Below are 129097 nucleotides of genomic sequence, written 5' to 3' on the forward strand. Positions count from 1 at the left end.
ACCTTAAAATACGGATATAATACCTGTTCTATCCGTACATAGCCTTATGGTAGGTGCACGTACACGGCTTGGGCACTCCCGTCTCTTCTGGCACTGGCTCGGACTTGTCGGGCCAGCCGGTGTTTAAGGTCACCCATGCCATCATAGCCCATAAGGAACCCGCTCTAATTTCCTCTGGCTCGGTTCCTGCACGGTTAAACCGGTTTAACCGTGAAATCAGACCGGGTTTAAGAAGCGGGGTATTACAGCAAGTGTTATATCAAGAACACAACCCAAGATTTGGGTAAGTTTGATGATAGGGCTGAAGAAGGTATATTTTTAGGTTATTCTACTTCAAGTAAGGCCTATAGATGCTATAACAACAGACTTGGAAAAATTGTAGAGAGTGCTGATGTCACAGTTGATGAAAAAAGGGATATTCCTTCAGGCTCAGGAAATAAACTTCCAGAATATGAAGATCTTGATGATGAGAATGACCTGGTTGATAGTAGACCCAAAAGCAAAAATGAGATTGATGTTGAACAAGCTGAGGTAGATTCAGATGAGCAGAGGAGACACAACAGAGTTGATCAACAGGAAACAGATGAGTTAATCATTGGTGACCCCACTGTAGGTGTTCAGACTAGAAGAATGAAGACCAATACATATTCTCTTCTTTCGAAGATTGAACCAAAAATTGTTGATGAGGCAAGCAATGATGAGAGTTGGATGAAGGCCATGAATGAAGAACTTGATCAGATAGAGAGGAATCACACTTGGGATCTAGTCCCTAGGCCAGTTGACAAGAATGTGATTGGTACTAAATGGGTTTTTAGAAATAAACTCAATAAAGATGGTCAAGTGGTGAGGAACAAAGCAAGACTTGTATGCAAAGGGTATGCTCAAGTGGAAGGCATTGATTTTGAGGAAACTTTTGCTCCAGTGGCAAGACTTGAGGTTATCAGAATGTTCTTGGCTTTGTCAGTGTACAAGGGGTTCAAGGTCTATCAAATGGATGTCAAATCAGCTTTTCTAAATGGAAACTTGGAAGAGGAGGTTTACAGCCTGATGGGTTTCAGCTGAGTAAGGACCCCACTCTTGTGTGCAGATTGAAGAAGGCATTGTATGGTTTGAAACAAGCTCCAAGGCATGGTACTCCAGATTGGATTCTTACTTGTGCAAGTTGGGTTTCAAGAAAGGCTTAGTGGACAGTAATCTCTACATCAGAACTGAAGAAAGCAGTCAGCTTGTGGTGGTTGTGTATGTAGATGATATCATCTTTGGGGGTCACAAAGATGAGTTGTGCAAAGATTTTGCAATGAGGATGCAAGATGAGTTTGAAATGTCCATGTTGGGTGAACTATCATTCTTCTTGGGTTTGCAGATCAATCAAAAGAAAGAAGGTATCTTCATATCTCAGTCCAAATATGTGAGGGAGATGTTAAAGAGATTCACCATGGAGGATTGCAAGCCAGTTAGTACACCTATGATGACTGGGTGTAAGTTGAGCAAGGAAGATGACTCTCCATCAGTTGACCACACCTCGTATAGGTCAATGATTGGTAGCCTATTATATCTGACAGCTAGTAGGCCTGACATTTTACAAGCTGTGTGCATGGTAGCCAGATTCCAAGCAGGACCAAAAGAGACATGTGGCAGCAGTGAAGAGAATTTTTAGATATCTGAAAGGGACTAGTGAGTTTGGGTTATGGTATCCGAAAGTCAAGAACCTTAGTTTGTCAGCTTTTTCAGATGCAGATTGGGCCGGATGTGTAGATGACAGGAAGAGCACCAGTGGTGGTGCATTCTATTTGGGGAGCAGCTTGGTGGCATGGCATAGTAAGAAGCAAGAGTCAGTCTCTCTTTCAACTGCAGAGGCAGAATACATTGCAGCTACATCTTGTTGTACACAAGTGTTGTGGATGAAGCAGATGTTGAAGGATTTGAGTGTGGAGGTTGAGCAGGCAGTGCCACTATATTGTGACAATACTAGTGCTATCAATATCTCCAAGAACCCGGTGATGCATTCTAGAACGAAGCACATTGCTATCCGGTATCATTTCTTAAGAGACAAGGTGATGGAAGGTGAAGTAAGGATGGAGTTTGTTCCCACAGCAGAGAAGGTGGCTGATATCTTCACTAAACCGCTTCCCAAAGATCAGTTTGAGTTCCTCAGACAGAAGCTAGGAGTGGTGGTTCTTCCAAAGCACTAACAGCATTGGGAGAGGGGGAGCAAGTTGCTTGATGTTGCTACCCCCATATTGGACTCAGGGGGAGTCCATTGGTTCCACCCTTTGTACTTGTTGTCAAAGGGGGAGAGAGTAACTCATCGGAGCTTTAGAGTGTATTAGTGATGAGGTGGTTGCCAACAACTCCAAAGGGGGAGATTGTTGTTTTATGGTTGTCCTTGTTGGCAACTCGGCCACGTGGCGGTGATGACGTGGTCAGTTTGGGTGACGTGGATGAAAATGATGATATGGCAGTGTCCAGTGTCACCAATGAGATAACAGAGCAGCTTGGTATGCATGGAGTGGTTTAATACATCATTAATAGGTGGTGCGGGTTTCTGGGTCAAAACTGGCAAAATTGGCCTATTTACGATCGAGGGCATTTTTGGCAGTGAAAATGACATTTTTGAAAGATTGGTTCTTCATGAAAAAGATAGATTGTAATTTACCTAGTCCAGTGCATTTGATTTCGTCATATTCCGATACCGTATGAAGAAGTTACGGCATTTGTGGCAGTCGAGGGCAGTTTCGGTATTGAAGATGAATTTTTTAAAGGAAGTGTTCTACATGTAACAATACGAAAAAAATACAATCTTTCCACCGGTTCTAATTTCATTGCATTCCGATTCTGTATGAGAAAGATACATCATTGGAAAGGTGTAGGGGCATTTTGGTCTTTTTACATGGATGATTCAGATGATTAAGTCTTCTGAAAAGTCGTAGAGCATCCAGTTACGATTCCAACGCACTTCGTTTCATCTCGATCGGATATCGTATGAAAAAGTTATAAGCGTTTCCGTAAAGTCGGTTCGAAAATCCAAACCGAAAATCCATCAGTTGCTCTCGGTGTTGGGTGGATTTTTCGGATTTTATTTTTAAAATTCGAAGGGCTTTTGTGTAATTTAAATATTTTGAAGGTCTGAGTTGCAAGGGGTCTTTAAGCACTGAAACATATGGAGGCAGGGGCTTGATTGTAATAAAGAGGAGTAAAGGGAAGTGAAATGGATGGCCAAGATTCGACCACATAGGCTTGATGCCCATCCAAAGGCTGCTGAGATTTTGGTGTGATGATATGGACGAGATAGATGCTTGCGCGTGGGATTTGATTGGTTAGATGCATAATTCTTGATGCACTGGCACTACACTATATCAAGGTATGTTATTGTGTTTCGCGCGTGTATAGAAAGTATAAAAAGGATTCCGATCTTAATGATCTCATGAAATCTGATTAAAGCCATCATGGAAGATTCGGATCCAACGGTCAATATGCATTTTCACTTTTGTGAGTGGGAGACAAGCTCCCTTAAAATCCGGAAAAGCAACCAATCATAGATCGACAACACTTCTGACGATGTCAGCGCCTACGTCATGATGACGTCATCGAGATTCAAATCTAACGGTTTGGATCTGTTGTCCGTTGGTTTAATCGGACGGCTTGGATTATAAGATCTCTTATATGAGATCTACGGTCAGATCTCGCCCCTGTTGCGCGCGCCGCCGGTGTAGCCTACGCCACCCGTACGAAGATTCCATTTCGGGCTATCTCATTGCTCCAACTTCAAAAGGTCATAACTCCCTCATTTTAAGTCGGATTTGGGTGAACCAAGTTGCAGCTTCTTCGTTTTTTAAGCCCTACACAATGGAAGCAAGAAAAATGGGTTTTGAGTGAAAGAAAGCTACGGTTTTGGTAGGAGAAGCTTCCCCCTCTTTGTTGGTCCTTGAATGAACATACATTCTTGATGATAAATGTTCTTAGGCCATTAAAGAAGGTAAGAGAGGTGGTTGAAGTGTGTTAATGGTACATTAACTCAAAGCCAAGGAAGAAGAGAAGAAAGCAAGGATGTGTTTGCTCTGAAGAGCAAGAAGCCAAGGAGAGAGAAGGTGTGAGCACCAAACTTGTCAGTACAAGTTTCCAGTCATCCCAGGCAATCGGTTGTGAGATTCTCTAACCTTGGATTTTACATTACATGTATGTATGTATGTTATGGTTAGTTGTGGATGAATGTATACATGCTAGGTTAGTTGTGGATGAACTGTAAGCATGCTAGCTAGTTGTGGATGCATATGCTAGGCAGAGCTTGACTGTAGGGCATTGATATAAGCCCAATTTAATTGTATTATTTATTGTGTGCTTAGTGGGTGCTAAGCACCGGGAGTGGGTGCTCCCGTGTAGTGGGTGCTACACATTGTATCGGCACTACGAGTGCCATCTCAGCTTCGGCTTGAGAAAATTGGGTGTGGGTGCTCCCGACTGTGGGTGCAGTCAAAAGTAGTGTATTGAGTAGGTACGAAGCCTTTACAGGCACTACTCCGGGGATGTAGGCAAATTGCCGAACCTCGTAAAAACCCTATGTTGTGGGTGCTTGTTGTTTGCATTTTATATTGAAGTGCGTGGAATGTGGAATGGGTGTGCACACTTGGAAGTGCCTATGAGAGGCTGAGTGTGCATACGACTGTGTGCAAACAGGGACAGGTATATCAGGTTTTTTTTGGCCAGACATCAGACAGGTTTTTGGGGATCGGAATTGGACTCACTGATTCACCCCCCTCTCAGTGACTGCCGGGTTACAACAAAGTAAACAATTGTTTTCAAAATTAATTTGAAAAATACTTATCATTGTATCTTTTTCTTTTCTTTTTTTAGTAGCAAGACTTATCATTATATCATGGTGGGAGTGTGTGAATGACACCTTCTCCATATGTATTTAGAAATTAACACTTTTTTTAATGGCCATTGTTTTATTCTCATAAGTTTTTAAGTTAGTGGTATGAGTATATGACGAGGAATTTTGAAAAATAATTTCAAAGTAATAGATCATTATGTCATTATTAATGTACATATTTTGAGTACACATGTGAAATGACAATATTTACCCTCATTGGGAACAATTGTGTGTGGGAAAAAAATAAGATGACAAATTATTTGACACATTTTGTTGTGTCAACTAACTACACGAAATGGGATCATATTTTAGTGCACGGTATCGAACAGTTCTAAATACCAATATTAAAATATATCCGTTCATATTGTTTGATACTAAATCTATGATGGCCAATTTGATATCAATTCCTAAAACCTTGCTGAAAGGAGGGAAGAAGAAAAATAAAGGTGCAAAACAACCCCAAGAAAGGGAGGGGAGTTGTATCACCTCTAATATTTCCAAATGGAAAGTTCTTGAATAAAAAAAATAAATAAAAGTTCTAATTTTTTTTCTCTTTTAATAAACAAAAAGGTTGCTCTACGATAATAATCATAACTATTAGGCTGAAGCTCCCATATGATATACCTACTCGAGTGATGATGTGAATCCAATGCACAACACATTAGTTGCAGCCTCTGCTGGTAGAGTAGTCGCCAGGTTTGTGCCCCCTTTTCTTAGCAATCCCCCTTCTACTGTGTGCAGTTCTATAGGATGTAAATAACAAAAAAATAAATAAATAAATAAAAATAAAAAATAATGTACGTCCCTACATGTCTACATAGTCCATGAAATCTCATGTTTTATTTATTTATGTAAATTTTTTTTTTATTGGAAAGAATGAAAAACTATGGTTACGATTATAGAACGTATTAGAAACTTAGCTGTACTTTGGTGGGTAACAGGATGGTTTTCGTATTCTCATTCTGGGTGTCATATGAGACGCGTGTGAATGAGGTTTCAGGCTCATGAAGATAGAGAGAGGGGGAGGCGCCTATAGTAGGGATAAAAAAGAAGGCGAAAGCAATTAAGAATGAGTGAGACGTTTTCGTTCAATGGAAAGAAGTAGAAAGCAGGAAACCCCCAACCTACTCAAAGCAGGAAAAAGGCCGGATTCTCTCTGCATCCTCTGTTCGTTTACCCCCCCTCCCTTATCCTCTCCCCAACCACCACCACTACCACCACCAACGGCAATCTCTCCTTTTTTCTTCGCCAACTCATGAGTCACGGCTCTTCTTTGCTCTTTACTGCAATCACGGATTTCGTTTTTAGAAAATCCAACTCACCCAGAGTCCAGATCCTCATCTCCACGTCCCTCTTCCATCTCCATCTATTTCCTTCCACTTGTACTTACTTTCCTGATTTCCTGAACCCATTAATTCTGATTTTGGAGTCCGCTCGTTCCTCTTTCTCGTGTTCATCCAGACTAATTTCTTAAAATGGGATCCCTCTGTTTTCCACTTTTCCTACATGGATATATCCACATTAAGACTCACTTCATCCACGTGTCACATCATGCAATGTTCATCAGCTCTTTTTTTTCTAAAGTTGGTGGATATTACTCTCACATCCAGATTTCAGAGATTAGGATTGGTAAACAACAAAAAATTTCATGGATATCGACAGAGAAGAAGAACGCCAAATCAATCAATTGAATGAAGAAACCGGCGGTGGCGGTGGCGGTGGCGACGGCGGAAGAGGAGGAGGAGAAGGAAGACACAATATTGATAAGGACAAATCCAGCATGCGTTATCGGGTTCTCCTAGCCATCACCTACATATCTCTGTTCGTGGGTTCCGTATCTTCAAGCTTGCTTTCCAGATTCTACTTCATTCATGGAGGTTCAAGCAGGTGGGTCTCCACTTGGGTTCAATCCGCTGGCTTTCCTCTTCTCCTTCTCCCCATCTACCTCCCTCGCCTCTTCAACTCGCATCGACAACGACGCCGTCCTTTCTCTCACTTCACATCTAAGCTCCTCCTCATAACCATGGGGATGGGTCTGATTTCAGGCGTAAGCAACTTCCTCTTCTCATGGGGCATCTCCTATCTCCCTGTCTCAACCTCATCTCTTCTCCTCTCCTCTCAACTCGCCTTCAACCTAATCCTTTCGGTGCTCATCGTGAAGCAACGAGTCGTCTTCTCCAACCTCAACACCGTTATCCTAATAACTCTGAGTTCAATCCTTTTGGCAATCGGATCCAGCCATGATAAACCTAAAGGTGTAACCCAGAGACAATACTTCCTGGGTTTCTCCTCCATTCTCACAACAGGATTGCTCTTCGCTCTGTATCTGCCATTAATGGAGATGATTTACAACAAGATGGTTCAGAGTTACGAGATGGTGATGGAAATGCAGTTCATCAATTCAGCAGTTGCGACGGCGTTAGCTTCCGTTGGGATGGCGTTAGACGGAGGGTTTAGAGAGATGAGGAAGGAGAGTGAGAAGAATTTTGATTTGGGAACGGTGGCCTATGGGTTGACGGTGGGATTCAACGTGGTGACATGGCAGGTTTGTTTTATGGGATCGGCGGGACTTGTTTACCTGACGACGGCGTTGACGGGAGGGATTTGCATGACGGCGTTACTTTCTATGAATGTGTTGGGAGGTGTTTTGGCGTTTGGGGATGCGTTTGGTGGGGCTAAGGTAGTGTCTACTCTATTGTGTCTTTGGGGGTTTTGTTCTTATGTGTATGGGGAGTATAGAAAAATGGTGGAGGAGGACGAAGAGAAGAGGAATGATCAGGAGATGGCAATGGAGTTGGTTGGTGTGGATTGATGTTGATTTTGAATCTCAATTTTATCTTGTCATCATGATTTTGGCTGTTCAAACTATGTTGTCGTTGTGTTTTTTTCCCCCTTTAACTCAGTTGTTAACAAAGACAAATCGTTTGGAGGTTGAGTGGCCATTTCAGTGTACTATCATATACCTTTGTATCGGCTAAGTTCACGAGTTGGAAATAAGCTGACTTGAACCGTTGGCATCTGAGTAAACCATTGCCTCTTAGGGAAAATTTTTTGTTGCTGCCTAGGTTGCAGCCAAGTAGCTACAACCCCATGGTTGTAGCCAAGGGAATGAAATCCCAAAGGTAGATTTGAAAATACCTACCTTGGGTGAATTTTTCCACCCGCACATTTGAAATTCTATTCCCCTGGCTGGTACTAGGGGTTGTAGTCAAGTTTCGTTCACCTCTTAGGCCTCCCCGACTGATTTTACCATAAAGCCCAATGATAGACTATAACTCCCCCCTCCTCCGAACACAACTTACAACTTTTATCGTACTGTGCTCTCCAAAGAGCAACTCTTCTCAAAATCTCAAAAGGTGCTGAGTTGTAATCACTTTTCAAGAATTTATATTTAGGTGGGAGGAGAGTCCAATCTATGCAGTTTTAGGTTACAATTTCTTAATTCATCACTGTGGTGATAAGAAGAAAAAGATAAAAGAATAGGCTGCAATTTGGGATGGAAAACACCAAACCAATGGTTAGTAAGGTTAGTGCATAGGGAGTGTGAGTCCATACTAAGTGGAGTATAACATTTCACAATTTGTTATTTGTCGATACTTGAGTCGGTCAATGTGATACTTGAGTAAGTCGATGTGATAGTGGATCTCATATATATCTCAATGGCTAAATTTTAGTCCAAAATATTAAAATTTTTACTAAATCTTGATTCAGAATTTTAATAAATTATAAGATACCATCAATGGAGAATAATACAACAAGAAAAAAAGAATGCTATTTGTTGCATTCTTGATGCCTCCTCAGTTCTCACACAGAAGGATGTGAAATGACCAAACAACCCTTCCTTCTAGATACCCCAATGTGTTGTCCATTGGCTGGGGTGCTATCGCAGGCTGCACACAACTAGACAGCAATCCTCAGCCCTAATGTAGAATACAAATGTTACATTTTATATTTTTATGCTGGAAGTTGTACCAGTGGATGGTGATGGTCCACTATCACATATTAAAAATAGATTAAATGCCAATTTGGTTGTTGGAGTTAATAGGACTAGCACACCAAATATCATATCGGATAATAGTGGAAACCATGATCATTCTATCAGAACTAACATCATATCTAATACATTCACCATACTTTGAAACCGAGCATATCATTTTCTTTATTATATTAGTCTCTTCATATGTTGTTTGATTCCAAACTACTTGTCAATGGAAGTCTTAAATTCACCATACATAGAAACCGCACCATTACTGTGACTAAATTATGATTTTGTTAACTTTTTGTGCTATTTTTTCAAGTTCCTCATTTGTGAGATTACATATTGTATGTGAGTAGGTAATTTTTTGCAGTTAATTTATATATACTGATTAATACATTTTTTGGAAATCGACAAATATTTGCTTTTTAGATTTTTTTACATTATTATAATTTTGGTTGTATTTGTGTAATTTTTCATTTTTTTTTTCAGTTATACATGCTTGTTTACTTTTGTGGTTCATTTACTGCAATATTCCATAATAAAAACCATATTTTATGATTTCTTATATCCTTTTGATATTCCAAAGAATTTTTATACATTTATTGTAATTTTGATTTTTTTTTGTCCCATCTCGATTTCATAAATTGTTCACATATTTTGAATTTGAATTCACTCTGACCATTTCTCTAAATCTATTGTGGAATTCTTAAGTCTCACTCTTTTGCAAAACTTTTTTCTTATATCTAATCTAAATAAGAAGAAAGGGACTTCTAAAGTTTTTTTTCAAATCAAGGGTAAAAAATAGTTATCGAAAATAAATTGAAAAGGTACTTATCATTATATCATTATCTCAATGACATCATAGGTGTATTTAGAAATTAACACCTTCTTTTAGTTGCCCTTAATGTTATTTCCGAGAGTTTTATTTAAGTTTGTGGTATGAAAAGTGTTGTGAAAAATAATTTAAAAGTGATATATCTTCATGTCATCATCAAAATGTGTCATTGTTAAATACAAATTTCGAGTTCACATGTGAAATAAAAATATTAATCCTCATTAAATACAAATTGTGTATACATATATATATATATATATATATATATATTTGTATAATTATGTGTAATAAGAAGGCAAAAAATAAATATAAATAAATAAATAAAAGATAAAATATTATTTAACATCTCGAGTGGTATCGATAAGAAAATATATTTTATTCTAAATATCTTTACCAAATCTTTTATTATATAACTGCACGATTGATGCACAGTATTGCATTGTATCGGACGGTATCAACAGGTTCTGAAGTCGATGCCAATACAAAAACATATTGGTTAGTATTAGCTAATTCGTATATAGTTGGCCGATGCTGGATCTGTGGTGGTCGATTTGATGCCAATTCTTAAAATCTTTCTGAATTAGATTGGAAAAGAAAAGAAACCAGATTAAAAAAAAAAAAGACTTGGGTGAAGAGAGTACATGAAATTTTTCTGCAACCCAGATTGTAGGAACTTTCATATTGGGCTCACAGTTAAAGAAATAGGATTTTCGGAGGGTATTTTGAAAGATACAAAATATTATAGGTTTTTCTTAAAAAACAAAATGAATTATCTATTTCTTTGGCTAGGAGCCTAGTGTTTTGAAAGATACAAAAATATTGCACGTTTTTGTTAAAGAAATAAAATGAATTATTATATTTCTTTGGCTACGAGCCTGACTAGGTTTGAGTAGAGGATTGTGCATGAAAAACAACCCAAAGAAAAGAAAAACAATCAAGTTCTTGTTCAAAAACAGTTCTTATTCAAGAACCATTCTTGTACAGTCTAATCCACACAGATGAAATCCAACCAAGGACCTAATCCACATTCGAAGGAGGGGGAGTTGTCAAATGGTGCGTACATCAGTACATAGTACATGAGCATAACCCACCTGAAGGGAATCTTAAGCTAACTACATTCAGTTATAAAAGAAAATAACTATGTAACTGAATGTGCGCTGGACACGTCTCCACATGAGGTTCTGTTAGTGCGAGTGGACTTGCTGTTGAGGTATATCAATAACAATTACCCTCACATCCAGATTTCAGACATGGATATCAACAGAGAAAAAGAAAGGCAAATCCATCAATCCGATGAAGAAATCGGAAGAGGAGGAGAACGCAGTAGTGATAAGGACAAATCCAGCTTGCGTTATCGGATTCTCCTAGCCGTCACCTACACATCTCTGTTCGTGGGTTCTGTATCTTCAAGCTTGCTTTCCAGATTCTACTTCATTCATGGAGGTTCAAGCATATGGGTCTCCACTTGGGTCCAATCCGCTGGCTTCCCTCTTCTTCTCTTACCCATCTACCTCCCTCGCCTCTTCGACTTACATCGACGACAACCTCGACCTTTCTCTTACTTCACCCTCAAGCTTCTCCTCATAACCGTTGGGATGGGTCTGATTTCAGGCTTAAGCAACTTCCTCTTCTCATGGGGCATCTTCTATCTCCCTCTCTCAACCTCATCTCTTCTTCTCTCCTGTCAACTCGCCTTCAACCTCATCCTCTCTGTGCTCATCGTGAAGCAACGAATCGTGTTCTCCAACCTCAACACCGTTGTTCTCATTACCCTGAGTTCAATCCTGTTGGCAATCGGATCTAGCCATGATAGACCTAAAGGGGTAACCCAGAGACAATACTTCATGGGCTTATTCGCTATTCTCTCGACGGGATTGCTCTTCGCTCTCTATCTGCCATTAATGGAGATGATTTACAAGAAGATGGTTCAGGGTTACGAGATGGTGATTGAAATGCAGTTCATCAATGCAGCGGTTGCGACGGCGTTAGCTTCGGTTGGGATGGCGTTTGACGGAGGGTTTAGAGAGATGAGGAAGGTGAGTAAGAAGAGTTTTGATTTGGGAACGGCGGCGTATGGGTTGACGGTGGGATTTAACGTGGTGACATGGCAGGTTTGTTTTATGGGATCGGCGGGACTGGTTTACCTGACGACGTCGTTGACGGGGGGGATTTGCATGACGGCGTTACTGTCGATAAATGAGTTGGGAGGTGTTTTGGTGTTTGGGGATGAGTTTGGTGGAGGGAAGGTGGTGTCGACTCTAATGTGTGTTTGGGGGTTTTGTTCTTATGTGTATGGCGAGTACAGAAAAATGGTGGAGGGAGAGAAGAGGAATGAACAGGGTAATCTGGAGAATGATCAGGAGAAGGCGATGGAGGTGGTTAGTGTCAACTCATGTTACTTTGAATCTCGAAATTTATCTTGAATGATCATCAAAATTTTGGCTGTTCTAGCTCTTAAATATGGATTCTACTCTTATGTGGCGCGGCAGGGGTCGCGACGCATATGGGATGGCAACACACATTCGATGACCTGCATGGACCTCAACACTGACACATGGGTGTATGCTTTGCTACAGCTTCTGCCGCGTCATAGAGAGCCACTTCCACTAAATACTGCATAAATATGATAACATGACTCTACGTTAGTGTGTCGGCATCAACATATGTAGGGGTGTCAATCGGTCGGGCCGGGTTGGTCTCGGTCTCAATTTCGATTGGGTTTAACCTTGTTCGATGGTGTAAAATCCTTGCATCGTAAACATTCGTTTACTTAAACGTGTCTAGATTTGGGGGGCATGGTAAGGTTTGTAATCGGGTTGGTCGGTGTCGAGCTTTAATTGGGCTATCTTATACGGGCTATGGACCAATTTAATTCTAAATGGGCTCTAAATGAGCTCTAAATGTGCCTACCCTAAAATATTTTTTTTTAAATGAATTAAACTATTAGCTTTAAAACTACTAGAGGATAACATTCACAATTCCATAACCAAGGGAATCATGTTTTTAACAATTGAACAATTGATAACAATTGAATGTCCCATTTAGCAAGATCCAAGGGAATTATATATATATATATATATATATATCCAAGAGAATCATGTCTTTAAAATGTAATATAAGTTGCAAGAATTACACTCTTTTTAACAATTGAATGTCTCATTTAGAATATGGATATTTTAGTCCTATATATTCTTTACTCATATTTTGTAGCATTAGTGGTAAAATAGGTATTTAGGCATTTTTTAAGGGGGTCAGGCCGATCGGGCTAAATGAGTCTGTTTTAGCGGGCTTCTTAAGTGAGTCGGGTCGGTCGGGCGCTCGACGAGCTAGTGGCCTGCACCGTGAACGCCCGAGCCCGGCCCATTTAGTAAACGGTATAAATGGGCCGGTTTAAGTCGGGCCTTAAGCGAGTTGGGCTGGATCGGGCCTATACGGGCTCAGGATTGAACCCCTAAGCATATGTATCAACGAGATGAGATTTATTCCTTTCATGAGAAGTTGGGCATTGTTTTTTAGGCTTTTTTTGTTCCTTAAAAGAAAAAGAAAATGAAAGGGAAGTACGTAGAGGTGCATTGCTGTGAATGAAACTTGGTTGCAGCCAAGTACCTATAACCCCTAGTAGCAGTTAAGAAAATGGAATCTCAGGGGTAAAAGTGAAAATTTCACATCGGAGAGTAATTTCAAACCTACCATTGGATCCTATTTCCTTGGCTACTATCAGTGGTTGCAGCTACTAGTAGCAGAGATTTTTTTTTTTTTTTTTCCATGGGTGCATAGTCCTTGTACTAAAACAAAGGTCAGAGGGGGCAGGGTAGTCATCTTAGAGACCAGGTCCTCTCCCCTGGAGCTAATTACCCATCCATCTCACATTGTTCATGCGATGTGCAAACCAGAGCATAGGGAGACTATGTAGAATGGCATTTTTATTCACTTGAAAAGAAGGTTATAACTTCTTAGTTCACCTCTTTGATGATTAGAAAGCGCATAATTTTTTAATGGGAAAAGGTTGGGTATGCCGTCGATATCAAGTATGCTAGCACCCATTGTATCTATCTCTCTCTTCCCTTTTTTTGAAATGACCCTCAAATTCTTCCTGAATGATACTCCATCATGTGTTCCTATTGGTGCTATCCGCTAACATACTTGATATTGGCAGCATACCTATCTCTCTCCCTTTTTAAATTATTATTGTTGTTGTTGTTATTGTTATTATTATATTATTGATTTCTATGGACTTAAATCTTCTGTAGTGAGTGATGTGTGACAACAAAAATTCAACAGTTGAGAGGGCCCCACATGCACTTTGTTGAATCCTCACTATCACTTAATGCCTTCACACATAGAATTTTCGTGTGAATTTCTACACCTTTATCCACGATTTTACCCATTGTCAATTTGTTGATGCAAGTTTCTCTCATGCATAATGAGATTACGTGGCATAGAGGAGCCAAAAGGCTTCTTTCACTTGTGATTCGAAATAATAAATTAGATGAAAAAGGATTAGAACAAAAGAAAATGAAGGAACGTCTTATAAATTATAAATGGCGAATGACATCAACATTATATGGGTTGCGTATATGAACACTTGGTCTTATGGGTGAACATTCAACACTTATCTCATTTCTTGTTATCATATGGGTAAAGAGGATTATATTTGAAAGCAAAAAAAAAAAAAAAAAAAAATGTTAAATGTTCATTCATACAAACAGTGGATCCAATATCTAGAATGATGACGGTGATAAAATGACAATGAGAAGTGGTTTGTCATTGTGGGATGAGCTAAATGACCGAGATGTAAAAATAGGGATCAAATGGTTAGTAAAGTGGGGTGTAAATAGTGTGGGAGATTTCATAAAATATATAAGGAAAAATTACATGATTACCCATTTTTGAGTTTCACTTTACAAAATTATCCATTTTATGTTTTAGTTGACAAAAATACATAAAATCAAGTTTAGGTTTACAAAACTATTCAAAACAGTAACCTTCACTCAACCAAAGATATGTTTTACCATTTTTACCCCCAACAATTTCCTCCCCCTTCTCCGATCACCTTGCAACCCCATTCCTCCTCATTGTTCTTCAACCACCAACCCGGTGTCGCTATTGGCATCTCTCTCTGTTCATCAATTCCCTGTCACGCCTTCTTCATGTAGAATAATGCTTATACAGGTACTCTCTCTCTATGAAATTTTCTCACCGCCACTTACATTCACTTGAGATTTAGGGATGGCTCTGCAATTTCTCTATTAGAGTCACCTCCTATGCTTCCTCGAAACCTAGGCCAAGATTGTCTAATGTAATTGGAAGCCCGGGATCGTGAGGCTGAAATTTGATTTGTTTGAAGCACTCGGCTTCAGAGGGGATTGGCTAAACCTAAAATAAAAAACCCTTCCTCTTTTGTCTCTCTCATGTACAAAGAGAGTCACTCTGTCTCAACACCATCAGTGAGATTCAGATGACCAAAAAGTCAGATTTGAATAGAAAAAAAAAAGAGTATGAATCAACTTTGGTACCACGCACTATATGATCAACGTGATAACTGCGTGTGGTAACCGCACGGCTTATTCAGCTCTTGTGTAGCCGTGGGAGTTAAGAGATTCTACAACTATATAATTTCATAAACTATTAAGAAAAAAAAAATGAATTGAAGCTAATTGATCAGAGAAAGAAATATGGAAACTTAGAGAACCAAATAACAATTTGGCCTACTGAGAAAGATGAGTAGAGTAAGGGATTTAAAAGGGGTTTCGGGATAGGAGAGACATCGATGGCCGGGGATCTCCAAAAAGGCTTATTATTGGAGCGTTCATATTTAACGGTAAGTGGTTCGCGTGGATTATTTATATTGGGTAGCTTATTTTTTCTCTTTGGCATCCGTGGGATGGATGAGAGAGTACTTGCAGAAGCATTGTTTTAGATGAAGAAGGCGTGACAAGGTATTGGTTAACAAAGAGAGATGCCAATTGTTGGTGGTTGAAGAACAATGGGACGGGGCGAGAGGGGTAGCTACGGAGGAATGGGGTTGCAAGGTGATCGGAGAAGGGGGAGGAGATAGTTGGGGGTAAAAATGGTAAAACATATCCTTGGTTGAGTGAAGGTGAGTGATGGTTACTGTTTTGAGTAATTTTGTAAACCTAAACTTGATTTTATGTATTTTTGTTGAGTGAAATATAAAATAAATAATTTTGTAAAGTAAAACTCAAAAATAGGTAATCATGAAATTTTTCCAATAGATAATCATGTAATTTTTCCAATAAAATCGCCAGTTTCTTAAAATCCAGTCAATTATCATGCGACTCATGCTACTACGGTGGACCAGCACATATGACATATCCTCCACGTGGTTGAATTTTGCCCCACCCGTTTTATCGTTTGTCTTAACCTGTTGTGGAACTCTCAAGTCTCAATCCGTAGCGACATCCATAAGAAAATGTCCATCGTCGATTCACATACGATCGACGACTCTTAATCAACCAAATCGTTAAACGCGGATCGACCTTTCAGGCTGTAAATCAAACTCGAAATCGGCTTATGGCGCCAAGAATGGAATTCAAAATCTTTCGTCGATAAAAACCCTCATGAACCTCTCCCGAACTCACCGAAGCGGAAAGCAAAAGCTAAGCACAGGTTTGCATTCTATTTTGATCTTAGCAAAGACCAGCTTGAAGAAAGCTTCCGAAGATGTCTGGTCGTGGTAAGGGCGGTAAGGGTTTAGGAAAAGGAGGAGCGAAGCGTCATAGGAAGGTGTTGCGAGATAACATCCAGGGTATTACGAAGCCTGCGATTCGTCGTCTTGCGAGGAGGGGAGGTGTTAAGAGAATCAGTGGTCTTATCTATGAAGAGACTAGGGGTGTTCTCAAGATCTTCCTTGAGAATGTTATTCAAGATGCTGTGACGTATACGGAGCACGCAAGGAGGAAGACAGTGACGGCCATGGATGTCATTTATGCCCTGAAGAGGCAGGGGAGGACTCTCTATGGATTCGGCGGTTAAGGATTTCCTTTCTGCTTTCTATTGTATTTTTTGAAATCATTGATGATTGTAGATGTCGTTTGTACTTGTTCCTGAATCTCAATATAGTTCAGTTGTTTCTATGCCATTAAATCGCAGATCCAAAATTCGTCATCTTAATTTTGTTTCATCTCTTATTCGATTTGATGGGATATGCTTGAGAGTGAAACCGTGTAAAAACCATTATAATCTAAAATAGATATTAAAAGTGCAATATTATCTGCAAATGAGAAACCTGTGAAACCCTAACACACTAGTTACTTCCTCTTGGCGCCTCTTATGGTTTTTAAATTTACTCTACTGCTTGATTCAGCCTGTGCTTGATTTTCTGTAACTTTTATGATGCAAAAAAAAAAAAGGGGGGGGGGGAATGATTTAGGGTTTCTCTAGCCGTAATTAACGGTGAATCCAGAAGTTTCTTCTAACGAATGGAAGGTCAAGTTGGGGCGGCTCGGATAGGGAAAATGCATTATTTTACAGGTCTGTGTTGGATTGCGTAATGCTTTCATGGCATCATTGGCGTGTTCTGCATATGACCATGCGGCAAGGTGCGTGATTCACGGCACTGAATCAATCATGGCATGGCACATTTGTGTTTCTTTGATCTTTCAATTGAGCGGAATAGATATCGATCTCTGCCGATCCTGATTTCCATTCATCAAGGATCGATTTCAACCCCAGTCCGATTTTTCGATCTGTTCTTAATGCATCTCGGGAAGTTTCCTTATATCTCGCTTGCGAGATTGTTCAATCAGTTGTTCTACACTGAAGGGATTCCCAGTGGACGAGGAAACCAGAAACCGTCGTTAAATCCATTAGCTACAGCTGGCGTTCACAGACGCAACTTACATGCCCAATCATCACAGCACATCAACACCTGTCTCTTATCTCTCTTATCTCATTGTTATTCTTGGTTTCTTTATTTCGAAGTAGGGATATTGATGACGATCGGACGGTGGTCGAGTTATCTTCAAGTGAAAGTTTGACTGTAAGAAATAAAATATAGAAGTCGATAACGACGTGTACATTTTTTTTTGTTCACTTGTTAAATTTATTGGTTACAATCATTGCACATGGTTTTTGTCTCCATTCGCGACAGAAATTTTCTTCAAAGCTCGTAGATTGCTGATCGGCAGATCCGAAACGAGTGACGACTATTCTGTTCTCGCGAAATGTTAGGACTACCCACGCGTCCTGGACAACTATAGGGTCGCCACTAATCTAGATTGTTGCAGTAGAGAGCAGAGAACCAACCGCCAACCGTTAATCTGTTCCATACCTAAAGAGTTTAGGGAAGCACGATTCTGGGTTTTGATTTTGATTGACGTTCTCGATTTATCAGAATTTGATATACCGGCGGGGTTCCGTCGTTTTCCGTCATGGGTGTGCCAAGTGAAGACGTGGTGTTGATTCAGAAGGGGAAGAAGGATGGTGAGCCCTATGTGATCACCGTGAATTGCCCCGGAAGGACTGGATTGGGCTGTGACCTCTGCAGAATCATTCTCGAATTCGGCCTTCGCATTACCAAGGGTGGTAAGCAATTTGACAATTTCGAATTCTCTCATTATTATCTCTTCTTCCCTGTTTTGGATCGTTGTATATTATCTGTAGATTGCATTTCGTTCTCTTCGATTTGGTTTCTGTTTTCCTGTTTCTTAAATTTCTATCCTATTGTAGTTTAATTTGTGTTAATTTTTGCGAATTTTTATATGAAATTAATTCTCCCCTCCCCCCTCCTCGCCCTTGATTCTTTTGGTTATATTCTTTTTACTCTTTAAAGTTTCAGACCATCCCATTTCCTTTTGGTGGATTCTTTTGTGTTTTCATTGTTTTTTGTAAACATTGCGTGTGTGCAGATGTCTCAACTGATGGGATTTGGTGCTACATCGTCTTATGGGTGGTTCCTCATTCTGCCTCGCTTACAGTGAGATGGCCAAGTTTGAAGAATCGGCTTCTATCTGTATGCCCTTCATGCGCAGTTTCGTTTTACTTCAATCAACCATCAAGTTGCTCTAAAGCTTCTCCAGTTTACCTTTTGAAATACTGTTGTCTGGACCGGAAAGGTTTGCTACACGGTAATTATGAGAGCAACTGATTATACCCTTTGGTTCAGGTTGACTATATATGGTGCTAATACTGTCGTTGATCTGCTTGCAGATGTCACTCAGGTCCTCTGCGAGCTTGAGCTTACAATTCAGAGAGTGAAAGTGATGACAACCCCTGATGGCAGGGTTGTGGACCTCTTCTTTATAACAGATAGCATGTGAGGCTTTGGATACTGTTTTTATGACATTTACACAATGAAAAATAGAGAATATATAAAAAGAAAAAGCAGCTTGCTTCTTGTGTTTTTCTGGCTAACGTGGTTTTCTTGTGTTCAGGCACATGCTCTGGAGGTTTTGTCCAGGGGGACAGTTTCCACTTTTATCTTGAGTGAAAAAACATAAATGTGATTTTTCATGGGGAACTGCTGACTGTAGTCTCAATCAAATTATTTATTTGGACTTGTTTTCTTGAAAAGTATTTGGGTATTCATACTTAATTTTTGGAGAGAGAATAGTTTTTGTACAATGAAAGTAGAGACGGTTTGTTTTTAATGGACAAGTGGTGAACAAGGAAGCAAAATCAGGCAGTTGAGAAGTGTAAGGAGAGCCTTGGGATATAGAGAGCACTTAAAGCAGTTAAGATTATTTGGTCATAACACTCAGGATAATTAATTAGTATGTGTGTTTAAGGCTCACAACGGGTGGCTGAAGAGAAGGCGGATTTTGTAAATGTGAATACTTGAAAAGTCATGCTTTAATGTGATATATGCTTTGTAGATAATGAGATGAGAGGACAAGATTGTCTAGCATACTGTGTGCAAATGGAATAGGGTTTGATCGTTGGTGTAATAAATGAGTTGGTTACTGAAGTTTATTTCAGTTACTCACATCAGAGTCATCATGACTGTTAAGGATATCTGTTTTATTCTTTAATCCCTTCATATTTGTTTCCTTCCATTTGTCTTCTGGATGCCTACTCGGTCATATTTGACCATAGCCCATTTGGGAAGTCTCTTTAGTGATGGAAATGCAAAAGAGTGACCAAGTATGTTTGGAAACCTTTATATTAGAGTCAAATAGGTAAAAAGTTCAATGATGGGATAAACCAAATTGGCTTAATGTTTTATTGTCCTCAAAGTTCTCTACCATCTAAATGATCATTTCTTTCCTGGGTATTCGTTCCTGTGATTGACATCGAAACTTTTCTTATTTTTCTTATTAAATGTTTCTTGTTAATTTGAGCAGATTCTTGCTTATTTTATTCTTTTAATTTTTTAACATTTTAATTTCAGGGACCTTCTACATACAAAACAGAGGTGGGATGACACATGTAAGCAGCTACATTCTGTTTTGGGAGAATCATGTATCATTTGTGACCTTCAGTTGGCAAGGCCTGAATATCAAACTCAACTGGGAGTATCTTCTCTTCCACCAGAGGTTGCGGAGGAAATATTTAATTGTGAATTATCAGACAAAGAAACCCGTTCTCAAGCTCTTAGTCCAGATTTGACAAAACTGAAGAAGGCTAGTGTTATGATAGACAATTCGTTGAGCCCTGCTCATACATTGCTTCAAATACATTGTGTTGATCAAAAGGGCCTTCTCTATGACATTATGAGGCCTTTGAAGGACTGCAATATTCAGGTACTAATAGCGTAATCCATTCCATTCCTCCATTTATCTATTATGTTATAGGCTTGATGCCAAAGTTTTATGATATTTCAGAGTATTGCCACAATTTGGATCTTGTGGGATGTACACACCGCAGAGGCAGTTTGTAATGTGCCCAACCAACTGCTTATTCCTGAGTATGGTTTACATTGATTAGTTGAATTAGTTATCTGGGTGGTTGGTTGGAGCTGTTTCTTTTCCTTATTTTGTTGATGTGTACTGTTTCTACAATAATTATTGGAGAAGTTATCATCAGTTGGATTAACCATCTGGGTTTTTATTTTCACTCCTTTCTCCCAATCCATCTGGTTGGACATTTTCTTCTCCTTCCCCCCCCCCCCCTTTTGATCTTTAATTATAAAATAGGTCAACATTCACTCCAGGTTTTGGGATTTTTGAGTCCAAAACCAGCCTGGCCTGGATCCTGGTTATAATTGTTTCTGTCTTAGTTTTTCTTTCTTTCTTATTTTGGAAAAGGGTGGAGGGGTTGGTTTTGTATTATGTTACTTGCAACTCACAAACAAACCTGTGGTATTATATAGAATAATTTCTGAAATTCATAATATGATAGAACACAACATATGGATCAACTGTTTAATAACTACCCTATTGCTATAAACCGATGATTTTGGAGCACCTTACGAGATCATTGTTGGACAAAGCAACCATCATATGAACTGGTTCTCTTCTGTTATTAGTTAAGGCAGTTGAGAACGCTTAATGGGGAATGGAGTTCAAATTTGTGTTAGGTATTGCATTAGGTGATGTAACTTCACTTTCCTGAAGCGGTGGGAACCACCTTGTGAATTGGTTTCAAATGAACCAGTTTGCAAGTAACTTCATGGGCTGCATTTATGTAATTATTAACCTCATTCCAGTTCAAATCGAGTCAATTGTCACCCCTAGTCGTAGTTATCCCTGAGATAAATTAGCTAGGTTATGGTTAGGGATGCAGATTGGGCACCTTAAATCACTAACCTGCAAGGTCTAATCAGGTCTTTGGTTGTCCTTGATAGAATCTCAATTTTTCTCCGATCGAGTTCAGATGACCAGTAAGGATCAGGTCTATAGCAGCTCATCCTGTCTGATCTAGTTCAGATCGGGGGTCATCGATCCCAATCTTTTGAACCTTAGTGCTGATTTGTTCCCCCAACAATTTAGCTATTGTATTTAAGCCATACAGCTTCCCATCAACATAACCTTCAAGAGATGCTTTGCCTTTTCTGATATACCCTTTTTTTTTTGGGGGTTTGCTGTCTCTCATTTAGATTGCATATGGACGATTCTCGTCAAATAACAAAGATTTCCGGGAAGTGGACCTATTTATCCAGCAAACCGATGGAAAAAAGATCGTGGATGTGGACAAGCAGAATGCTTTGTGTTCCCGTCTGAAGGTGGAGATGCTTCACCCATTGCGGGTGATTATTGCCAACCGTGGGCCAGATACTGAACTCTTGGTTGCTAACCCAGTAGAATTATCTGGAAAGGGAAGACCTCGTGTTTTCTATGATGTTACCCTTGCTCTGAAAGTGCTGGGGATCTGCATTTTCTCGGTAAGATATTCTGCCCTTTCTTAGCCTTCCCATATTTCTGGGCTTCTTGTGTCCCCACTTGGGAATTGCAGTGAAGATTCTTTTCTTTGTTGGTTTATAGGCTGAGATTGGAAGGCATTCTACACCAGATCGCGAATGGGAAGTCTACAGATTCCTTCTGGATGAAAGCTGTGACTTTCAACTGTCAGACAGTCGAGCTAGAAATCATATTGTAGACAGAGTGAGAAGAACTTTGATGGGATGGTGAATTGCATTAACTTGGTAGTTTGGTTGGTAGGTCCACCGTCACATTCAACCTCTCCCTTTTGGCTATCACTCCTTGTAAGAATTTAAATCAGTGTTCAGTGGCTATTATATGGTATTTACATGCATGAGTTTTGCTTCCTCTCTTCTTTCTCTTTTTTCCTTCCTGCAGTTAACGTTACACTTATTTTTGGTTAATACTGGGTGTTTTAACTTGTGATAAAAGAATGTCATTGAATGACACCACTTGAGCTGGAACCTCTCCTTTAAAATATTAACCCTCATAGCTTCACATCAATTAGACTGAAAGATTTAGGTCTTAATTCTTGTAGCAATTCTCAACATCTTTTACTACATTTGTTCCTTACAGAATCATTCATCTCCTGGTTCCTGTTGGAGGCGGAATCCTCAAAATGGTTAGGTTGATGCTGCAATCTATGCTTCATAGATGACTAGTAACAAGTTGAGCCAAGATATTCTAATTGTACCAGATGGGATCAGTTGAGCCCAATTAGTAGGTCCTTCCCATGAGAGTTCAGAATGGTTTTTAACAAATATAAAGGCATTGCACTTATCCCAACCGGGGGGTGGGGGTTACTGGCACTTTTCCTTGGGCTTCTTGATTCACCCTTGAAACTTCTTGTTTGTAGAAACTGAAAAAAGACAACAAATTATGGTCTTTAGGATAAGTTATAAAAAAGTTTAGCACTTGTGAGATGTGCTTGACCTTGAGGACTAAACTCTTTTAAGTTCTCAAAGTGAACCGCATTTTTTTTTTTTTGGGGGGGTGGGGGTGGGGGTGGGGGTGGGGTGGGGTGGGGTGTTTAATAATATAAGCATACTAGAGTTTTTTTTATAGTACATGTTAACATGTTCAATTTTAAAACTTTAAACAACAAAAATTTAGACAAACCTATACATGGCCACTAAATATTTGCCATGGCACAGCTCTATTGGCTGCAAATTGGGAAGACATCTTATTTTTCCTCAAATTTTTGCCTTTCAAAATTTGTGCCTTTAAAAAACCATTTTTCAATTTTATTCATTACATGTAATAAAAGTAATTTGTGCTCAAATTTTTGTTGTCTTAATAAATTGCTGGCTTGTACTAACTAATCTACACTTCCCTAAATAATTTTCTTATGCATTAATCCTTCTCTTATTTGAATATATTTTTTTTATTCAAAATAACTCCTCTTTAATAATTGATATTGCAGTGACCCTCTCTGGGTTCTCTTGACAGAAGGAAATGCCAGATGGTTGAAGGAGTTCAACTGGTCCAATATATCTTCTACTAGTGCAACTGTAAGCCAATACGAGGACCAGATTTTGGAGCTGCAAGAGGTGGTAAGAGGATAGCAGCATCCTTAGTGGCCACAGCTTCTGTTGCTTGTTGGGCTTTGTTTCAGATGAACTGAGTATGGGACTTTCACACCGTAACAAGCTTTGGATGCCAGCGAAGCTCCTCACTTGGTAAATGTAATTCATAAAACCAGCGTTAAGTAGGTACATGTTCAACATTTCTTCTTATCTATAAAACAAGAATCTGAGATATAAGACCAGTAGATGGTCTGGAGCTTCTATAACTTGTCACATGTTAGAAACAAATGGGGGTCAGCTTAATTGTCATACAAATTTAAAACAGATATAGAACATGCTTACTTGACTTTAGATATTCAATTTTAATGCAATTTTGTTGGTGATATGCATTTATGGGATTGTTATCTATTTATTGCTGATTATTTTTTTCCGATTATTATTTCAAAAGGGTAATGTGGCCCTTGGATTAACCACATTTTGTCAGTCTCTCGTGGCCTTCATTTGTGGCCAAGTAGAAATTGAGATCAATAATCACCAATGATAGATGCAGATGCAAATCCATAACCGGTGAATAAATGGGTGTAAAATTGGACTTGTGAAGCGCGAATGGTATGGTCTGCTCTCTCCTCTCTCCTATCTTGACCATGCAGGTTTTGTGTGGATTTTATCATTCTTGACATTGTCATTGATGTGGTATGAGAGATTTTATCTACATTGGTATCATGGGAAACCATTTCCCAAATCCCAATTACAAATGTGACTTTATCAGCCATGGATAAAAAGCTTTGGAAAATTGGATCTTCAGCGCCTTTGAAACTTGGCTTTCAAGGTAGCCAAGGATTTATTTCTTGGTATCGGCAATGATATTAGTTGTTGGCAATATTAATACTGATATGTCTGTCATATCAGGCCAAGTGTGAAAATCGTTTGTAGCTATTGCATTGGTGTAGTGAGCATCGGGTTACTAGGAGCCCCTTGGGGTGTGTGCCTAGAGGTTCTCAGATATTCGATGCTCATTGCACCTCATCACTCACTGCAAAGGACGTGGACTCTCGGGTCACCGAAAAGAGTACCCAATGGTTCATATATACTTTTTTATTTTTCTTTATTAAGGGGTAGGAAATTTATACTTATTTTTTTTGAAAATAATCATAAATATGAATGTGTGGTTAACTAGGATGAGAAAGTTAGCACAATTTAATTAAATGCATTTATTATTGTCCGGTGATGTGGCAATCCATTTTTTTTCTCTAACTTACTTTCAAAGTCTTACCACCATTATTCATGTAAAAATTTATTTTGTGTTTCTCTCTCTCCTCCCATTTCATTGTCAACCCAACCCACTACATGTGGAATCCACTAGGGGTGTAGGTTTGTGCTTGACGGCCCGAATCCGGCCTGAGTTCAAACCCTGTTTAGCCTGGGTATGAGGGTCAACCTGGCTCAACTTGACTCAACCTTGACCACAATTGGGTTGGGTCAGGGTTGAGACCTAGGCCCAACCCGGCCCGATTTTTTAACCCTGATCTATTATAACAATGTTTCCTTTCCCCTAGGCCAATATCATATGTGACACAAGTTACATACTTTTACCTATTAATCTAAGACCGCCAAATGGTCAAATTATTTCCCCCATTTTCTTAACATGGGTTGTCTTTGTGTCTCTTGTCATATATTGATATGAATTTAAGATAAAGTAACAATCATGAAGAATTGAGCCAAAATTTGGTCTATCCAGTTTCTGGGAGATGTGGTGATATCAGATGATTAAAAAGGCTATCTTATAACCAAATTGACAACTTTATTTATTATAAATTTATGGATTAGGAGTGGACAAGGGTTGGCTAGAGTCTTAACATCTCCCCATTTCCCTTTTGGTTAGTATAGGCTTAACATTTGTATCTCTTTATACGAAAAAAAAAAAAATTATAGGACCAGTCAAGATCAACTTGGCCCAATGAGCCTATTTGGGAACCCAATAAAGTTGGATTAGGGTTTTAAGAAATCTGGCCCAATCCTACCCAATTTCACCCCTAGGATCCACCCTAAAAAATTTCCCACTTTTTTATCTTTCAAACAAACGTCCTCCTCTCTCTATCTTTCTCATCCAAGTTTCTCTCATTAACGAACCATAACCGGCTATTGATTGGTGTGTTCTCCATGTCGCCAGGTCATAAAATCCTCTACCCCTTTGATAATATTATTACTCTTATTAGTGTTAATTAATTCAGTTCCGGTTAATTAGTTGACTTTCAATTCGATTCAGTGTTTGAATGGTAAAATTTAAAATCAAATAGTTTATTAAACGGTTTTAATATTTCAAATCAAAATCAATTAAAAAATGTCAACAACTGCCTAGCACATTTGGTAGGAATTGTTTGTTGAAGCAACCTTCCTTCTGGGTTATGGTTAATAATATTTACTGGTTTTAATTTCGATTTTGTTCGCTGGTTTGTGTTAAGAGTTCTGCATCTAATAAAGAGCAAACCTATTGTTGAAGCCCAATAAGGGAAAAAGAACGCCACCTAGTTGCATGGTCCTTGCGCTTAGACACAAAGGAGGTGAAATGACAATGCCAACAATCCTTGTGAAATACCCACCATCCTTTGTTAATGCCCATGTGTGGCCCTTCAATGGCCTTTGCACCATGCGATCAGGTAACATTGTTTTTCCCTTAAAATAATTTATAAGGTGTAAATCCATTACAAAATACTAGAGAATATATGTAAAATGCTAGGATTAATCAATCTTTAATCGATTTAATATCTATAATTTGTCCGACAATGTAGTGGCTCTAATAAGTTCAAAACCAACAGTTTAAATGGTTTTGCTTCTTGAAACCATAAAATAAACAGTTTAACTTCTTAAACAGAAACTGAACCAATTAACAAATGGTTTCTTTATCTGATTTGAACTGTTCGTTTCGACTTTGGTTTGTTGTTCACACGAATCACACCCATGGTTTAAAGTTCAGGATATTGGATATGGTATCCGTCAAGAAAACAATCGATACGACAGTAATACATATCAGCCGAGCCGACATTATTAATATCGGTCAATATCATTTAAGATCGACCAAGAAATTGCTTGTATTTTAATTTCCGGATCATATCAACGTCAATCATAGTCGATATCGATACAGATCAGTACAGTTTGATCCAATACCAATACGTAAAAGGCTAAAACTAGGGGTGTCAATGGGCTGAGTTGGGTTAGGTTTTTGAAAACAAAGTCCAACTCTAAGGTCTCTTAACTCAACCCATGCCTTACCTCGCCTTAGGTCAGGTTGTGATATCTCAACCCAGGCCTAACCTTGTCAGATTTAATCAAACCCAACCCAGCCTTGATGGACCCTGATTGGGCCTGGCTTAACCCAATCCAGCCCAGCTTAGTACTATTGGTTGTTTGGGTCCATTTGATTTTGTTTCTCTTGTTTATGTGTCTAGAAACAACAGAAACGGTTTTTGTCGTTCCTGTGCTAAGAAATGATTTTTGAAAATGCAAAAAGGTGTTTGATTTTTCTGTTTCCTGAAATGATTTCAACAGTATAGTCGAGTTCAAGACATGAGTGAAGGTATGACATTATAGGAATGCAACTCACGAGTGAAGGCATGACGTTAGAGTTGCATGTATGCTTCATGGAGATGAGCTTCAGAAGGATGAAGACAATCCGAAACTATGAGCTTCGTACAACCATGTTAGAATTGCCGCATTTGGATAGCGAGAAGTTTCAACAGTGGATTGGGGGTCTGGGTAAGTCGAGTGAAGTATCGGGTTTTTCACAATTTTTGTCACTCCCACTTGTTTCTAGAAACAGAAAAACAAGTCTAACTTGCTTCTCCATTTTTGTTTCCAGAGACAGAAAATATGCATAAATTTCTATTTCTTTTTCCAAAAACAAATGAAACGAAACAGAAAAATCAAACGGTTTTTGAGGTGTTTTTCTATTTCTGAGCACAGAAAAATGGAAAAACCATTTCTAAAAACAAAATCAAACAGGCCCTTGGTTTTTATATCCTGATGGATTTCAGAGTCTAAAGAACAAAGTTTTCATATAGGCTCAACCCAGCTTAACTTGACATGAGGCCTGAAATTCTCAACCCTAGCCTGCCCTATGGGTTGAAATCTCAATCCAAGCCCTATTTGAGCTCAAGACAGGTTGAGATGAGTTCGGAATTTGTTGACAATCCTAAATAAAACCATGCTCACTTTAGACCCTTAAGGCCTTAGCGAGTTCCCAAATACTCTCAGTCATCCGATGCTCACTGCATCACTGCACTCATTGCAAGGATCGGGCTCGTCTGTAGCACAGGGTTGTGCTATACGATAGCACAACCCTATAACTTGACACGTGTAATTTTTTTAATCAAATGGCTGAATTGTTGAGAATGTAGAGAGTTCGATGGACTTGCGATACATCTGATTATTAAACCAAACGGGATCGCTTTCACCATTTATCATTGCCGGTGACCTTTCCCTCACGGTGTACAATCGATCTAGGAATCCGCCGATTCTCAATCTCCAAAGCTAGATTCGAAGGTATACTATCCAAAGACCTCCCTACCTGCACAAGCACCATAATCGCCTCCCCCTTTTTCTTATTGTCGGCTTCCCCTCCTTCATCACCACCACTATATTTTCCACCATTTCCACCACTGCTACCGCCTCTGTCAGAAAAGAACACGATCATGGGATTCTCCCTCTACTTCACCTATCATTTTAGCGAGGAGCCGGAGATTGAGGTTTTGGAAGCATCAATGCGGCCAAGAGAGGAAGGAGAAGCAGATGATGAATGGTGGTGATTGGACTTGGCGAAGCCAATAAGCGTGTCGACAGATTGAAAGTAGTAGCGATCGCCATTGACTCGTCCATTCTCTCAGACCAAGCCTCAGAGAGAGGATTTAAATCTTGTGCATCACTCATTCTCTGACTCGTTCATTCTCCCTTGGTTGTGAGGGAGAGATCATCGGCAGTGTCGCAGTGATATATGGTGAAAACGATTCCATTTGGTTTGATAATCAGATGTATCGCATGTTCATTGCATTCTCTACGTGCTCAACAATTTAAGCCATTTGATTAAAAAAATTACACGTGTCAAGTTTCACTGTTGTGCTATAGATCATGTAGCATAACCCTGTGCTACAGACAAGCCCGATTCCTCACTGCAGAAAATATTCACTTCTTAATTAGTCCTGAATCCCTGAGAAGGATGAAAATATCGTGCAGCAGTGGGTTATACTGTTTTAGTATAACGGTCCTAAAAAAATTCCTTCATATTTTCGGTTGACTCATACATGGGAAATTGGAATAAGGAAAAATTTAACTTATCCTTTAATTTGAAACGGTCGTGTTCTAGGGCTTTTTACGCAGTTGTTCCTTCCTAGTGCAATTACGGCGGGAAGGGTAGAGGTTCCCGGCCATTGTCTTAGCGGAACCAGTGATTAATTACAAGGTTTCAAGGTCAGTTCTTAGATTCATCTACAATTTTTTTTTCTTTTACTAATACAGAGATTGGATTGGTTTCGTTTTTCGAATTTTCAATCTATCGATTCATAGTCGTTGAACGGCTTTAGGGTTTTGGATTGAGTTGATCTGGCCTTGAATACACGGTGTTAGGGTTGTTGATCCTTATTGAGTGAAATGTAAATATCTCTGAAACTCATTTTCTATCTCTGGTTATGCATACTATTTTTTTTTTTCTTCCAAAGGGTTTTAGGGTTTTCAAGGACACGGTGATTTTGGAGTTTAGTTTTTGCTGAGAACAAATTATTTTGACATTTATCCTGGAACTTTACAAATTGCATCTCGTTGGTTGTGATAAAGCTGAATGCTATGTTCGGGATTGGACTGGGTTACTGATATTCGGTTTGTAGAATATTAGGATGTGATTGTTTAGTGATGGGTTCTTTTTCTTTCTTTCCGTTCCATGCGTAATTGAAATGAATGTTTTTATTATGGTGTTGTGAAGGTGATTATTTAGGATTTCGTGATAATAATGGAAAGCAAGATTAGGCATGGATTTTTATGGGCAATGTTTCCCATATCCTCCCCTCTCTCTCATTCACTGCTATTTTGTGTTCGTTTGAGATGTAAGTTTTATGTTGAATAACACTAACTGATGGTTTAGGGTTTTGCGAATTGTGATTGGTTCAAATTGAGATGGGCTAGGTGGCTTTGTTTATTCTGGTTTGAACAGGGAAGAGCGGCTGTTGGTTGTTTTGTATTGGTGATTCTGGACTCTGGAGTTGTACTTTTGAAATAGAGCTCTTATATTTACCAGAGATTTGATTGAGAGAAGTTTTCAATATGAGTCCAGAAAACAGCAGCAGTCCTCCAAGAGCAAGGCGATTCCGCAGTACTGAGCGCTCATCTTATCGGGATGCTCCATATCGAAGGGATCGCCATAGCTACAGGTACACCTTTGTTTTACTTTTCTCTTGGAAGCTTTCAATCTTACTATTGTTGTCTTGTGATTGCTTGCGCATTTGTAATTAGGATGCCACTCTTGCTTTAGATGCAATTTTAGATAGAAAATTTCATTGCTTGTAACTGTTGCTGCTTCCCGTTTTCAGTTTTTCCTACTTTCTAAATGCTTCCAGTAATTAGTTGAATTTTCTTTTATTCATGTTGCACATATATTGGACAAATGCACAATTGGTTTTTTTAAACCATCATGTATAGTTCTGTCGTTCCTGTTTAATGAGGATTATATTATTGAGATGCCCTTCTAGATGGATTTGGAGTTTCATTCTGAGGGATTCTAGTGGTTGAACTTGGGTTTAGTTAGTTTTTCCCCTGGTGAATGGTGGCAGAAAGGTCCGAACAGATTCAGGTTCTGCCAAAGATTTAACTTCCAAATGGTAGGTGCCATTTCATGTTGGAATAGAAAGATAAGAGCAAGCAAGTTGGGGGATGGATCACTATCTGACCTTTCTTGAAATGTGTTAATTGTTTGCCAATAGCCTCCGTCTTAGCCATGGCTCTAAGAGCTGCATATGGACTCCACATCTCTATCTTTTTCAACTCATGATTGCTGTGGTATAAAAAGGAATGAGGTGTTTATCTTTCTCTTCTATCAAGAGTTTGTGGTAATTCACTTTAGCATGAAATAATAATTTCTCTTCAAAGTGACCACAGTTCAATAATTTCATGAATGATGGTGTATCGCCTTATGGTTTTCTTTGTGCCCCTGGCGCAATTTTGTTCTTCGGTGAGTAAAAAATTTTAGTGGATTAGACATAGTCAGGTGTCTTCCTTGGATATGACTATTGATTGGTAGCTGCCATTACATGTTTGGTAAAGAAAGGAAGAGATGCGGAGCTGATGGATGAGTCTTTCATCCTTCTTTGGATCTCTATTGAAAATGTCCTTAATTGCACATTAGTTTGCATTTTTTGATTATATGTGCTACATTTGGAGTACAAATATCAATGCTGATTAATTTTTACCTCAACATTTATGTGTTTGATTTAATTATACTATTCCATTTTACTCTGCGGGATGTAGGGGAGCTTGTAACTTACTCACGAAGAAAGAAGAAACCAAACTGGCCTTAGTTGTAAGCAGCTTATAGGATATGGGCTGTTAAGTGTCCAACCCAACATAGGCATTTAAATTCCGTTGGTGGCCTGCTTGGTTGCCCATATCGTGGGCTACATTTAGTCGTCCTTTTTTTTAAGTCGTTTTGTTTAATTTAAAGAATTCCTTGGCCAATTAAGTTTTCTACTTCTTATTGGCTAGGGATTCTTCCTCATATTATATTCATGATACAATCTCTCTTTTATTATATTATTATATACACTCACTTATAAAATTGTTTTTAAATGGTAAAAATTGTACCAAACCCTTTAAATAGATGGCCTGATTTTTTAAACCAAAACCAAGCCATTTATTAAACGGTTCACCGGTTCTAGTTTTGGTAAAGATTTTGGTTTGGTTTTGATTCCTTTACCAGAATCCCAATGATCTTTGGACCTCTCTCCCTTTACTGAATCCCACAAGGCCACAACACAGATTACATATAAAAAGATGGAGAATTCATAGCCAGTAAGAAGTAGGAAACACAATACAAGTAGGAGACTTTATTAGCTAAGGGATTATTCTTTAAAGTAAACAAAACAACTTACAAAATAAATAAAAGAAAGTCTAAATATAACCCACGATATGGGCAACCACGCAAGCCACTAATGAGATTTAAATGCTCATGTCAGGCTGGACACTTCAAGGTTCATGTAAGCTGCTTATTATTAAGGGATTTAATGTAACATGCATGCGGACAAATATGGGCCTTGTGTGTTAGTTAAGGTAATGGATCTTGGTGTATACTTGCATAATAAAATAATAATGAACTTCCTTTTTTATCTGCAAGAGAAAAGATTTAATTTTTTAATGATTTCAAACTTTCAACATCTACACTTCTCTCTGTACTTTTTACAAAGCACTTAAATATGTTGGCCCCAAAATGTGCAGAAAACTAAACCATCAGCTGTCTCAACCCCCAAGGGGAAGAGGGGGGGGGGTGAAATTCCTATATACCTGTAGAGAACCAAAGCGAGCAACTTTTCTGTTATCCTCGGTGTTTACTGAGTTGGCACTAAATAAGCATTAGTGAATTTCACTAGGTTTATCAACCAGATAAGTACAGTAGTCCTTAATTTTTGGCTTGTAATGTGAGACATGGTATTCTTTCTCCAATCTTAATAAATAGGTCCTTGGTGAATGTGGATGACTTGTTAGTTAATCTTTTGCTTTGGCTAGTGTGATTTGTGAATCCTTTTAAACTTAAATTGTAATTTTGGTTATTTCCTTTTAGGAAAGACCAAATTCCTTCAGAAAAACTATTATTTTTGAATTAGGATAATTTTGAGGAAATTATGTTGTTGATTTTCCAGGCACGATTATCTGTGCAAGAACTGCAAACGACCTGGACATTATGCCAGAGACTGTCCAAATGTAGCTGTTTGTAACAACTGTGGACTTCCTGGGTAAGTTGAATTCCTTCAACTGGTTTCCTTTATGCTTTTATGTTTGATCATCTACCTTCATTGCCTACCTAGTAGTGAAGTAGATGCTTTTCATGATTCTTATTCATTTCTCTTTCCTGGAAATTGCTACATGAGCCCGTAATTGTTCCATATGCAAAGAATGAGTTTTTCACAATCTGCCATTTTTCAGTAATAACACATACATTAACATGGGGCACATTATCATATATATAGTGAAACCCTATTTTATGCTCTCTAAACAGAGTGAAATCCTTGGCTTATCCCATATATCGTACTATAGAAGTTTTTCAACTTGTGTTTGTCGTAGACTGAAAAATGCATGCCCTTGACTTATCCGATTTCCACTTTTGAAAATCCATTGGTTTCGCTTATATTGCATTGACTTGGAATATCGGTTACGACCCTTGTTGAATTGCTATAAGCCACTGGTGTATGATCCTGACTGCTGAAAGAACTTATATTTTGTGTTCAAATTGAATGACTAACTTTTGCGGCCTACCAATCAGTTTGCCATGCCCAACTCTGTTTTTTCGATGCACGTAGAATGCAGCTTTACTCTGTATAATATGCGGAAAAAAGGTAACCCATGATGTGTTTGATTTCTCTTTTGTCAGTCACATTGCCGCAGAGTGTACTGCAAAAACTATATGCTGGAACTGCAAGGAACCAGGGCATCTTGCAAGTGAATGCAACAATGAGCCTATTTGCCATGTTTGTGGGAAAGTGGGACACCTAGCCCGTGGATGCTCAGGTTCAGGCCTACCACCATATGACCTAAGGCTTTGCAACAACTGTTACAAGCCCGGCCACATCGCTGTTGACTGCACCAATGAGAAGGCATGCAACAACTGTCGCAAGACTGGTCATCTGGCCCGGGAGTGCCCAAATGAGCCTGTCTGCAATGTTTGCAATGTGTCTGGTCATTTAGCCCGTCAATGCCCCAAGTCAGGTCTTGCATCAGAGATAGTCAGTGACCCCTTCCGTGACATCATCTGTCGCAACTGTGGCCAGCCAGGACACATTAGCCGTGACTGTGTAGCGATAGTCATCTGCAACAACTGTGGTGGTAGGGGCCATCATGCATTTGAATGCCCTTCGGTACGGATGCTTGACCATGGATTCCGGAGGTACTGACATGGGATTGAAGCGCATCTGGTTAGTGGAATTGTTTACAGATGGTTTTTTTAATCTTATTATTCTCATTCTAAGTAGATAGATTTTGAAGGAGAGGGTTGTCTTAATTTTTCTTTTTTCATTCTCTTCTACCATCGTTTCTTAACTCGGTTTTTTTCTAATATTTTATAGTCCCATGGGTATTAAGTTCCACTCTGGAGTCTCGATGTTCTACTGTTAGTGGTAACAGGCTTTAAATTTGTTACTTTTTATTTTGAACCATTTTTTTACATTTATTAACATGAATTTTCGTGATGCACAACCTTAATTGTTAACGTACCAATAGTTCTTGAGATTTGGGTCTGGCGCGTTAATGGATATAAGCAGAGCAAGTCTGTCTTCTTGGGTGATCGATGGACGCCTGGTCTGTGTAAAGTACTACATAAACCTTTAGGCTTCATTTCATTGCAAGGGAAGTGAAATCTTAGGTTTATGTAGGTTCCATTTGGTGAGTAGGATTAGGTCCTTGTACGAGAACTTGATCTTGGACTCTCGGACAGCTAAAAGGTGGATGTATGTGATCTAATTATCTCTCATAATTTTTTACCAACTACCCATCCCTTCCTATCTTCTCTCCCCATTATCTCTTTCCACTCACAAAACCAGACACATTCCCTCTCTCTCTCTCCTCATGGTATATTATTTTTTTACTTTTTTTAATTTTTCATTTTAATTATAATTTTATATTTATTTTTTGTATCTTGCAATAGCTTTAGATATTGATCTCGGGCCTCTTGGCATATACTAATTGGATATTAATCAAAATTTAAAAATAATAAAATATTGGTAAACTATTAATAGAAGAAAGTTTTACTCATCCATAAAGGACGGTTCACCCACCATTCGAGGGTTCACAAGTCCCTACAGTGTTTTAGTATAAATCTAAAATACTTTATGCCAACATGATGGAGATTTAGAGATATGATGCATTGATGATATGTCAATTTGGTTGGAGATGATATCGAGTCTTTTAATACTTTTTAAAATGTGTTGATACATATTAATATTGGTCACAGTACAATTTCGATCTTAAAATTGTCGTCTTTGATACATTGATCGATATTAGATTGGATCATATTAATATCGTATCAGATCAATATTGGTGTTGTATCAGATCGTCATTGGATAATTGTAAGAGAGAGAGAGAGAGAGAGAGAGAGAGAGAGAGAGAGAGAGAGAGAGAGAGTTTTGTATTAATATTGTTTGAATCAGTTAATTAAAATAAAAAATAATTTAAATAATAATAGAAAAAAATCATATAAAATAGCATCTAAGTCTAAAGAGATCGGAAGAGAGAGACAAAAGGAGGCAACAAGAGTGGAGGTAGTTCTAGTAGTGATTTTTAGTGGAATACATGTGTCAATCAAGAAAACGTTCAAGAATCCAAGATCAGGTTTTCGTTCAAGGACTCGGACTCTCATTTGGTTGCTAGGGAATTGAAATTTTCGAATCTAAAAAAGAAACCTTACATAGAACCATTCATTACCTCTCATTGTTATAGAATTTCACTCAACTTTGTATCTAAATCCTTAGTTGTTCTCCGTTTGGATGGTGCTTTATGGACTTAGTCAGAGGATCAATGCCTTTTGAAGACATCTAATCACAAAATTATTAGTATATTTATTGCTTTCCTAAGTCTTTTGGTCCAGTTAAATTAAACCCATTCTACCACTTCCTCTTCCCATGGAGTTGGCTGCAACACTGTGCATCTCTTCGTCTTGTCCTTCTCTCTCTTTGTCCACCAATAGCTTTGGTAGTACCACAGGCATTCCCCTCTTCCTCTTTATGGCCTCTGGTGGTGCAAAGGTTGCGATGGGGGCGTTGCCAATGATGGTATTTGGAGGGAAGACCAGAGGAACCCCTTGAAAAGTTGGAGGAATATTGGATTGGTGAAGTGACGTGGTGGTAGGCACTAGAAAATATACCAGTTGGGGCGGTGGAGTTGGTGGCAGTGGTGGTGGTGTTGCTGATTATTGTGGTGGTTCTGTTACTGGTAGGAGTAAGAGTTCAGGCTGCCTTAGTTCCCCCTCCAATAGAGATAAAGAGAAAAGGGTGATGGTGGTGGTTCTGTTATCGGTGGTGGTAAGAGTTCAGGCTGCTTTTTTTTTTTTTTTGATGGATGATTCAGGCTACTTTAATTCCCCTCCATGAGAGAGAAAGAGAAAGGGATGTGGGAAATAAGCAAAATTGGGAATAGGAAAAGAGAAGGTACCTCAAATATAACATCTATGAAACACAAGGTACCTCGAGTATAATATTTGTAAAATATGAGATACTTCTAAACGTAACATATCAAAGGTGAGGTAGCATTGGCATAATTCAACAAGAAAGAAAAACCTAATCCACCATTCATTAAAAAAACATAATCCATCAAAAGTTACCTCTTCTGTGGTGTGTGCAGTTCTAGATGTCTCTTTGATGATTCAGCCATATGTGGACCATATAATTGATCTTGAATGAGAAACAATGGGTTCTTATATAGAGGATAAAAACTGTTATCACATTATATAGAAATTTTTTTTTCTTAGAACAAAGTTTTTTGTCTGAAAGCGACCCTTATGCCATAGACATAGGCGATGCACAATGATCGTCATGCCCTTTTATCCCTACGTTTGGGTGCAAGCAGTGTTCTCGCACAAAAAACACCTGCCCTTTTATCTTTGTAGGTGCGGTATAGTATGTCTCCTAGTGGTATGTCATGTGCTAGCTTGCACCGATATGCCCACTCAGTTAAAATGAGATATCAAATGATTGGTTAGTAAATGGTTTAATGTTGAACCTGGTCCAATTATGAAAAGGTCAGTAACAATGTTTGATTATAGCCCGATCGACACGGTTTTTTGACCATTTGTAGATCGATCATCTTGTTTAAACTCATTTAGATTGATCATAGTCCATTTATGGCCCAATTAGCCAATTAAACCATTTAAAACCTGATTATGGACCGACTGAAAAAAAATATATCCATGCCCTAACTTATGAGGCATGATTAACCTTTAAATTGGTGAAAATCGATGGTTCAATTTGGGCCCGACCAGTTGACACCCTTAGATTCTTTAAATCCTAATAGGGGTAATTCTGGTACTTTACAGACTTTGATGAGTTCGTAGCTTCGAATGATTCTGTTATACAAGTTCAAATCGAACCCTAACATTATAAACTACGAAAGAGTTTAGGGACAGGAAGGAGGAAAAAAAGCATAGTATAGGGGTATTTCGGTCTTTCAGTATTTTAAAATGACGAAATTAGCCAAGAGCCAACGGTGCCACACTGCCAGCTAGAGTCCGACAAGACAAAATTCCTAATATAATAATACCCATAATTAAATAATTAAACTTTAAAGTTTAAAGTCTCTAACAGAATAATAAACGACAACTAATAACACCGAAAACTCAGAATTATACATCTCAACCGAAAGACTCAAATCTCTCTCTCTCTCTCTTACTGGCTCTGTGCTTTCTTTCTCGTTCGCAATCACAGCAGAAGCAGTTCAAATGTAGAGAATGAGAGAAAAGGTTTTGTGATTTCCCATTACGTTTTAAGTTTTAGAGATAGAGAGAGAGAGAAAGTAAGAACGAGGGATGTCGACGAGCTTCAACAGTCCTTCTCGAAGCCCTGGAAGTGCGAGGTTTCAGTTTGGTGGGTCTTCTACGAGGCTGAGATCTTCGTCTTTGAAGAAGCCACCTGAGCCCCTTCGAAAAGCCGTTGCCGATTGTCTGTCTTCTTCCTCGTCTTCGACGTCTCTCCATGTCAACCTTTCCCCTGTTGCTTCTGAGGCTGCTAGAACGCTTCGGGTTCGTAATTAGGTTTCTTTGTTCTCGTTTAATCTGGTTTTGCTTGATTTGTTTCCGTTGATCTTGCTAGTCCAGTTCGTCTAGTGCAACTGTACGGATTTTGTTTTAATTAAAATTATCCGGAATTAATTGGAAGTCTCTGTTTCAAATTTCAATTGATTGGACTGGCTCTGGAATGTGTTGCTGAAGATGGTAACTTTTCGTTGGGTGCATTGATGGATTCCGTGTCGGTTCCTATTATGAAAACTTCGAAGTTTAATTCCAAGAATCGAGCTTTTAATGCTACTTTGTGATTCACACTTTTCAGGGGGTCTCGTTTTAGTAGGGGCACTGGGAGCGGGTCTCGTGATTTTTCTATTCCAATTACTGATTTTCTTTCATATTTTTATCTGTAGTAGCTGTTTTTATTTCCTTCCCACTTTTCCAGCAAAAAGGGTAACTTACCTTCTCTCTACTTACATTTAAAATGAGAACGCCTTTAGTAATCGTTGCCACTTGTAAGATGATCTTACAAATCGGTTATATTTTATGAGGCAATAAACTATCATATTGCAGCTGCTGCATTTCCAAATTTGGTGTGAGAAGTGGGTAGAATGGATCTAAAGATATATATTCAATATAACACTATGGTTTCGCTCTCTTCAGTACTGCATGCATAATGCTTGTATGATTTGGGAAAGTAACCCCTGTTTTCTCCTTAGTTACTGTTGGCACCTGGGTCTTGAGAAATTCAGGTGCTATGCGATCACAAAGCCAATAGCTCCATTTAGTCCTAACATGGCATCTTGCCCCATACTTGTGCAGATTAAACTGAAAATCTGTACTTCGACCCTTATCCTGTCACCTCAGAAATTGTAAACATCTGAAGAGTTTTTGTCTTGGAACTAGGTCTTCTTCATAATGGGTTCCCTCTGTGGACCTATATCTCCTATAGATCTTGTCCAATTATAAGCACCTATTACTGTTTCAACGTTGATACTCCCTAAGGCTTGTGCCATTGTTTAAATTTATGGTTAAGTAACTAATACCTATGGAGTACGTGATAATTGGGAAGAATCTGTACATGGGCACTCTGTTCAGTGCGATTGATTTTTTGGATGCTTTAATTCGGTAAAGTGGGGCATAAATTTTTGTCAAGAGTTCTGGATGGACTGCTGTTAGTCTTGTATATTCTGAATCTGCAGACTGCGTTTTTCAGATTTATCAATACAATTTCGCCTGTCGGTAAAAAAGGGGTGGGGGTGGGGCTTGTCACTGTGACTTGCCACTCACAACCTAGTTTGACCATGGTTGTTATTTTTTTCCTGTGGTTTATTTATCATCTCTGTGCATTTGATTCACCAGATCATCTTAGTTGCATGTTATCTTTTTGGTGGCAGGACTATCTGGCAGCCCCTTCTACGACTGACCTGGCTTATTCTGTGATTTTAGACCATGCACTTGCCGAGAGGGAGCGGAGGTACTAGTGATATTCTGTGGCAGTGCATTTTGTAAATCAACTTGTTATTATTCCAAAAAAGTATTTTATCTGTGTTTTTTTTTTTTTTTTTTTTTTTGTGGACATTCAGTCCTATTTTCACCTTCCATTTATGATATACTCCTGCTCCTCTTTCTTCTCTCCTTATTTTGTTTTTTTATTGATTATATGATATTGATTTTTATATAGTTGCTTTGAGGACTACAGAACATACGTTTGTTGTAAGTACTGTCTTCCTGATAAGTGAAATGGGATCTTGACATTAAAAGAAAAAAAAAATTATTCCAGCTTTGGTAGGTTGCTAAGTTCTCCATGTGGAAATATTATAACCCATATCCACACCCCTTTGTCAATGAGTTACTGCTGATCCAACATTGACTGAGTGGCCAGAAGATAGTGATTTTGCATATTCTTTAAGCTTCAAATTAGGAAAAGAAGTGAATATATAGAGCACATTGGTTCTGAGCATGGGTTCGAAAAATGGTATCGACCGATCCCGATTCCTCCTGTTCTGGAATGGCTGATTTACATTTCTCACTCCGTTTTTTAGGTTCAGGTGGAATCTGACTGATTCTGGCCGATTTGGAACAGAATCGGAAAGGAATCAGCTGGACTCGATCCTGATCCCGATTCCAAGTTTTATAACCCTGGTTCTGAGCTTAATTGCTGCCTATGTATCCACTCATCAGTCTTATTGTAGCCTACATAGTTGTCAAGGCATCGCCTTGGTCACCTTGTGTCCAGGCCTCCTCCAATGCCTTGGGCCTCCTAGACGCCGTGACATATATATAATTTTCCTAGAAATGCAATTTATGGTGTTTTAACATGTGCAAATGTCCATTTCATATTCTGCCTTTGAAGAGTAATGTTGAGCATTAGATAGTCTTCGTTTTTTCTAATGGGAATTTTGTATGCACCAGCCCGGCTGTTGTTGCAAGGTGTGTGGCACTTCTGAAGCGATATCTTCTTCGGTAAGTTCCGCTGGCAGTAAAAGTATTTGTTTCTCATTATTTGTGACATATTTAGATACAGGAAAGGACCCATTGTACTAATTGAATGTTGTAATTCACCTATCCCCAGAAAAAAAAATTGTAATTCTATGCATAAGCCATCTTAACTGTCTCAATGGTGCCCAAGCCCATTATTGTACTTTTCATCAGTGCTCCATTAGCTGTATAAAGTGTTAACCTGATGGTTCCTGTCCATCTTATTGTCAAGTCTCAACCTTTTCATGCTGATCAAAACTATGAGAACGGTTGCAAATGACTCCTTTGTTCTACTGTTGAGATATGGGCTCTGATCTATTGAATATTTCCTTCATTGACTAATGGTTGGGATTGATTAGTTTGTGTAAGGGATTTGACAGTATAGATTGATTGTTTGCTGTATATGGTTTATGGTGTACTCAGCTCTCTTACTCACGAGGACTACGAAGAAGTGAGTTTTGATTAGGACATTGTAAATGGCTAATGCATCAACCATGCACAACAATAAAAGAAGGGAAGCTCTAAAATACTGAAATTGGAAGATCAAATTGATGATCAGAAACCAAGATGATAGAAGTGTGAAAAAGAACGAACCGGTGAAACAAATCAGAAGGTCAAAGTAAATATTGGGTGGGATTGGCTGTGATGAACGGATATGTCATTTATTAAACTGGCAGGGTTGCAACTATAGATCTGTAAGACTTTAACCCCCTAGCGGTTCTTGGATTAGGTTGGCACTGGAAAAACTGGATATTAATGTGTTTCATGGGGTAGGACCTCTGGAGTTTGGTAGTTAGAAGACACACTCATGCTTCGGTGGAAAGGATGCATTGCCTCTGATTTTCCATATATGTGGTCGCAGGTCCTGTAGAATTTCAGAAAGAAAAGGGGAAAAAAAAATACTTATGCTAGGGTGGACAGAATGCATTTCTCCTGCTTTTCATATATGTGGCAGCAAAGATGTGGGGGTTGGGAACTGCCATTGGTGGTCCAACATATGGCATTTCTAGGTCATCTTGTTAACCTGATAGACTGGGGTAAGAGATTTTAGTGGGCCATGAATCATCTATACCTGTATGAGGATTATAGCCAATGATAAATTCTTTTCTTTTGGACATCCGAAAAAAAAGAAGCTGTAAATAGTTTAGGAATTACTCAACTAAATGTATATTGTATTAGGGTTTAATTAAAGTTAATTTAATCTACCGGTCAGTGTTTGACCTGCAATATCTCATCTCTGCGCTTATCAGAGCCTATACATTTAGTTTTGACCCATTTAGGTTTGTGCCGCATGTACAGAGTGATGAAGTTTTCTTTCCACCCTGACTTGAGTATTTCTTGGAAGAATTTTTTTTTTGAAATTTGTTGTTAAATCTCATGATACACTCCTTCCCCGCTGCCCCTGCAGGTATGTACCCAGTGAGCAGACGTTAGTGCAGATTGATCTTTTTTGTGTAAATTCAATCTCTGAGTGTGATTCTAGCACGAACCGAAGAGTATTGCCATGGTCAAAATCATTTAGCCAACATTCTGGGGCATCAGCCACTGGGAATGCTTTTCCTTCTTCTTTGCCAGCATCCAGTTTTGCATCCGGGGCACTGGTGAAGTCATTAAATTTTGTTCGTTCTCTTGTGGCTCGCCATCTTCCTAGAAGGTCGTTCCAACCAGCAGTTTTTGCTGGAGCCTCCACTGCATCAAAACAGTCACTTCCAACATTGTCTTCTTTGTTGAGCAGATCCTTTAATTCCCAGTTAAATCCTACGGTTTCCAGTAGCAGGGAGTCTCATGAGGCGAAAGAGGTTTCCAGTTTATATTCTTCAAACTTGTCAAATCTTGAAACTGTTGATGGTCAGGAAGATACTGACTACATTTCTGTGGATGCCTTTAAATGGCGCTGGCTTGGAGAACAACAATCATCACTAATCATGGCAGAGAGGTAAAGAGCTCTACGCTTTACATTTGATTTTGCTTGTAGTGGCCCTGAAATTTTGTTTGCTTAGCAATGGTCTTTCCTTCATAATCCAGTGATGGCGGTACAAGGCCCCAAAATGTAATTTCGCATGGTTTTCTTGAAGTTGGTGCTGCAGCTCTACTTATTGGAGACATGGAGGCTAAAATGAAGAGCAAACCATTGGCAGGAACTCAAGATGTGCCTTATATTGATCAAATGTTGCAGCCTTCAACAGTCACAACTGCCACTAATGTTGCTTCAGCTCATTCTCACTTGAGGGCTATCACTGCATCTAAACGCTCCAAAACAGGCCCTCACTCAATTTGGCATGTTCTTCCTACTCCATACTATTGGGTTGCCCCATGTTTCTTGTTTTTTAATGGGAAGATCTAATATCTGCCTGAACTTAATGTATGTGAAAATAAAATTCTAATTTTTAACTTTTAAATATCTCAATTATTCAGGATGTAAAATACGTTTTTAGATTTAAACTTACTGTTACTGTTTTAGCCTCACCAGTTTATGTGCTATCGTATTTCTTGTCCCTTGAAAGATTGACTGATGAGATACAGATACAGATACAGATACAGAGTAGGTTATTTTGGGATATAAATGAAACATAATTGAATGTGACTATTATTTTATGGTTCTAGTATGAATGCACTCATTGTCTACTTTTTATGCTTAAGTATAAATTTTAAAAACAATGGAGTAATGGACCGCATACACAGCAAATGACTACTAAATCTATTGCATCAATCAGGTAAGTTAAGATGAGCTTAAAATTGTTTAAAAATCCAATATGAAATGAAAATTTGTGTTAGCTAATGAGCTGGTGCACTTTTACTAGGATAAGCAATTGATAAAATATTTATAAATGAACTGCTATACTCATCATGTAAAACCATGGGCAATAATAATAATAATTGTAGAAACAACGACGGTTACAACAACCACCACTGGATTGGAAGGTCCCCCCTTGGATTAGCTACGTGTCTAGTTTTGGGTTCCATCTCCATATATGGTATACCATGTTAGGACTTCTATTCTTGTATTTTCAATGGTCAAAACGAAGTAACCCCAAAACTGTCAAAGTTGAAACATCAAACGATTTTCATACATTCATATCTTCATGAAGAAGAATTTGTTTGGCTGAATCTTTCCAAACTAATAGATGATGATGTGGACTGTACGCCCACAAAATTTGAATGTTGATGGAACTGAAAAGTGGCAGATGTTTGTGGTCGTGTTGAGAGGCCTCTCGAGATGGAACTTTCTGAATGAGTTTCTCCTTGTAATTTAATAACAACAACAACAATAATAATAACAACGACAACAACAACAACAACAACAACAACAATAATAATAATAATAATAATAATAATAATAACTAGTCAATAATGTGTTTGATGATAAATTTCTATATGATCCTATTGGATGCCTCATACTATAGATCTGCCACGTGGAAAATCAGGTGGTGACGGGAAGGCCCCGGGATCAACTGTTAACATGCCAAGGTTCAGCCCTAGTGAAGTTAACCACCTTTGAAATGAAGCTTTGGAAATACTCCGTGTCGAGAAGGGGGCCTATACAATATATGTCTCCTATTTCGGATGGTTGGCTGAGATGATCTCCATCTCTTCTTTTCCGACCTTACCATGGTAATTGTACAACTGCCAAAGCACCCTCAATCAATCGTCAATCTCCAGCCCAAAGCTGACCAGTACAAAACCAGGTGTCCATATACACACCCACAGCCTTCTTAGTACCCTGCCTACTCATCTGTGTAAAATTAAAAATGGTCAGAAACAAATTGATGGCTTAAAATACAACGGAATTACCACATGACCCTCGCACATGGCACAGCTAGTACACCATCATAGGATGGGTTCCTTCACGGCTCTGCAGAGAACCTTTTTCCTGAAAATGATTTTTGTTTAGTATTCTTCTCTGTACTGCTTCCGATACTACTGCTGTCATTATGATTATCATTTGTGATTATTTGTTTGGTATAAGTTATACTGCGATTCACTTTACATCCATATGCTGCTGCTGCTGATCCAATGGTTAAAGAGTGCCCTTGGAGCATTGGTTCATTTGCAAATCCTGAGGAAGTCCGGTTTTTGGAACATAGGGAGGGAAAACCATGCCTCGAGGGATGGATCATGCAATCTATTTAAGATGGAGAACATAAGGATGTCATGGATGTAAATATGTAATTAAGAGAGGTCTTAAAAGATTTTAGGGGTAGATTTTTTATTTTTTCATTTTGTTCAAAGAAATTTTCTTTGGAAGTGTGTTGTCATCACATGAGCTGAGTTGGATGAGAGTACTATTTTGGAGTTGGATATTCCTGTTCAAACACGCTTTTTTTTCATGCTACAAAAATTCTTTTTAAAACAAGTCTGAGTTGTATGGTTTTTGTATTTAAAATCTTATCTAAATACTTTGTTCAGTACTGCTTAAGTAGATGAGCTCAATCTATTGTGGAATACACTTTGTGATGTATTGGATGAAATTTTTGGATCAGTTTCTTTGATACTTATTGCATGTCTTATCAATGGTGACACGCATAATGTACCTTTCAGATTTTTGAATGTTCTTTAAGTGACTTTGTCTGTTGTCTTATATCTTGTTACTTGAGGTATATGAGTATATCTTGTCATATGCTGATTGTGTAGTTTTAATCATAGTTGTCAAGGCATTTCCTAGGAGTCCAGGCGCGTTGTTGCTGTCGCCTTGCATCCAGGTCCCCTCTTACACCCTGGGTTGCCTAGACGCCATGAGAACTATGGGTTTAATGCATGACATCTTATCTGACGACTTCATTCAAAACCATTTGATATATTTTATAATAATTACATTGGATGAACTTCTAGGCAGCGTCTTTGGCGCTGGGTAAACATTTTGATACCTTAAAATCTTTGAGGAAGTATATTGGATTTGAGATTGTTTGTTCTCTATTTGCAGGGAGGATACCCCAGTGAGTACTCTCCGCCCACGTCCTCGACCTCTTTTCCAATATCGACACTACAGGTATTGTGAGAGACTCAAATCAGTTGTTATATGGTGCTTTTCGAGCATGTGGTATACTACAGTGGTCGCTCAAATAATAGCTTCATATTTATAGACATATTAGTTACTTTCCCCTTCCCTTGGTTGCTTTTTCTTTTCCCAATTTCCATCATAGCCAAAGAAATTTTATGAGAAATAGAAGGATGAAAGGATTAGAAGCTCCCTGAGAAGAAAGAGCAACAAGCACCATATGACAAGCTAATGCTAAACTATACTACCACCACAGAAGACACAAAAAGATTAGCAGCGTAGGAAAAAAAATCTTCCCCCTCCTACTACAATATTCCCAAGAAAAACGAACCAGAAGAAAAGGAAATATAGGAGCAACAGACATAAAATGATCTTCAAAAGCCTCTGAATGATGACCCTCTTCTTTGGAGTTGCCAGTTAAATTTTTTCAGCTATTTATCTTTCCAATCCTTTACCACCCCTCCTTCAGCATTAGGCTCAGAAGTATCCCTATCTCTGAATTTCAGAGGACATTGGTCCAATAGTCTTGAGCCGTCATGGAGATTAAAACCAAATATTTATCAACTGCAATGACATTTTCCATGGCTGTTTCAACAGTATTACTTTTGGGCCGGGGAACTTCATTGCTTTGACAAGTATTAAAAGTTTCGATGGTATACCAGCTCCACTCCTTCGAATTTCATGCAAAGAACCCTATATTCACCTTATTGGAAGGAATGGACATTTTGGATTTGGAACTTACTAAAGTAACACTATTGTCAAAGAGAATAATGGAAACACACCAGTCATTTTATTTAAAATAGGGGTGCTGCTTCTGCTTCTGCTTCTATGTCATGACTTATATTTCAATTACTCAATTTGCATAGTTAAGCTCTCTTTTCTCTTTCTCTAATCAAATATTTTAAATGTACCAGTGAACAGCAACCTTTACGATTGAATGCTGCTGAAGTATGTGAGGTTATAGCTGCAGTTTGCTCAGAGTCGTCTTCACCAAATGCAAATCCTATGACAGTGTCATCCAGATTAAGTCATAATCCTGGAAAACCCTCGATGGATGTTGCAGTCAGCGTCCTTATAAAACTTGTTATTGATATGTATGCTCGTCAGATGCATTTACTTGTTAAAGTTTTCCATTTTATCTTGAATGACTTAGGTTTTGTAATTTTCATCAACTTCAATACATATATGGTACATAGATAACACACATGTTTGTGTATGTTTGCATAAATGGTTTCACATGCACAAGTTATGTACCATCTTTACTTTATTAGTTCTACATGCTTAATTCTTTGAACACTTGGATGATGCTTAGACATGAGAAAAGCATTTAGAATGTGTGAGCTTTGAGTTTGTTGCGAGTCTTGCGACCCCAGGGTCCTGGATATTAGAAATATTCCTCTGAAACTATCTGCCCTTTATCTTCACAACATCCACAGGAAGGTTGTGCCCCGGTTATGGACATGCCAGCTGCATTTCTATGCTCTTTTCTTTCGCAGTAGGGGCCATCAGATGGTTTGAAGGTTTTGAGCCTTCAAAAGTTGTTGTTCCAGAAAAGTTCAAGCTTTGACGTTTCTGGGAATAAATTGTAGTCTCCTGATCATGAGTTGAAACAGTGATCAATTGGCCTGATAAGCTCTTTTTTTTTTTTTTTTTTTGGGTGGGAGGGGGTGGGGAGGGGATGGTTTTGTATTATTGGATTGGGCTCTTCCAATCCCTATTTTACTCAGCAAAGTTTTGCGAACTGATGCCCATGCTTGAAACCATGATTTATACAGTGACTTATTTTTTAAAGAGTATGTAACCATGAAGTTCAGTCAGCTCATAATGATAAGTCATGACTTCTGAGTTCACCACTTTCCACTTTGGTGATATATGGGATGAAAAACACTAACTGGTCGTGTACCCCATGCCCTCCAATGGGGAAGCGCACATGGGTATCCACCAGAGAGAGAGAGCACACAGGGGGGCAGGGGGTCATTTCACGGCACCCTGTGAGAGGGTGTAGGGAACAGGAGCAGTTACCGTTATTTTTCCCTATATATATAGTTTCCCATAATTTCTTTTTCCTATTCTTTTTTTGGACTTCAGTTACTTGCTTGACCTTAATTTGTCTAGGTTTACCTTTTTTGCATATTTTTTTTTTCAATATTAAAGACAGATATTAAGAACCTTAATCTTTCGTTTGTAGGTATGTGTTGGATTCTCAAACTGCTGCTCCTCTCACTCTTTCTATGCTGGAGGTGATGCATCAATTGCATTTTGATTTCTTTTGATGAGGAATGTGATCAAATTTTCTTAAGTTTGTGTATGTGTTTCCAGGAAATGCTTAGCTCTAAAAGATTGGCTTCTAAAGTTCGTGCGTTTGATTTAATTCTAAACCTTGGGGTTCATGCTCATTTACTGGAGCCGATGTTACCTGATGATCCCCCCACAATTGAAGAAGAGTGCTCCCAAGAAATGTACATCGACAACGAAGGACCGCTTGCAACTCAAGCAAAGAAAAATGCAGATCCATCCAAGCAGAGCAGAACATCCTCTGCTATTGATAATTTTGAGTCCTGGCTTTTGACTGTTCTTTTTGAGGTTCTTTTACTACTTGTGCAGGTAAGCTTTGGTTTTCCATATCCTTTGTGAGACAAGCATCTTCCATGTTTATGAAAAAGCTTTTGTTAAATGATATTGCCCTTTGTACATTCTACGACATCCTTGCTGAGCTGCGCTATTTTGGGCCCCTAGCATTCTACTTGCTAGTTAACATCCATTCTTTAAATGATATGAACGCACATGCTTGTACATTGGTAAGCTGGCGGGGGGATAGATAGGTTGAACACTAGGTTTAGATTTCACATCCCTTAATAGGATCTCAAGAAAACCTAAACCAGAAATTAGGTTAAGTAATAAGGTCAAAATCAACCAGAAATTTCGAACCATTGGTTCTAAGACACTACACTTCGTCCAAGACCCCTCTCCTTTGCTTTCTTTTAGTCTTTGAGTGTGTGTGCTTGCATGCATGGGTGGATATCTAGATCAGCTAACTTCTTGCTGAGTTGGCTAATGTTTATGGATTTGTTATGTACGTCGGGATAAAATGACATATGCCTTGACCTGACAAGTGTGGCTTTTATCTTTCTTTTCTCTGTTAATTGAGCCTCGTTGGCTCTAAATTCTCTTTCCTTCTTTTGTCTGTTCTAGTTCATCTATCAAAACTATTTACTAATGCATCTCCAATACATGTACTGAAGATGACATTGATTATGAAAAGCTATTTCAGGGTAGTGTATTTATTAAATTTTTTACTCTGTTATTTTAGAGAATGCCAATATGCTTTTCAGGTTTGATCATGCTGGTCTATGATCTTTTAAGAGCCTCATGAATGTCCCTTTTTAATCGCTGTCAAGTAGTATCACCGCTTTTATGTACCAAACTGTATCATATAATTACTTTTCCAGGTTCTTCTGTCAATGTCTTAGAAATTGCTTATTTCCACAGATAGAAGAAAAGGAAGAAACTGTCTGGGCATCTGCTTTAAGTTGTTTGTTATACTTTGTTTGCGATAGAGGCAAAATATGGAGGAAAAGATTAGAAGGTCTTGACATAAGGGTGAGTAATTTCTTTTCATGATGTTGCTGGTACATAATTTCTAAATTTACATGAAAATACATTGTTTGATTTCTGTTGTTCTTGATGGTTCAATACTTCAAAAATAATTCCTTTGTTCTTCATATCTGGACCTGGTCTTGTTGTCTTAATGCTATATGCCTATATCCTGGTGTACTTATTGCAGTTCAAAAATTCATTGCAAAAACCTTCACTAGCATGAATGGTAATTCTATTTAATTTTGACTTGGCAGAGTTAAAAAAATGTGAAATCATTGTGTAATTTTATACTTCATCTTGATTGGTGAGAGAATATTTTGTTGGTCAGAGGGTATGGTAGAAAAATTCTGTTCTGGTGAAACCGTGAAACATTTTATTGTGTTTGGGGCTGGGATCCATTTAGCCTCAGTTCAAAGACATTTCAACTGAAGCGGCTTTCCCTGCCATGTGGTAGCACCTGATGGGGCCGAAATTTAATGGATATGCTGTCAAAAACATCATCTTGTCATGGGGTTGAATTTTGGACCAATCTGAGTTCTCTACATTATTTTAATGCTTTGAAAAGTAGTTTTCTGTTTGGAACTTAATGCAGTACACGAATCTGATAAAAAACGGGCGAAGACCCCTTAATGCTGAGCCATATACTACAGATAGGCCCCCCAATTTTGATTTTTGGAGTCCCATCCAGGTCATCCCCCTTCTATCCAATAATCGGAATGACCAAATAAGTAGTCCCTGTGGCAAAATCAGCCACTTCAGTTGGACACTTTTCAACTAGGCTTCACTTGGTGACCTTTTCTTTGAAGATGAGAATAACCTCCATAAGACTATGATAGTATCTAATAGCCCTGAATACTACAAGAAAGAGGAGACATCCCACTGAAGCTAAAAACTCATAATGGCAGATGTTATTTTCTAACCATGAAGACTTTTTACAGAGGAAACAGTAGATCTGATCTGCCTAAAAATAACATTGTGAAAGTTCATAACTGGAAACAATAGATCTGATTTTCCTAAAAATAACATTGTGAAAATTCATAACTGGAAACAACTTCTATAAACTTATCAAACGAAGATTTCGGAGATTGTTTCTCTCTGATGAACCTTCTTGGTAGAATTTTCTAAGTGTCAATATTTATTATTAAAACTTGTGGGAAAGTTGTCAGGACCTTGAGCTTCTGTCTTTTCAATTTCCTGATCACATTTAAACTTTCTTCCTCTTCATATTGTTATATATTGGATCCATCCTAAAGTACCTCTAATGTGTTATTCATTATTTTATCTTTCCTAGTGCTACCACTCATCCACCTCAACGTCCTCATAGCCACTATACTAATTTTTTTATTTGTTTGGTGTTTCTTCACCGCCCGACATTCTGCTTCATACCTCATTGCTGGTCATATTGCTGTCCTGTAAAAAAAAAATTCCTTTGGGTTTTGCTGGAGTGCGTTGATCACAAGATAATCCAGAGTTTGTTTTTGCAACAGATGCATGAATTTTTCTTCTTCTTCTTTTTTTTTTTTTTTGGGGGGGGGGTGGGGGTGGGTAACAAGGATATGCGTGAATTGGGTGGGGATCATTTCAAGGCTCTTGCAGGGGACTAAAGAATTTTCTTCTGTCTGCTTTTCCATATTTTATGGTGCTACAGCCTCACATTTTGGCATTTGTAGTTCTCTTTGCCTTTGTGTAAGCACTCTCTGTTTAATGATTTTATATCATGTTTGACCTTGTTTTGGTCATGTCGTTCGCAGGTTATTAAGACACTTTTGGAGATAAGCAGGGAACATTCTTGGGCAGAAGCAGTTCATTGCAAGCTTATTTGCATGTTAACAAACATGTTCTATCAGGTTCCTGATGCGTCTGTAAAATCTGTTTCAAGTACTCCTTTATTTCTTGTGGAACAGGTTGATCTGGTTGGAGGAATCGAGTTCATTTGCCTAGAGGTATGCATTGAATGAAAACAATAAATGTGTAAGGATCTTGAACAGTGTACGTGATTGAGGGATAAGTTTTATCTCGATTCTCAAATTATTTGAAGTTGCTAAAATTGTTCTAATGGAGACTAAATACATCAACACCAACTCAGCCTTATCCCAACTAAATGGGGTCGGCTACATGGATGTCACTACTTTTCCTATGGTCATTTTAGGTCTGCCCCAAGCTCTTTTAGATTTTAATCTGAATCAGATCACTCCTCCTTATTGGCGCATCCCCAGGCCTCCGTTGAACATGGCCTTATCACCTCAAAATCGTGGCAACTCCCAAATCAGCCTTAATATGATCATTTCTTACTTTATCCTTCGTATTTTTGCCGCACATCCATCTATACTACACAACTTATTGATATGACACTTCTTAACTGCCCAACATTCTACCCCGTACATCATAGCGGGGGGAATACCAGGTCTCAGGAGCAAGGAGCGAAGCCTCTTCGTTGTCTCCTTCTAATTCAGTTACTGCTGGTACAGGTGGCTCCGGGACGTCTGAATCCGGGCTTGATTCTGTAACCAAACCTTCTTGTCTTTTATAGGAAATATCTCAATAACTCCAAGATTTTAGTTTAAACAGAACACCTCTTTATATTAAAGAGAAAGTTGGAACCAGGTGTAGTACGTAAGGTTTCTATGAGCACTTACAAGACTTGAATATCCTGTACAGAACTTTCCCTTGAGCTTTAAAGGAATATATCGGTCACACAACACCCCGGATGCACCTCTCCTCTCATCCATCCATCTTTAATCCTCTGTGAAACATCATCCTCTTCTATATCACCTTCTTTATTTATGATTGACCCCAAATAACTGGACTTTAATATTCAGCTGCAGCCGAATCAGGCCCAGCTTGCCAGCGTCCACAGTTATGTGTAGGAAACTCTCTCCCATTTTTGTATTGGTCCTACCTTACTTCATCATGATACCTTTCATTGTGCTAGCTGTTTCAAGGATTTTCTGCCAACAAACTCTTGTAAATAATTGGGTTTCCTAACTTGTGAATTTAATGTAATATTTGTTGTCTTTGGAGGGAAAAAAAATATCCTTTTTACCCTGTTTGCAAGGTATGCTTAAAAATTTTCCTTTGTATTACATTCATGTTTTTTCTAACAAAAAATGCAGTCTCATTTTTAATCAAGTTTCAGATCATCTTTTGTTTAATTCATTTTATTTATATTTTTTATTTTGTCAAATTTGTTTCAGTATAATCTTTAAATGTTTATGCTTCCATCATTTACCCCCAATTTTGGGTGCAGTATTCACATGCAAATTCAACGGAAGAGAAGAGTAATCTATTTCTGGTACTTTTTGACTATGTTTTGTATCAAATAAATGAAACATACTTGGCCACTGGAGGTTCTGAATACAGCTTTGATGAGATTCAACCCATTGCTGCAATGCTTAGTCTTGCAAATGCACCTGAAGCTTTCTATATAGCTGTTAAACATGGAGTAGGAGGTATAGCAGAGATATTGGGTGGTTCGATCTCTGCAGCTTTGTCAAGATATCCAAATAGTGAGCATCTAAATATGGTAATGCTCCTATGATATTATTTCTCTTATTTTAGACTTTATTTAAGGTCGTTTTATAGTTTTTGTATATGCAAATGGCCCTCCAAAGTGCTTTTTCTTGTTTTGTAGATCTTGGAGAAGATCATTGAGAAATTTGATAATATTTTAGGCACTGTTACTCACTTGGATGATGAATTCTCACACATGATATGGATAACAAAATCCTACAAGTCTTTGAAAAGTATCGAGGATAGAGTTATGGAAACTGGTATTGACATGAATGTGAGATTCTCATGGGCCACTTTGCATTCTCTTCTTCACTCAAAAAGATCTGCCTATCGCCAGAATGGGTATATCTGGTTGGTTGAATTGCTTATTGCTGAAATTAGTGAGAATAGGGATACCAGTGTATGGTCAAGCATCAGGAATTTGCAGAAGCATATTGGACTCGCTAATACCCAAGATTCAATTGGTTCGGACATTTCTCTTCACATTTGGGTTATGTGTGGTCTTCTGAAATCAAAGCACAACTTCATCAGATGGGGCTTCCTTTTTGTCCTAGAGAAGCTTCTCATGCGGTGCAAGTTGTTGTTAGACGAGAAAGAACATGAACATTCAAGCAGTGGTGAACTTCGTAGACATGAGAATGGGAATTATCGTCTGGAGAAAGCAAATGCAGTAATAGATATAATGAGTAGTTCATTGCTGCTGGTCTATCAGATAAATGAAACTGATCATATCAACATCTTGAAGGTATTTTTTGTATGGGAACCTAGATATCTGTTGACAAAATTAAAATGATGGTATTCTGACATAGGAAAAAGCTGATGCCATATTAGGAGGCAGGATCTGCTGACTAGATCACAATGCTGAAAAATCTGCCTGATTGGATGATCCTAACTGTTGAATCTCTATGGTTGTTTTAGACATGTTGTGGACTAGAGCAATGGTGAATCATCCAGATTAGGATCATCAAATCAGTTCAATTAGGACCCATGATAGTTTGGGATCATTGAAAAGGTCTAAACCTCTTATGCAATGTGGTAACAAGATATTTATCAAGCTCTTGCCTGTAGTATGATATTTTTTTCGTCTTCGTCCTGTCATATTTTTTTATTTTTTTTTGGTTCATATAGTTTGATCAAGGAAATGTAACCGACTAATTGCATGTGGAGAAATCAGTTCCTTTTTTGTTTTTATCTTGGTAATTTAATTATTATGAAGCTCTGAATACCATTGAAAATTCAGACAAAAGGGGGAGAGGAATTCTAATTGCTCAAACTCAACTACATAATTTCCTTGATGATGAGGGAATTCCCAAGGGCCTTTCTTTGTTATATAGGCCCAACCACTTGCATTACTGGAGTGTCGTGACTAGGTTATATAATGGCCAATATCATACAAATCTTTACCCTGGAAGTCTATTTATGTTTTATGTAGCCAACCCAACTTTGCAAGCTTCCCTGAAGAATTTGTGAACTACCTTTTCTTTGATTTCATTGCCCCTTTTATCCCTCCTGACCTGTTCATTCTGTGTGGAACAGATGTGTGACATGTTATTTTCTCAATTATGCTTTCGACTTATCCCTGCGAATGCAATGCACATTGACAACCTCAAAGAGCTTGGTAAAGTCTTCGGATGCACAGATGTGAATGGAAAGCAGTATGGAGATCCTCATGTCCATCAAGGAATTAACTATCGCAGAGATGAGTTTCTGGAAGAAACCAATAGCAAAAGTGGTGCCAATGCTAATCCTTCTCTAATTTGTGATTCAGCATCTATGGCAGCACTGCTTCTGAGGGGGCAGGCCCTTGTTCCTATGCAACTTGTAGCACGTGTTCCCACTGCCTTGTTCTACTGGCCATTGATTCAACTTGCTGGTGCAGCAACTGATGATATTGCACTTGGTGTTGCTGTTGGTAGCAAAGGAAGGGGAAACCTACCTGGTGCCACATCAGATATCCGGGCTGCCCTTCTTTTACTTTTGATTGGGAAATGCACTGCAGATCCTGCTGCTTTTCTAGAAGTTGAAGGAGAACAGTTCTTCAGGTAAATATTGATATCCAAGCACCAAAGTAAATTTTGGCTTTGTCTGTGCGTAATTATATGCCCAAAATCAATGCTTTTTGCATCATGACAGGGAACTTTTAGATGATACAGACTCAAGGGTGGCATATTACTCTTCAGCTTTTCTTTTAAAGGTATGCACTCTGTCTTGCTTCTCGTACCTATGAGTGATTAGTTGCATTGGTGAACATTTTACTGATATAGATTTCGGGCCTTACAGAGGATGATGACAGAAGAACCAGAAAAGTACCAGCGTGCGCTTCAAAGCCTTATTTTTAGGGCTCAGCAGGTCAGACCTTGCTTTGCCACTCTTATTGAAGTTAGATATCCATTTACTAAAAAAAATAGCTTTGTCTCTCTTTTTATTCCTCATACAAGCTATTATTTTATGATTTAATTTGGTATCATCCATTTAACTAAGACTACCTGGTTTTTTTGAATCTGGTGGTCTATTTTCAAATCCTACTAGATTATAGTGATTATAATAGTTGCAGTGCATTGTCTTTGAATTGATAGCCAGTCATTGCTACCTCTGCGAACACACGGCACATACTCGAGTCTAGACCTGCAATTTAACGAATAGTTCCATTTTTATATCTGTGCTCAAAATTTTGTCCAATCACAACTTCTATCTGTTACGTTCCACGTTAATTGTTTCCCTGTTCATTACCTCTGAAAAGGTCATGCATCATTGATGGTTCAGTGACTTACCATTCCAACCCCCTTCCCTCTGGTTGGGTTCCATGTGCCTGCTACTGGAAGAGAAGATGGCATTAACCTCCTCATGAATTACCCTTATTTGCATATAATTGGCAGCTGTACCTTTAAGTATGGAATTAATACCTTGTATGTTTTTCTAACCAGAACAACAATGAAAAGCTGTTGGAGAATCCGTACCTCCAGATGCGTGGCATACTAAAGCTGTCTGAGCTTGGGACTGGGATATAGATCTGGCATACTGATAGGGTGTTGAAGATCGGGTTTGCTTTAGCTGGAGGGGAACTGCTGAAACTGCAATGCCAGAGTGCCTTCATTCTATTTTACTCACAATGTTTCAAGTCCTTGAAGATATGGCTGGAAAAGTAAAACCTATAGTGAAGGTGTGGTAAATTTTCTAACCGTCGATGAAATGGTTTGGAATAAACAAATCAATCAGAAATTGGTATCAGCTGAGAGTGAAGACTTAGCAGTGGACCGGAATAATGGGGATACTGATATGATGCCATGCTGGTGCATATTTTTTGGCCGCATTTACAGATGGTGGGTGCTGTGGACTGCCACTTTTTTTCACCCCTGACCCACTCAACAGGAAAAAGAAAAGGGGGTAGGGGGGTAGGGGGTAGGGAGGAGGTTTGATATAGATTCTTTGGGGATGCTGAAGTGCATGGATTCCACTCATTTTTCCCGTCTCTTTGATTATATACAGACATTATTTATGTGATATGCACAGCCGGTGGAGGACTAAGGGACCAGTTGTTGTAGGTTTAGCATAGACTAGAGTCATCTTCGAAGTGAGCCAAAGAACAAGATATACAGGGAATCCTTGGAGTAATATAATTCATTTATTGGTTTTAACTTTCATAATACTGCCAAGCGATACTTCCATATGTAGCAAGCTGGGAGAATCTTCAGGTATACTATTTGTACTCTTCTTTCATTCAAACTATATTCTTTCAGAATTTCTTTAAGCTTTTGCTTTTTTCATGTCGAAGCAGTTCTGCGAACGCAAGAGGAACTCTTTGGCAACTTGAAGAGGCTATTTTTTGTACAAGACTGACTGACGTGCTGGCTTCACTTCCCCCATTTCGGCCAATCGTATCTCCGTGGGCTGGGGTTAATGCCAAGGTTTTTTAAGAGGCATCCTCAGATAATAAAATCTATTAGCACATGTTGTATCTTAGAGCCTTGGATGCAGTGGAGACTCCGGATCTTTTATCATTAATTTTAATAGGAGATTATGGTGAGGGAAGCTTGAACCATCTAGGTAATCCAAGTCGGGGTCTACCTTCTCTGTTTTTTTTCTTTCCATATCATTTCTTCTGATGGTGTAAATGTTTCAGTTTTGGGGTTTTTTTTTTCCTTCTTATTTTTTTTTTTTTTTGCTTAAATCTTTTTTTCATAACAAAATTGTGACTGTTGTAAATTGTCTGTTGAGAACTTTGCATCATATTACGAGTATTTGATTCAGAAATTCCTTGTGAAAGCATTTGGTTTTCTCCTTTTAATCAGATAACAGAATGTGTTTGTTAGAGCTGTGCCGCTAGTGAAGTGGGGTAACTTTGTTGGGTGTTGGCATTGACTGGAGAGCCTCCACCATTTCTTACAAGTAAGGGGAGATGAAGGTTGGTGAAATTAACAATCTATATGAAAGGTTAATGAAATTAAATTTTTTGAAATAAAATATAATAAAGACTTCTGTGATCTTGATTTGTAGCTAATTGCAAATTCACAAAAATGATAAGCTTTTGGGGGCAAGATTTATGATTGAGTACAGCCATGATCTTTCTTTGATAGGGATGTAAATAGATAGTCGAAAATCTGTATTTGATCCGGGTTCGAATTTGTTTAGGGATATTCGTATTCAGAAAATGCACATCTAGAAATTATTCCAATTGATCCAAAAACTAAGCAGATACGAATATGATAATCTTAGTTTTCGATTGATTATTATTCGATTCGTTATAATATCTGATGGTAAAGAATATTCGTATCCGTTTCTCCAAATTCATTTATTTCATTATAACATTAAATAAATAAATAAATATATTAATCGGATATACGGATCATGTAAATCATTAGTTGGATGTAAAGGATTCTGATCCAACGATATAAGGGTCTTAGCGTAAAGAGCCAGTCATCGTACATTATTCCGTCATATCCAAAGTCATGCCATTTAAAATGACACCTCTGTCCTTGACGTAGACCTTTCCCAGTTCCCACATTACGACCGACAAAATCACACATTTTTTTATTGCGAGTATAAATAAAAATGAATTGAGGGATAAATTGGTCATTCTACATTATTTCGTTTTATCCAAAGTCATCTCATAGAAAATGACACGTGTTTTTATTGCTCCATCTGTCTTCTCCATGCCGTCTCTGAAGATTTCTCTTTCGTTTTCTTTTCCCGGAATACGCTACCACTCTCTCTCGGATCCATTCTTATAGTTATTCTCCTCTTTCAGTTTCCGCCTTTCTGTGTCTCTGTTATCCTCTCATCCTCTCTCTCCCTCTCATTATCTGTGTATTTTGCCAATCTTTGTCTTGCAAAGGGAGGTGGAGATCTCATATTCAAACTATCTAGGGTTCTGGCTCTCCTGTTGCGAGTCTTCTGAAGGGAATCTTGTGTTTCCAAGTGAGATTTCTTTTGGAGAAGCTTCCGAGGACGATCATGGCGATTAAAACCGCTTTCTGATCAGATATTAGGATCGGAATCGGTGGGGGACGTTGCTTGGTTTTCAAATGCTTTGGAGTTGGAGTTTCAACCACAATGCCACGAGCTTCTACGGCTACCAGCTCTGGATATCTAACTGCCCTTACCCAAGAAATTGAGAAAAAGCTGCAACGGGTGACTTTTTATACTCTAGTTTTGAATATCAGCTCTGTGTGGTTGTTTATTTGACCAATGGATTGATGCACTCTGTTTGCCTTATAGTCAAGTTTGACTCCATTGAAGCATAATATTTCAGGTCCCTTTAGGTCATATGATTTATTCTTGTATGAGCTAAATTTTCACAGCGAATTAAACTCAATTTTCCCATTGAATCTTTGTAGGCACTAGCCTCTCGATCCCAGAGACTTAACGTGTTGCAAGAGCTGTTCGCAGATATAGCATTAGAAGTTGATGGCCGTGCACGAGGTGAGTCTTTGTCGTTCGTTACTTCTCGTTTTCTTATGTGTACTTGGGCCATGCTACTTCAGATCTCGCAATCCTCATCATACTAAATTCGAATGGTTTCTATGAGCTATGAAACTTTTAAGATTTCATGTGGTCATATCAGATTTGCTTCTAGAACTGTATCCACATTGGTTCCTCTTAATGTTGTTAAGTTTAATTAGTATGTCCATATAACCTAGAGTCGTTCAGTCTTCAATTGTAATTTTAAGGATTCAACATGCTGTGGAATGGGAATGCAACAGTAACTACCAAAGATAGTGTGGCATTAACCAAAGTTTCAAATTGGCAACTTTTATATCATGATCTCTAGACCTTTATCGTCCATCTTCTTTAATATGAAGCCCATATATGTAATGGATTGGATTTTATTTTATTTTATTTCCTCCCTTAATACTGTTGTGCTTTATGTACACTTTTGTTTGTCACATAATAGGATCTTATACTTTATGCCCAGCTATGATTTGATGTTGAGGACCTGTTACTCATTCCTATTCTGATTTGCATTCTAATTCTTTTTCACTTCCTTTGAAACAGACATCATTCTTCTGAGGGATGAAGATGGAGTTTCTCCGGAAGAGGGTGGAATCCAGAATCATCTATGTTTTTATGATGTGCTTGCTGATCATTATGTTAGGGATCCTGACTGTGGAAAACCCATCCTTGATTTAATGGTCCTGCTCTGGAGCCAGTCTTTTGCGTCTAATATTTTTGCACTCCTTTTCCACAAATGGGTATGTCTTTTAACAAAATGTTTTATAACCTTGTTATATATAACTATGGCACACTCACAGTGGCTATATTGATCTTTGGAGATAGAAGCATAAATTAATGATGCTTTCATAATTCTGCTACCTATATTGTTACACATCAAAAGGAGGCGGGGGAAGGAGAGAAAAATGAAAACCCAATATTGAAGTGGTAGTAGTGTGACTACTCTATTTGAAGGGTTGGCATATAGAACTTACGATAGCTATGCCCTGCCTTGCATACATCGCAATCTTCCCAATTTTCATTCTATCCTATATTTTTTTGATGGGAAAAGGCTGGGCACGCTGCTGGGGTGCCCAGCCTGTGTCACTCTCTCTCCCTCCCTTTTGGAAATAACCCCCATGACCCTCCCATCCCACCCCCCCAGTGGTTGAGCAGCTAGCTCCAAGAAAGCTGGCGGTGTGTCCAACCCTCTCCCTTATTTGATATACTCTTCTCTCCATGGTTGATACTGCTCCCCTTTGAATGTCAACCCTGATAAAGGAGGGTGGTCACAGTGAGTTGTTTGTTGGCACGACCAAACATTTCACGTGGATGCGGGGTCTGTATATCAGAAGTCAGTCGTTTCACCACTTTTGTTGGTGGTGTTGTGGGAAAGGTTAATGCCCCTTGGTAACAAGTATTAGATATCTGACATGATTAACCCTAAAGAATAACACCTCATAAGACTGATTGGAGATATACAAAACATAGGGACAAATGCAAAAGTTGTGAAAAGTCCGGCTAGGTGATGCTTATTGTCCGAATTAAATTCGTCTTTACAACCTTTTTTTTTTTTTTTGGTAAGATCTGCTGTCTTTATTTGTAGCTTTTCATGGTAATGTTGGATTTTCTGACCAGTGTATTTATTATTTCTGTTACAGTTTTCTCCCATTGAATTTACATGTGGTTCTTTTTAATCTGGGTCTGACTTTGCCTCAGTTCACGAAATCTTTGAAAACCAATTACTCTTGCTTCATAAATCAAAGTTTGATGATTCAAAAGACTTTTAAAATTTTTTTCTAAATACTTTTAAATGGTATGAAATTGAGGGACTGTTTTTGGTCAACGAAAATCACCTTCAAAGTGGGTCCCACATGAAAAATGTAATCTTTTCCAAATTAGGGGTTCAAATAAACTCATTTTCAAACCAAATATAAGTATGAGGATGTTCATCGTAAAAATAATTTTATTTGGAAATTTTATTGGATTTTGATATCATTTGACCATATTAACCTAATCCCTATACGGGCATTTTGGTCATTTTATCGGAATGATTCCCAATGTCTTTGGGATTATGAGGAATCTCTCAAGCCACAAAATAGAATCTTCTCACGGTCTTCAAATGTATGCTTCTGTGGTGACAAAATGAGGTGTCTACATCCACCTTCATTAGGATGGACCTGTGTTAGTTAAAAGACAATTTCAAGTCGATGCAAAGGAAAATCATCAGTTGGCATCGAATTGGCGAGCTGAATTTAGACTTTATTCAGTAGAGTTCAACAGGAGAGACGGTCATTTCAACGTACTTTGGGGTCTTGAGTCCGGAAGTAGAGCAGGATATTTGTGCTACTTTCATGAGCTCAGCTCAAAGCACTGAATACTTATAGCTCTGCATCTATCCAAAAGCTCTTCTGTCACACTGATTAATTTATGCCTTTTATGTTATTTATGCAGTTACTTGAAGTTCAACTTGAAAATTCAGAAGTGCTCTTCCGTTACTCTTCTGCCCTTGTCCATGGTGCTACGAATGTTTTCTGGTATGAATTAAGCTTGGATAGTCTATAGTTTAGTTGGTTACTGAAGGTTTAAAGTTGAGGCCTTTTCAAGCTGAATCTTGGATTTTAGCCCTTTTTCTCTTGGGAGATCCCGGGGGTTGAATTGCTCAAGCATATAAGTTTGATCACTTCCCATTTCTTACCAAGTGCTTATTGGCAGGATTGACATCCAAACAAACACAAGACGTTTCTTCTCTTTGTTCCATGTAAGATTCTTTTAAATCCAGCTAACTTTTTTACTCTATCCCTGCATATTTGGTTTATGGGCTAAATTCTTGTGAAATGATCTTTATTGCCTTAGTATCTTCTTGAGGAAGTTGCCCTGGTGCCCATGCGCTTAAATAAAATCGCCCCTCAGGTCAAACTTTATCCTTCACAGTACTAATATCATGATATTCTGAGTTTGCAGTTTTAATTAATTAATTTAATCCAGGATTCTGATTTTTTGGCCCCTTGGCCAGTAATATAAAGTTCTGTATGTGGTTAAACGTTAGCATCTACTTTAATTTCTTTTCAGGCCCAGAGAGATCTGTATCTTTTACTCTCCAGGTTCATATTCTTTTACAATGTAGGTGTGTATATATCGGTTAAGTGACTGCACTCTTGATCTAGAAGTCTATTCAACTCTTGTAATATGGGTGTTTGTTCTTCATGCAGTTGACAAGCTTGATATTCTATTACAGCAATTTCCTGTGTTTCCAAATGCATTTTTGGTTGGTGGTCCCGCAGACATTTTCGTAATTGAGCTCACAGATCAGGTAGCCCCCTAATGATTTCTTGAGATTTGCATTCTTCTTTATTTTAAAGGAATACTTATATATAGTGGTGATGTAATAATCAGCTTCAAAAGTTGAAGGTGGAACCTGTGCTGATATATTACCTTTCCCAGTTGAAAGCCCTGCAGGGTAATTATTTATTACTGACATTGATGTTTTCACTTGTTCAATATTGTCAGAACCTTTTCTGTCACATTGGTTTCCTATTGCTGTTGATTTATTATGACTAATTTCTGTAGGCTTGGAGCTAAGGATGACCACCAGCACAAGGCTTAAGGCGTGCCTGTATAGCTTCACTTCTCCTGGGGGTCCAATGTATCCAACAAGGGCTGTTCGTCACGCAGCCTGGGATGCTTTGGATTTCCTTTTTCCTGTGAGTTGGCCGTAATCTGATTTAGCTTTGGAAATTAGGATTATGTTCTTTCAAGTTTCAAGGCTATACTTCAGTCGAAGACTCCAAACTGCCAGATGGAGTTTAATTCACTGGAAGTGCATGCTTTCACTAGGGCGCCCACACCAGTAATTGTTCGTATTGTCAACTAGATTACTGAAGTTTGACGGGGCGCTTGAATTACCTGTGGTTTTTTGGACTACCATCTAAAGCTTGATCCACTCAAACTATCAAATGCCTATTCCAAAATGAAAGAATTTCCGGTTCTGACCATCCAAATATTGCCTAATGAATGTGTTATAAAGTTGACCAGAGAACATGAGGAAGAATGATTTGGGCCCTTTTCCATACTACTGGTTTTGTTCAAAATACAAGAAAATAAGACCAGAACCTTATCGATCCTGCAATCGGCTTGAGGTACCCTGCCCTTAGTATTCCTTATCAAGGAAGGGCCTGCATCTTGGTGAAGTTTCTGTAGGAACCAAAATCATTGATTAGAATCAGATGTTGCAGGCATGAGTCACTTTCAATGGACTTTTGGGGTTATGACTCTTGCTGCAGGTTTGGCAGTTTGAGCATGCTTGCTTTCTTTAAACTGATAGGGCTGGAAATTTGATTAAGCAGTACAATGGGTATGCCCACCTATAAAACCTTTAACACTGCACATTAGCCTTCCACATGGCACAACTAGGGGCCCGTTTGATAACGTTTCTGCTGTTTCTTGAAAACATAAATTTTCGTTTCTAGAAACAGAAATGGAATTGAATAAATCTTGTTTCTGGAAGTTGATAGTAACCAGCGAAATAATGGCCACGAGTTGTTTCCAGAAATGGCGAAACTTGTTTTGCCTGGGTCGTTTCTTCAACCATAAATAGGTAGAAATTTCAGTTTCTATTTTTGAAAACAAGTGAAATGAAACAGTTTTATCAAACGTTTTTTGTTTTGTTTCTTGAAACGTTGTCAAACGGGCCCAAGGTTTGCCCATGCATGCATTCCATATGGGTTTATCCACTTAAGATCATCTTACCCGGTCCAATGTCACTTGAAAATTTCTTGATGCATGAATTATTAATTTGGTTTATCATCTGCAAAACCATTGTGTCTGTTTCTAGCATCTGTATTTAGCTGAGACATGACTTCTTGTACCGATCTTAACATACATCTATTCTTCTTAGTATTGGGGAAGAGTAGTAATGCTTCTGTTTCAATTATTTTCACTTGGGGTTCTTTCCTTCTGCTAATCTTCATTAGTTTTGGCATTGATTTTGTTGCACAGGTTGGAAGATATCCTCGTCACCTTATTAGTTTGTTCTTCCGTTTACTCTATCCGTGGTACTGGCCCTCCTCTTGTTGGAATTTTATAATGTCTTGCATCAAGGCCGTCCTATTCTCCATATTAAGGTTAATCTTCTCTTGGTGTGGGAATCTGAAAAAACCAAAGGAACCCTAATTGGGGGCAGGAAAGAAAAACTGATAAGTAGGAAATGGGTTTGGGGGCCTCCCTGTAGATATGTACCTGTAATTTAATTTGTGTAAGCTTTTTTCCTTTTCTTTCTTTACTTTCGTTCTTTTTTTTTTTTTTTTTTTTTTGGGTGTTTGTGTGGGGGTTGAGGTGTTGTAATTCTTCAAAGCAATTTTATGAGCAGCACTTTGGAAAGAGAGATACCAGGTGTTATCACCTAGTACAGGCTTGCGAGGGCCATCTGCATCAGAAAGAGGGGGAGAAAGGAATTCAATCAGACAGTTCGGATTGATGGCATTTCTGTTTGGAGCTGAATATTAATTTCCTTTAAGCATTCACTGCTTGGGTTTTTCCTGCTGGGTTTTCTTCGCCCGTCTTACCTAGCCTCCTATTCATAAACTTCTCGTGTCGGTCAGTAGCTAACCGTTCATCTCCAATCAAATAAAGCAGCACCTTCAATCTACTTCGACAGACTGGATCAAAACCATAAAAATAAGTGGTGGGGTGGATAAATGGATCAAAAATTTAAAAAAAAAAAAAAAAAAAGATGCATGTTGGAACAGATAAATTGAAACAGAAAAGAAGCCCTCGGATTTGATTTGATTTGATATGATATTTATTGGGTTTCATGTTCAGTTCGTTATTTTGTTTTGACCGTTTAAACCACTGGTTTTTCACATCTCCAACAATAAAAAAAGGGCCCTTTGATTGTTAGGGTTATAATCAATCAATTTTTTTCAAGCATTAAAAAGGAAGAATTATTATACACATTGATTAAAGTTAAGACCCTTTTGTGGTAAAATCAAAGGTAGGTCTTAGAGCAGATCAGGCTCCGACAATCCAATGGTAGGGAGGGCGTCTGCTAATCCTAATATCTGCTAAAACCTGAGGATGCATGTCAAAGCCCTCCTAACCTTTGCAATGGGTCGTTGGAGGGACAGCGGTGTTGGAGTGGATCATTTCCTCTTGAAGTAGGAACGTGGAGCATGCCAGACCTTTCTCATTCTTTCCATACCATGTGGAAGTGTATCCATCCTTTGTTCTAGGAAGAAGAGACACGGAGAATCACATCCATTCAATTCAGGAAAGAGTTATGTCCACGACTGGCGCCTGAGTGCACACTGAAGCACCACCAGTAGGAATGTTAGACATTCACGAGGCGGGGAGGTCATTCGCCCCACATGGCACAGCACTTCTCGGACTGTTCTTTTTACCGTTTGTTTATACGTCTTATTGTTGCACAACATTCAACTCTGGAATGATGTATGAAATTGAATGTTTGGCAATAAAAAACATATAAAGAAATTTAATATAACTGAAACGAGTAATAAGATCAAAAAAGAAAAGATGAATAAATAAATTAAAACTATCTTATGAGTAGTTCCAACACAAAATAAGTAGAGCTTTTGAGATGACAGACGTGAGCAACAGAAGCCCATTTTGAATGCTCTCATGCGAAATGATGATTTAATTCAGATTAACAAAACTGACCCGAGGACAGACCTAAAATGACAAAGTTCAGCTGTCGCAGTTCTGGTTTTGCCATTTAAGCCACTTTCCATGAAAAGCAGCTGCCATGAGATGCTGCGCCCTTGGATAATTTCACATACAATTTTCTGATCAATTCCTACAGTTTTAAGAAAGTAAGCAAGGACTGACGACCACCTCAGTCCTTGCTCGTAACTCTGAAGAGGGGCAACCACTTTCTCCGCCTAATCGAAGGCACTACCTGTGGAGCTCCCATTAGAAGTGAGGCTCCAAGAGAGTTACAAGTTCAGTAAGCCCGGTAGCAAGAAACCATTTGCCTTTAGCCACTTCAGCGACACTGAGAGGCGATTGCATTACAAACTGCTTCCAGTGAAACAACATTCTTTCATTCTATGACTCGACCTGGCGAATAGTGCCACAAAGTGCACCTAAGAGGATATTGTAATCGTGTTTTAAAGTAACATCATATCATGAAGCTTACATCCCATCACGTAGCTGATTAAAACACTTCTTGTGATCTGTCCATTATGCAGTGTTCGGCAAGTGTTCATGACCTGGAGAGTAACTTAGACCCAATCCCCAGAAAAAGGGTTACTCATCATCGCTTCCAAGCTCGCCACAAGAAAGCAGGCCCCAAACTCTCTCCCCCTCCCCACCCAACATTCCCAGAAGCCGCCTTGAAAGGTCGCCTCCGAATTAATGGCATTCAAATTAAACCAAGAATTAGTTCACATTAACCTCCCTAAAACTATAGGGCTCATCCAAGTTGCTGCAGCGACTACTACTTTCTCGGCTGCAGTGCACCACAAACCCAACGAGCCACTGGCTTCACTTCGTGCATTTAACCAACTACCAAAGCAAACTGCAGTTGATGACAAGATGAAAATCTTCACCCAGAATCACATGCATAATAACCATTCTAGACCAAATATTAAACTAACTTAAATCAAGAACTAGTTTCTATACCCAACAATGTGAGCAGTCTTTCATGAAAGCATGCGTCTAACATCCAGAAAAGATAATGCTGATTTAGCTAGGAAAACCTCCACAATCTATCTCATTAACTGGAATTCCGAGGATTCAATAAGAAAATGGTTAGTAGATATCTTCTACACCAAACACATCATTTACAATCACCAAAAAGAAATAAAACCAAAACTGAGTTAGAAACGATTATATGATCCGATCTAAGATGAATAAAAATGGGAAGACAATAAAGCATTAAAGCCTACCTTAAATTGGTATCTCAACTGGCTCAGCTATGCAAAGGATAACTCCCAGTCTTTGAACTGATAATTGGTGAAGCTGCAGTCAATGGTTAAGTCTCTGCAGCAAACCTTCTTTACTTCAATCAATCAAGGGGACATCAGTTCCCGATCCACACCCCCTCCCCCCAACCCACGTCTCTGGATGATGTGAAACAACTAAAGAAATGATAACAAAATAAAAGAGGAGTGCACAGCACAGTCGGCAGCCGTCCATTAACCCATGTACCATGTCAATCAAACGGGCAACAAAAGATAAAAGCCCAAGCTCCATAAACCACACTTTTTAACAGTTAGTGACTTAGTTCCTTCTGTATTTTTCACTCCTCAGAATAGTAGCATATTCCATAAAATACACAAAATACTTGGGATAATGCATAATCATCCACCATGAGAATTCCATAGCAGAAGACCTATGAACTAAATGCATGGAGGATCTCAGTTTATCTGCATTGATTCAGAGTGATACTTCTCTAAATCGGCATCAAGATCATCTGCAGATACCGGTTCACGACCTCTTCCCCGTCCACGGCCCCTCCCAAATCCACGGCCACCTCCACCTCCACCTCCACCACCACCACCACCACCACCACCACTACCGCCACCGCGCAGCCGTCCGATCGCACCACCCCTTCCTTGCCCACTGCAGCAGGGTCATAACGAAAAAAAAAAAAATCAGAACAAGGAGTCCAACCATATAAAAAGCATAATGAAGTAACTTGAGATTTTTTTTCAAAAAGGATAGAATTACAACCACATTACAATTCATATGGGTGCAAGCTAATCCTGAAAGCAGCAATTTATAAACCTATAACTTTATGGGCCTATCACGAGAATGGTAAAAGCATTACGGACACTGTTAACAGACCTGGTAGCAGATGTTAAGGAGTTATCACCAAAACAAAACACCAAGAAAAAATTCCCTTTATCAATCTAAGGATCAAGCCCATATTGCCAACTTAGTGCTAACTCATATTGTAACACAGGTTCTCCATTCAGTTACACAGTTATTATACCACTTGTTTTTATCCTAAGCAAGCATCAACTCCACTTTATTTTGGACAAAAAATACAATGAAATGTCATCAGGTGATTCGAATTGGCACAACTTTCAGAATCTTTTACCGTTTTTCAGTTATCGGGCCTAATAACAAATGGTGGTTTGCCTCATTTCTAAGACGAAAAAGGCCGACCCTATTCTATGCCAACATTTTCTCTTGGTCATCATGCAATCTTATATAGCCTTATTAGTGCAAAAAACACACATTTAAAATGTAGTCTACCTGAGCAGGAAGGAAGAGAGACAAAGGTGCAAGGCACTTGTGAGTGTGCAAATAACAAGGAATTTTTTTTTTCTTTTCAGAGCATGAAAACATGATTTATAATATCAGAAAAATTCAGCAGAATAGACAAAAAAAATAAGAACCGCAACTCCCCCACCCAAAAAAAAAATCTAAAATTCGACAGAATACTCATCAAGAAAAGGAAGACCAATCAACCCCCCCCCCCACAAAAAAAAACACACAACAACAATTTTTCTTTTCCTTTGTGGCCATTACAAAAATTGAACTTGCCAACAACCCACTGACAGGATGGATGCCAACCGCTACAATGTCACTGGTACAGATTAGTAGAATATTTGTCATTCTAAAAACCGAAGAAAGTGAGCAGCCAATGACTGCCCAATTTTGATCATTTGTGTTCTGAAAAACAAAATTATTTTTAACTGAGCATCACACGAAATTCTACACTCCCGTCTCTAGAATTACAGACCAAAAATTTGCATCAACCTAAGGTTCAATGTCTGGATTCTGCTATGGCAGCACTGAAATATGAAAATGACATACCTCCTTGGGACAATATTAGGATTCCCAAATGCACCATTGGGAACTGCAGGGCCAGCACCAGGAGTGACAACATTTGTTCCCACAATCTCTATCTTCATTGGCTTGCCATCAAGCTGAACATTATTGTATCTCTTCACAGCAGCTAAAGCATCCGCCCGCCGTGAGAAGACAACTTCAGCCGTTCCCTGAGAGAGAGCAAGAATCTTTCTTCACTATTGACGATTTAAGGAATTCCTCAGACCATATAATATAAGACTTGATAATATTACCTTTGATCTCCCGCTCCTGTCATAATGGACTGAATACCGTTTCAGGTCACCAACCTCTGAAAACAGTTCCTACACAAAGCTAGATATTAGAAAGCAATCACCAGAATATAGATTATAATTCATACTAGTAGATCTTGGTATCCATACAAAGCATAAGATTAAGTAACAATAAGCAATGAATGAATGATATTTTAAATAAAACAAACATAGTGCTAAATAAATCAATATTGTATTTTATGTAAGCTGAGAATTTCACAGATAACCAAGCAGGCAGACAATAGAACCTAAAGAATTTAGAAGTATCTCCACATCCTAGAACAAAATTGATACCAAATAACAAACTTCTACATTGGTTATATGGTCAAAGTGCAAAAGCACAAAAGTGAAGTCAACTAAGCATCATCAAACTACCTCAGGTCAACCACACAAATTATGCACCAAACTTCCACACCATTAAAAGCCATATTTTCTGTAAATCATATGGACTCGTAACCCTTGTCATTACTTAAACCCATTTCATGTTCAATCCTTCTACAATGTCCTTTTAACAGCCTCAAATTACAACAAAGACCCCTTTCCCAGGTAATCTATTTGGTTCCTCTGTGCATATTGTAAAACATCTAACGAGTTTACAACATTACGTCACCTATTAGATTTATAATTCTTGTTTCCATAATGACTATCATTACTAGTGTTCTGAAAAATCATCTTAGTAATCCCACATTCTGTACATGTTTTCTTTACAACTGTTCAATAAAAAAGTTAAGATTTCAAGTTAACAGTATTCATCAAAACTACAACACACTCTAGAAAGACCTTCACATTCTCTTTGCAAAAATATCATGATGCGGATCCGGGTTCCCAAAATCAGGGATTGGATCACTTAGGGCCCACAACAATGATAAAATATCTCAAGGTAATGGTTGAGGGGCAATCTTGTAAATTCAGGAACACTCGAGCACTTAAAATAGTGGAAAATAACTAATAGGGTTAAACTAGCATAGAAAATTAAAAAAAAAAGGGTTTTTAATTTTTTTTTTGGAATTATAAGGAGTAGGGAAAATAATATGTCAACTATGGAGAATAGGGGCTTGGTTGTAATAATAGGAATAACTCTTTTAAAACAAAAGAAGAACTTGTTTCTTCTTCCCGATAGAAACCATAGCAGGCGGTAGACCAGCAAGCTTCAGCGGGGAAAGATCCACCAATTCTTGTCGGCTGGACTTGAAATTCTGGGTGAAGGGTCGCCTCAGCAGTCTCTACCTAACCCAGTTGAGCTCGGCTTCAAATAGTACAGGAGAGGACAGATCTAAAGGCCTGCAACAGCATCTGGCGCAACAGTATGGAACCAGGTCTGAAACTGGGTTTGATTCTCTTAGTGGAAGGACCCTTTGAGGTTAAGAATCTAGGGTTGATGTCGCCCAAGGGAAGACATCCTTCGCTACAGATCTCAGTTTCTTCCGATAGGTACCAATGGAGATCAACCTCCAAATCTAGGGCTGGAAGTATCACCCAGAACAGAGTAATTTTCAGGTACAAGAATTAAACAGCAAGAAATAGGTAAAAAATAGAGAACAAAACGAAGATCAGAGGGGAAAAGAAGGGAAGGAAATTCAGAAAGGGAAGAATGGGATCACCCACGGGTAGCCATGGTTCACAACCAAAAAAAAACTTAATCAATTTCATTCAATCTAAAAACTGAGTTCTCCATTACAGGGCTATTTAAATAAAAATAATGACATACTTTTGAAAGCTAATTAAAAATGGAAACTAAACCTAGATAGCAACTAAAATAAAAATCAAATCTAAATAAAAGACTGTTAATCTAATCTCTAACCAATAAAGGAAGTAAATAAAAATCAAGTCTAAAGATAGCAACTAATTCCATCGCTGCATCATATCAACTTTGATTCCTCTCCTTATTAATGGTTAAACCAAGAGGGAAAAAATTGAACATTCTAGTCTTTTATCGCAATTACTATTACATTTCTATTTCAATATTAACTAAATTAGTCTATTTATTATAAACTGTCCCACCCCTTCTATACACAATGTCCAGTTTGATATATCTCCTTATTCCTGGTTGAAGGAAGTTAATGAAAATGAGGGTTGTGTGCATCGATCTTGACCACTGCACATTTCTATCCCAATTTTGACAAATTAAAGCCCACAAATCTGTATAAGCTAGATATCCTAAAACAATTTGACTACAAAGCATCCTCCACAATTCCAATTTCGGATAATAACTCCCTCTACAATCTCACAAAATTGGAAGTGAAATAAATGATCAACAATAACATAAATCATGGAACTACATCCTGATTTTCTAGTCAACCCCACAATGATATAAATGCCTAACCCTGTAAACCCACAAAACACCAGTACATATCCTCAAAAACATAACTGTAACCACTTGTAACCAATCTCTTTCCCTAGACTTGGCGAAATTCTCTTTTTTAAGTACTTCAGCACAAGCATGCTCCAATCAAATAAAGACCAAGTGAGGATCATTATCTTAAGGGATGACGAAAGGTAAAAACAACGATGGAAAAAGAAAAAGACACCAAAGAGGGAAAAAAAAATTAGAATAGAACTAATAAATTAGTCATGTTCCCAGAACACAGTATGTTAAGATTTAAACGATTAGGTTAATCACGCAAATTCAAGCATCCCAAATACTTCTTATGGTATGCAATAAATTATTGTTGTTCCTTTACAGCTAGCCGTTCCTGAGGGAATATTGGCAGTACCATTATTTTCTTCCCAGTGAGCAATCATGAATTTCAATTCCTTGCCCAATAACCATCAACCATCTTTACTATCGGCATCAAATTAACTTTTAGTTGGCTCTTGGGTGCCAATATGGCAAATACATACCAAGCACCAGACAAAGTGATGCAATCAGGGGACCAAAAAGCCCAGTACGAACTGCTTATGGGCCCACCCAATCAACAAGACTCCAAGTTTTAAAAGTGAATGGTAGTTTGGTAGATAACCATAAATATAAGGTGCTACTAAGATGGATGAAGAGGGAAAAGATACAAAAGAAAATAGTATTTATTGATCAGAGGCAGACTAGGCAAGAAAATAGCGTAAGGACAACGAGTGAATGAGAAATAAATGGAGGGGTAGTTATGGAAATCGTAAGGTTTTAAAGGAAACAACCCACGGCTGAGGTTGTCTTCACCCTTACAGCAACCAGGGTGGTAGAACACCACCTAGTTTGATTGGGAGGGATTCCTTCCTTGGATCACAAATCAATTCAAAATTTTCGGTGAAGAATTGCAACCCATTTCCCTATTGAAAGCAACTAATTACCACCTCAAATAGCAAGCGATTGAGTTGAGTTCTGAAACTGTGACTAGCGGTAAGCATAGGGCCCGGTCTGAGATTCGATTTGTTTCTCACTACCAAAGTTGGCTTTGGTCACCAGAATTCACAGACTGGGTTGCCCATGGGATGGGCAATAAGACACCAAATCTGGAGATAAAAAGAGCTAAGAATGAGAGATATTGATTAACTCTCCCTCGGTCCTGTTGGTTGGGTAGAAACAAGGAAAAGGATTAAAACAGAAATTAATGGAAGAAACGAAGAAGAATATGAAGTATAAGAAGAAGATTCACAGAAGAAAGGAAGAGAACTAAGAGAGGGTTACCTGAGACAAGAAGCAAGCTGAATCGATAGAGTAGGCGAAGACGATGAACACTACTACACAGCCAACCGGCTGCCTCAAAGGCCACACAGGCACACTCAAAACTAAAACTCCATATTTCATTCTCTATGTTCTCCATCAAATTGCAAGCATAAATTAAAGAAATATAAAGATCCTGAAAATAGAAACTACAAACAACTCTAATCAAATAATAAACTAAATCAACCAAGGAACAGTAAACTGGTACCTAAATCAAATCCTTACGTAATCTATCAATCCTATCTAAAACTCCCACATACACCCAAAAAAATAAACCTACAAAATAACCACAATCGCATGCATTGCCTGGTTTGGATAAATTGGTTCAATGATGAACCAGACCCTTTCCTCTTTTTTCTTTCAACCTCCATCACAAAGTCAAAGAGACAATCCAACTACATATCAAAGGCACCTTCTTTATTCATTGACAATGTTGAATGTTTACTTACTCACAAATTGAGCCAAGATAATCATGTACAAAAACAGCAGCATCAAACATCAATACTCCATGTAGTAAGCCTATATCAAGTTTAATGACAATCCATATGCTACCATACTATCAATGAAATTCAGATGACTAAAATCCTCAATCATCTGGGGTTTCTCGATTTCTTCGGCACCTGAACAGATTATAAAGTTGACTAAGATTTACAACAATCATAACCCCATTAGTCTAATCTTCAGGAATCACTAACAATCCTGTGGCCTTTGGGAAGACACCACTAAAAACTTCACCCACCTCAGTTCTGAAGACCGTAGCTTCAAACACAATTTGAACTCTCACTTTTAGAGTGGAAAAACATCAAGAAATCCCACAATTTAGTACAAAGAGCACCATAGCAAAGGAAAATATTGCCTCATCCAACCACTCAAACACAAAATCATTGCAAGGAAAAAATTAGATCACCAGCTAATCCACTGACCAGATTAAAGCAACAGCAGTTGATATTCCTTTCTATCAGCTACAAAATAAGCAACTTCCAGCTCAACTAGATATCCAAAAATCTTCCCTCTAGAAAAATCCATGAACTGCATCTCTGAAATGCCCAGACTTTTCAACAGAATCAATCTTGTAACCATATGGACCATTAGTGAAATTTCCTAACAATGAGATGCTCACTGCCAAATAATGGATTCCACAACCTTCACAACCTTGGCAAATATATTCCTTCTAATGAAACACCAAAACAAATGCATCCTGATCTCAGCAAGGACTACTACATTCCTGTGGAGAGCTGAGTAGGGGCAATTAACTGGCACATGAGCCCACTAGGGGAGAGGCCGATAATGAAATATGTATGTGGCATGCATGTTGCTGGGGTCCAACTGGCTCGTTTCACCACACATAAACATAGGAAGCCACCATCATCATGATAACTTTGCAGCCCAAAATTTTCTCCCGTCAGTGCTGGAAGTCACCACAGAACCCAGGTTTTTTTTTTCCTAACTGGATTCACCTCATCCCACAGTAAAACCTCAAAAAATAAATAAATAAATAAATAAAAATTACTATAACCATCTGACCAATACCATTGATAAAACACAGATTTTCTTCAAATTTTATCCCCTCCCCCTCTCAAAAGAACCAAATGAAGAAGCTACTCAAAAATATAAGCACCAATGACATTATAAAGCGGGGATGGGCGACAAAGTTTTGAACCAAAAAAAGTGAAGGAAAGAAAAGACGGTGACTCTTACTACTTAAATCAATGAACAGAACTTTGAAAAAAGAAGATGATCTTACTTTGATATCCTCGTTCGAGACGCCATAGTCCAGGTTAGAAATATAGAGCTTGGTCCCGGTCTCTATTGCGGAAGCTCGACCTGCCTGTGCCGGGTACGCTGCCATCTGGTCAGTGAACATATCGTGCTGCCATGATGAATCGGGCGCTTGAGCCGGCTGCGTATAAGAACCAAAAGCATTAATAAAGGGAAAAAAAAAACCGAAGGAAAGACAATGGATGGCTACTGTAAGGAAAAACAAAAGCCCAACAAGAACTTACATAACCCAAATTCAAAAGAAACCAAAGAAATACGACAAAGTATTTGAAACCACAGATCGAAGTAAGAAACCCTAAGTCACCTTTCCCATCGAATAAGGCGTCGTTCGATTCGCGCCGCGATTGGGAAATCGCCGAGCAGGCCCAGGACCTGATCCTCTACCTCTGCCTCTGGAATTTCCCCCTCCTGATTTCTTGTTGTTCTTGATCAGATCGTCGAGAGACATGTCCAACGCACTGGACATTTTCGATAAATCTAAATTAAAAACTACCGATTAAACGATATAATAAAATCCAGAGGAGTATAGAAGCAGGAGAGAGATCGAGATCCGAAGAAACAAGGGTTTTCGGAAAGGAAGGAATTAGGGTTTTGCAGAAAGAGGGGTAGAAAGAAAAGACCATTCGGGGGAAAGAACCCAAAGAAGGTCAGCGTAGCCGCACGAGCTGACCTTATATCATATTATTTACTAACGATCTTGTATTTAAAGTAAAATCATTTAATCATTGGGGTTTCGTGGTGTAGTTGGTTATCACGTCAGTCTAACACACTGAAGGTCTCCGGTTCGAACCCGGGCGAAGCCACATGTTTTTGTAATCACATTGTGGCCAGTGCTCCATCCATCCGCACCGGTGTGTTGGGAGGCAGAGAATGATTGTTTCTAAATTTTATCCTTCCCACCTTTTAATTTATGGTTCATGTGTATGATTTTGTAAGGTAAGTTTCACTATTGTTGTGTTTTTCATTTTAATACTTTTTTAATTTATTTGAGGAGGAAAATCTTGTTTTGCGTCTATCATTAAAATTTATAGATGACATTTTTCAATTTCTTTAATTCCACCAATGTATAACTGATCATGTGCAGGAGAGTGTCCAAGTACCTAAAAGTCCTCACATCGAGTTACCAACTTCTGATGTAAGATTATTATTTTTGCCTTCTACGTGGAATGTAACAAAACTTTCCCACAACACTAGAGAACTTCTGTTCGCTAGCATCTAACAAATGCATCTTCTAGATTTTGTTTTTTCAATGTCTTTAATTCCACCAATGTATAACTGATCATGTGCAGGAGAGTGTCCAAGTACCTAGAAGTCCTCACATCGAGTTACCAACTTCTGATGTAAGATTATTATTTTTGCCTTCTACGTGGAATGTAACAAAACTTTCCCACAACACTAGAGAACTTCTGTTTGCTAGCATCTAACAAATGCATCTTCTAGATTTTGTTTTGTGGGTTTGGGTTGTAACGAGTTTGAAGAGGTCCTGCATAACTAGCCTTAGAGAGATCTTTGGAATTCATTGTATGTAAATCAGCATGGAAGAGTTGAGTTGGCAAAGAGAAATGTTGCTGTTGTGGTAGTAGTAATGTAGAAAACCTACGGGCCACGGCCCATCCCTTTGGAATTGGATAAATTATGGGCCCATGTAAGACCTGCGATTTGGATGGCCCAGAAATGTCCGAGGACCACAAGAACCATATAAACTCCTTGAGACTTTTGCTTCCCAAAGCATGATCCCTTGCCTACTGACTACCCACTTCATACCAAAAAACAAAAGAACAACCCACTGTTGTTCCTTTTAGAAGTTTCTTTTCGTCCATGGTGAAGAGATCCCATTTGAATCAATGATCATAATCTCTCCTCTCCCTTATTGTACAAACTCCCAAAACTGCCATTGACTGTCCAAAGAGCCCCAACAGTAATAAAGGTAGTGGCCGTGGTGTAGTGAAGAAAAACTCGGTCCTTTTTTGAATGAAGTTTGCATTCTATTTTAAAAAAAAAAAAATCCGAATTTAAAAGAGAATCCCTTGATCGCAGCCTTCCGATGGGCAGGAGAGATATCGTACATAACTCTGGGGAGATGTTTAGGGGGCGTTTGGTTCGAATTATCCGTTGGATCAGATTCTAAGGATTTAGGATTCTGGATCTAACTCATATGAATGAGTTTCTTTGGAATAATTACCTTTTGGTAAAAAAACTGTTTGGTTCCCTTGATTCTGTCATTTGAGTCTGAGTGAAAAACTGTTTGGTTACCCTGATTCTGTCACTTGATTCTGAGTGAAAAACTGTTTGGTTACCTTGATTCTAGCCATTGATTCTGAGTGTAAACTGTTTGGTTACCCTTGAGTCTTTGAACCCATGTTCTGTTGGATTAAAAAAAAAATCCAAAAAACAAAACCAAAAACCAAATGATTTTTGCCACAAATCACAAATAGCTTGAGTGTAATTTGTGATTTTTGATTTATTCTAATTTATTATAAATAAAAATAAATGCTATAAATTATACCGAACACTTGTAAAAACATAAATAAGTCAAATAAATACAAATAGAAATCAAACTAAAGAGAGCCTAAGACCATTGATAGCTAGAAAATCGAGGATGGAGAAGTCGAACCAATGCCGATGTAGTTAAAGTTGTTTCTGTTATACAGTTCAAACTAACCTTTTCAGAAATTTTCCTGTCCAGTTTTTCTATGGACTGTACCATTGTGATTTGAGAGTTCTTGGCATCGGCTAAGTTCCTAATGCTTTGCAGTTTCAGACTCCCAGCAGTCGGACTCGCATTTACAACATCTTCAAACTAAGAAAATATAGGAATTTGTAGTAGCATAAGCTCTTACTAGTCCATTGAAGGTAAATAATGGTACTATCAGGCAGACTCCTCTACCCCCCCCCCCCCCCCCCAACCCCTACCCCTTTTCTCTTTCCTCAATGCAAATTTAATGATACATAATTATTTATTCATCTCAGTTGCCACCCAGGGATGCAACATAAATGATTTTGTACCCTGTGTTGCCTTGCTATTCAAAGTAAAAGAAAGAGGATGACACTGTATGTAAGGATGAAGGGCTTCCTCATTTATCCTGCATGTGTGTTGTACTGGAGACTAGCTAGATAGAATCATCTATCTGAATACTGACTGCAGGAGCCAATTGAGAATCAAATTGTTGTTTTTCATCCTTCTCTTAGCTTCATAAAACTAAGTGAAGAAGATACATTTTACCTCAAATGTATGATCTTAAGCAAATTCGAATTCCCTAAAGTATATGAGTCTCCTTACCGTTCCAAGATCTGTCATCTACCTAAACCCTTGGAAGACTAACAAATGTTCCTCGAATTTGTCTTGGTCCTGTTGGTTGGTGGCTTTAATTTGTTCAGTTTAAGCACTCACTTGCCTGTCATAGTTTAATTTTTTAGTCTCTCAAAAATTAAAAAAAAAAAAAGAACTAGAAACAAAAACAGACCAAATCTCCAAGATTTCTTATTTCTTCATCAGAGTCGGAGCCAAACATGGAGAATTATATATACAAAGACAAAATCCAGAAAAAAATATGAACAAACTACATTAAGGGACAAAAAAAGGGCAGAAGAAGAAAGGAGGCAGAAATTTTCAAATGAATCCTAAGAACTTAACTCTGCTCATGACTCCTCCTGGAGACTGAGAGATGCTAAGAAAGACAGTTGCAATACAGAACTAAGGTTGTATTTGCCATCTCAAATTTCAATCAGACTCCAATGAAAGCTCGACATTGGGATTCCCAGTGCTCCTTTGCCTGCTTCATCCTCTCCCTTCTTTCTGTCCGAAGCCGTTCCTCCCAATATTCATGGCAACTGTTGAAAGATGCAAAACAGAGGAAATGGGTCAGACTACATTTCTTGTTGAAAGCAAAAGGGATGAAACTTAACCATTTCATCCCACAATGCACATTATTTCTTGTTTTGGTTCAGTAATGCTGCCTAAACATTTAATATTTTGAGTGTTTTTAACAGAGGCATCTTGAGGTGATTAAGTCTTGAGATGACAGAAGCAGATTAGTAACCAGACATGCAGTGTAGAATTCAGTGTTTGATCAATATGTACCTGCGACTTAATAAAATGTTAAGCTCCTCCAAAAAGACAAAACCTTCAAAAACTCTAGCCTGAAATCCATTTCAGAAGTTAATTCATTGAACACAAACATACTAGGATTTGAAAGATATCCAAAATGAGGCCCACCAAGTGGTGATTCCTGACTTGCATTGACACAAGGATAAGGAAGACAGCTTCTATTGCTGTCACACAAGGATTTAATAAAGAAAATAAATAGAACAGATACCTCTCGACATAGAGGGCATTTTGCTTTATGGTCTGTAGACTTTAGGCCATCCACGATGCTTACTGATGCTGCAGAGCATGCACACATGTAGCAGAAGATATGGCCACATGTGAGAGACACTGGATCAAACACTGTGTCCTGTCAATGATAGAAACCACAGAAGAATCAGGAGATTTGATGAAAATGATATACAACATTTATTTAGGTCCTCACAATTATCCAAGTTAAAACACTAAAAAGATTGTCTATAAACTTAATGGGAGGCCAGGCATAGGGACGTCAAGTTTACAGTTCTTATCCAGGGTATACATTATGATACTATATTTGATCAAAAGATAAAATATCTTTCCTTTTAAGATTAGGAGTTCTCATAGTTGTGACAGTGTCCAAAAGAATACGACACATTGATACCACATCCCAGAAGGAAACTGACAGTAAAACATTTAGGAGATATTATGTAATACAACACTAATACTGATCAGAAGATTATGGCTATCATCCTTCAACAATTCTTCAGGTTGATTGTCATGACATGAAAGTTTCCTAAAAAAAAAAAAAATTCTCAATCGATGTTTATCATCATTTATTGGGACTGAATTCAGGTGCAATTGATCAACACACTTCACTGACAAAACCCAATAGACAAACTCACCAAGCATACAGAACAAGTAAGATCAATATGGAGCTTCACTGAATCAAAGATCGCACAAGAGAGTGATGGAAACCGAATTTCCATAATCTTAAGAACACGCATACGAAGAAGAAAAAATCACATAAGAATGGAAATCTCACCTTAAATCAAGCTTCGATTTTGCAGATTCAAACCTCGGATTCGATCGTCTGATTTGGAAAGAGGGTAAACCCTAGATATAAAGTTTACAACCTGAAAAATAGAAACCGAACTTCAATAATTTTAATAAAACACAAATGTAGGCCAAGAATACAAAGAAGAGGGGAAATCTCACCTTCAATCAAGTCGGTTTTAGGCAATCTTCTCAGATGCGAGCATCTATCATGGACAGAGGGTAAACGTGAAAAACCCTAAACACAAAAAAAGAAGAAGAAAAAGAGAAGGAAGAAAGAAGAAAAATAAGAAGAAGAAGAAGACGAAGACGAAGACGAATACGAAGAGGAAGAGGAAGAAGAAGAAGACGAGCTGAAGAAGACGAAGACAAGTAAGAAGAGGAAGAAGAAGAGGACGATTTACCTGTTTCTCACCTCCGTCGCTCTGTTTCAGGGAGAACCTCGATCGGGTCTCAACGTGAGAATCGCAGGAAACCGAAGATTTTGTGTCAAGGTGAATCCATGTTTTTTATACCAACCCAATAAACCGTGACTCGATTCCGGATTAACCTATTGAGGTTAATCCTGATGAATCATGTATTTTAGTTGAAATCCCTGATTCTACTGGCCACCATGACTCCGAATCGACTTTTCACAAAAATGAACCAAACGGTTTAAATTTAATGAGAAACTGATTCCCTGGGATCTGGTCCGATGGATAATTCGAACCAAACGCCCCCTTAATGACCTGAGGACAAGTGGGAGAAAGAAGGAAAACCCATGATATGATTTGCCGTTATTACTCCCTCTATTAGTTGAATGTCCATAATACCCCTCCCCTTTTAACCACATCTCCCCCACCCCCCCCCCCCCCCAAAAAAAAAAAAAACCAAGAAATGAGAAGGGCTATCTTCTCCACTGATTCAGCAGGAACTGTGGCGGTGCTTGAAGTAAAATAGGATTGCTATTAGTCAAAATGTAGTAAAATAGGATTGCTTTTAGTCAAAATGTAGGGGCATTGAAAGTGTCCCCTTCCTTGCCCTTCATTCATTGTTGGACCATTCCAATTCCCAATTCCTAAGGTTGTTTGCCTACCAGTTGGAACTTAAAAAAGGAGGGGTCACAGTAGTGTGGTCTCCACGGGCTGTTGTTGCAGTCCCCCACCTTTTTCTTTTATTTTTTTTCTAACCACGAGTGATACAGCTAAATTATACGGCTCAGTAGGATGAGGACATGCGTCACCCACCAGAACACGTGTCGCCCACCAGGACACGTGTCACCCATCAGGTAAGGAGTACAAAGACTCTATCACGCTCTATCACGACGTTTGCATGAAGGGAATATTCCCTACAAGAAGGACGGACGTATTGGAGCGGGACTCAGAGAGGGAGGAAGGTGGACCCGAGAAGGACAAGGGGAAGGCAAGAGAAAACCCTAGACCCTAGGAACCATATAAGAGGGCCCGAGAAGAAGGAAGAAGGTAAGCATCAATACCCTCACCATTACTCCCTTACTGAAAACTGTACGGCCGACCCTAACTTGAGCATCGGAGGACTAACCCCGGACAAAGCTCTGGGCCTCTACCATCTGTGCTTGTGCAGGATCAACTCATACGAGGTTTTTGGTAGCAACAACGAGTATCCAGGCCTTCGACTTGACTAGTCATGTGTGCTCATATAGATCCCATAATCACATAGACCAGACCATACTAAGGTTGAATAAGAATCATTCAGCTTTTACTGAAAATAGTAAAAAACACTAAACACCCCGTATGAATAACCCAAGGTGTTCCCCGCCCATTCTCTTGCTCCATTTTATTATTTGATATCTCAGGTTGGACTCAACTCTTAAGTGCAACTGAAACTATGTAATGACTTTAATTTTTTTGAAGTCATTATTATAATCCTTAAAAGTCGGCACAACTGAATACCTTCAGGCTTCAGCTGTTGCTCTTAATGTTCCTCCACCATTTTTAATTCTAAAAGCATTCAATTCAGTTGACCTTTGGGGATTCTCCTCAATCCTCATTAGGATCCCATTCTTCTTTTCTTTCATTTTTTCATTCTGTCTTGAGAAGTTTTCTTGGGGGAGGGGCGTGTGGCCATGTGGGATAGCTTATTGCCATCCATTGATGGATTTGTTGTCAAAATATGTTCATCAATGTTGAGTTTGTATCCCCAGCATCCCATGTGCGCCAAAACTATATAAATCATTCAACTTTTTCCAAAACCAAAGAAAATTAAGTAAAATTAAGTATGTTAATTAAGGACGGAAGTTTCCCACGATGTTGTAGTATGAAACTCGCAGCAATAAGAGAGAGAGAGGTGATATCAAAATTTATTTGAAAAAAATTCAATGCGGACCCCACGACTTATTATGGCAAGAGGAATAATTGATTATCTTACCAAGCACTGCTGGTCAATCGCCAATCTACTGGGTGTTAATAAGGGCAATGGCCACCTCCTGCACACACTCACCATATATATGCATATGATAGGGTATGATCCCACGATAAGGTATGATCCCACAAACTCCTACCCTGAATGTTGATTATTCAAGTAGAAGCAGCCACCACTAAGCTAAACTAATGTCATGGGGGAAGTTGTGAACTCTATCCATCTGTACTACACATGGAAACAGAAGATCTAACAACTCTTTAAGTGATTCATTCATATTATCCCCATTAACCCGTCTCTAGCCTACCCGATCTGCTTTTCCCCAAACCCGATTTACTCCCACCTCTCCTGCCTCATTCACTCCTCAAAACACAACGAAAAGGAAAACCCTAAAGAGAAAGAGATTTCATTCTATCACTAGCGCCCAAATGAGTATAAATAGTGAGGACTTTACAAGACATGAATCAACCTACCCTAGTCTGCAATACAAGAAAAAATTTCAAGCTTTAAAGCTTAATAGCTGCATATACCAAATCTTAATTTCTTCTGAAAAATGAAGATTCAGGGAGAAAACTGCATTACAAGATTTAGAATATCCTCCATAAATGGAGACTTCCAAAAACCCCAATGGGGGTGACCAACTGCCCATTTCAAAACAGAGTGGGAACAACATTCAAAGATCTACTAACATGAATAAAAAAGCAAGACTCAAAACAAGTTAGTAAGACTTGATCTGAAATGATGAATGAAATCTCAACCGGATAATGAAACCCAATCTCATTTAGGTTTCTAACAGGAACCATGCAGTCTGAACTTTGAATGGCACACCACATGCCTAAGGCCATCTTGAAATGAAATTTGAAGGGCCAACTGAAGCACAAGAGCCTCTCCAATAAGAGGAGAGCTACGAAACAAGTGCAACAAGATGGATCTGCACCCTAGCCCCATGGCTTTTGGCCTCGCCAAAAGTGCTACATTTATATATATATATATATATATAAAATAAGATTCTATAGGAAAACCACAATGAGAGTTAGCTTGTTGTTGGGAAGTTGGAGAGCATGAAGTTTCTGGAATCAATGTTAAAGTTTCCTCCACGTTTCTATTCACCATAGAGATCCAAACACTGAAAGGAGGCAACTCTACAGAAGATCTCGAATTTTTTTTTTTTTTTTTTCGAGATTCAGGGTTATTTGGAGAAAACTAGTGCGCTCAACATGGGACACGTGTCATCTTTACTTCTAGAAATATTTCTTTGGTGCCTTAAATGATAGTGGTCCCTTAAAAAAATTGCAATTTAATTTGTTGGACAAGGCTCAAATTAGGTAGACAACTAAGCCATTGCATTCTCTTTTACATGTCAAGTTTTGATTCAACAAAATTCATCTAAGTGAAAAATTAAGTGTTCAAAATCCAAGATCGTGACAGAGTGCACATTAGTGATTGAAATACTATAAGCATGCATGAATATACACGAGAAGATATGCAACCACATAGAGTGAAGGAGAAAGATTTTCTTCGCCTTTATAGTAAGTTTCAGCCACCACTCTATGGTCAATATAACTCTCTTCCCTTCCCTTCTATATTACCATCCCTTTGTTCCTCAATTCCCTCTCTAAGCCATTTGAATCCTTTGCTCGACTCAGCTTGAGAGAAAATATATGATTGAATATGAGTATAAATTCTAAAGGGCGTCTATTGGGAACTGAAACTGAATACCGAATCGATATTGAGCCGAATTAACTGAGTCGAACTGAACTAAATTAAATTCAGTTCAAATTCAGTTTGAGTATGTGAATATACTCCTTGGTTCGGTTTGATTTCAGTTTGAGGTGTAAGAACCATCGGTTTGGTCGATCGAACCACCATTGGTTTGGTCGACCGAAACCAAACCGAATTGTCTTAAAACCAAAAAAATGAAAGAAAAAAAAAAAAAAAAAACATGGTATAGTAATATTGTTAAGACTCAAGTGGGATTTTTTCAATATTCAATTTTTAAAATTCAAAAGTTTATTTTGCAAGCTTTTTTTTTTTTTTTTTTTTTTTAAGGTGGTAAGTTTTTTTTGTAATTTATTATCACCTATTTATATGCTAAGAATTGCAATTTATTATCACCTATTTATATACTAAGACAATTTTGGAGATAACAATGGTCATAAGGCCCATAACTTGAGTCTATTATGGCATTTGGTCCATCACATTCATGGTTTAAAAATGAGATCGTTTTCATAATCGAATAAAAAGTAAAGTACAAAATCGAATTAAAATTACATATCATAACCAAATTAGAATTGAAATCAAACCAATTTGAATTGAATCGGCTTTAATATCTAAATATAGAATCGAGTCAATTCTCGATTCAGTTATAATCCACTTTATCATTATTTAGATTCAAATCGAGACCGAACCAAATGACCGAAACTAAACCTATTGCCACCTTTAATAAATTTTGACAAGTAATCTATTTAGAATGTCCATTGTCTATCCAACTATTGAAAAGCCACATCTTCTGATTATATGACATGATGTGACATTTTTTCTAAGACGGTCATGAAAAGCTTATCTTGGCGTGCCAATGAAGTGGGATTTATTTGCTATTGGTAGAGAGCACACCGAATTCCATTTTTTTTTTTTTTTAATAATGAGAAAATTCTAAGATAATTACAAATCTACAATTGATTGGCCCAACGGGTGTTAGAGCGACTTCCATTTTAAGGACGGCCATAATAAAAGCCCCGAGGTGTTGCTTGTGGGACATGTGCTTCATGTCAAATGAGCATTACTCAGATTTATTAGTCTTTTACATCTATTAATAATGGGGAAGAGGTTAGATGTGTCATCGGTTTTCTTGGAGTTAACGGCTCTATCAATTGAAGGGTGAAAGGAACACTAGAAATTTTTGTAAGGAAAAAGGGAGGAGAGAGACGAACACTGATACCCTTTTCTAACATTTAGGTAATTGCTTATGTGAGCATAACACTAAAGGATATGCATCAAACTTATAGTTTCACGAAAAGAAAGTAACTCTTCATGTTAACATGGGTGGTGACAATAAGTCATCACCATTTATGTCCACACGAGATAATATTAATAATAAAAAAAATATGGCATTAATGAGGGTAACTTTTTCATTACCCAAAATATCCCCATAGGGTAGTACGGGGTTTTAGCAGACATCTATGCCTGAGTTCCAGGCCAGTGTGATTAATCGTGGTTATACCAAGCAAGACCAAAAAAAAAAAAAGATATCAAACTACGGTCGGAAGTTTCCTTACTGAGTGGAAGGTGCGCTAGCGTCTTTCTCTCCTTGGGGCAAAGAGGTCATAGTCTTGGGGCTACTCCTTACTCTACAATTATTATGGGCGCATAGGGTTTGAGACAAAGAAAGATCAAGCCATCTCCCTACTCCTTATAGATAAATATGACCTCTAAGCATAAGAATGTGAATTTGAAATCGAAACCATTTATCTAGATTGAACAGAGCCGTTTACATTGAAATCGTAAAATCATTTAGTAAATTGTTCGATTATGGTTTCAAGTTTCGAGTCAATTAGCTAAATGGGTTAAAATCAAACCGAGCCATTTACCCTGTGGTTTCAAACCGAATTGAAACTGTGAAAATCGAATCATTTAAACCATCAAAACTAATCCGATTAACCTGTTTAAAGATTAAATAAGGTGGTTGCAAAATATCATTAGTATCTCATTTGATTCAAATATTGACTTATGTAAGCCTGCAAGTAATTCTAAAGGTAACTTGCTCATCGTTTGGAATGCCGATTAAATTAATCAAATGCACTAAGTAGAATGTATACTGATAAAAATGCTATTTTTACTTATATCATGGCATATTAAATATATATATTTTAATATTATAACACATTATCTAAGAGGTGGGGAAAGAAGAAAATCCTTGCTGTAAGTTTTACTTACTGACTTATTAGATGCGCTTGAGACTATTTTCTATCAAAAAATATATATTTTTTTTGCTTAGTTGTTTAGTTGTTTTAATAAAACATAATGGTTTGCATTTCACATTTTCAAGATTGAATCGTTTATCACCAAAAGCAAATTTTACGAAACATGTAAATAAACTAGCAAACCGATTGCTAATAATTTAGAAACCATATGGAATAAACCAAAACCGTTTGAAATTGTGAAATCGAAACCGTTTAAAAACTGTGGAAACCAAAACCATTTAAAAATCATGGAAACCGAAACCGTTTACTAAATGGCTGCAATTTCAGAAAGTGTAACCGTTTAGCAAATGGTACAGTTATGGTTTCAACCAAAATATATGTGAATCAAACCAAATCGAACCGTTTAAACTGAAACCGAACACATTAACACTCTTATCTCCGCCTCCAATGAGAGAGATAGAGAGTGGAGGAAGGTAATCGTAACATCATCTCTCAAACTATTATGGGAAAAATATTCACACGATGCCAATATATTATCACCATCTCACACGAGCTCTTTTAATTGTTCTCTCTTCTATCTTGATCATTCACATAAATGATATCGTTCTCCACGTCACCATTAATGGAGTGAGAGAAATTACGTCACACTAGAGTCGTGGGAATCCTTCTCTCAACTATTATATATGTATAATAATTCTATTCAACTCTCTGTAGGTGCTAGGTATAGTTATTCTTATCAACTCCATTGCATGTTTTTAACTGTTATTGGTTGTGGAAGTTCTCCGAATATAACCTCAAAATTAGGCCAAATTCAACAGCTTTTATTTTATTAATTTTTTTATTTTATTTATTATTTGATACTAGATTGAGGATAGGCACAACAAATTGTTTCTTCTTAAAAATTGTAGTTATTTTTTTGTTCTTAGCACGGAAAGTACTTTATGGTAGTTGACATTGTAACCGCCAAATATGTATATATATATATATATATATAAGAATTTATAGTTATAATTGATGATGGATGATGTAAGTTAGATGTTATTTTGAACATTTTAAGATTATTATAAATGATACTTCAATCATTCAACTTAAAAAATTTTCTATATCATAGTTAGGAATTTAGGATCTTGTTTAGTAGTAAATTCATCTTTCCTTTTTTTTTTGTTGCTAACGATGAGTATCTAGGTATTTGGCCTGACTAGTCTTGTGGGCTTATAGTGACCTTATAATCGCATGGATCAGGTCATACCAAGATTAAATGAGAATTATTTAACTTTCACTTAAAGCAATGAAGAGCACTAAACATCCCATTTGAGTGGCCCAAGGTGTGCCTAATGGGAGTCGAACTTAGGACGTCTAAGTTTACGGCTTGTATCAAGTTCGTTGATCACCAACTGCGCTACTCCCTTGGGTCAAGTCATCTTCCCTTTCCCCCATATGCATGTCTCTATATCTTTTGGATGTAACATTAAATTTCATATTACATTAAGAAAACTTTAGGGAAGGAGTTGACTTTTTTAGAGTCAAAGACCTTTTTCTTGTTTGGTGAAAGAAACAACATAAACAATAATAGGGAAGAAAGCTGAACAGTGGATATGCATATATCATCCCTATGCTTAGTGCTAAATAGTCGATTATAGGCACAACTTTAAAGTTTATAAATCCAATATGTACAGACGAGAACTTAGACATTGCACTCAACATATATAAAATTTAAGAGATCAACTGTCATGGCCAACATTCATCATAGTCTTGATTAAGTCAATTCCCTTCTGACAAATCGATATGGATCTCTAATCTCAAAATAAAGAAGACTCGAATTTCAGAATGCATTCTAGACCCAAAATCTAATCTAAAAATACATATCAAACATAACCTAATTGTCCAAGTGAACATTTATTTATAATATTGGTCTTAAGTGTGAACAACAAGATGCTATTACAAGGAAAAAAACTTTTTCTAATTTCGAGGGAGTGGGAAAGGGATGTTTCAAGGCACAACCCTTACAATAAGTCTTCATGAGGTTTAAACTATTTACACGCTTAAACATTATAGTCCCTTGGTTTCTTATTCAAACAATATTCAGAATTCCTTGGTCAAGTTTGAATTTTAACAATTAAAAAATAAATCAAAAGTAAAAATAATCGCAAGAATACCATTAGATATTCATCATCATGAAGAGGTATTTCATGACTTGATGAACTTTAAACTCACTTTTATTCACTTTCTACATTTGTTTCAAGTTTAAATTTGTGCCATGGGGGATTTAAGGTTTTCTATCACATGTATTACCATTGTCTATCATGTTTCATGTATGAGAGCATGCCTTTTTTTTGAAGAAAATGAAGATCACTTCATTGTTGTATATATTTATTTTCTTCCTAATAAAATAAACATAATTTGATAAGGTATTTATCCTATACACTTCAAGATTGGAGTTTATCTCTCTACAATTTTTGGATTTTTAAATATAAAATGTTATATTCAGATGGTATTGATTAATTTATTAATCAGGGTTGACAATTAAAAATCATTTGATCATGCTTCTATTATATAACATTTTTAAATATAAAATGTTATATTCAGATGGTACTGAGTGAAAATCATTTGATCATGCTTTGCCTTTTGACTTTTTATTTTGTTATACAAATTAATCACCTCACGAAATTAATTGACCACACTTTGGATCTGGATCATCTCCAAAGCATTGATTGTCTAGGTCTTACCGATAGTTATTTAGGCGATCGACATGTGTCTAAGTGGTGATTCAATAGTTTTGAGTGCAATACCTCTGTTTTGGTCGATAGAAACACAACTGTTGGATCACCACTTGGGCATTTGTCAATCGTCTAGGTAGTTATGGGTTTTTTTTTTTTTTTTTTGCTTACAACGGGTATCCAGTCCTTTAGCCTGACTAGTCCCGCAGGCCCATACTGACCCCACAATAGTATAGACCGAGTCATACCGGGGTTGAATGAGAACAATTCAACTTTCACTTAAAGCAATGATTGCCTACTTATAGTGAAATATTTTAAATTGGCTCATGTCACGAGGCAAACCTGAGAAGAAACTAATAAACAACTTGGAATCATTTTCATTTTTGATATGTTTTATTAGACTAATTCATCTTGAATTAACTTTAAACAAACCTTCTTACATTTTAGTGTTCCATTCTCTTGGTTTATAAAATTCCTCTTGGATGTGGGTTTTGACTCATCCGTCTTAAACGTGCATTGAACAAACACTCCTCATTTTTAAATGTTTCATTTTCTTGATTAATATAAATCGATTTGGATATGTTTTTTTACTTTTAATGCTTATTTATATTAATTAATTTAGTGTCCTTACCATTCATCCCTCTTAGGCTTCAATTGACCACTATTGAGGTTTTCTCTACCAGATTATAATATCTCATAAGAATCGTGATTGCCAAAGGATCCACGTATTATTAGATCATTCATGGAAAAAAGGGAAAGTAAGGGATTAGGTTTTGAAGCTACTTTTGTTCATTTCTAGATGAAGATAGAAATTTTCTACGCCTTGTAAGAGGTGATAGGATCATGAAGTTTATTTTAGAATGTAAAGATTTCTTCCTTGAAACTCTATCTTGTTGTTAGGTTCCATTTATTGATGGGAGGCTGTACCCTATGGGTGTTGTGAGGTCCAAGCTTTATTTTAGCCTTGTCTAATAGGAGATTTTAGAGCTGCCACTTTTTCTGTAAATTATTTCTCTTTTTTCTTCTTTTTAATACAGACTACTTGCCTGTAAAACAAATAATTCTTATTCTCCTCCATTTGGTTGCAAGTAAAATAAAGTAAAATTACTTTTGAATAAAAAATAATAAATTTTGTAATCTTGATTGTACAACAATAACAACATCAACAAAAATCACAACAAAAGTTTTTTTCCAATTTAATGGGGTTTTAGATTCATGATTGGACGAGATAAAAAGCAAAGGAAAGAAAAAGGGAAAAGAAAAAGAAAAAGAAAAGAAACATAGCAACACGACATCTCCAAGACATCGCACTTAAATGCAATCAACATCATAGATCTTTGTCGTCCAAACAACTCTGTTTGATGTCATACTAGGATTCAACCCTAGTTTCTGCATGTCTTTTTTTACCGACTCATCAATATTTGTGATGATAAAACATACCTAAAACTTTAATTATATTTAGTAAACATAAATTTTATGTAACAGTTTCCGAAAATAGTATTACAATGTGCGAAGCCCTTTTGCATTTCTCCTCACAATTCATTGTTCACTCATAAATCTGAATCGTTACCATTGTAAGATTCTTTTTGGGGACCTTTGGATCACGAGAATTAGTACTCTGACATCAGAGAAAACCCATTTCCAAAATTTATTTTACTTTTCAAATAAAAAGAAAATATAAAATAAAGTGATTTTATGTGGCTTGTAGGTTTATTATCCATTAGCACATGTGAAACGCGTTGAAGAGAATGATTACAAGACTCTCTCAATTACAGGGTTGAAGGTGACCAGATCGTGTTACACGCATTCTAGGAAATAAAAGAGAACTTACAATAGATGAACTAGGAAATAGATATCATAGTGTAATCCCACTTATCCATGTGCTTTTCAACAACCTCGTGGCTCTGCTTCAAATTGGAAAGCAATCATGGAAGCCCTATGGAAAGTAAGGGTCGTGATCTTCACGGTAGAGTGGTCCCACCATACACCCAAGTTGATAGGGTGGGTTGGGCAATTATCCTCTGCTGTGGGTGCTGTCATGCGGCAAGCATCGGACGATCGAGAAGATATCAGCACACACCCCGATACCATGCTGACTATTGAATCTTTGCCGTTCCACCGCACTGCGGCGGCAGAGGATTTTTTTGGGGGTGGGTCCTGGATGTCTGCAATACGTCCGAACTTCGGTGGCCTTTGATTTATCTAAATATGTACACACCGCATGTGTAAGGTAGTGTAATAGTTCGAGAAATCGGAATTAGACAGTCCATTTTGATCAAATTGGGTGACTGAATCCAATTTTAGTTCCAGCCGGATTGAATTCACTGACTCGGATTGGATTTCTAGAGTTCACACTGACTAAATGGATCCCCTTCTCTCTCTCTCTCCAATAATGTTTCCTGATCATGTCGACCCCACAAATTATGAGGCAGTATCTAGCCCGCAGTTAGGGTGTCAGTTGGTTGGCTAATTTGTTTGTTGATCTCAATGTGTGAATTCAAAATGAAACCAATAAGGGAAGGTTCAGTTTCCATTTTTTATCTCTATGATTTCAGCTTCAATTTGACATCGGTTGGTTTAAGTTGATTTCAATTTACTACATAAACATACATATAAGGCTTTGTTTGCTTGTAAGGGGAATGCAAATTTGTATATAAAGTGAAATTTTTTTCTCAAAAAAAATAAATTTAGATGTTTGATTGCAAGAAAAATATATTTTACATGTGAAAAAAAATTTTACTTAACCATTAAAATTTATCTTTTTATTTCCCCACCAAAATAGGAAGAAATAAAAAATACCCTATTCTCGCGATCTCTCTCCCACTCTCGCAATTCTCACCCTTCTCATGATTCTCAAGGATCTCTCTCTCTTTCATGCTACTCAATTAGATTTGTTTTAACCAAAAGACTTTGGGTTTGAGCTACCTGGTAAATTAATTTCACTTCACTTCATTTCTGTTGCAACCAAACGATTCAAAAAGGAAAAAAAATCGCTTCACTTCCCTTCCCATTTCTCTTGCAACCAAAAGCAACCTAAGAGAAAAAGAAACTAAACACATGCAGGCGAGACTATGTTGTCTCTTCCTCCACACAATTTGTTAAAATACCTCTACATGATCTCCTATTGGTTTACACATTAACGGAGTGACCACAAGCGGATAGCACCCTCTTACTTGGGTGTTCAGTCTACCGTGTGATAACCTTATCTGTATCCATTAACGTGGCGTAAAAGACGTCAAGTCACGCGTGCTGCATCTCCGCGGCGACTGTCCGATACACCGTGTTCTTTGGGGCTGCTGACGAAAAACTTTGACTCTTTTGTTTTATTAATAAATTATTCCCTTTCTTTAACTGATAAATAGATACCAGAGACGTGTCTCACGCTCTCATATAGTCCCCCTCCCCTTCTTTAAGTGATAACCTTATTCACTTTGACTCAAAGATGCAGATTGCGGGCAGAAGGGAAGCCACACGGATACGTTGACCCAAGCTAAATCCAAAACCAATACTATGCCAGTGTCGCCCCCACAATGCAAATGGGCCAGTGGGCCAATACCACTCTCTAGCCCATCCATACCCTAAACCCCTTAAATCTAACTTTATTTTTTTAAATGACAGTAATACCCTTCCACACCCCTATTTAAAAAACACGTGCATTGTTCCCTTCTTCGTTCACCTTCCTCCTCCTCCTCCTCCTCCCTTCTTCTCCTCTTCTTCTTCAGGAGAAGACGACTGAACTATGACCTTCAATCTAACTTCTGTCAAGACCTCATCCAATGGAATTTGGCAAGGAGATAATCCCTTGGACTACGCCTTCCCTCTCCTCATCATCCAGATCACTCTAGTCCTCGTCGTCGGCCGTTCCCTGGCCTTCCTCCTTAAACCTCTCCGGCAACCCAACGTCATTGCAGAGATTGTCGTAAGTTTCCATCATCTCTCTATCTTGATCTCTCCTTCGTTATATGTAGCTCTAATTTCTTTTTTTTTTTTTTTAATTGTTGCAGGGTGGAATTCTACTTGGACCATCGGCTCTTGGCCGGAACAAAACTTTTTTACACAAAATCTTCCCATCATGGAGTACTCCCATACTTGAATCCGTCGCAAGCATCGGACTCTTATTCTTTCTATTCCTAGTCGGTCTCGAGCTTGATCTGAATTCTATAAGACGAAGCGGTAGAAAAGCTTTCGCAATCGCCGCCGCCGGAATCTCCCTACCTTTCACATGCGGCGTTGGGGTTGCTTTTGTTCTTCGCTCAACCGTGGAAGGAGCGAAACAAGCCGGTTACATTCAATTCCTTGTATTCATGGGAGTTTCTCTATCAATCACGGCTTTCCCTGTCCTAGCGCGCATTTTGGCCGAGCTTAAACTGCTCACTACTCAAATGGGCGAAACTGCCATGGCTGCAGCGGCGTTTAATGACTTGGTGGCTTGGGTTCTTTTAGCTCTGGCCGTGGCTCTAGCGGGGAACGGTAATGGTGGGGGCCACAAGAGTCCAATATTGTGTGTGTGGGTGTTATTGTCAGGGGTGGCTTTTGTGGTGTTTATGTTGGCGGTGATCCAGCCGGTGATGACGTGGATTGGCCAGCGGTGTTCGCAAGAAGAGGTGAACGAAGGTTACATAGCGTTAACATTGGGAGGCGTTTTGGTGTCGGGTTTCATGACGGACTTTATAGGGATACATTCGATATTTGGGGCGTTCGTGTTCGGCCTGACGATACCTAAAGAGGGAGAGTTTGCGAGGAAGCTTATCGAGAGGATAGAGGATTTCGTGTCTGGGCTTTTACTGCCTCTTTACTTCGCGTCCAGTGGACTCAAGACGGACGTGACGAAGATACACGGTGCGGAGGCGTGGGGGTTGTTGGTGCTCGTCATTACGACCGCTTGTGTTGGGAAGATACTTGGAACCTTCGTGGCTGCCATGTTAAGTAAGATACCTGCGAGAGAGTCGTTGACGCTTGGGGTGCTGATGAATACTAAGGGCTTAGTGGAGCTCATTGTTCTCAACATTGGGAAAGAAAAGAAGGTAAGTCAGTTAATTTCCTTCCTTTTTTTGCAGATTTTGGCATCTAATTTTACGCGTACCAAAAAAAAAAAAAAAAAGTAACTTGGGTAAAATTTATGGGATCCACCTCCTATTTTTAGAATCTATGAACGGGCACTATGTGGTGAGGCGATGATCCAATGGTTTTTAGCGTTTCGTTTTATGTTCTTTTTTCAAACTGTTGGATCATTATCTCGCCATGTGTCACTTATAGCTATCTAGACCTGGTTGATAACACCAAGGAGAGGAGTCAAATCCGAATTCATGAGTTCACAGTCTATGCAGTGAGCATTGAACAGTTAGGAGCATCTGGACACGTGTTCTAAGGTGCTTCCAACCACTCGATGCTCAATACATTTTCACATAGAATTCATTCTTAAAAATTAGGGGAAGTGTGTGCAAGAAAGGGCCAACAAGAACACACAAGAAAGCATCTATAGAGCTGGCGTTTTCCATTCTATGAGAAGGGGGTGGGGGGTCATTTTATCCCCCATGTTGTTTGGACGTAGACCACACTCTCTAATGGAAACGAGTTTGGATGGGATCCTTGATAACGATTCTCATGATCCATACCTGGAATCCGCTCGATATGAAAGCTTATTGTATAAGGAGAGAGATTGTGTGGATTCCATATATGAATCGATTATCAAAAACTTTTGTACAAGTATTTGATCCGGAATTCACATAAACCTTTTTCTCTTAAAAATTAGTATATGATAAGTTTTTACATCCGGTGACTCACATTCAATGTGTGATTATTATTTCCGTCAACAGTGTTTTTGATTTGTTTTGGTGATCAATCGTCAAGATATCGTTCATTAATTAGTTAGGATTTAGTGTTCTTCACAAAATCATGATACTAGCACTAGTTGTCTACTGGTACTAGAACGGCAATGGTTGAGCTATCTCTCTCTCTCTCTCTCTCTCCTCTGATGATCTTTATTTAGTACAGTACAGCTATAAGGTTTTAATGGAGCTTTCCTCGTCTACCCATCAAGTGACGCACCATTGATTGGACAAGAGGAGAAAAGTTAGGTCATGTTCATATGGTTAATAATTCCTATTGTCAGTAACCACTATAGCGACCTGTCGGGTAGATTTTAACAAAGACCTTCCCTGAAACCGCAGGATTTGCTTATTTTGTTCCTCTTTTACCCTTGGACGAAATTCAAAAACTCTTAACATAAGTGTTTCCTTGACTTTGCCGAATTGCAGAGTTTCATGGTCTATGGATCCACGCCTTCCTCTGTACCCTTCAGCTTCTATTTTTCGTCTTCACTAATCTTTTTCTTTCGCTTTTTCTTTCTTGTCTCATCCTTAGCCAGTCTATGGACCTCCGAACCAAATTCAAAATGAGCAAGGAAAGAGACTCCAACTCTAAGATATCTTTTTTTTTTCGTGACACTAAAAGATTCCATCTTTCTTTCAAGTACGGACACGTAGTGTATCCCATTGGTTAAATTATAAATTCTAAGGTTTATAATTTCATAATGACCTTATCGATTCAACAACTTCTATATGTTATGTAGAGATTTTTTTTTTCGATAGAGATATATTATGTAGAGATACACATGCTGTTCCTGAGTTATTTTTTTATGTCTTCTCACAGAAGAAGAAAAAAAAGGCCCACTCCTCTTTCTCTCTTCTCTAAAACCCCATTAAGATATTTATGATATGTGATGGAGGTTTTTCATATTCCTGAATTAGTACTCAGCCATTCTAATTGGTTCAACACTTTAAATGCGCAGATTTAAGTATCAATCGACATGGTCAAAACGTGTTTTTTTATTAGAGTCGACTTGATTTAGATTGATATAATTATTTTAATTGATATGATGGTGATTGATAACAGGAACTAAAACCTTATTTATATAGAATATATGCATATACCCATCACCTAGGGACCAATCACATGCCAATTTTTTCTTTGAGTTCACATGAAAGCTGTGGCTGCCCGCTGCTTACCTTAACAATATATTTAGAACTGTTGTTTTATATGCGTGTGGGGCTAACTATTCTTGACCAAATTTGTTTTCTTTTTCAGATTAAGATTACTTACTGCCATTTTAAAATTGTTAGCATTCTTTTTCTATGAGGTCTGAGGGAGAAAAAAATGAAATTACTAAGAAAAGCTTCATTAGAAGATTAGTATTGACAAATAATGAAAAATTGAAATTAGGAATTTCCTTTTCAACCATGGGTGGATGAAAACTTGACAAAAAAAAAAAATTCTTAAAATTTTACACGACTGGTGGATGATGAAATGTTTTGAAAATTATTATATCATCATCATATCATCATCATCATCATCATCATCATCATCATCTTTGTTTTTTGAGTACATGAGTAAAAATGAAATGATTTTACCCACACAGGGGAGAAGCGGATTATACTAAAAAGATCAAAAAGTAAAATTCTCTATATATATATATATATTTACCAATTAATAATTTAGTATGACAGCTTTTGTAAATTTGGAGGGGGGGGGGTGGGTGGGTGTGTTTGATATTTTAAGAAATTTTTTTCCATCAAAAGGTTTCAAGTACAACCATGCATCATGCATGGCTCCACGTGAAACCTATATATATATATATATGTGTGTGTGTGTATCTAAAGGAAAAAGTTTTAGGTGAAGGAAAAGTATACTCATCTAGAGTCATTATTATACTCTTTTATTATACGAATTTGATAATATCCCAAATTATTCTTGTTGACCATACCAATGCCCTAACTCCATAGATGAAAGAATTTCCTCCTTCACCATGGATGAAGGTAAACTGCCTCTACAACTAAAGGTTTTAAAAGCATAAGCACGGACACTTGTGAAAACACCAGCATCTGGGTATGCTTAATAATTGCCTAAATAAATATAGATTCCTACAAACAAAAAAATATATATAAATGAATAAAGATTCTTTCATCTGCTTGGTCATTGGTCGGTGTACCTTAATTTCTTTTAATCTCTTTCATTTTCCGCATCACATGCAGGTACTGAACGATGAGATATTTGCCATCTTGGTACTGATGGCACTCTTCACCACATTCATCACCACTCCAACGGTTATGATGCTCTACAAGCCTGCGCGCCGCCCAGGCCTCCCTGCCCAACGCAAGCTCCAGCGTGAGTCCCCATCCAAAGCCAAAGCCAAAGACAAGCTACGCATCCTGGCCTGTGTACACGGCCCTGGAAACGTACCCTCACTCATCAACCTCATCGAGTCCATTCGTGGAAACAAGAAATCCCCTCTTAAGCTTTACATCATGCACCTGGTGGAACTTACTGAGCGAACCTCCTCCATCATCATGGCCCAACGCGCTCGTAGGAACGGCCTCCCTTTCATCGACCGTCTACGCAGGGGAGACTCCCACGACGGCGTAACCGTAGCCTTCGAGGCTTACGGCCAACTCGGCCGAGTCAAGGTTCGGACCATGACTGCCATCTCGGCCCTACACACTATGCACGAGGATGTTTGCCAAGTGGCGGAGAAGAAGCAGGTGAGCATGATCATCCTGCCCTTCCATAAGCAGGGCGGTGGAGACGGGTCTGGGTCCGGGTCGGGTGGGCTGGAGAACGTGGGTCACAGCTGGAGGGTTGTGAACCAGAGGATCCTTAAGGACTCACCGTGCTCCGTGGCAGTTCTGGTGAACCGTCACCTGGGCGGTTTCGGTGGGTCCAAGAGGATCACTCCGTCCACCAGTACCACCGTGGCAAAGAGAGTCTGTGTCGTTTTCTTCGGTGGGCCCGACGACCGCGAGGCTTTGGAGTTGGGGGGAAGGATGGCGGAGCATCCCGAGATTAAAGTCTCCGTCGTACGGTTCTTGGAGGACCAAGGAGCGGCGCCCACCGGAATCATGCTGCGTCCGACGCCGGAGAAGTCTTCGGAGAATAATTACACCTTCTCCACCGCCGTCATGGATCGGGAGAGGGAGAAGGAGTTGGATGAAGTGGCGGTGGCGGAATTCCGGAGGAGGTGGGAAGGGATGGCGGAGTATACGGAGAGGGTGGCGAAGGAGAACATCGTGGAAGGTGTGGTAGCCATCGGAAGGAGCGGAGAGTACGAAGTAGTTGTGGTGGGGAAAGGTCGATTCCCGTCAACGATGGTGGCGGAACTGGCGGATCGATCGGCGGTCCACCCGGAGTTGGGACCCATCGGCGATGTGTTGGCGTCGTCTAGCCATGGGGTTGTGAGTTCGGTGGTGGTGATACAGCAACACGATTTGATGCACGGTAACGAAGTCCCTGCTAGCAAGATCATCGACGGCACCGATGCTTTCCCTACTGCTACTGTCACTCCTATAGGCACCCGCATCACCACCGATACGGTTTCAGTATGAAGTGGAATTGCAGAGAAAGAAATCACAAGGGAGGAATTGCTTTTTCCTTCCCCATACCAATACCATACCATACCATACTTTTGATGGACACGAAAATAATGAAGACGATGGGTAATGAGGAACTCTTTAAAGATTTAAAAAAATGCATATAGTTACCGCAATGATTGTATTTTTTTTTTTTTTTTTTTTTTTTTTTTCTGTGGCGGGGTGGAGAGGGGAGGGGTGAATTGGAGCTATTTATGCCTGTAAATTTGTTAATGGATTCAGTTAGGAATGTGCATTTGGGATTTAGGTCTCTTGGATTTCTGAAGTTCTCCATTGGTTCTTTGATTTCATAGAGGAATTATTTGAATTGAGACTCGATGAAAGTTTTTTTTTTCTTTTAAATTGGCTCCTCTTGAATTGAGACTCGATGAAAGTTTTTTTTTTTTTTCTTTTAAATTGGCTCCTCTATCCTATCTTAAGCGAGCTTATTGGAAGTTAGTGAGGGGCAATGGCCACAACACAGCCACTCACCTAAATATCTCCCTGACACTGACTCTCCGAGTCAAAGTTACCACCGCTAGGTTAGTTTAGATTAGTGTTCATGGCACTATAAAAAGTATTTCATACCACTATGATATGAGTCGACCTTTTCAGGTCACTTGAGTTTCTTTCTACTTCCTCGATCATTATCAAAAAGCATTACACTACAGCCGTTGAGGTCTTGGTGCTGAAGTCCAATTAGCTTTCACATTTCAACTCTTTTAACTTAGTCATTAGCCAAAGCTCGCACATCCGTTTGTATCATACAAGACAATGATAAAAAGAAGAGGTCATGAACTACTGATATGCTATGCCATGCTATGAACCTCTCAATTTCCCTGGGTCTGCAACTCTGCAGGCGCCGTCAAATCGCAATACTGCCCTTGTCTATTCATGTAAGAAAAAAAGTGGATGAAAGCTTGAAAAGATTCACATCAGATCATATGAGATCACTCCCAACCTTCACTATCCATTGAAATTAGAATGTTATAAGTGGGTTTGTTCGGTTTCCATGAATTCCAATTCGATTGGACAAGTCAACTGTGATGGTTCATAACTGAGAGGGGTTCTAATTGGTTTCACTTTTTTTCCAATTCACCTTTTTGGGGTCAGCAACAAAATTATTCCGTTTAACCAATTCACCATTTTGGGGTTCTCAGGCTCCAAAACCCTAGGACTCGATGGCATAAGAGTGAATACTGAGTGAAAAATCTGAACACCCATATATAAACCCTCAAAATGGGTACCAAATCAGTTCCTATTGGTTTTAATTGAATAATCGGTTCGAACCAATTTTGCTTCTAAAATATAAATCTCTAATGGCTAGGACCAGGGTTTAGCTATGGTCATGAGAAATTTGACTGATGCAACTTTACCTCTAAGCTTAAGGTTTGATCTTTAGCCCATGCTCCATCAACATCAATAATTTGATATTAACCAAACAAAATATTCTATATCACCCAACATAGAAAGAGAATCTCTTCAACCACTGATGCAACCCTATGATTGGAGTCTTGGTCCTTGGCAGGTGAGTTTCATCATTAACTAGTGCATTAGATCAGCCATCAATTTGGAAATTTAGTTAATCCAGTAACCCTTGAACAGGCACATGCATCCACTAAGAATTTATACTGAACCACCAAAGAATATTTCAAAAATTGTATCTAAACAGTAATTAACTATTACAGTCTTAGAGGCACCTTAGATAAAAACTACAGTTCTATTGTCCCCCACAAATGTTTCCACACACACACAGCAAGTAATAAACTTTCTTTTGTTGGGAATAAACCCCAACTTTGAAGAGCTATTTTAGCTAAAATTAAACACAACCAGCTTTCCCCACATCAAGGAAATTTTTCCCCCAAAAAAATATAACTAAAACACAAATGGCAATGACAACTAGGCTTACCGGAAGCCACCCTCTGTCCATGTGGAATCAAATTTTCCATTTTGACCCACGCTGTTCTTATTGGATGAACTATGGTAGAAATTTTCATAGCCATCATCTTTAGGATCCTCCCACCCTGTCCAGCTATCCCCATTCTGCGATGCTGCTACCTTCCCAGATCCTTCCTTTCGATTGTCTTTACTGTCCCAGTCATCCCAAGAGTTAGAAGTAACAGAGCTGAATTGCCTACCTGATGAAGATTGCCCCACTCCCAAAGAGGGGTTCCACCCTTTGCTCTCATGCCCGAACTCCTGGTAGTATCCATTTCTCTCACTGTCATTACGTTGCCAGTTATCAGACTTAAAGTTTATGCCTTCTTTTGTGTATTCCTCAACCTTTTGTGAAGCCATTGCCATGACCCCTTTCATGATCCCCCAAGTCCTATGCCCCAACTCAGTTGTTTTTGTTGTCACTACATTAACTGTCTCATTTACCTTGTGATCATAACCACCTTCTTTCACCTGTTAAAAGGGTGTAGTGCCTTTAGTTAAAATCTAAACGATTCGTAAGACTAGTAGTTGATTTAAAAAATGTTATTTACAATCAGATAACAGAATCTCCTAAGGGACATCAAATTACAGGCAAAAAGACACAACTTGTGGATATCCCCATTGACACTGTAACAATAAAACAAGGTATGGCATATAAAAAAATTAATAAAAACCAAAAAATTTAACAAGCTATCAAACATAAAATATTCAAGCCATAGAAAGCATGAAGTGACTTCAGGGCACCTAAAACGTGTATAACGAGCCAACTTGATATCACGCCCAAGCTCTTAGAGACAGCAGGTAACTCGGACAAATGCAGAACCAGTCTCCAACTTCCACAATATCCAAGTAAAAAATTGAAGTCGAATTAATGAACATTATTACAAGCCAAACATGGCAGAGACTATAGCCCATTTATCATTTTTTTAATGGATATATAGAATCATATGGTGAGATGCCATTGATGAGAGACCAAAATATGCTGACAGGCCATGGGTGAGAGACCCGAGTCAGAGAGAGATTACCCTATCCCCCCCCCTTCTTTTTTCTTCATCTTTTTGGAATTATATTCTGGAAATTACCGATCTATTAAAGACCAATCAAAGGGAACTATTCTGCCTGAATTTCATCAGATCGGTGAAGGATTATACTGCTGGTACTGCTGATCTATAGAACAGTAAAAAACAGAGCTTGCGATCTGTCTTGAAGAAAATTTCTTGCTGAGATCCTACCTGTGGTTATGTCTTGTGACTTAGCCTTACATTAGAAACACAAGATCAATTTCTTAAAAATTATTGGCATGCCAAACCAACAGATACTTCCATTGATTTTGAACATTTTTTGAGGTTAAAATAGAAAGCTTTTGCAATCTAGGAAGATATAGAAGATTGATTACCCAGCTGGTTGATTTTGCTTGCCCTTTCCCTTGTTGATCATGTTCTCACTGCAATTAAGTGCATTCTCTTAGACAGATACTATGAATGGCAGCAAGGCTGGTTAGAGAATGGTGTTTTCACAATCCTAATCTATCTTGGGGGGTGAGGGGGGGGGGGGGATAAGGTTTAGTTTGGCCAGCTGATTTACTTAATTACTAGGTAAGATATCATGTAGAGAGCTACTTTATGCATGTTACAAGAAAGACACACTGGAATTGTGTATAAGCATCAAATTGAGGGTCAACAGGTCATTTATGCCAAGATAAATGACGACCAAAAAAGTTTATTGTCTAACAAATTTAGGTTTTGCGAGTGGAAAAGAAGGTAAGAAAATGATGAATAAAGGGTTTACTGATGCTGGACGAAATCCTACACTTACATATGCTATGAGAGTGAACCAAACAGATGCATTACATTACGGAGAAATTTGAATGACTAAGAAAACTATGGTTAGATTGCCAAAATCAAGTGGAAATTAGAAAAGTGGCTTAATATTCTGTGAACAATAATCAAGAATAATAACATGACAGAAAGTTGCAGTTCGGTTCTAGGATCATAAAGAAAGAGGGAAGAGAAAAGAGAAAGTGGAAGAACAAAAGAAAGTATCTAAGCAAACCCTAGATTTTCACATGATCAGCTCTCTGCTCCCAAATCAAAACTTCACTCCAATTCAATATTTTTCCATGTTTAGCAGTAAAACACATATATAAGAACAGCCAAAATTGACCTACACATTAGAATATCTTGTACTAACTAAAGACTCAAATAATTGACTTGGGATCACTCTTACCACTAAATAAGGGTAGGATACATACAAAATAAAAGAATAAAAAATAACCCCTCCCTCTGAATCAACAAATAGCAAAAGTACCCTAAAGACTAATCTCCCCTTTCATTTTTCTTTACATAAATTACTTGCTGCTGGCTTTGCTCCACTTAAGCTGCAGCTTCCAAATAGGTCAAGTTCAATGAACCCAAACTAATGTTACTGCATCATCTTTTCGACCTACATCAAGAAGAATATGGGCATGCGCACAGACTGTTGGTGAAACTGAAGGACTGTATGATAAACAGAAAATATGACACGTCTACTAAACTGGAAAATTTCCAAAATGAATTAGACCAGTTCCTTGGTTTGGAATGATATGTTTTAAGGGTGAGTCCGGAAAAACAAAATAACTCTAGGAAATAATTAAAACAGACTACTGCTTTCCTAAAAGAAATTACGAAGACTTCTCAAGATTATGACATGTTTCAGAATATTCTTGTGTTTTAGCAGAGTTAAGTGTGGTGGTTTTGAAGGAATATCTATGGTAGAAAGATGAATCGATTGAGGCGTCTTAATGTTTGACAAATGTGGAGGTCTGGGTCATATGGATTGCTGGATGGTTTAAACAAGAAGCTGTTTAAGCCAAGAAACAGAGTCCAAGATAAATCACTTACAATAGCTTAAAAAGGATCAGAGTGGACAATCAGACTGAATCTCCCATCCTATGATTTAGCATTGAGAGAATCTGATTTAAGACACCTAAGAAAGCTCAGGATTAGAGGGGCAGGCCCTGAGTTGATTGTGTATGGATTATGTTGCTCAACTTTGATGTGAAAAAATGACATTAAAATTCTAAATGATTGTTTAGAGATGAAAATTTATAGCAGCCAGCAGGTCACCAAATCCTGTTAAACTTAAGGGCTTTAAGTGGAATTTCAAAAGACCTTGGATGGATTGAGAAAAGGCCTTAACAAAAGATGCAGCATCAGTAAAAGAGAATTTTCAATTAGGTTTCCTGCCAAATACGTTTTCTCTTTGTTGAGTTTAGCGCTAGGCGCTAATCCTAAACAGCGACAGGGCCGATAGGGGCATTTATGTCCTATCGGCCCCATATCTCTGTGATTAGGTTTTTCTTCTTTATGGGGGTATTTTTGTACTTTTCTTCAGCACCATTTAATATAAGTTTTGAGGCATAACCTGCGATCAAATTATTCTAGTCTGATCGCAGGTCACTTGTCTCTTTCGATTGCACCTCTCTCTCTCCTCTCCTCTTTTCTTCTTCTCTTCTTTCCTCTATTTCTCTGTTTTGATTACAGGTTTCTGGGACTGTAACATGGTATCAAAACCTCTGTGATCAAGCCTAGGATTTATACTTTCCTCTCTGTTGACTTCATTCTTCAGCTAACCTCTCTGGTCTGCAGCCGCCTACTGTTGCTTTTACTATGGCTTAAATCATATAGGTGTTAGATAATGCCCCTTTGCTCATTTTATTAATTGACAATCGAAGACTGATTTTTGACAGGGTTTTTTATACCTCATCGATTTTTGCCCCACGGTATGTCATCCTAAACTCTAAACTCTAAACCCTAAACCCTGAACCCTAAACCCTAAACCCTAAACCCTAAACCCTACAAGTGCTTGATTGTTTGGTGATGACTATGGAGAGCTTAGGTCTTAATAATATGGCTCTGTAATAGAATCCCCCATTCCATGGTACCACGTAGATCTGCATACAGGTGATTATTTGTTTGCCTTTACATCAACAATACTTTCTTTTCTATTTTTTTTGGTTCCTCATGGCTGAGACCAAAACTACCACTGCTACATCTTCCTCAGACAATGTCAATGTCCAAATTACCTCTATCAAGCTCAAGGGAAGTTCAAATTACCTACTTTGGGCTCAGTCTGTGAGGATTTATCTTATGGCCAAGGATAAACTTTAGTATACTATTACTGAACCTCCTCCATCATCTGACAAGGGTTACAATGAATGGATGAAGGAGAATGCCTTGATTTTAATCTGGTTGTGGCATGGTATGGAACTAGATGTTACTGCAAATGTCATGTTTCACTCTACTACAAAGGGAGTACGGTATGACTTGAAGGAAACAAACTCTCAGGAAAAGAACATGACCCGTATTTATGATATTTATGAGAAGTTGTTCTAGTTTCGCCAGTCTGACAGATCTCTTCTAGAATACTATAGTGCTTTCAGGGGAATAGTTGAAGAACTCAATGTTTTCCAGCCTTTGACCACAGACATTGACAAATTGAAGGCTCAACGCTATGAGTTTTTTTGTTTACAAATTTTTAGCTGGGTTGAATAATGATTTGAAGGCAGCACAGGGCCATCTACTTGCAGGCGATACTGTTCCTACTTTGAATGACACTTATTCGCGACTGCAGCGTATTACTTCATCAACTAAAAGACAATTCTGTCTTCCTTGTCAACCGTGGACGTGATCGCAGTAGTGGGGGAGGTCGTGGGTTGGCTGGTCGAGGTTCTAGTGGATAGTCGTCTGATCGTGCATCTCGCCATTGCACTTACTGTGGAAAGTCCAACCATACTGTTAAGACTTGCTAGGCAAAGCATGTCAAGCCAAAGTGGGCCACCCAATCAGCCAATCATGCAGTGTCAGACAATGGTACTGACACAGTGTTTTCCACTGATACTAAGCTAATAACTTCCTCAGGAGATTCGTCTACCAATTTGCACGATGACATCAATCAGTTACTCCCGCGCTTGCACATTCTAGAGGCATCCTCTAATACATCCAATGGTGGGTCTACATCCACTGCCACCCTACCTCATGCAGGTACCTCAGCCCTTCTTACTGCTACTTTTACCCCTTGGATCATTGATTCAGGTGCTTATGCCCATATGATTGGTAAGTCATCACTTTTTAAAACATTTTCTTCTAGTACCAATTCTACATCTGTTATTCTTGCCAACGATGCTTCAACACCGGTTCTAGGCCATGGTACTATCTCACCTACATCCTCACTGAATTTATCTTCTGTGTTACATGTACCACATTTTCCATTAAGTCTTCTCTCTGTGAGCCAGTTAACTAGTTCATTAAATTGCTTAGTAACCTTCTTTCCCTCTTACTGTGTTTTTCAGGATCTTCACACAAGGAAGACGATTGGTGGAGGGCGTGAAAAAGATGGTTTATATTATCTCAACTATGGCTCTCCTGCTTCTTCTACTACTGCTACTGTTGTTGGGGATGTGACTCCTTTCCAATGGCTTTGTCGTTTAGAACATTTGTCTTTGTCTAGGTTAAAACTATTATTTCCTAGTTTTAAGTCTGTGCTTAGGTTCAAATGTGAGGCCTATGAGCATAGTTATCAATTCGGCCGAATAATTCGCGAATTATTCGGCCGAACCGAATTTTTCCGAATTTTATCAAAAATTCGGACCGAATCCAAATTAAAAATAAAATTCTTTAAAATTCGCGACTTTTTCCAAAATGAATATAAATCGCGAATAATTCGGACCGAATCCGAATTAAACCGAATTATTCGGTCCATTTAAACATTATTTAAAAAAAAAACCAAAAATAAAAAATAAAAAAACAATTTTAAAAAAAAAAAAAAACCCCAATAAGATTTTTTGACCGCTTTTTTGACCGAATCCTTAAATCAATCGTCCGAATTATTCCGAATAATTCTCCGTCCGAATAATTCCAGAATCCGAATTTGCTAACTATGCCTATGAGTTAGGAAAACATCACCGTGTGTCCTTCCCATCTCGCTCTGTGTCTTCTAGTCCGTCTTTATTTTCTTTAGTCCATTTTGATGTATGGGGTCCTTGGAGAGTTAATAATAGATTTGGTTTTCACTATTTTGTGACCTTCGTGGATGATCATTCACGTCTTACATGGTTGTAGATGTTAAGGATAGATCTGAATTTTTATTTATGTTCCAAAAATTTTATAATGAAATAAAAACTCAGTTTGGCCTTTTAATTAAGTTTTTTCAATTTGATAATGCTTTAGAATATGCCCAAAATGATATTTCTGATTTTTGTGCCAACCGTGGAATGATACACCAAACTAGTTGTGCTTATACCCCACAGCAAAATGGGATAGCAGAGCGCAAGAACCGGCATCTCCTCGAGGTAGCTCGAGCTATTATGATACATATGCATGTTCCTAAATATTTTTGGTGTGATGGGGTTTTACCTGCATGTCACTTGATTAATCGCATGCATTCTTCAGTTCTCTCAGATAGGTCTCCTTTTTCTATTATGTTTCCTACCTTGCCGAGTTTTCTTGTTCCTCCCCAAGTCTTCAAGTCTTTGGGTGTGTGTTTTGTCCATAATTTGCATGCACAAGTAGATAAATTATCTCCCCAGTCTATTAAGTGCATTTTTTTGGGTTATTCACATATTCCTTTTTTTTTCTGCTAACAACAGGTATCCAAGCCTTGGTTATTCACGTACTCAAAAAGGGTACAAGTGTTATGACCCTATTATTCACATGAACTTTGTTAGTGCCGATGTGACTTTTTTTTAAGACACATCATTTTTTCCTCCTCAGGTGTCTCAGTCTAGTATGCAGTGGACTTTTTCATCTCCTCCATCCATTCCTTCTCTCATTCCCTTACCTGATGTTCCTAGTGCTAGTGACTCACCTCCTCTACAGGTTTATCAACGCAAAAAGAAGGTTGGACAGCCGAGTGTAGATACCAATACTCCAACTGATTCACTTCCTCCATTGCCGCCTTCCTCTGGTGAAATTCCTCCTCTACCTAATGACTTACCAATTGCTCAAAGGAAAGGTACACGCTCTTGCACTAAAAAATCTTTGGTTGTGTATCCTATTGATAACTTTGTTTCCTTGTCTCATCTTCCCTCGACCATCCATGGTCTTGCCCTGTCACTTTCTACTAACCCTATTCCCCGCGCCCATAATGATGCCCTACGTATCCCTGGATGGAAAACTGTCATAGATGTGGAAATGGATGCTCTCTTGAGTCGTGGTACCTAGAGTCTAGTAGATGTACCTCCTGGTAAGGATTTGAAAGCCCGTCCGGTTGCCAACGGGTATACTCAGACATATGGGGTTAATTATTTTGAGACCTTCTCCCCGGTTGCTAGATTGAATTCTGTTCGTTTACTTATTTCTCTTGCTGTCAACTTTGATTGACTCTTATTTTAGTTGAACCTCAAGAATGCCTTTTTGTATAGTGACCTACAGGAAGAGGTGTATATAGAGCAACCTCCTGGTTATGTTGCTCACCGGAAGAATAAAGATTGTGTGTGTCACTTATACAAGGCTATTTATGGACTTAAACAATCCCCTCGGGCATGGTTTGACAAGTTCAGTGCTACCATAGTAACTTGTGGATTTCTCAGTGTTATTCTGATCATTCTGTCTTTGTTCATCGCAGAGGTGATAAACTGGTGCTATTGGTAGTTTATGTTGATGATATTATTCTTACTGGTAATGATGAGGCAAGAATTTCTGAAGTAAAGGCTTATCTATAGCAACACTTTCAGACCAAGGACTTGGACCAACTGCACTATTTTCTTGGGATTGAAGTGATCCGATGCAAGAAAGGGATCAGTTTGTCTCAAAAGAAATATGTGTTGAACCTTTTATCTGACACTGGTATGCTTGCATCCAGACCCATTGATATCCCTATGGATCCTCACCAAAAGTTTGGGGTTAATGATGGCGAACCTCTCCAGGATGTGCATCAGTACAGGAGTTTGATTGGCAAGCTGATTTATCCTATTGTGACTCGTTCTGACATCTCCTATGCTATTGGAATCCTCAGTCAGTTCATGCAGTCTCCTCAGAAAGCACATTGGGACGCGGTTATTCGTGTTCTTCGCTACCTAAAGGGTGCTCCTGAAAAAGGGTTAATCTATCGTCCTAATCGGCATATGGAACTAGTTGGCTATTCTGACGGTGATTGGGCTGGCTCTGCTAGTGATCGTAAGTCCACTACGGGTTATTGCATGTTTGTTGGAGGAAATCTGGTTACATGGCATAGTAAGAAACAAACTACCACTGCTCGGTCTAGTACAGAAGCAGAATACAGAGCTATGGCTCATACCACTGCTGAGTTGATGTAGCTACGGTCTTTACTCTTGGAGTTGGGGTTTCCAGTAACCAAGCCTATGAAGATGTATTGTGACAACTAAGCTGCGGTATACATTACTAGAAATCCAATCTTCCATGAGAGGACCAAGCACATCGAGGTGGACTGCCACTTCGTTCATGATGCTATTCTGAAAAAGTTGATTGAGACCCCGTTTGTTCCTTCATCAGATCAGTTGGTTGACATGTTCATTAAGTCTCTGTTTGCTCCTAGTTTTCTTAATGGTTGTAACAAGCTGAGCATGGGTGATGTGTATGCTCCAGCTTGAGGGGGAGTGCTGAGTTTGGCGCTAGGCGCTAATCCTAAACAGCGACAGGGTCGATAGGGGCATTTATGTCCTATCGGCCTCATATCTCTGTGATTATGTTTTTCTTCTTTATGGGGGTATTTTTGTACTTTTCTTTAGCACCATTTAATATAAGTTTTGAGCATAACCTGCGATCAAATTATTCTGGTATGATCGCAGGTCACTCCTCTCTTTTGGGAGTCTCTTTCGATTGCACATCTCTCTCTCTCTTCTCTCCTCTTTTCTTCTTCTCTTCTTTCCTCTATTTCTCTGTTTTGATTACAGGTTTCTGGGATTGTAACACTCTTAGACATGGGGCATTAGAGCAAAATAGGTTGACCATGAGGCTGTATAAAAGTTGAAATACAAGGTTTCGAATGATTCTCAGACTTGTGGCAGAAACAGCAACCTTCAGTTATGAATCTAATAAGCAAGGAATTTGGCAGGATCATAGAAAATGACAGAAGAATATCAGAAGAAGAGGAAAGCAATCAATTCTTATCAAGAGAATAACTCCCTGGATAATGCAAGTTTTCATACAATCCTACCCAGCTAGTGTGGAACTCTCATTGCTCTCTATATGGGATAGAATTTGCTATCAAGGAGGAGATTCTTCACAACATTGTGGAAGGAAGGTGAAAAGGAGCCATGGAGATCTGCGCATGATCTTTAACAGAGCAGGAATTTGGCAGAGGCCAAGGTGTAGGTCAGCTAATAATTTGGCATATACTGATGCAGAGCAGCCTCTACCCAAGTAAACGGTTGTGAACCAAGAATGTCACGGGCCAAATATTTGTGAAATTTAGTTCTCTATGCGTTCACACCCTCACCCCCACCCCCCCGCCCTGCCCCCCCCCCCCCCCCCCCCCAAAAAAAAAAAAAAAAAGAAGTAAACAGACAAAGGTGAGATGTAAGTAGGACAACTTAAAAATGGATCCAATTTCCGGAATATATCAAAATTACCCTTTCACCACTAACTATAAGAAATCAATTAAAGAAAACAAACCACATAAACAAGCCCCATGGTTTACAAATATGGCCCAACACTATCAATGAAATGCCAAATGAGGATCTGGGTTTGAAAACCATTGCTCTAGGCTAACTTGTAAACCCCTAAAGGCTGGAATTGATACCCACAAGCTGCACTATCGCTGTCCAGATCTAAAAGATCAGATTCTCAACCTTTAAAAGAAAATATCATTGGACCCTATGATACCTAGATAAGTACCTCTGTAGGACATACCATATGCATGGAAGGAAGATGTGTTGGATACTCCAAAACCATAAAATTATTTTCCCTGAATTTGGATGGATTTGTTCCCATTATTTGGAGGCAAGCAACATAAACAATGAACTGGCATTGTTACAAGTCTATTTCCTTCTAATATTTTACACATAGCAGATGTTTTGGCACCCCTAAGACAGATAAGCCTAAGCCGGAATCTATTCCTAGCTAGTGCCCTCTATACCTATGATTCTTTTAAGGTTCTTAGAAACTCTCTCCCATTCCGGGTTCAGTATTTCTTTCTTTTTCTTGGTTAGACATGCTTATTATACTTACAAACATATCTAGATTATCCATTCACTCACTCAGAAATTGTACATACTAGTTATTTAAATCTGTGCACATACATGCACCAAGTTGACATGTACACATTGACCAAGTTCTTTCATCCAAAGACTTTAAAAATAAATGAATCCAACTATTAGACACATTGCCGCACCCTTTATCAGCAATAAGCTTCTATACAATTATCAATAGAAAAAAAAAACAGGCATGAGTGACAGCTAATCCATTCACCAACAAGATTGCAACTCTCTCTAACCAAAAACAATCTTATAGAGAAATAAGAAGAAAAGGTCCCAATAGGCACCAGTGAAGGGTATAAAAATGAGGGGCATTTCGAAACTCCTTCGAAAAGCTATACCCCCGTACACAATCATCACTAATTTCTTGACTACACTACATATTGAATAGAAGGCCAATGTTGAAGCATAAGCTGAATCAAGAACCAGAACAGAGGCTCATGCACATTTAGGGGCATCGATTAGTCTTTCAGCATAATTACAGACTACATTATTAGGAGGCCCTTACGAGCAGTAATTCTGCAGACAAAGCATATAATGTACCACCAGAGGAACAATGACAAATAAATAAGAAATTCAAATACCTTGGAAGTAAGCTCTTTTGTGCCAGCTTGGACCACACTAGCAGCAGACTGAGCAGCAGATGCTGCAACCAGGGATAACCTACCAAGACCCTATGACAAAAATTGGCAATAAATCAACAACAGAGAAATAGTAATCAAAGCAATCGTCCGAGTGCACTAAAGGCCAATATACCAAAGAAGTAAACATACAGAAGAAAAAGAAAGGTAATCATTATCTATCACAAACACAGCATTTCCTAGAAAAAAAAATCACAATGTAGTGCGAGGTATCAAAACAAAAAACTCAAAAATATGTAAGTATTCATTGAGACATCCTTCCATCAGCCATGTATGGATACAAAAAGGTTTAACAAGCACATCATTAAGCATTCAGTTTGTTTCACCCTACAGAAAACCTACAGAAAAGGAAAGGAATAAAAAGGGCAGAGTATATGAAACCAGAAATGTCAGTTGTTTGATTCTTAGTTTTTCCGATAAAAATCTCTCTCCAAATTAGTCAAGTCAGAACATGTTACTGCACTACAAGCAAATGAACTTCAATTTTACTTGGGTCACTATACAACTTGATCCCAAAGTCAATGAACCCCATTTGCCAATGTCATAAATATGCACATCAACTTATAAGAAAACAGTCAGCTAGACCAAATAATGCATAGTCCAATATAGATCCATTTATTCATAAATACATCAGACCTGGCACAATTGAAAAACAATCATTGATTCATATTCACTGAAAGCTTCCATCCACCAATACCTGCAGATTTTCCTGAACCCTAGTCCAGTTTCATTCATGCTGTTCAAATTATTCATATCTTACCCTTTTTTTTTAAACTACTCATCAAGTAAGCAAGAATGAGTGACATAATGAAATGATATACTATACTGGTTTAATTCCATGCCGAGAGAGAGTTAAATACATACTAACAACCCAATAACACTAAATTTTACTAGAACACCCCAAATGGAAAAATAACCCTTAAAAAAAAAAAAAAAGGCCGTTACCCAGTGCACAAAGGCTTCCCGCACTTAAGCAGAGTTCTAGGAGGGTATATAGGTAGACAGCCTTACCCCCTTTATGGAGAGGCAGGTTCCCAGGACTCAAACCTGCACCACTGCCCAGGCGCAAAAATAGACCTAACGGGCACAAATAAAGGAACCGAAAATAACAAGAAAAACACCCAAATACAGTAGATGACTTGGCTTTCCTCCACAATTGTTTATTCTCTTCAATTATACACAATGGCTATGCTTCTAAGGAAAACACAAGTGCAAACCCCACCACAGATTAACTACCAAGAAAGACACGGGAACATCTAGATGACTTAGCCTTCCTCCACTATTTTTTATTCTCTTCAATTCTACAGAATGACCATGCTCTAAGGAAAACACCAGTGCAAACCCCACTACAGATTAACTCCTTCGCATTGTTCCTGCTCCACATCGAGCAAGTCTAGCTCTACATTTATGATGAAGAAAAAATATTTTCTTCTGACTACCAGAATTCTACTCAATTCATCCACTCATACTTTCATCCTATTGTTTTGTATTAGAAATTTTGTTTTATGCATGAAATCATGTTTAAATGAGGCAGACTCAACACATCATGATTTCATTCTAAGGAATTCCTGAAAAAGGCTTGCATTGGCATTTGGAATTCAGCATTCAGCATTCAGATGGATGTGGTTACTCACAGAACTTAAATAGTTTATCCAGGGACTAGTGTTGCATTCCTTCATTCCTGTCCCTTTTACTTTCAACCTCCTCCTAAAGTCTAAAGTTAGCAACCCCCAACCACTGATTTCTTTGCCCCCGCAGGTACAGTGTGCATTTTCAAAATCTTTCAGAAAAACCAAAAACCATTAAAAAAGGAAAGAAAAAAATAATAATAACGACAGATGGTAAGGTAGTGAAGTAATAATGACATTAAACAGCTGGCTATCGGTAGCGGAGACTGGACACCAACCAATACTGAGAATCGAACCTGAGAAACAACAGACACCGTGTCTCTGAGAACATCCCCTTGTGAATTACTCTGCTGAGTTGGTGGAGGCGTCGATCCAAACCCTACGTACCTTCCGCCTTGAGAAGGTGGGATCCCTTCAGGGCGAGATACGTTCTCTGCCTTCTTCTTCTCAAAAAAGCTCTCCTTGTTCGCAGCCGACGCTTCTAACTGCGACCTTGTGTAGATATCCTCCGACGACCTCGATCTCGAACCCATTCCACCCCCACCACCTCCACCCCTAAGATCCCCAACAGTTTGATTCCGCCTCATATCGGAGGATCTAAACCCATCATCATTGTCCCAACTATCCCAACCCCCGTTGCTCCCAGAATTACCGTCCCTGCCACCGAAACCTCCACTCTGCGGCAACGGCGGCTTTTTCTTCCCGATCCCAATCGTTTCCTTAACGACCGGAGGGTCACGCCATGTGCGACCTTCGGCGAGAGCTTGAATTCTGTCCCGGTAGATGCTAGCAGCCTGTGTGTTATACTTGGCGACGATATCGGTCTCCTTAGAGACCCCATATTGCGCAAGAAACGAATTGAGTTTCTCATTACCACCAGCCTCCATCTTCTTCAGCTGTGACTCGGACCAGGCGTCCATGGTCACCGACCGGACGAAGCTAATGTGAACGCCGAGGCCACGGTGCTTCCCCGAACACTCGAGACACATGAAGATACCATAGGATACGGAAGCCCACTGAGGGTTTTTCTGAGAGCAGTCGACGCAGATCTTATTGCCTGGTTGGGTTTGCAGGTCTCGGAGGCGTCGAGAGGCAGCCATTGACGTTCGATCCAATCGATCTGGATCGGATTCGAAGAACTACAAGCGATGAGTGATGGACTGATAAAAAATTTAATCCAAATACACAGTCATCAGAGCTATTTCATATTTGAGGAAGGAAATTCTTTCTCCCTCTTCTTCAATCTACAAAAGAGAGAGAGAGAGAGAGAGCGCGCTCTTCTCTCAGCACGCTGCACGCCCTTCTCTTCTTTCTCAGAAGACCATTGTTGTAGAAGGGATCCAATATAAATGGAAACTCACGCTCATACAGTCCTGGGGTGTTGAATGTATTTACGTGATTTTCCTAGTATACCCTCCAGATAAGAATCAGATTTAATTGATAAACAGTTCGTGCTTTTGGAGATAAGAACCAGAATTAATCGATAAACCGGTGGTACTTTTGGAAAACACATTTACAGCCCTATGTGATTGAATGTCCAGTCGACTCTCTTGTCTCCACTCGTCGGTGGAGTTCTCCTTTCCTTCTTCTTTTCTTTTCTTTCCTTTCTAAAAAGAAAATATTTCGCCAATATAGGTTTAAGGCAAAGGATGAAAGTACAACACTATCCTCTCCCTGATTTAAAAAAAAAAAAAAAAAAAATGCTTTGCAGAAGGAGGGATGTGAAAGAAAGGACAAGGATCCATCTCAATGCGTATCGAACAGCTGAGAGGACCAGACATGCACCCATAGGTCTACTAGCCACTTGATGCATATTGGGGCATAGAGAATTCTAATACCAAAAATCTATGATATAGATCAACAAGTTGTCAGTCAAATTGATATAGAGATTGTGTAGAATTGAATCATACATTCAATTCAATATTTATCAATAAATAAATGGAGAAGATTGGTTACAATGCCAAGGAGCAGTTTTCAACCAATAAAAAGGAAAAGTGTTACGAATCATCGAATAAAAGTAGGCATTCATCAACTGAACAAAATTAATTAAACATTTATCGATAATAATGTTATTCGATCACAACAGATAATTTCCCAAATCACAAATTACATGATAGTGATTTTTATTTTTACCCCTTCAACTCTGAAATTGTCTTTTCCTTTTTTGCTTTTGATTAAATTTTCTCTTTCTTCTATTAAAAAAAAATCTATAAAAAAAAATGGTCCTATTATAAAAACACAAAAAATGAAAAAATAACATTTATTGTCAGGGTCAGCAAGTATTGCACCAAATTCTTTTGGCTATGGCAGGGATGGAAGCTTTTCGCTTGCTCCTTGGCTTCTTGCGTTACATGGGTAGCTTAATCTAATATAAATGCCAACTTTTTATCTCCTTTTATTTTGGTGATCTATGTCAGATTAATTGGACTTGGATCTCATTAATGATACTATAAGTGAGTACAGTAAATGCACTCTTTAGTTATAATTTTTTTTTCTTAAGATAAAGAATTATATTGGTCTGACGTAGAAATATGTGATGATAGAAATACCATGCCACCCCCTACCTGTGTGCTTGATGAAGATGCTCTTGCACGTTGGTACTGTTTTACAAAATTATAGGAATATAATATTAGAGGAAGTCAAGAACGAACATATGGATTATAAGTGAAATAGAGAGAAAATTTCCTGCATGGTATAGATAGGTATGAGTTCAAAGGACAACCCTACCTAAGGTTGCATTGGAGGCAAACTTATCCAACTGTAGACCCATTAATTATATCGAATTAGCAACATTCATTGGACTTACACACATTGTAAGATTAAAAAAAAAAACAAAAAAAAGAGACTATTCTAAATGGAAAACCCTTCATCCTAAACCTTAAAAAAATTAAGAATGAAAATTTTGATAATAATATGAGAATTTCAAATGAAAACATGTGACAAAAGAGGTTTGTTGGGAATGAGCTCGTAGCTTAGTATATCCGCAAAAGTTGGTAATTCGATCCTTTCACCCTTAATCCTTTTTTATATAGACTTGTTAGTTTAACATTTAGTAATAAGTGTGACCTAATTCTCTACCACTTGCTTTTCAAGAAGTGTGATGTTAGCACTGTTGACTCCACCATGGGTCGATTATTGACCCCTTTATAGGTCTAGTCAACAAAGTAAGGGCAACAGGCTCTAACCAAAAAAAAAAAAAATGTTATTGTGTAGAAGATGCTTTTTCCCGCGTGGTAAGGGATCCAAACGGTTCAGAGTTTATCAAACGGTCAGAATTGCCATTTCAAATTCCGATATACTGTTTTTTCCTTTTTGGGGGAAATTGATTCGGCGGCTTCTTAGATCGGTTGGATACCGAGTGGGTCGATGCCGCCAGTGGTGGCGTAAGAATCACAGAAAACTCGAAAAGCTGAAGAACGTTCCCCAACTGCTAAAACCCTAGCACTCTAAAACCTCCTCTGTTTTGCAGAGGCCAACCAACAGACGAAGGCCAGAGGTTTCTACTCTGGAGATTTTTCGAGTTTAAGATTTATTTCATTGCCCACATTTATATGTAAGGTCACTGACGCATAGTTTTTTTTTTTCTCCTTCTTTTTACTCGAAGGAGGTCGGGATGAAGAACCTGCAACTTTCTTCAGAGATCTCTTTCGATGTAGAGTTGCAGTTGGAGGAGGAAGTTCTTCTTTTCTCTGCTTTCGACATCGAGCGGAATCGCTTGTTTTTCGTTTCATCGACTGACGGGGTATACATCAGGCAGCTTCCTTTGTCTCGGGTAAGTTCTTATGAGCAACAGTACCGTAATAATTCATTGTATGTCATTATCGTTTCTTTCCATCCATTATATACGAATCAACATCAAAATATCCCCAATATCATTATAATTTTTCCATTCCGGTTTCGGCTGAATTAGTTCATTGTATGGCTCTATGTTGGCGAAGATTTAAATCTTAAGAAGAAAACCTACAAAGTATAATTCAGAGAATTTGGTATTGCATTATTTGTATTTAATGCTGCTTGTTATCTTTATCAGAAGGAACAGAAGGAAAGGCTATGGAACAAGAATCTGTCACCCACGGAAAATGACACTATGGATCTGGAACCTGGGGATAGTATTACTGCTTTGGATTATCTAATGGAGAAAGAGGCTCTTCTAGTTGGAACTTCTAATGGTTATCTGATGCTGCACACTGGGGATGGGAGTGACACTGAAGTTGTTGGTCGGGTGGAGGGTGGTGTCAAATGTGTTGCTCCTAGTCCAGATGGAGCTCTGATTGCTATAGTAACTGGTTTTGGGCAGATACTGGTTATGACTCATGATTGGGATTTGTTGTATGAGACTATGATTGACGATCACCCGGCAGATGTTGACGTACGTAAGGACTTCTATCCCTAATTCTCTATTCCTCCATATTCATATACGCATGACGAACATGATCTTTATTTTAAGTTGTATTTTCTAGTCTAGTAGTGGCATACTCAGGTGGGAGCCTGTGGAAACCTTAGTACCTTACTTCTTCTACATTAGACACGTCACATCAGGATTTATTTATATAAAATGAGTCACATCTGGGATTGAAACAATTTTTTTAATGGATACACAAATTCGGAATCAAAGTTTCATTCTGTGATATTGTCTTAGTGGGACCTACCTGTTATTAGATTTTAGAATATTTTGGCAAAAAAATCCAGAAAAATAAGTGTATTTCACTTGGTTGGCTATGCCCACTTTCAGATTTGGAGGATCTCGCAAATGGAACCCATTCAATTATGGGTCATGACAGATCCCACTGAAGCAATGTAAATGAGGGGGGAATGATTTCTTTGTGGACCATAAGGGTGAATTGGTAAAGATAAAAACGTTATCCACAATTCGAGGATGGATGCTAATCGTATGACTGCAACAAAATATAAGGAGACATGAATTTTATAGTGGATCAGCCTCTTGCTTACATCCACTACCAAAGGCTCCTCACCATTGGTTTTCCACTATCACAACTGGTCTATAGGTGCCAATCAAACCTTTACCCACTCCCGTTACCAGGTTGGAAGCCACCTAGTTGCTTCCAAGGTAGCGGCCAAACCCTTTCACTCCAGTTCCTAGGAAGTGAACCGTCTAGTTGCTTCCAAGGTAGCAACCAAACCCTTTCCTGTTGTGGAGAACCTTTCTCCCTCAAACAACTTCTTATAAGAGAGAGTTTTTGCAAACTTAAAATGGAAATGCCTCTACAATAGGCTCATAGACAAAATGAAGCTCAAAACAGACCTCCTGATTTGATTCCTTCAACCTATTAGCCCACTCCTATAATGCTCACTTAGTGCATGAGTAAGTGACTTGAATGGGTTGGTTGAGAGAAGTAACTGAGTCCTCATTTATTGGCAAATTCATAACAGTAAAAAAATTAGCCGTTTATGACTGTTGGGCTTTGGATGGTTGACCGCCTAATGGTCTGGTCAATCATTCTGACTAGCCGTTAGAGCCCAGTGACTCCTTTAGCCTAACTGTCAATTGGCTGGCTGTCTGTTTGCAGATTTTTGATATATGATGCTCTCGGAAAGTTTTCCTGATGCATCTGATATCTGGTTGACCATCTGTTCCTTCCGGTTGATTGCCACAGAAATTTGCCAAGGCTAGTTTGGCCAAGCTGCTGGTTGACCGCTTCTTACAGCCTGATGTGGGAGACCACCCTCTCTGATTAGTCATGAAAGTTTATCAACTTGTTTGCAATGAAATTGGTTGTCTTCCTTAGTATTTTGGGTTACTAAATATGCTAGTCTAAGGGCTTATAGGCTGCGGTAATCATTACATAGGATTCCAAGAAAGTGTACAAGTAAAATCTTAATCTTAATCCTATGTCTTCTTGAAGCTTGATCTCTATCTCTTTAACCCTTTGATAGCTCATATTTTGTGCCAAGTCATTTTATCTGTCAACTCTTGAACTTCCGTGGCTTGGTGAGGTTTCTAAGATGTGACCTAGGCTTCAACTTGCGCTTCAAAATTTGTCTTGCTTGATTTCTCCTTTAGATCTTTGCTTGATGCTTGATGAAGCCAATTATGTTCAACATAAGTTTGTGCGAATATTTCAGCCTTCACATTTAGTACACGCATTAGTTCCCCAAAACCATCACGGGCACATTCCAGGTCATCACCAAGGTATCCAATGTTAGACTATCGCCTAGGTGATCATGTTTTTCATCACCAAAACACAATGGGGAGCATTTTGAAAAATACAATATGCCAACATTCTTCCCATTCTTGTGAACTTATTGAGTTTTCCTTTTGATCTTGTGACTATTCAGGTGATGCAACTGGTTCTACTATTTATCCATTTGAAAATTCCATTTCCTGGCGAGGAGATGGAAAATACTTTGCCACTCTAAGCGAATCGAAGGATTCTTCTTCCTCACAAAAAAAGCTTAAGATTTGGGAGCGGGATTCTGGGGCATTGCATGCTGTTACAGAATCAAAAGCTTTCATGGAAGCAGCCTTGGACTGGATGCCAAGTGGGGCAAAAGTGGCAACTTCCTTTGACAGAAAGGCTGATAATAAGGGCCCCTTGATTGTTTTTTTTGAGAGAAATGGGTTAGAAAGAAGCTCATTTAGCATCAATGAGCTAATGGATGCAACAATAGAAGTACTAAAGTGGAATTGCAGCTCAGATCTTCTTGGAGCTGTTGTCAGATGTGAAAAGTATGATGCCATCAAAATCTGGTCTTTCAGCAATAATCATTGGTACTTGAAACAGGAAATAAGATATCCTAAGAGGGACAGGGTGAAATTCATGTGGGATCCTATGAAGCCATTGCATCTGATCTCTTGGACTCGTGGTGGCAAGATTACAACCTACAACTTTGTCTGGATGACTGCTGTCATGGAGAATTCAATCGCATTGGTTATTGACAACTCCAATGTATTAGTAACCCCTCTTGCTCTATCACTTATGCCACCTCCTATGTATTTATTCAAACTCAAATTTCCCACTGCAGTTTGTGACATGGCTTTCTTTTCAAAATCCTCCAAGAACCAGATGGCAGCATGTTTGTCGGATGGTAGTTTGTGTATTGTAGAGTTTCCTGCTTATGACACTTGGGAAGAGTTGGAAGGGAAAGAATTCTTTGTTGAAACTTCTTCTGAGATGGCATTTGGGTCATTGAAGCATCTTATTTGGTTGGATTCACGCATTCTTCTTGGTGTTTCTTACAATAGTGATACTGATACCTGTTTGTTGACATCTTCCAGTAAGGATGAATCTTCTCATTGTCAGGGAAACTACTTGAGTGGGTACTCTTTGCAGGAGATTGAGATTGTATGCTCTGAGGATTGTGTCCTGGGTTTAGTGGCTTCCTCAGGTTGGGGTGCAAAAGTCTCTTGTCAATTCTCCTTAGAAGGACCAGTAATTGGCATTGTCCCAAACCCTGCTAAGAGAGGCTCGGCCTTTGTTCAGTTAGACGGAGGAAGAATTGTTGAATATACTTCAAAATTGGGCATCACAGGGGTACCTGCAGACCAGAAGAAGCTTGATTACGGTATTGGGTTCTCTTCATCCTGCTCTTCAATGAGTATAGCATCTGTCTATGACAATGGAGTATTGCAACCTTTGCCTTTTGGGCTTGATGATAATGGCAGGCTACATGTCAGTGGCCGGTTATTATGCAACAATTGCAGTGGTTTCTCATTTTACTCAAATTCTGCCAATCAAATGATCACACACTTGATTCTCACAACCAAACAGGATTTACTTTTCATTGTTGACATGGATGACATTTTGCATGGAAATCTAGAAGTAAAATATGAAAACTTCATCAAAGTTAGCAACAGAAACAGAGAAGAAAACCGAGACTCTATAAATATTTGGGAAAGAGGTGCCAAATTGGTTGGTGTCCTCCATGGAGATGCAGCTGCTGTTTTATTACAAACAACTCGTGGAAACCTAGAATGCATACATCCAAGAAAATTAGTCCTAGCATCAATTGTTAATGCTCTGGTCCAAAGGCGTTTCAGAGATGCACTTCTTATGGTAAGGAGGCACCGGATTGATTTCAATATCATTGTTGACCACTGTGGTTGGCAAAACTTTCTTCAGTGTGCTAATGAGTTCGTCAAGCAGGTAAAGAATTTGAGTTACATAACTGAGTTTGTTTGTTCTGTAAAGAATGAAAACGTTACAGAGAAGCTGTATAGGAACATTGTGACCCTTCCTTACCTGAAGGCCTCCAAAGATATTCAAGCAGAAAATTTCGATGGATTTTATGGAAAGAGCAAGATCTCTTCTGTCCTGCAGGCAATACGGGAGGCTTTAGAGGATCAGGTACCGGCAAGTCCTGCAAAGGAGCTTTGCATATTGACCACATTGGCTCGCAGTGAACCTCCACATATTGAGGAAGCCCTGAAGAGGATAAAGATGGTCCGCGAAATGGAGCTACTGGTAGTTGATGATCCTCAGAGAAAATCTTATCCTTCTGCAGAAGAAGCTACAAAGCATCTATTGTGGTTAACAAATTCTGAAGCTGTTTATGAAGCTGCATTAGGCCTTTATGATCTGAATCTTGCAGCTATTGTGGCATTGAACTCTCAAAAGGATCCAAAGGAGTTCCTTCCTTTTCTGCAGGGACTGGAGCGTATGCCACCCCTAATTATGAAGTATACAATTGATCTTAAACTACAGCGATATGAGAGTGCCCTTAAAAATATAGTCTCAGCAGGAGATGCTTATTATGAAGATAGCATAAACCTCATGAAAAATAACCCTCAACTTTTTCCACTAGGAATTCAACTGTTCACTGATCCTTTCAAAAGGTCACAAATCCTTGAAGCCTGGGGAGACCATCTCCATGGTGATAAATGCTTTGAAGATGCTGCTACCTCTTATTTGTGTTGTTCCTCTTTGGAGAAGGCTCTGAAGGCATATCGTGCTTGTGGTCATTGGAAAGGGGTGCTTACAGTGGCTGGTTTCCTCAAATTGGGAAAGGAAGAGGTTCTACGACTGGCAAATGAACTCTGTGAGGAACTTCAAGCACTAGGGAAGCCAGCCGAAGCTGCTAAAATTGCTCTTGAATACTGTGATGATGTTGCCAGCGGAATCCAGTTCCTTATCAGTGCAAGGGAATGGGAGGAGGCTTTGAGGATTGGATTTATCCACAGGAGAGAGGATTTGATCTCGGAAGTGAAGTGTGCTGCTTTGGAATGTGCGGGAATACTGATTTCTGAATATGAGGAAGGACTGGAGAAAGTGGGGAAATACTTAGCGCGCTACTTAGCTGTTCGACAAAGAAGATTACTCCTTGCAGCAAAGCTTCAGTCAGAGGACAGGTCAATAGATGATGCTGATGATGAAACTGCTTCAGATACTAGTAGTAATTTCAGTGGAATGAGTGCCTACACCACTGGGTATGCCTCTTTGTTCTGTTGTTGCACAGCTTTCTCCTCTTATTTCTTTGCATGTGTTTGTGGCTTTGGATTTGCTTCTGAATCAGTGGAATTCTAGTGCTGTGGCAAGGCCAAAAAAACGTTTTTTTTTTTTTTTTTTTTTTGGTTTGTTTAGCTGCTGATATATGGTTTAATCGGTTGTAGATTGCGCTGAATTTTATGTTTCATGATTTTTTTTTATTTTTTGTTATTTTTTTTTTATCTGAATGATTTTAATATTGTAGGGATTATAAGTGTTCTGGGTACTGGAGGAACAATAAGATGCACTCAAGTATTTAATACAATATAAGGTGGTGATAGAGATTAAGGCATATGACCTTCTTCAGGGATGGTTGTCCATTAGAGATTGCCTGCTGTAAATGGAACTGTGGAAGTTTGTATTATATCTTTTGCCTCATGTTTATGTTTCTCTTGTAATTGCTGACAATTATTACTGTAGCCTGTATGCTGGGTTCTCAGTAAATGGTTATTGTTATACCCCTCTGTAGGTTCTGTGAAATCCAGCTGATACAACAATGTTGCTTTCAGAGCCTGCCATGCACTGAGCAAGTCTCATTACTGATTAGGTTCCTGGAAATGTTTTTTTTATTTTTGCAGAACACAATTGGGGAACTGTTTTAAAGAATGGAGACATGATTTTTTCCTTGTAAAGTTGGGATCAATTCGATTCTTTTGGGTTCTGAGATTTACTGTGTTAGGGTGGTACCTTAAAATTCTTAATTTCAAGAGGAAAAAATAAGCTTTACAATTAATGTTCAAGCAGCACCTCAAACCAAAGGTTGTGTTGCTTTAGCAAAAATATGATGGGAATTGAAGGGTTAAGAGAAAAAGAGATGAGAAAACAAATTGAAGTATGCTTTTGACACATTATGGCTTCTCTTTTGGATTGTTGGTTGTCCCACATGTGGGACCATTGGGGGTGGGAATCAGGGATCAGTTTCATTACTTAGGTTAATGGATTTATGGTGGATTACAAAGCTTAAATTGGTTGAATAGTTGAGAGTTGAGATTAGCTTTAAGCCATAGATATGGCAGGAATTTTGTGTTTCTTGGTGAGGGAAAATCTGCTTAAAGTCAGCCCCCCCCCCCTCACCCCCCTCTTTCCTCAAATGCATGCAGCTTTGTGTTTATTTCTCAGGCCACAAAGAATGATTTATATATGAAACATTCCATGGGTTGGCTTATTGCTTGCAACTTTGTGAAATATTAGCTCATTCTGGGTAACGAGAATAAGAAGGAACATCGGTCTTCAACTGATGGTAGGCGCCTAGGCGGAGACTTCATAAAAGGAGAAAGTATGCAGGCCTTGAAATATTGAATTAGTAATTAGACATTAAGAAGTGAAATTCGTAACTGCAAAGTTCCAAGTCATCAAACAAATGCCTCCATTGTCTCTGAAGCAGAAGCAATAAGACCAAACTTCTGGATGCCAAGAGTGAATTATAAGTGAATTATTCGACTTTCTGACTGCTCGAGTTTGGTGAATGTTTTCAACAATAGGGGAGATCCTGATTGGTCAATCTAGATAACATACATATAATATACATAGAAATGCATGTACAGAAGCACATAACGGCCAAAGCCATGCCATCTCTTTCTATCTCTTGGGCTTGGTGGATAATTCCATAAGGGCTCCCCACCCCCCCCCCCCCCAAAAAAAAAAAAAAAAAAAAAAACTAACTAATGGAGCAATGATCATGTTCATTAATTCATAATAATGAAAAGCTGGAAGCTGGACATCTCAGGCTCAAGTTACTGTCTTAACAATGCGAGGAATTTGTTTTGGTTCTTACCTTACTTGTTTCATGTATCTATTCTATTTGATTGCAAGGATTTGTCATTTGATGTCTACTATATTATTTTTCTTTATCAAACATATTTGACAATGAAGAACATGTGTTAATGAATTCCTCAAATATGTGTGGGTTTCTTTAGTCAGTTTTCCTTTTTTTTTTATCTTCTTGCTATAGCTCTGCTTATATATACGTTTGTTTTCTATAACTTGTGTATCTTGAAACTATTTATTACAATTTCTGTGTTTCTTCAAATAAACCTTGACAGAATTTCATGTGTCCACTTGCCAAACAGGACAAGGAGGGGTTCTAGTGCTTCCACAAGCTCAACTACAGCTAGCAAGGCACGTCAAACAAGGCATCAGAAGAAAAGAGGAAAAATCCGTGCTGGAAGGTATTAATAACTATGTATTCCATGCTTCCTTTCTCTTTTGCTACTTTTATTTGAAGATGGGATTATGGTTCCTTCTCTGCCACATCTTTCTCATGGTGTGGTTTGAGCACTGCAGCCCTGGCGAGGAGATTGCTTTGGTGGAGCATTTAAAGGGCATGTCCCTAACCACTGGTGCACAGCATGAGCTTAAATCCCTATTGGTGGCCCTTGTGATGCTTGGCAATGAAGAAACTGCTAGGAAGGTGCAACGTATGGGGGATAGCTTTCAATTATCTCAACGAGCAGCTGTCAAACTGGCTGAAGATACAGTCTCTAACAACAATATAGATGAGAGAAAGCATACATTGGAGCATTACGTTCAAAAAGTAAGAGGTGAACTGCCTCATTTGGAAACTATCTCGTGGCAGTCAAAAGTCCTGCTTTCTTCTTAACAGGTTAGTTTTTAACTTTCACCAACCTAGTTTGTCAGAGATACTTAAACCAGCCTTAGATACTAAGACATGTGTATTTGCAAATACTTAAGGTTTGTGGTTGAGATGGATATACACATGGATTTGGTGTTTGCAGTCTGCATTCGGCCCTGAGAAGCCTGCCATGTTTTGGAGTCTTTTTGGTGTTCGGGGAATTAGAATGAGGTTTGTACAGCATGTGGATTGATATTTTTTATCCTGGTGTTTGGTGTCAATTTCCTGGCTCCAAAGCTCCCTTAATTTACCAACTTTGAAAAAATAAATTTAGTTCTTTTCGAGAGTATTGCCTTGATGTTAACCATCAATCTATTTTATATTCAGCATGAAGTACTTATGTGCATGCATCCATATACTTCTTATAACCTGGAGAAAAGGATATCCTTTTTCGTATATTATAGCATTTATATTAACTAGAATGCTCTTCCTAGATATCAGAAGCCTTCAGAATAGGGTTTGTATTCCGGTTCCAAAGTAGTTGCCGAGATGAGGCTTAGTTGTGTTTAGTTGTTTTGTATCACACTGATCATGTTACTGATCGCATAGGCACTTTGTCATAACTCCTAACTCATCATATAGCGGTTATTCTTTTAGAGGGTGTCTTGTAGGATTTTTTTTTTTTTTTGGGTGGGGAGGTGGGGGGGGGGGGGGAGTGGGAGAAAAAGTTATTCGTTTAGAAGATTTTGTCCAAATTACATTCTATGCCATCCATCTTAGTTCTAACGTGTCCTTCTCATCCGTATGTTGTGCTCAATTTCTAGTTGGTCATATTTCAGTCAGTAAGCATACTGTTTCATTTAATACCCTTTGATAGCATTCTATTGACCGATATTTTGTTCTACAGGATCTCAGGATGAAAGAGAATCGTTGGAGGTTGCGAGGCTTGGGGGTTGAACTGCTTCACTAAATTTTCTTGGGTATTGCTCTATGAATTGATGTCTCTCTTTATCAGTGGTATTGCTGCATCTGGGAAGCCTACTGTTGAAGAGTTTAAAAAAGCAGTGGTTCTCTGTGGAGTTTGTGATTGCAAGCATTATAGAAGGTTCTTCCCTTCTCACCTGGAGAATATTGAAACAGTTATCCGTGCTTTAGTTAATTTTAATGAAAGTGGAGCTAGCCATGTTACAAGTTCAATCAAGTCCAAAACACGTTTGTGTTATACAAAATTATATATTCTGAGGTTGGAGGTTGGAGGTTGGAGGTTGAAATTATAGAACTGAGACAGGAAAAGAAAAGGGGGGGGGGGGGGGGCATGAAGCGTGCCTATGCACTAAATCTGGGAGGCAAGTAGACCTCTTTCCAGAAATTAGTGTTAGATTGATGTTTCCCATGATGCCAGAAAGTTGAAGAAAAAATTCTCCAATTGGTTATATGTATTGAACAAAATGCAGTTCATTTGATTCATTCTGTGACCACCAGGACCTGATTTGCTTAATTGCCTGACAAACACTACCAACCTCCAAACCAACACCACCCGAACTAAACCCCTCCCAGCACCACCACTTTCCCAACCTGAACCCGTCGATTTGGATTTTATTACTGAATAATCAGATTGCAGGGACTCTTACCTTGACAGCAAATAGGAATGCACATAAACACAATCTATTTGCCAAGGACTCTTACAAGTAGAAAGAAATTTGGTATTATCGCATTTGACTCCTAGAGGATAAGAGTCTCACTAGAGATATAATCCTACATGGTAACTAAGGATTGGCCAGCACTTGTGGCAATAGCTCAGTGTATTTAGCATGTAATAAGGAATGAAGCTAATGTTAGATGAATTAGTGAAGCAAAAGGGTATCCAAAATCACCTCGCCAATAGGTGTAGGTGGCGAGGTGATTCACCAGGACATGTGACATTCAAAAGAATGAACATAAAAACAAAGGGCGTCTTTCTCCACCGACTCTAAGAAAAAGAGGTGTATCTGTATCTCTTTTTTCCTCATTCTCCACTGCTCCCAATCTTTATTGTTGTTTGAAAATTGATATGACAGAGAAGTCAAAATTATAATGATGGATCTCCCCAAACTCCTAACTCCTAACCCCCCCCCCCACCCCTTTTTTAATGAAAATGAATCTCCGCTTAGGAAGGGGTAATGTGTATCAATTTAGAGATTTTTTTTTTCTTCTTTTTTTCTAATGAACGAAAAAAAGAACTATGATTTTCTACCCAAAAAAGAAAAAAAAAGAAAGAACTAGAAGATTGCGAAGAGAGAAAATTAAAAGCGTAAAAAAAAGGGCCCAACCGGGTTCGAACCGGTGACCTCTTGATCTGCAGTCAAATGCTCTACCACTGAGCTATGGACCCTTTGATGAGTTTATTTCTACTAAGATATTTATTATTAAATATTAATGATAATGAAAAATTTACATGGAAAACCTGCTTTTAGAAAGCAGTAAAAGTCAAAGTAGATCCGTGCGGCAAACTTTTTTTCAAGGGTAAATCCTACCTTTCGACTATGATTTTTGAGGAAGTTATTAAGGTTCCTCATTCACCCGAAGGTTGCTCTATTGTGATTGGGGGCAAGGTTATGTATATTATGATCTTTCTCAAATCCCACAGTGTTGGAAATCTTATGCGGTAGAGTGTGTTCTTTTTTATTCTCTTGAAGTTTTACTTTATCCCTAAAATAACATACAACAAACATAAAGTCTTCATCGTAGGTAAAAAGAAACTCCATCCTCTCTCTCTCTCTCTCTCTCTCTCTCTCTCTCTCTCTCTCTCTCTCTCTCTCTCTCTCTCTCTCGATAGTCTCATCTCATCTAACCATAATAAAGACCGAGAATTCTCAATGAAACATTTATTTTCATGAAAATGAATGTTAGTTATTTCTTTACCAAAGATGAGAAGAATACGACAACAATAACTCAACCTTATCTCAATTAAATGAGACCGACTAATGAAGAAAAGAAGAATATTCAATATGATAGTGACTCATATAAAACAAGGAGTAATATGATTGTATAGACTTTTGCATTACAATATAATATAAGCTAGGCATTGGGATTAGAGTGACCAACTTACATTACGTAGATGGAATAAACCCCAAAAATGTAAACTATGCAAATTGAGAAAAAACTTTACCCTATATAAATAGGGAAAATTTTCTAAAAATGGTGAAAGAGAAAGAATTCCTCCACCATGGGTGATGTGACCGCACCCCTTATTTTTTTATTTTTATTTTTTGGATCGATACTGTCCATCTTTTTGAGTATCTGATGACAGTATTGATGCCCATGATGAAAGATGGATGATAGAAAACTTGATTCAATTGATATTGAATTGGGTGAAACCTATCCTCAATAAAGATTGTCTAGCTTTAGAGACATTATCAGGGTTTTCCTTCTTTCCTTTCTCTTTCTTCTTGGCTTTGTAATAACCAAATATTCCAGGTTTTAAATGGAGGAGTATAATGGTAACCAAACACCTTAATGTGTTCTACTATATGATGGGGACCGAGTACTCACTTGATTTGAAATTCATTTCTTCAAAATTTCCTTCTTATTTTTCCGGAAAAAGGAAAAAATGAAAAATCACCCATAACTCTCCGGCCCAAACCTAACCCCACCACCCCATAACTCCCCAGCCCAAAGACAACCCTCCTCAACCCCACCCCATGTGAAACTTGATTGGATTCAGGTTTTCAGGTATCAACATTAACCTTTTAAATATTGGAATCGGCCTGATTCTAAATGAACTGATGATAAAAAACATATATATATATATATATATTTATACACACACACACAAAGTAAGAAAAGAGTTAACTAGAATATTAATGTGTTAATTATAATGATTAAATATATATTAACATGGATGTGTGGAAAAATAAAAAATAAAAAATTTCTTAAAAGTTATGTGGGACAATATAAAATTTGTCCAAGTTAAAAGGACCATTTAACCTAAAAAAATATATTAAAAAGAAGTAGAGAAAACCTTGCACGTGGCCAATGGGAGGGCACACGGGAGCATCTTTGGTGCACCAAATGGGGGGTAACATGGTCTTTTTGCACTCGTCAATGTCAGGGTATAGGCAACAATAGACTGACAGAATTCGTTTTCCCTAAGATCAAAATTTAAAACACATGTCATTTACAAGTACATTCTCATTAACTAGGGTTTTACCTCGGGTTGAGCGGCATAACACCCAAATCCAAAATTGGCTCCGTAGATCTTCTAAATCGGTTTTTTCTTGCTCACGGTATCATTTTTTTTTTGTAGAAAGGAAATGTACTAATGATAATAAGCATGTGTACGTATAGTCATAGCCTCATATGCAGAAAGGTCTTGAAGCCACAGAATAGTAATCGGCCATTCTGTCATACACCTGATAGACAGGGTCTTCCTTGCCTAGGCGTCGCAACAGAGTTTATAGCCCATGGAATAAAATTAAATGATATATAAACAAAGGAAGGGCACACAACTTGCACACATCCATAGTAACAATTGCAACATCGCATGGAGGAATTAGATTTAAATCTTGAATGTAGCAAATGATCTCCTTGCAATCAGATTCAACAAGGAAATAGATGTAACCATAATTGAGAGTTTGCGAAAGCGTCATTCTATTAGCTAAAACTTTTCCCTGAATCGCAGAAGCTAAGGGTTGTAAAAGATAATTACTCACTAAATCATTTTACAGGTTAATGGAGTTGCAGAAAGTGACGATTGGATTTGAATAAAATAGTCTGGTCCAAATTCTACGTGGAGGAATCTGTTTATATTATGAATTCATGATCGGGGTAGCTGATTCTGATTTTTTTTTCTTGGGTAAACGGCCAATTCTGATTCAAATCGATTGATTTTGTCGATTCCAAATCGTTTGTTTTTTTAATCCATGATCAATAGCAGCAGACTTTACCATCAAGCTCTGGCACCTCAATCCTTTACTTTTGATTGATTGAATAAATAAGTTCAATTCATTCGTGGGTTACCTAGATGGTTAGGGTGAATTGGGGGTTGTGTGGATAGACGCATAGTCTCAGGTTCAATTCCATCTGCAATTTAAGTGGAGATCGTGACGATGGATTACTGCACTAGTTTCCCGACGATTAACCGAAAAAATTGAAAATTTAATAATGATATTGGATTTCAATCACATGGTCACTTGGCTCACTTCACAGTGAATGAAAATGAAATCTTATTGCGACTTTAGTTTCCATTTCTTCTTAAATTCATGCGTCTTTTTTTTTCAGGTATTGATAAGTGATAAGTAGGATCCAACTAACATGTGACACGGTAGATCAAAGCCATTTATAGTCGCAACAAATGTTAGAGTTACTCTTAGAATGAGGGATGGGGTTTCTCTCCCTTTTGGCATACTGGGACTCTAATGGGAGGCCCACACGATGGGTTATTAGCTTAATGGTAGAGCATGCCCATGATAATTACGTCGTTGTGCCTGGGTTGTGAGAACTCTCAGCACATGAATAGTTCAATGTGCTCATCAATGCTTGACCCGGAAATGTGGATCATTCAAGGCACTATAGATTTATTTCGTCTGTGCTTCAGCATTCCCAAAGTTTCTTTCTAGTTTGAACAATTAACGAAAAACTGATCCTGTTTTTT

At 38.5% G+C, this 129097-nt stretch overlaps 12 protein-coding genes and 2 non-coding genes across 30 annotated transcripts; 10 read left to right on the forward strand and 4 right to left on the reverse strand.

Moving 5' to 3' along the window:
- Positions 1-6077: 6077 nt before the first annotated feature.
- LOC122087309 (probable purine permease 4) lies at positions 6078-7812 on the forward strand. Its single transcript, XM_042656390.1, has one exon. It carries the CDS (start codon positions 6519-6521, stop codon positions 7680-7682), a length of 1164 nt encoding a protein of 387 aa, XP_042512324.1. The 5' UTR covers positions 6078-6518; the 3' UTR covers positions 7683-7812.
- Positions 7813-10896: 3084 nt separating this feature from the next.
- Positions 10897-12642, forward strand: LOC122087587 (probable purine permease 4). 3 transcript variants are annotated; one of them, XM_042656767.1, is made up of 2 exons: positions 10907-11778; positions 12330-12642. In XM_042656767.1, exons 1-2 carry the CDS (start codon positions 10935-10937, stop codon positions 12440-12442), a joined length of 957 nt encoding a protein of 318 aa, XP_042512701.1. In that variant the 5' UTR covers positions 10907-10934; the 3' UTR covers positions 12443-12642. The 3 variants fall into 3 exon arrangements, with proteins under 3 accessions (XP_042512699.1, XP_042512701.1, XP_042512702.1); XM_042656768.1 differs by having other exon boundaries at positions 10907-11775; positions 12327-12642; XM_042656765.1 differs by lacking the exon at positions 12330-12642 and having other exon boundaries at positions 10897-12127.
- Positions 12643-16256: 3614 nt separating this feature from the next.
- On the forward strand, positions 16257-16786 carry LOC122086104 (histone H4-like). Its single transcript, XM_042654812.1, has one exon. The coding sequence runs from the start codon at positions 16369-16371 to the stop codon at positions 16678-16680; it is 312 nt and encodes a 103-aa protein (XP_042510746.1). The 5' UTR covers positions 16257-16368; the 3' UTR covers positions 16681-16786.
- Positions 16787-17208: 422 nt separating this feature from the next.
- LOC122085625 (ACT domain-containing protein ACR9-like) lies at positions 17209-23923 on the forward strand. 3 transcript variants are annotated; one of them, XM_042654115.1, is made up of 8 exons: positions 17209-17686; positions 17798-18231; positions 18555-18773; positions 18856-18961; positions 20036-20387; positions 21683-21967; positions 22068-22240; positions 23428-23923. In XM_042654115.1, the coding sequence occupies exons 2-7, from the start codon at positions 18078-18080 to the stop codon at positions 22212-22214; spliced, it is 1263 nt and encodes a 420-aa protein (XP_042510049.1). In that variant the 5' UTR covers positions 17209-17686; positions 17798-18077; the 3' UTR covers positions 22215-22240; positions 23428-23923. The 3 variants fall into 3 exon arrangements, with proteins under 3 accessions (XP_042510049.1, XP_042510050.1, XP_042510048.1); XM_042654116.1 differs by lacking the exon at positions 17209-17686 and having other exon boundaries at positions 17770-18231; positions 23454-23923; XM_042654114.1 differs by lacking the exon at positions 17209-17686 and having other exon boundaries at positions 17771-18231.
- A 4117-nt stretch (positions 23924-28040) lies between these two features.
- LOC122087735 (zinc finger protein GIS2-like) lies at positions 28041-33970 on the forward strand. 3 transcript variants are annotated; one of them, XM_042656963.1, is made up of 4 exons: positions 28041-28990; positions 29658-29943; positions 32422-32514; positions 33150-33970. In XM_042656963.1, exons 2-4 carry the CDS (start codon positions 29837-29839, stop codon positions 33667-33669), a joined length of 720 nt encoding a protein of 239 aa, XP_042512897.1. In that variant the 5' UTR covers positions 28041-28990; positions 29658-29836; the 3' UTR covers positions 33670-33970. The 3 variants fall into 3 exon arrangements, with proteins under 3 accessions (XP_042512897.1, XP_042512898.1, XP_042512896.1); XM_042656964.1 differs by having other exon boundaries at positions 29699-29943; XM_042656962.1 differs by having other exon boundaries at positions 28042-28990; positions 29727-29943.
- Positions 33971-37099: 3129 nt separating this feature from the next.
- LOC122087145 lies at positions 37100-56353 on the forward strand. Of its 4 annotated transcripts, XM_042656154.1 has the most exons (19): positions 37100-37502; positions 38882-38961; positions 39900-39950; positions 41374-41901; positions 41991-42242; positions 44887-44952; positions 45876-46055; positions 47150-47201; positions 47281-47565; positions 48451-48561; positions 50310-50501; positions 51806-52081; positions 52190-52813; positions 53605-54110; positions 54202-54262; positions 54349-54417; positions 54993-55388; positions 55555-55760; positions 55844-56353. In XM_042656154.1, the coding sequence occupies exons 1-17, from the start codon at positions 37290-37292 to the stop codon at positions 55074-55076; spliced, it is 3630 nt and encodes a 1209-aa protein (XP_042512088.1). In that variant the 5' UTR covers positions 37100-37289; the 3' UTR covers positions 55077-55388; positions 55555-55760; positions 55844-56353. The 4 variants fall into 4 exon arrangements, with proteins under 4 accessions (XP_042512088.1, XP_042512089.1, XP_042512087.1 ...); XM_042656155.1 differs by having other exon boundaries at positions 54993-55760; positions 55841-56353; XM_042656153.1 differs by having other exon boundaries at positions 54993-55760.
- Positions 56354-57218: 865 nt separating this feature from the next.
- Positions 57219-63533, forward strand: LOC122085607. Of its 3 annotated transcripts, none has more exons than XM_042654089.1 (11): positions 57219-57696; positions 57903-57987; positions 58561-58757; positions 60451-60533; positions 60712-60757; positions 60853-60909; positions 61069-61119; positions 61235-61309; positions 61393-61456; positions 61567-61700; positions 62995-63533. In XM_042654089.1, exons 1-11 carry the CDS (start codon positions 57619-57621, stop codon positions 63166-63168), a joined length of 1044 nt encoding a protein of 347 aa, XP_042510023.1. In that variant the 5' UTR covers positions 57219-57618; the 3' UTR covers positions 63169-63533. The 3 variants fall into 3 exon arrangements, with proteins under 3 accessions (XP_042510023.1, XP_042510026.1, XP_042510022.1); XM_042654088.1 differs by having other exon boundaries at positions 57221-57696; positions 61069-61123; positions 61209-61309; XM_042654092.1 differs by lacking the exon at positions 61069-61119 and having other exon boundaries at positions 57220-57696.
- Positions 63534-66166: 2633 nt separating this feature from the next.
- On the reverse strand, positions 66167-74177 carry LOC122087276 (THO complex subunit 4A). Its single transcript, XM_042656355.1, has 5 exons — positions 73823-74177; positions 73484-73639; positions 68049-68117; positions 67780-67964; positions 66167-66576 (listed from the first exon to the last, which is right to left on the reverse strand). Exons 1-5 carry the CDS (start codon positions 73982-73984, stop codon positions 66372-66374), a joined length of 777 nt encoding a protein of 258 aa, XP_042512289.1. The 5' UTR covers positions 73985-74177; the 3' UTR covers positions 66167-66371.
- Positions 74178-74247: 70 nt separating this feature from the next.
- On the forward strand, positions 74248-74321 carry TRNAV-AAC. The gene has a single exon. It is a non-coding gene; the product is annotated as a tRNA-Val (tRNA).
- Positions 74322-76979: 2658 nt separating this feature from the next.
- Positions 76980-79190, reverse strand: LOC122087395 (E3 ubiquitin-protein ligase BAH1-like). 3 transcript variants are annotated; one of them, XR_006142750.1, is made up of 6 exons: positions 79042-79190; positions 78800-78843; positions 78627-78717; positions 77835-77972; positions 77600-77658; positions 76980-77349 (listed from the first exon to the last, which is right to left on the reverse strand). XR_006142750.1 is itself a non-coding variant. In XM_042656508.1 (4 exons), the coding sequence occupies exons 1-4, from the start codon at positions 78568-78570 to the stop codon at positions 77244-77246; spliced, it is 387 nt and encodes a 128-aa protein (XP_042512442.1). In that variant the 5' UTR covers positions 78571-78585; the 3' UTR covers positions 76980-77243. The 3 variants fall into 3 exon arrangements, 1 of the variants encoding a protein (XP_042512442.1); XR_006142751.1 differs by having other exon boundaries at positions 78800-78875; positions 79042-79183; XM_042656508.1 differs by lacking the exons at positions 78627-78717; positions 78800-78843; positions 79042-79190 and adding an exon at positions 78487-78585.
- A 12148-nt stretch (positions 79191-91338) lies between these two features.
- Positions 91339-97459, forward strand: LOC122085902 (cation/H(+) antiporter 20-like). Its single transcript, XM_042654512.1, has 3 exons — positions 91339-91569; positions 91655-92674; positions 95681-97459. The coding sequence occupies exons 1-3, from the start codon at positions 91390-91392 to the stop codon at positions 97025-97027; spliced, it is 2547 nt and encodes an 848-aa protein (XP_042510446.1). The 5' UTR covers positions 91339-91389; the 3' UTR covers positions 97028-97459.
- A 1217-nt stretch (positions 97460-98676) lies between these two features.
- On the reverse strand, positions 98677-112776 carry LOC122085903 (probable ADP-ribosylation factor GTPase-activating protein AGD6). The gene is made up of 3 exons (XM_042654513.1): positions 111747-112776; positions 109766-109855; positions 98677-99460 (listed from the first exon to the last, which is right to left on the reverse strand). Exons 1-3 carry the CDS (start codon positions 112548-112550, stop codon positions 98957-98959), a joined length of 1398 nt encoding a protein of 465 aa, XP_042510447.1. The 5' UTR covers positions 112551-112776; the 3' UTR covers positions 98677-98956.
- Positions 112777-114769: 1993 nt separating this feature from the next.
- LOC122086950 (elongator complex protein 1) lies at positions 114770-124662 on the forward strand. 4 transcript variants are annotated; one of them, XR_006142581.1, is made up of 8 exons: positions 114770-114946; positions 115055-115222; positions 115481-115823; positions 117748-120835; positions 122963-123061; positions 123177-123495; positions 123585-123696; positions 124373-124662. XR_006142581.1 is itself a non-coding variant. In XM_042655872.1 (7 exons), exons 2-6 carry the CDS (start codon positions 115064-115066, stop codon positions 123490-123492), a joined length of 4005 nt encoding a protein of 1334 aa, XP_042511806.1. In that variant the 5' UTR covers positions 114770-114946; positions 115055-115063; the 3' UTR covers positions 123493-123495; positions 124373-124662. The 4 variants fall into 4 exon arrangements, 2 of the variants coding, with proteins under 2 accessions (XP_042511806.1, XP_042511807.1); XR_006142582.1 differs by having other exon boundaries at positions 123629-123696; XM_042655872.1 differs by lacking the exon at positions 123585-123696.
- A 1102-nt stretch (positions 124663-125764) lies between these two features.
- Positions 125765-125836, reverse strand: TRNAC-GCA. Its single transcript has one exon. It is a non-coding gene; the product is annotated as a tRNA-Cys (tRNA).
- Between the last annotated feature and the right edge of the window lie 3261 nt (positions 125837-129097).

This window comes from Macadamia integrifolia, chromosome 8, assembly GCF_013358625.1.
Source record: "Macadamia integrifolia cultivar HAES 741 chromosome 8, SCU_Mint_v3, whole genome shotgun sequence".
In the NCBI taxonomy this organism is placed as follows: Eukaryota; Viridiplantae; Streptophyta; class Magnoliopsida; order Proteales; family Proteaceae; genus Macadamia; species Macadamia integrifolia.

Excerpts from the sequence above, each read along its gene's own strand:
- LOC122087309 (XM_042656390.1), top strand. The coding sequence starts at position 6,519 with ATGGATATCGACAGAGAAGAAGAACGCCAAATCAATCAATTGAATGAA.
- LOC122087587 (XM_042656765.1), top strand. The coding sequence starts at position 10,935 with ATGGATATCAACAGAGAAAAAGAAAGGCAAATCCATCAATCCGATGAA.
- LOC122086104 (XM_042654812.1), top strand. The coding sequence starts at position 16,369 with ATGTCTGGTCGTGGTAAGGGCGGTAAGGGTTTAGGAAAAGGAGGAGCG.
- LOC122085625 (XM_042654115.1), top strand. The coding sequence starts at position 18,078 with ATGGGTGTGCCAAGTGAAGACGTGGTGTTGATTCAGAAGGGGAAGAAG. Across the intron at positions 18,232-18,554 it reads CCTTCGCATTACCAAGGGTG|ATGTCTCAACTGATGGGATT; the intron begins GTAAGCAATTTG and ends GCGTGTGTGCAG. Across the intron at positions 18,962-20,035 it reads TTCTTTATAACAGATAGCAT|GGACCTTCTACATACAAAAC; the intron begins GTGAGGCTTTGG and ends TTTTAATTTCAG.
- LOC122087735 (XM_042656963.1), top strand. The coding sequence starts at position 29,837 with ATGAGTCCAGAAAACAGCAGCAGTCCTCCAAGAGCAAGGCGATTCCGC. Across the intron at positions 29,944-32,421 it reads AGGGATCGCCATAGCTACAG|GCACGATTATCTGTGCAAGA; the intron begins GTACACCTTTGT and ends TTGATTTTCCAG. Across the intron at positions 32,515-33,149 it reads AACAACTGTGGACTTCCTGG|TCACATTGCCGCAGAGTGTA; the intron begins GTAAGTTGAATT and ends CTCTTTTGTCAG.
- LOC122087145 (XM_042656155.1), top strand. The coding sequence starts at position 37,290 with ATGTCGACGAGCTTCAACAGTCCTTCTCGAAGCCCTGGAAGTGCGAGG. Across the intron at positions 37,503-38,881 it reads AGGCTGCTAGAACGCTTCGG|GACTATCTGGCAGCCCCTTC; the intron begins GTTCGTAATTAG and ends TTTTGGTGGCAG. Across the intron at positions 38,962-39,899 it reads CTTGCCGAGAGGGAGCGGAG|CCCGGCTGTTGTTGCAAGGT; the intron begins GTACTAGTGATA and ends TGTATGCACCAG.
- LOC122085607 (XM_042654088.1), top strand. The coding sequence starts at position 57,619 with ATGCCACGAGCTTCTACGGCTACCAGCTCTGGATATCTAACTGCCCTT. Across the intron at positions 57,697-57,902 it reads TTGAGAAAAAGCTGCAACGG|GCACTAGCCTCTCGATCCCA; the intron begins GTGACTTTTTAT and ends GAATCTTTGTAG. Across the intron at positions 60,910-61,068 it reads TAAATAAAATCGCCCCTCAG|GCCCAGAGAGATCTGTATCT; the intron begins GTCAAACTTTAT and ends ATTTCTTTTCAG.
- LOC122087276 (XM_042656355.1), bottom strand. The coding sequence starts at position 73,984 with ATGTCCAGTGCGTTGGACATGTCTCTCGACGATCTGATCAAGAACAAC. Across the intron at positions 73,640-73,822 it reads CGCCTTATTCGATGGGAAAG|CCGGCTCAAGCGCCCGATTC; the intron begins GTGACTTAGGGT and ends TCTTATACGCAG. Across the intron at positions 67,965-68,048 it reads ACAGGAGCGGGAGATCAAAG|GGAACGGCTGAAGTTGTCTT; the intron begins GTAATATTATCA and ends GCTCTCTCTCAG.
- LOC122087395 (XM_042656508.1), bottom strand. The coding sequence starts at position 78,570 with ATGGAAATTCGGTTTCCATCACTCTCTTGTGCGATCTTTGATTCAGTG. Across the intron at positions 77,659-77,834 it reads AATGCCCTCTATGTCGAGAG|GCTAGAGTTTTTGAAGGTTT; the intron begins GTATCTGTTCTA and ends AATGGATTTCAG. Across the intron at positions 77,350-77,599 it reads AACATTTTATTAAGTCGCAG|TTGCCATGAATATTGGGAGG; the intron begins GTACATATTGAT and ends ATCTTTCAACAG.
- LOC122085902 (XM_042654512.1), top strand. The coding sequence starts at position 91,390 with ATGACCTTCAATCTAACTTCTGTCAAGACCTCATCCAATGGAATTTGG. Across the intron at positions 91,570-91,654 it reads ACGTCATTGCAGAGATTGTC|GGTGGAATTCTACTTGGACC; the intron begins GTAAGTTTCCAT and ends TAATTGTTGCAG. Across the intron at positions 92,675-95,680 it reads ACATTGGGAAAGAAAAGAAG|GTACTGAACGATGAGATATT; the intron begins GTAAGTCAGTTA and ends CATCACATGCAG.
- LOC122085903 (XM_042654513.1), bottom strand. The coding sequence starts at position 112,550 with ATGGCTGCCTCTCGACGCCTCCGAGACCTGCAAACCCAACCAGGCAAT. Across the intron at positions 109,856-111,746 it reads CGGTGTCTGTTGTTTCTCAG|GGTCTTGGTAGGTTATCCCT; the intron begins GTTCGATTCTCA and ends TTTTTGTCATAG. Across the intron at positions 99,461-109,765 it reads CAAAAGAGCTTACTTCCAAG|GTGAAAGAAGGTGGTTATGA; the intron begins GTATTTGAATTT and ends CCCTTTTAACAG.
- LOC122086950 (XM_042655872.1), top strand. The coding sequence starts at position 115,064 with ATGAAGAACCTGCAACTTTCTTCAGAGATCTCTTTCGATGTAGAGTTG. Across the intron at positions 115,824-117,747 it reads CCCGGCAGATGTTGACGTAC|GTGATGCAACTGGTTCTACT; the intron begins GTAAGGACTTCT and ends GTGACTATTCAG. Across the intron at positions 120,836-122,962 it reads ATGAGTGCCTACACCACTGG|GACAAGGAGGGGTTCTAGTG; the intron begins GTATGCCTCTTT and ends CTTGCCAAACAG.